This window comes from Sarcophilus harrisii, chromosome 3 (assembly GCF_902635505.1).
Source record: "Sarcophilus harrisii chromosome 3, mSarHar1.11, whole genome shotgun sequence".
Lineage (NCBI taxonomy): Eukaryota > Metazoa > Chordata > Mammalia > Dasyuromorphia > Dasyuridae > Sarcophilus > Sarcophilus harrisii.
In genome coordinates, this window is record NC_045428.1 from 603,909,302 (window position 1) to 604,053,480 (window position 144,179).

General features: G+C 36.2%; 1 protein-coding gene and 2 pseudogenes across 1 annotated transcript; 2 read left to right on the forward strand and 1 right to left on the reverse strand.

Annotated features, from left to right (window-relative positions):
• Positions 1 to 3,820: 3,820 nt before the first annotated feature.
• On the forward strand, positions 3,821 to 69,309 carry LOC116422716 (annotated as a pseudogene).
• An 8,810-nt stretch (positions 69,310 to 78,119) lies between these two features.
• Positions 78,120 to 85,665, forward strand: LOC100926914 (annotated as a pseudogene).
• Positions 85,666 to 106,517: 20,852 nt separating this feature from the next.
• LOC105750192 (T-cell-interacting, activating receptor on myeloid cells protein 1) lies at positions 106,518 to 114,863 on the reverse strand. The gene is made up of 11 exons (XM_012547220.3): positions 114,758 to 114,863; positions 114,477 to 114,512; positions 114,007 to 114,279; positions 110,748 to 111,044; positions 110,309 to 110,338; positions 109,824 to 109,853; positions 109,536 to 109,625; positions 109,338 to 109,365; positions 109,157 to 109,215; positions 109,037 to 109,074; positions 106,518 to 108,869 (listed from the first exon to the last, which is right to left on the reverse strand). Exons 1-11 carry the CDS (start codon positions 114,789 to 114,791, stop codon positions 108,738 to 108,740), a joined length of 1,047 nt encoding a protein of 348 aa, XP_012402674.1. The 5' UTR covers positions 114,792 to 114,863; the 3' UTR covers positions 106,518 to 108,737.
• Between the last annotated feature and the right edge of the window lie 29,316 nt (positions 114,864 to 144,179).

A 144,179-nucleotide genomic window follows, 5' to 3' on the forward strand; every position in this document is an offset into this window, starting at 1 on the left:
CCACCAGATTGTATAAGGTAACAGTGGGCGTCAGTACAGAATAGCTCTGCACATGGTGATTGATGTTGGTACACTAATTCTGTAAAGTCAACTTGCTCCTCAATGGGGTCCACTTAGCTACTGGGTTCTTACCACAGATATAGTCTTTTGCTGAAGTCCATTCACCTCATCTTTCCCTCCAAAAAATGGGGATCAAAATTTTTTGGGGTATAGATTAATGGTCTCATCTTCTGAAGCTGCTTCCTTCTGGGAATGGGTGTAGATCTGTAGATCAGACTCAAGGAGTGAGGGCCCAGAAGTTAATTAAATTAGCATTTAGTAGATGCTAAATCTCAGAATCAGAAATATGGCAGTATCCAATGTTGGCCATCATTTGAAGGAGAATCAGCCCAAGCATAAAGGAAACAAATCTAGCAGACAAGGGATTAGGGATGAAAACAGTAAAGGGGAAAAACATGAGTAACAAAACTCTTACAGGTAGAGACTTTTTATCTCAAAATACAATGGTTGCACAAATGAATTTACTTATAAAAGGCTGACTTTATTCTAATTATAATATAAGGCTTGGGAGGGTATTTAGTATTTAATTCCAGAACTGTGCATATCAAATAAAATGTTTATAAGAAAACATATTTATTGCAAATTAAGCCAACGATGAGATGCCACTACATACCTCTCAGATTGGCTAAAATGACAGGAAAAGATAATGGCAAATGTTGGAAGGGATGTGGGAAAACTGGGACACTGATACATTGTTGGTGGAGTTGTGAACGGATTCAACCATTCTGGAGAGCAATTTGGAACTATGTTCAAAAATCTATCAAACTGTGCATACCCTTTGATCCAGCAGTATTACTACAGAGCTTATATCCCAAAGAGATATTGAAGAAGGGTAAAGGAGACACATATGCAAAAATGTTTGTGGCAGCCTTTTTCATAGTGGCTAGAAACTGGAAATTGAATAGATGCCCACCAATTAAAGAATGGCTGAATAAATTGTGGCATATGAATGTTATGGAATATTATTGTTCTATAAGAAATGACCAGCAGATTGAATACAGAGAGGCCTGAAGAGACTTACATGAATTGATGTTGAGTGAAATTAGCAGAACCAGGAGATCATTATACACTTCAACAACAATACTATATGATGATCAGTTCTGATGGATGTGGCTCTCTTCAACAATGAGAGGATCCAAATCAGTTCCAATTGATCTGTAATGAACAAAAGCAGCAACATCCAGAGAAAGAACACTGGGAAATGAGTATGGACCACAACATAACATTTCCACTCTTTCTGTTATTGTTTGCTTGCATTTTTTGTTTTTTTTCTTCTCAGTTTATTTTTACCTTTTTTCTAAATCTGCTCTTTCTTGTGCAACAAGATAACTGTATAAATACATATATTATACTTAACATATACTTTAACATATTTAACATATATGGGACTACCTGCCATCTAGGGGAAGGGATGGAGGGAAAGAGGGGAAAAGTTGAAACAGAATTTTTTGCAAGGGTCAATGTTGAAAAGTTACCCATACATATGTTTTGTATATAAAAAGCTATAATAAAAAATAATAAATAAATATACCTTGAACACACACACACACACACACACACACACACACACACACACAAAATAGGTTCCTAGAAGGAGGTGGCATTTTAGATTCTGAGGAAGATCTGAGGTCCACTACATTAGAGGAGACCATGGATCTTTTAATAAAGTGCCACTGGCTCAAAAAAAAAACATATTTATACCATGGGACATTCAATACAAACAGATGATATTACCTTAGTAGTAATGAACTTGAAAAAAATTGACTTTTCCATTGATGTAAGGCAAAATATTCCATAAGTTCCATCCCTTTAAGAAAACTGAGTGCACTAAAATGTTCTTCTCCAAATCACACTGAGATAGTTCTGATTAATTTCAATAACAAATAGAATAGCAACTAAGTCCCACAGACAGTTGTAACAATATTCATACAATCTCACATCATTTTGAAACATTTAAGAATTGTATGTCATGTATGTGTGTGTGTGTATGTTTGTGTATCTGTGTGCCTGTAAATCAAAATACTCATTTATCCAATTGTTTAGAATATATTGACTAAATATTTCCAGACTGAAAACAGCAAAACCTTCTACACTTGCAGTATGACCTTTTTCATACCAGTGTTATCAGTCCTTAGGGCTGTTTTCTTTGACACATCCCTTCACTCTGTGAAATGGGGAAAGAGTACTGCATATTCTCTGATCCCAAGACAAACTATTTTAAAAAAACAAAATCAATCTAGGTTAGGCTTTCTAATGCTGGACTTTTTTAAGTGACAGCAAAGTGCTTTTCTGTTTCTAAAAGTTTTCAAACTCTAAAAATCCTCCATTCACATTATTTAAACAGATTACAATTTTCTTTCTTCCTATGCTATTCTCACTTGTACATATTTAAACTTTCTTGCTTTTCTTTCTATATACACATTCATTTAGTGCGCTTTTATTAAAGCCCTTTGTTTCTTTCTTATTTTAATTCAGCCTTTATCCAACTTTCTTCTGCTTGCTTTTACTATCATATCTCAAATAATCTTCACTTCATTGAGTATATTTTCTTTCTCTTTCCCTCCCATTCACCTATCACTGATGCATTAAGGGAAGGAGGAAGTTGAGAAGAAAGAGAAAAAGACTATCTTTCCTTTAAATTTCTAATCTTGTTGATTGTTTTCAAAACATTTTTAAACTTTTGCAAGATATATTCCCTATTTTTCCTTAAAATAAATTCTATGCGTGATATCTCAATAACTTTCTAAAATGTTTCAGAAGGAGGGGAGCTCTTGGAATTACTCCCAAAACCTCAAGAGTTCCTTCTTGCAATCTTAAAATGATTAATTGCCAAACTCCTATTAATCTCAAAACTTTCAGAATCTGCTAACTTGTTTTTTATTATTCTCCAACTTCTAATTTTCTAACTTTAGTTCTGTAGCTCAATTTAGCCAATGTTGTGACCACAGGAAGAAAAAAAGTAAAGCTTTTTCCTTTTTAAGGTGAGAGTTAAGGATGTTAATAAATCTTTCCCAGTCTTCTCTCTAACTACAGCCCTTAAAAGTTTTCTTTCTTCATTTTTAATCTTTTAAGGTAACAGAATTTTGTTCATAGCACAAGCACATAGACATTCTATAAACACAAAGACACAGATACAGACAAACTGACAAGACACAAACAACAAAGCCTGTACTTAAAAAAACTAATTTAAAGGGAGTCCTATGAGATGTGAGGAGGGTGGAGCTTCCATCTTTGCCACAAGCCAAGAAAAGGTAATGATAACAAGAGCTTCTGTAGTCACTTGCCTCTGCTGACATCGCAAAGAGGGAGAAAATGGAACTGCGAGTTCCCAAGACCAAGTATTTCTTGTCCAAGAGGGAAATAGGTCAGAGCCTATAATTGGTTTGAACCAGAGATCCAACAACCTTCCTAGGTGTCTGAAGGGATCAAGAAAGGGAAAAGGGGAAAGGGGGAAAAGGGGAGAAATATGGGAGAGTCCTCACACAGAGTACCAAAAATGGTGAGCTTCAAAGGTCACAAAAGTCCAAAAAATGGTGAAGGTGAGGAGTCACCCAGAAAGAATTAACAAGCTCACCCCACTTCCAGATCAAGGGGCAAAGCCCCATCATGACACTTATCAAGGAGGAAAAGTTCCTAATGAATTTGCAAGTGCAATCTATTCAAAGTAGATAATGAAGTGCAAAAGGAGAGTTATAAAACAAATGAGTCATAAAACAAATGAGGGTCATAAACTGGCACTCACCCCAGCTCTGCCCATAAAATGGAGCCGGTGGAAGTCAGCTGTGGGAAAGAAAAAGGAAGTGAACTGGAAGACGAAGGAGGTGGATATGACGAAAAAGGAAGAAGTAGTGAGGAAGAAGCGGGAAGTGGATATCATGGAACAGGAGGGGGTAGGAATAAGATGAGGAATGAGAATGTGAACAGAGAGACATATGACCTTGAGGAAAAGTTTGGTGATAAGAGGAGGGAGGAGAAAGCGAACAGAGGGAAGGTCACCTCTGTCTCCGAGATATGGCCTTCTCCCTAATCCCCACCTTCCCTAAGGAGATATGTCTCCCGTCTGCTCCCTCTGCACCCCTTTGTGAAGGCTTTGAAGATTCCCAAACAAGTTTAGAACAAATAATACAAAAAGCTGGAAAATACAAAAGAAATGAGGATCAAATGCAATATGATACTGCTGCATCCTGCTGGATCCTGCTGGATGTGCAGCTGTGTCCTAATGTAACCAAAGAGTATTTAGCAAAATTCAGGCTTCTAGAAAGCAGAAGTTCTCTATGACTAAAATTAAGCAGGACCCAGATGAACCTTTTCTTGAACCTACAGGTGGCTGTTTAGAGTCAGTGGGCTGAGGAGAAGCTTCCAGCCTCCTTATACAGAAATTGGCAAGGGAGAATGCTAATACTAATTGCCAGAAGGCCATGCTCACTGTAAATGGGGAGGCTGGCCTGGAAGAGATGACAGAGATGTGAGAATGTTGGCTCCAATGCCTTTCAAATGGATGCCCTCGCAGCTGCTTTATCTAAAAGGATTGTAGCAGAAGACCTGCCCTGGCAGTTTGCAGACAAACAGGGGATATTACGACTCCTAGTGGTCACAGGTCTCAGGTACAATCTATGGGGCAGGGACATATTGAGGCTTGTGGAGCCTCAGTTTATATATCACCCCCACAGGGTTTTTAATTGGGGTCATTGGGGGTTTGGGCACCACCTTTCATGTCACGCCCACACCATTAACATGGAAACCTAACACTCTGGTTTGGGTGCCCCAATGCCCTTTCTCAGTTTATAAAGCCCAAGCCTTATATGAAATTATACAACAACAGTTGAAGGCTGGGCATATAGAACCAACGTCCAGCCCATGGAATAGCCATATATTTATTACAAAGAAAAAATCTGGGAAATTCAGAATGCTAATGGACCTTAGAGCTGTTAATGCTACTATTGAACCTGGCAGCCTGGCATGCCATCTCCTAATCTGGTCCCCATCGGCTGGCCAGTTACAGTAATAGACACACAAGATTGTTTCTTCTCCAGCTTCTGATCCCAGAGGATAAGAAAAGAATTTGCTTTTACGATTCCTTCTATGAACAATGCAGGGTCTGAACCACTCTACCAATGGAAAGTTTTTGCCCAAGGGATGTGTTGTAGCCCCACCTTGGGTCAGGTGTACATAGCACAAGTGCTAGAGCCAATTAGGAAGGTGTGGCTTCATGTCATGGTACTGCACTATATGGATGATATACTGTTATCAATAAGCAGTGGGAAAGATCTCTCTCTCCTGCTGAAGGAGACCATAAGCTTTCTCGCTCCACATGGACTGGTGGTTGTCCCAGAAAAGATCCCACATAACTTTCCCATCATTTACCTGGGATTCTGCATGAGGACTTCTGCAGTCTAATTCTTACAATTAGACAAGGTGAATACTCTGAACCTATATCAGAAACTGGTTGGATAAATTCAATGGTTAAGGCCTCATGCCCTTATTCCTATTTCTTTGATGCAGCCTTTATATACATCTTAAAAAGATGTAGGAGATACCTAGAGCCCATTAACATCTTATCAGACAGCTTATATGCTGTCCAAGTGCTCAGAGGCATTGAGGATGCTGTCCTACAACCTCAGAATCCTTCAATTGCCAATCTTCTTGCTGACTTGCAGCTGATTTTACAAACTAGGAAACATTCCATTTACATCCTGCATAGATACTCTAAGCAATGCTGTGCAGGAGGCATATTTGCAGGCAATGACGTGGTGGACTGTGCTTTACAATGCTCCCTTCTTGCTACACCCCCTGACAATATCCATGAATTTCTCCACTTACCTGCTAATTCTCTACGTTGCCTTTATGGCCTCACCAGAGAAGAAGCCCGACAGATAGTGAAGCAGTGTGTTCAGTTTCTCCCTCCTCCACCTAGTAAAGGAGTTAATCCAAGAGGTTTATTCTCCAACAATTCATGGCAAATGGACATGACACATGTGGGCCGTGTGGCCATCCACATCTGTATTGACACCTTTTCTAGATTCCTTTGGACCACAGTGACCTCTCATAAGAACATTCCTTCAGTCATTATACATTTGTATAGTTGCTTCTCCTCTTACGGAGTTCCTAATATCATAAAGAACAACAATGGGCCAGCCTATACCTCTAAGCAAATGGCCACCTTCCTCTCCACATTCACCATTAAACATGTTACAGGGATTCCCTATAATCCACAGGGTCAGGCCCTAGTGGAATGGGCCCATCATACTCTAAAGGCCACCCTTCTTAAACAGAAAGAGGGAAGAAGTAGACAGAACCCCCGATGGCCCACACAGATGGATGTGGATAAGACTTTATATACTTACAATTTTTTGTGCCTTGATAGGGACACCAGCCTCTTTCCAGGAATGATATATTTGGGTCAATCTTATAGACAGGACAGAAAACTAAGCTCCATGAAAACTGCACTGCAAGCACCAGAGAAAATTCAAAAGGTCCTTTAGAAGGACATGGCAGAACATTGGCAAGGTCCATCCTTAGTATTTTGGAGAGGGCTGGGATATTTATGTTCTGCAGGTCCTGATGGGGAAGACTGCTGGATTCCAGAAAAAAAGGACAAGGAAAGTTGCCGCTATTAAAACAGGGACTTAAAAAGAAGAGAAGGAGATGACCCAGAAGATGCTTAAAACAGCACCATAGCAGAGACATAACTACCCTTGCCAGCCCAGCTTAATGATTGGATCCAACATACTTCTTTCCCAACCCCTTCTATTGTATCCCATCAGCTCTATGTAGCCATTTTGTATTGTTGCTTCTTTTGCTTTTGCCTACTTTGCTAGGATGCTTGATGTGTATTCTTAAAAAATTCTTTAGAGGTGTTTATGGAAGAGCTTCTCGTTCATCAACATGAGAACACTCGGTTTTATTAATAAAAGAGGGGGAGATGTAAGGGTTAAAAAGCCTCTAGAAGCAAGAAATGCAGTTCAAGGCATGTGGGAGGACCTGAAAGATGAGAAGTACCAGGCGCAGGTGAGTCCTAAGTGGAGGTGGGGCATAGCCCCAGGAGGCAGTGTCTAACCCCAGGTACCACCTCTCCCTCCTTTAATATCCTATTACAATTACATTATAGTATACTGAGTATATGCCAACTAGAGTGATTATATCATTATTTCAAACTAAAGTGATTATAATTATTATATCATACTAGATATATGTGAACTAGAGAACCATTATCTCATCAATTCCAGCAAGCTAACACCTTGTTTCAAGTATACTTCTCCAGAGTTCCAGCCCTCTACAGCTGGACAGAGCAAGGTGGGGCTATAATGTTAAACTATCCCCAACAATGCCTTTCCATATTTGTCTCAGGGCAATACTTCAGTCTTTCTCTGCCAACTGCACCCAACCATCTAAGACTGCAGCAGATGCTATCTGTTTTAGTCCCTGAAGTCAACACTTTTCAGATGGCAGAATCTTTCAGCACTAGTTTTCTCCTGATGTTGTCTTGGGGAACCATTCCCTACATCCCATCCACACTGTGTCTTAGCTGACAATATAATCTCCTCTAATGTTCTGGCTAGCATTCTGGAGGACCTCAGGACCAGCCTTGATTTTAATGGAGAAGTGAAGTGGGCAGGAGAGCCACCAGTAGAACAGTCAAGGATGGAATGTCTCATTTCTAGTCCTTGTTGGCCCTTGTATACCTTACTGTAATTACATTATTACGGCATACTGATTATGTGTGAACTAGAGAAACATTACATCACCATACTAAATACTAAGTGTATATATATATATATATATATATATATATATATATATATATGAACTAGATACTATATATATATAAACTAGAAAATCATCTTATCTTATCAATTCCATCAAGTTAACACCTTGTTTCAAGTATACTTCTCCAGAGTTCTGGCCCTCTACATTTCCCACTTTCTCTTGTTTTAGAACACAGATGGTCAGGCCCTTCCTGACTTCTCAGGGAGGTGAGAACACAAAACCAGATATTGTTAGCAGGTTTCCTCTGGACTAAAGGGTCTTATTTGAAACAGGTACATATAAATCCATCAGCATGGGAGGTATTACACAAGTACACAGTAATATAACACAGGCTAGTAGCAATGTAACAAACCACATGAATCAATATGAGGAATTATACAATTATACAATATAAATCCTAGAAGGAGGGTGTATAAATAACAATCGCAGATACATCTCCTTCAGCAGCCAAGAGATAGTCCAAAACCAATCTATTGTCCATTACTTTATGTGTCAGAATCCAATGATTCCTGGAGATTTTTGAAGTCCTGTAACAGTCTCATTAACAATTTTTCTTGTTCATTAGTACATATAGTCAGAGAATGGAAATATCTGATGTTTCTTGGCATTCCTTTGTTTCAGAGTCTTTTCCTGTTCTGTTTCTCAATGGACAACAAATATGGCTGTTTACACCCATCCGATTCCTTCTTCATCTGTAGAGATACAAGCAAACCCTCTCCTAAACAGTTAACCTATCTGATCCTTCCATTTCACCACTTTTTTTTTAATAAATCAATCATTTATTTTTTAATAACTTTTATTGACAGAACCATGCCAGCATAATTTTTACACTTATCCCTTGCACTACTTCTGTTTCTATTTTCCCTCCCTCCTTCACCCCTCCCCAGATGGCAAAGCAGTCTATACATTTAAATAGGTTACAGTAGATCTTGAATACAATATATGTGTGCAGAACCAAACAGTTTTCTTATTGCTCAGGGAGAATTGGATTTAGAAGGTATAAATAAGCCGGGAAGAAGAGCAAAAATGCAAGCAGTTACATTTCATTTCTAGTGTTCTTTCTTTGGGTGTAGCTGCTTCTGTCATCCTTGATCAATTGAAACTAAGTTAGATCTTTCTTTGTCGAAGAAATCCACTTCCATCAAGAATACATCCTCATACAGTATCATTGTTGAGGTATATAATGATCTCCTGGTTCCTGCTCATTTCACTCAGCATCAGTTCATTAAGTTCTCCAATCCTCTCTGTATTCATCCTGCCGGTCGTTTCTTACAGAACAATAATATTCCATAACATTCATATACCACAATTTACTCAACATTCTACAATTGATGGGCATCCATTCATTTTCCAGCTTCTAGCCACTAAAACAGGGCTGCACAAACATTTTGCACATACAGGTCCCTTTCCCTTCTTTAGTATCTCTTTTGGGTATAAGCCCAGTAACACTGCTGGATCAAAAGTATGCACAGTTTGATAACTTTTGAGCATAGTTCCAAATTGCTCTCCAGAATGGCTGGATGTTTCACAATTCCACCAACAATGTATCGGTGTCCCTGTTTTAATCCCCTCAACATTCTGCGTTATTTTTCCCTGTCATTCTAGCCAATCTGGCAGGTGTGTAGTGGTATCTCAGAGTTGTCTTAATTAGCATTTCTCTGATCAATAATGATTTGGAACACTCTTTCATATGAGTGGTAACAGTTTCAATTTCATCATCTGAAAATTGTCTGTTCATATCCTTTGACCATTTATCAATTGGAGAAGCGATTTCTTATAAATTAGAGTCAATTCTCTATATATTTTGGAAATGAGGCCTTTATCAGAACCTTTGACTGTAAAAATGTTTTCCCAGTTTATTGTTTCCCTTCTAATCTTGCCTGCATTAGTTTTGTTTGTAGAAAAACTTTTCAATTTGATATAATCAAAATTTTCTATTTTGTAGTGAATATTGATCTCTAGTTCTTCTATGGTCATAAACTCCTTCCTCTTCCAGAGGTCTGAGAGATAAACTATCCTATGCTCTTCCAATTTATTTATAATCCTATTCTTTATGCCTAGATCACGAACCCATTTTGACCCTATCTTGGTGTATGGTGTTAAGTGTGGGTCAATGCCCAGCTTCTGCCATACTAATTTCCAATTTTCCCAGCAATTTTTGTCAAATAATGAATTCTTATCCCAAAACCTGGGGTGTTTGGGTTTGTCAAACACTAAATAATTAAAGTTATTGGCTGTTTTGTCCTTTGAACCTAACCTATTCCATTGATCAACTAGTCTACTTTTTAGCCAGTACCAGATGGTTTTAGTAACCGCTGCTTTATAATATAATTTTAGATCTGGTATAGCTAGGCCACCTTCATTTGATTTTTTTTTCATTAATTCCCTTGAAATTCTTGACCTTTTGTTTTTCCATATGAACTTTGTTGTGATTTTTTCTAAGTCATCAAAATAGTTTTTGGGAAGTCTTATTGGTATAGTGCTAAATAAATAGATTAGTTTTAGTAGTATTATCATCTTTATTATATTTGCTTACCCAATCCAAGAACATTTAATATTTTTCCAGTTGGTTAGACCAGACTTAATTTGTGTGGGAAGTGTTTTGTAGTTTTGCTCATAAAGTTTCTGATTTTCCCATGGCAGATAGATTCCTAAATATTTTATACTATCAGTAGTTACTTTAAATGGAATTTCTCTTTGTAACTCTGACTGTTGGATTTTGTTAGTGATATATAAGAATGCTGATGACTTATGTGGGTTTATTTTATAACCAGCAACTTTGCTAAAATTGTTATTTCTAATAACTTTTTAATAGAACCTCTGGGGTTTTCTAAGTATACCATCATATCATCAGCAAAGAGTGATAATTTGGTTTCCTTATTGCCTATTCTTATCCCTTTAATCTCTTTCTCAGCTCTTATTGCCAAAGCTAGCATTTCTAATACAATATTAAATAGTAACGGTGATAGTGGGCAACCTTGTTTCACTCCTGATCTTATTGGGAATGATTGCAGTTTGCCCCATTACATATGATGCTTACTGCTGGTTTTAAATAGATGCTACTGATTATTTTAAGGAAAAGTCCATTTATTCCTATACTCTCAAGTATTTTTTAATACTCTCAAGTGTTTTTAATAGGAATGGATGTTGGATTTTATCAAATGCTTTTTCTGCATCTATTGAGATGATCATATGGTTTTTGTTACTTTGGTGATTAATATGGCCAATTATACTGATAGTTTTCCTAATACTGTACCAGCCCTGCATTCCTAGTATAAATCCTACTTGATCATGGTGTATTGTCCTGGGGATGATTTTCTGTAGTCTTTTTGCTAATATTTTATTTAAGATTTTAGCATCAATATTCATTAGGGAGATTGGTCTATAATTTTCTTTCTCTGTTTTCAACCTACCTGATTTATGTATCAGTACCATGTCTGTGTCATAAAAGGAATTTGGTAGGACTCCTTCATTCCCTATTTTTTTCAAATAGTTTATAAAGCATTGGGACTAATTGTTCTTTGAATGTTTGGTAGAATTCACATGTAAATCCATCTGGTCCTGGGGATTTTTTTTTTAGGGAGTTGATTAATAGCTTGTTCTATTTCTTTTTCTGAATGGGACTATTTAAGCAATTTACTTCCTCCTCTGATAATCTGGGAAGCCTATATTTTTGGAGGTAGTCGTCCATTTTGCTTAGGTTATCAAATTTATTGGCGTAAAGTTGGGCAAAGTAACCCCTTATTATTTCTTTAATTTCCTCTTCATTTGGTGGAAAGTTCTCCCTTTTCATTTTTAAGACTACTAATTTCATTTTCCTCTCTCCTTTTTCTAATCAGATTTACCAAAGGTTTATCAATTTTATTGGTTTTTTTTCATAAAACCAACTCTTAGTTTTATTTATTAGTTTAATAGTTTTTTTTTTACTTTCAATATTATTAATTTCTCCTTTTAATTTTAGAATTTCAAGTTTATTGATTGGGGGTTTTTAATTTGGTCTTTTTCTAGCTTTTTAAGTTGCAAGCCCAATTCATTGACCTTCTCTTTCTCTATTTTGTTCAAGTAAGCCTCTAAGGATATAAAGTTTCCCCTTATTACCGCTTTGGCTGCATCCCACAAATTTTGGTATAATGTCTCACCGTTGTCATTATCTTGAGTGAAGTTATTAATTGTGTCTATAATTTGCTGTTTCACCCAATCATTCTTTAAGATGAGATTATTTAGTTTCCAATTACTTTTTTATTTATTTACACCTAACTTTTTGTTGAATTTGGTTTTTATTGCATTGTGATCTAAAAAGAAAGCATTTACTATTTCTGCCTTCCTGCATTTAATTTTGAGGTCTTTATGTCCTAATATATGGTCAATTTTTGTGTAGGTTCCATGAACTGCTCAGAAGAAAGTATATTCCTTATTTTAAAACGTGTGGGATTCCTTAAAGCCAATTGTATTATGTTGTATATATAGAATGTTTCTTCAGGAATTGAATCAGGATTATTATCACTGTAATATTCAACTAGTTGCTCTCCCACTAGTCTCCACTTATCTGGCTTTGCTTTTTCTTCCTTAGAGAATCAAGGAGACATGCAATCTAATATTTCTAAGAATCCAATGATCTGCTCCCAAGTTACCAACAAACCTTACTTCTTTATTATCCTAACTATGCTTGCTACACACTTTCCTTGGGGTGGGGAAGGCTCTTTTCTTAGTATTTGCCCCATTTTAGTTGAAAAACAAAAGTGATTTCTTTACTCACCCTATTTCCTGGTCACAGGGACTTCTCCTCTGAACTTATGATCGAGTAACTCAAGCTGCTGAGTGTAGGTCCTTATGTCCAGGTTTGGGTGTCAAAATGTAAGGTTAGGACTAGCTTTCTGGAGGACCTAAGCCTTGATCTTAGCCAAGGAGTGCAGGAGGCAGGAGAGCCACAAGGATGATGGTCAAAAATGGAATGTCTCTCTTTCAGTCTTCTTAGTCCTTATATACCTTATTGAAATTCAATTATTACAGCATACGGATTATGTATGAACTAGAGAATCCTTACATCACCATACTAAGTACTAAGTATATATATGAACTAGAAAACCATCATCTTATCAATTTCACTGAGTTGCACCTTATTGCAAATATACTTCTCCAGAGTTCCAGCCCTCTATAATCTCCTCTTCCTCTCCTGACTTTGGGCAATGAATGAAAAGCAATTATTAAACTCTTGTTCATTTATTGTTATTCAATCACCTTTAGTGACCCCATTTGGGGTTTTCTTGGCAATGATACTGGCATCTGCTGGCATGCCAACATTACTCATTCATGAGGTGCTGGGTAACCAGGGGTAATGGGCAGAGAAAGCCAGAAGTTCTGATAAGATTATATCTTATAGATATAATAATTATATTATAGATTATATCTGAGGCAAGCAGGGAAAGTCATTGATGAGGATCAGTTCAGCCTTACAGTCCTACCACTATGGAGGTCTTGGGAAATCTAATCAGAAAATCAAGTTATGATGTCAAATTCCTGAGGTTAAATTTCCCCCATAAATATGCCCATGGCCTATTCCATCTTTGCTGGATTCCTTTTAGGCTTAGCCCACCATGACATTTGCCTCTCACCCCCTTTCTCCATGCCTTGTGGTGCCTTTCTTGTTATAGCTAATTAACTCTTTTAGTCTGCTAAACTATTCTATGGATTTGGCCTACCAGCTAATGGCAGGTTCCCATCTCATGGCATATTCTCTTCCTCCTGATTAATTGTGAGTTTTATTAAGGAACTTGTCTTTTTCTTTGTTAATTATTAAAAACTCCTTTCCTTACTAATTATATGCTTTCTACAATGTATTTCATATTTACCACTCTGGATGTCCATCTTACTTCTTTATTTTTATTCCATAACCTCTTCTCATAAATAAAGGTAACTTTTAGCAAAGAAAAAGTCATTCTTCACATGTGTCTTGCACTAAGATGTGCTACACTGACCTCATCTAAATGGTTTACCATTTCCTTCTCCAGTTCATTTTATAGATGAGAGATAGAGACAAACAGGGTTAAGTGGTCACACAAGTCACACACACAGGGTCACACAGTTAGTACCTCTCCAAAACTGGATTTAAACTCAGGTCTTCCTGCACTTTTTAAAGCATTTGCTATTTACCAAGCACCACTTAGAGCAGCCCTGGGGACATAAATAAAAGGGCTAGATTGTTCTTGCCCTCAAGGAGCTTACATTCCAATCAAGAGAATAATTCTCAGAGAGGGATAGTGACCAAGGAAGGGAACTGTAGGAGTGGGAAGTCTGAGTAAGGCTGTCCTTTGGCATATCATTTCCAGAAACAATGGTAGTGTTCATTTAATTATGGTTCTCAAAACTAGAGGTGGAAGGTGTATGTTGGGAGGGAGAGAAATGTCTGGGAGGGGGAAAAAAGGTCTGCACTACCCAAGGTAGAGAATGGTTCAGGGCAAAGGAGCCTTTGTGGTCGCAGAGAGGGCCAGGGCAAGTCAGGAGCCCTGAAACAGGAGTGAGGGCTGATCAACCACTTCCTCCTAACAGCCGGAGACAGCCCATGAAAGCATCATTAAGCTTTGTTTAGGAAACCCAGCTTAGACCCTGGCCACAAAGGATGGAGCTGAGTGAGCAGGGCCTTGGGCCAAGAGTGAGACCACAGGATGCCTCTGCTGGGCTGTGAGGTCTCTCAAAGGACCTGGTGAACCACATGCAGGTCACAGGAGCTGCTGGGGGAACTGAATCAGCCTTCCCAGCATTCCAAAAGCTCAGGCTAAAACATTTCCCCTTGTCTTGAGCTCTTTCTTCTATATGGGATGTATACAGACCCCTGCCCTGAGTACTTCTGCTCCATGGGGCCCACCTGTGTGTGTGTTGTGAGTGTGTATGTGTCTCTATTTATGTGTGTATATGTGTGTGAGTGTATGTGTGAGTATGAATGTGTTTGTGTATATGTGAATGTATGTGTGTGAGAGAGTATGTGTGTCTGTTTGTATGTCTCTGTGTGAGCTTTTGTGTGTGCCGGGGGTTCTGTCCCCCAATCCCCTGACGCTGGGGGAAGGGTCCTGGAGCCTTCCATTACTTCTTCAGCTCATCCTATTCATCCCCACAGCAGCCTTTTGACCCTGCTGACCACCTTCTCCCCAGCCTGCTTTTCTGTGGGTTTCTTCTTGAGGGCCCAGTGGCAAGGGCTTCTCACTGCTTTCTCTTAAGTCCAGTCCTACACCTCTGACCACTTCAGTCTTTACTGAATCATCAAAGCCCTGCCTTCCAAAAGTGGGGGTCCTTTAAGGCCCTTTCAGGGCCCTCTTCTGTCTTCACCTTCTCTTGATCTCATCAGCTCCCTGAGGATTATCCCCTTTATGCAGATCTATCCCTCCTCAGCTCTCTCCTTAGCTCTAGGATAGCACATCCAACTGCTTAGAGGGCAGACATCCCTCAGCATCTTCAGAGAGCTACAACCCATTTGGAAAGAGCACTGACCCTAGAGTTAGAACAACCTTGTTAACTTTCTGGGGAATCAGGAAAAAAAGACTCCCATGAAGGCCTAACTGAAGGGGCTGATGGGGAAAGGGAGAACAGGTTAGGAACAGGGACCATGGACAGAACAGGCGTTATGTCATATGTGAGCAAAAATAGGCTGGCCATCAGACTGGAGAGGAGACTCTTTGTGCTAGAGTCCTTGTGGCTGGGCCTGTCCAGCTCTGTTGTCTATCTGTTCATTTACTCACCTAGCTATCCACTCATTTATCTATCAAGACCCCATATCAATCAAACAGTAAGCATCTGTTCAGTGATTACTACGTACCAGACACTGTGCTCAGAGCTAAGGGGTAAGCTATCTATCTATTTATTTACCTGCCTATTTATCTCTCCATCCATCCATCTGTATTTCTGTCCATCCATCTACCCATCTATCATTCCATCTCTCCATCCATTCATCTGTCTATCTATTCATGTACCTACCTATCCATTCATCTGTGAGGGATATGGAAGACCCTTACCCAAAATGACTACTCAGAGATCACTCAGTAGAAAGCAGAAAGGTTGTTTATTAAAACCTCCAGAGAATGAACCATCCCATCATGAGAAAAGAAAGAGAAAGCTCATGGTAGAAGGGTTAAAGAAGTAGTAAAGATATACAGCTTTTATACAAGAGATTACAATACAAGTAAGAAAGCTTTGAGAAGGGGAGGGGGAGGCTGTTGCTATTCAGAGAGATTGGAATGGAAGGTTTCTGTTTCCCCAAAATCACCTAATTTCTAGGAAACAGAAAATCAGGCCTTCAGGCTTAATCAAGCAGATAGTAGTCAAGCTAATAGACTAAATATCAATAAATGTCAAATACCAATAAATGTCATCAGCTCAGGTTAAGTAAATATGTTTATAGCTGGCCAAGGTTCAAGTAAATATGGGCCTGCACATATACAGGTCATAGAAGAAACACAGAAATAATGAAAATAAAATACAGAAAAAGAATTCATACATTCCTGTAAGTTCTTCACCTTATCTCTCTATTCCACACACATCCATCCATCTACCTTTGTGTCTATCCATCCATCTAACTATCTATCTATCTATTCTTTCTTTCTTTCTATCTATCTATCTATCCCTCTGTCTGGTCTGTCTATGTGTTTTAGCAGGAAATATAAACCCTGTTGAGCAGAAATGCTGGGATCAGAAGGCAGTGCAGCATAATGATAGAGCAGTGTGCTTTGAGCCAGCAAGACCCAGCTGAAATACTGTCTTTAAGGCCTCTTGGCTATGCCACATGAGGAGACTCTCAAGGTGCCAGGCTACTCTGAAGTCACAGAGAAGGTGCTAGCCAGATCTGTGAGAGGAAGCTTCTCCCATGGAGGTCACTGCACCAAGATAACCTCCAGGCCCATCCTTCTCCCTCTCCTACATGAATTATCTCCAAATAGTCTTCATGGAAATACCAGTGCCCTCACACACACGGACCAAGCATGTGCACATTCACAGAATGAGGAGACTGCTCCCTGATCCTCACATGAGGAGTGGCCATACTTCAGGAAGCCACAACAAAGCCAGCCCAAAGGGGACACTTGGGAGAGTCCAGACTCCCAAGTGTCCTGATGTGCCCAAGCAAATTGACTCTAGAGCTTTCTCAAGCCCACACAGGCCAGACAAGCCAGGAGGGGCAGGACACCAGGATGCCCCTGGCCATCTCACCTGCTCAGATCTTCTCCAGTGATTTTTACTGAGGAGGAGGATAGGGTAAGAGAAATGACTTGTCTCCCTCCCCTGTCCTTTCTCAAGATCTCTCCCAAGCCCTTTCTTTGGGAAAATCTCAGCCCCCCCCCCAGATGTCCACAATGCCCAGTCATCCTTCTCAGAGATGGGGCCCACAAGAGGATCCCCATCCTAGAGCACAGTAAAGCAGTGAGCTTGGCCCAATGCCTCAGCTGGTCTCTGGGGGCCTAGCACCCCACCCCAGGCTATGTCACTAGCAGGGGCCAGAGCCCTGAAGTTTGAAAGCAAGCTGATAGAGGAGAGTTGAGGACAACAGTGGGCAGTCAGCACAAGACCTCTGGGCTGAGGGACCTAGAATTGAATCTCCCCTCTGGAAGGTACCTAAAGGTAGCCTTGGGAGAAATCATTTGGGATCCCTGCGTTTCAGGTTGGACTGGATAAGAGTGAAAATTGTGCGATTCTATGGTGCTTCCTGTTGTAGTATGGTGTGTACTAATTCTTTGTCATTATCTCAGGTCTCCCATTTCACAGATAAGGAAACTGAGGCAGTCTGAGGCTAGAAGATTCACCCAGGCCACAAAGCTAGTAATACCTAAGCTAACGTTGAAGCTCAGATCTTCCTGAGTCCAGACCAGCTGTCTCTAGTCCTAGCTCATATTTGAGCCCCTGCCAGCTCTCCACATGCCCTAATTTGTCCTTGGGATGTCCTATACCCCACTCCTATGGGGAGCAGGGGTTCTGCCCTCAGAATCCCTTCTTCCCGGGATACCCAGGGGCCAGGGGTCCTGGAGATGAGGCCATCCTGCTCCTTTCTGGAGCATCCAGTACAGAGGTGATGGTGGGAGACTCCTGATGGTGGGAAGAGAAGCCACGGGAGAATCCCTCCTCCCCAGAAGTCAGGTGCTGCTTTCACAGAGGGAACCTCAGTCTCTGGTCTGGGTTTTGATTTCCAGAAATAGCCACCAAACCCCCTCCTCAGCTCAGTCACATCAGCATTGGGGAGAAACGTGGCCTTCCCATGCTGAGGCCGTAAATAACCACCCTGGCTGCCCTCAGTGGAGGATGAATAAATAATTAGAAAAACAGAGAGAGCCCAGAGTAAACAAGGAGGAAATCAAGGCTTTCAAGGGTCCCATTTGAGGAAAAGAAATTGAAGAAAGGAGTCATCAACTCATAAACTTTTGAAGACTCTGGGTATAACCTCGGCTGCTGTTAAGTGCTATTTTCACACTCAACTACTGCTAATCAATCCTGGTTCCTAGTTCTAATCAGAGAAGCTCTGATAAATATTACAAATCTTACCTCTGTTTTGAGTTCTCCAGAATCCTCCAGCCGCTATCTCATATGGACACAGTTTGAGTACAACAGAGCATCGGAAGGTTTGGCAGACAAGCTTAGACTTTATTCACGTGGTATACACCTCACTCTATGACCTCCTGCACTATCTTAGTATCTCTCCACAAGGCCGAGCCCCAGGTAGAAAAAAGAGAGATCAAGTCCTTCCTCCTCTGAGCTTAAATAGGGTCTTTGAGGTAACTGGCATAAGCCAATCAATGATGCAGATTACATCCCGAACTTGACAGGAGATCAGAGTAATTAGGATTCCTGCCTTGGCTGACACTGACAAGGAAGTCCCTATGTACTCATACCCAAACACATCTGGGGACCACTAGACCATTGGCCTACTTACATCCGATTTGTGCTTGCCAGACCTTTCTAATGAACACTTAGAAGCTGCCATCATGTCCCAAGTGTTTTGTGCCTTGAGCCCTAAAGCTAGGCTCTGCCTCTCGTTTCCCCAAGTCATTCTAGATTATGATGCCCAATGGAAGCCTCCATTGCATTTTGGACATGGGGTTTAGGGTCTTGTTTTCCCACCCTGTGTTTTATGCCAACATTGAGCTTTCAGATGCCCTACTTTATCACATTGAAAGCATTGACAAGTCTCTCTGGAAGTCCCTTGCCAAAAGGTTCACTATCTTCCCATGTTCTGCATCATTGCATGGGTATAAAAGATATTTGTGACCACTGTGGAACAGCGTCTTATATCTCCTCTAAAGGAGCATCCCTGTGTAATCCTAGTACAATTCTTCTACGAACTTCATTAGCATTTTCTCTAACAAGTTGTCTTTTCATAATTTCTGTTGCTACATTTTCATCAATAGTTTGTAGGACAGCTGTCTATGAACATTCCAAGAAATCAGCAAAGGGTACATTTGGAGCTTGTGCTATTTTCGTGAAGTCTTCCCCTCTTCCTTCCTGGCGGGTGCCCCATCCTTTGATAATGGTAGCAGCAATTTGCTATAATGTAATTAATCTCTGCTAAAGTGTCGGCATAAGGACCTACACCTGTTAGTTGGTCGCAGGTGACTGGTATATTTACCAGGTTGCCTATTTCTTTGGGCTTTTATCCTACAGAGTTCACTATACTCAGTGCCGCAACAAGTACTGTACAGGTTCTAAACATATTCTTGCTATAAATTTCCCATCATTAGGGGTTAAAACCTCAAAAGCCTGATTCTCTAATGCCATCTTAACATAAGATGATGTAGACCTATAAATAGTGCAAGCCTTTTTCAGATCTTTGATAATTTGTAGATTAAAAGTAGTGTGTCTTGTTTTGTATTGACCTGAAGACTTAAGGTCTTCAATCACAGGGCATGCTTCTGTTTTTAAATCAGACATATTCTGCCCTCCTTCTTGGGCTTTAAGTGGTGCCTTTTGCAATCCAGTCAAGGGGGTGTTACTTGTGGAGAGGTGCTGATGATATCACTGCCCTTCCAACTCCTCCTCCTCCTCCCTCCACCCAGGTAGGTGAAATTGATGGGGGAGTGTCAAGAGCCTCCTTGGGTATAGGGGAGGTGAAGCTGAGCTGTGAGAGTGAGAATCACCACATCCTTTAAGGTCACTCAACTCTCCATGCCTTTTGGTTATTTTGTCAGTATCATCCCCCTTCTCCTCCTCTTTCTCCTCATCTTTCCTTGTCTAATTGCTCTCCTTAAAACTTTTCTTTTTTTTTTTTTTTTTTTTTAGAACACGTGGGATTCTTTAAGGCCGATTGTATTATGTTGTATATATAGAATGTTTCCTTAGAAATTGAAGCAGGGTCATTATCATTATAATATTTACTTAGTTGATATCCTACTAGTTTCCAATTATCTGCTTCTATTTCTTCTTCCTTGCAGAACCAAGAGGATGTGCAATGTTTCTAAGAGTTCACCAATCAGTTCCCAAGTCAGAAGCAATCCTTGCCTCTTCATTAGCCTAAGTATGCTTTCTATAGACCTCCTTCAGGTTGGGCGTGGGGATGGAGGAGCCTCTTTTCCTAGTATCTGTCCCATTTCAGTGAGAAGAAAAAAGTTACTACTTTAGCCCTTAACCAAGTTTACTGCTTGGCTATTTTAAAACTCATCCCATTTCCAGGTCACAGGGACTTCTTCACTGAAATTACACTCCAGCTGCATGCAGGTCCTGGGTCCACTTTGGGCACTAATATATAATGACCAGGCTAGCTCTCTGGAGGGCCTTGGGATCAGTTAGTCAGAATCAATCAACATGCCACGTGGCCCATCAAAGATGAATTCTGGACTCTGGAGTCCAGAGCCTAAAGTCTTCTCTCCTCAGCATGCTGCCCAGGAGAGACTCTAACCCTCTCCCACCTCCCTCCCATCCTTACCTCACCCATCAGTTACCTCACCACACCACATTCAGCAATTGCTGATCGTGAGGAGAGCTATCACATCACTATATCATATAGAACCATTATCTCCCATTGAGTAGGAAGTTAGTCTTAAGTTCTCTGTTGTCTTACATTTAAATACACCTTTTCAGAGTTCCAGCTTTGTAGAAGATCATTGTGTCCCCTGGTTACTTGTATTGGGCTCATGGCTTCTAATGACCATTTGATCTGATTATAGAAATATGCTATAAGAGGAAAAAGCAGGGACATGAATATAATAGCATTAAAACCAAGTCTGATCATATAGCAGCAATTCCCTCATAGCCAGACTCAGGAACAATCATGTGGGAATTGGGAACTGGGAAACTGAATCAGAAGGCTCCCACCTGAAGCAGGGGTTTCAGACTGTCCCCCCAACTCTTGACCAGATAAGTCATCCATCTAGACATGGCAGGAAGGAATTGTCTGAGTAATCTATGGCATTTCTCTCAATTAGTGGGTTACTGCCTTAATGATCAGTAGAATTTGGAACTGAAAACAATATCAAGTACAGTCCCAAGAGATTTTATCTCTAATAGCAAATTCTACTAATCTAAGCTTAGGGCTAGATACCTTATTTTAAAAGCTTACCAAGACTTACACACACGAGATTTTTGTTTAACATGTTTTATACGTTTAAACTGATCCTGTGGCAAAGGATCAATCATTAAACCAGCTTACAAATTCTTAGTAAAGGCATTCCTTGTTTAAAAATTATAAATCCTAAATAGGCCCATTTCTCAGAGTAAGCTGACCTTGCTTGCTCTGATATATTCAAGAGAACTTATAAGCTTACAGATCAAGGAGAACTGACAGAGACCCCAGGCAAGGGGCTGAGTTTATTGTTGCCCACCCCAACTATTCTTAGTGCTTTGGTGGACTGTGCTGTTTGATACTGTGGTGTTCTTCTTTTGTATAATATGATGGTTCTCTTGATAGCAAGTTTCTTGGGGAGGTTTTCTGGAGGCAGCCTTAGTATCTGTTCAAAGTAATAATCTCTCCAAATGCAGCCAGGTGTTAAAAGTTCAAATCTTTTAGTGTCTCCTTCAATATAGCCTGGTTAGTTTTCTTAGAGGCCTCACTCCTTGGTTATTGTATATAGGATACATAGGATGTAGGACTGCTTGACATCTGGGGGAGGGGGTGAAGAGAGGGTGTGAGGACCACATATTTTAAAATCAGCTTGAGTCAGGAATTCAGGTTAAAGGAAAATCTTCAATCTTTATTCTCAGTAGAGGTAAAGAAGGATCGGAGGTAAAAGGGAATCAGAGGTAAAGGGAGATTAGTAATGTCAGTAGCTGCTTCAAGAAGCCAGCCAGACCAGAAGTCACGAGACCAGAAGCCACCAGAACAGAACCCAGCCAGCAGTCTCTCTCCACCTCTCTTCCTGCCCCTCTGCCTCCACCCACCAAAATCATCATTTCCTATACAACACATCAGCCACAGAGAGTGGGTGGGGGCCATTCTTTCTCCAAGCATATATATTAATAGAGTATGGTCCAATTACTATTTAGCCTCACATGCTTGGGACCTCAGTGCATCAACTCAAGCCTCAGCCCATTACATCTCCCACTTTCTTTTGTTTTAGAAGGTATGTAAACAACATTCACACATACGCCTTCTTCAGGAGGGAGGGGAAAAGTTGGAACAAAAGAGAGTGTAAGAGATAATGTTGTAAAAAAACAATTACCCAGGCATGGGCTCTGTCAATAAAAAGTTATAATTTAAAAAAATAATAATAAATTATCTCATCACCTGGTAAGATAAAAAAAAATTGCGTTATTTAGTCTTCAACTACTTTTTCATTCTGTCTTCAGGAACCTTTGTTCAATGTTATTTTTGATTACACTGTGATAAATGATATGTTTGGTATTTCTGCTTTCCAGTCATTTGTGTGTGGGGGGGGGGGGATTCTTTATACCCCCATATGAGATCATTTGTTATAAATCTGCTATGTAGTGAAGAAGTGTGTAGATATCTTTATATTGCCATTCATTTATTTCCAAAGATCTAGTATCTCTAATTTTCCTAAAGTTTTATTCAAATCATTATTCATAATTTTGTTATATTTGTCTAAGTCTAAAAGGTTAGATTGAAGATCCTAACTGTTACAGTTCTGCTAAATATTTTTTCCTCCAATCTGGTAAATTTCTCCTTTTAATATTAGATTCTCCACAAGTAGTGTAAGAATGGATAACTGATATACTGAATAAAATAATTTCAATCAAAGATTTTGAATGAAATAGGAAAAGCTCTTTGAAGTATCACTGATGAATTAGCATTTCAGTTGAGAAGAGTTCATTCAAGAAGTTGGAGAAAGAGAGACACGGAGAAGTGACTCGATCTGGTTTGTGGGATGAAGAATTGGAATACTCAGGACAGCTCCCAACTTGTGCTTATGGTGAGGAATAATTTCTCCTGATTCTTTTCTCTTTGGAATGGATGAGGAAAAGACTATATGGCATCACTTGTTCCTGTGACCTTTCAGTGTCCCCAAGGATGGGGCAATTTTTAGAAAGCACTGATAGGGTTTTCTAAGAAGAGAAACTCAAATCCTGACCAAATCAATGCAAGTTGTCTCAAGAATTGTCCATAAGAGGCTCCTTTCAACTCAGTCATATGTGAGTAGCTCCAAAGCCCTCTGCTGGCTACTGGGAGCTTCTTTTTCATCCTGACAAGAGGTTTCTGACTTTCATCTGAGCCAGTATCAACCGGAGTTGCCAATGTAGTTGTATGTCACCCAGACTTGAGTAATGAGCTTCACACCTGCCTGGTCCTGTGCCATAAACTTGTTTTGCCATAAAACTGTGGTATGCTTCAGAATCATGACCCTCCCAAAAGCAATCTTAAGTTGGAGTCACATCTGCCCTGGCTCCCACATCTGGCCTTTTGTGATTATAGCTGTCCCTCCTCCCAATTCCTTTCCCCAGTCCAAAATAGTAGAATATCAGGGAGCACTTTACAATGTACAGAATGCCCTGCTGAGCCATTCAGTCAGCTACATGGATCAAACACAACTAGTAATGCCTGGAGCCTAGCAGGCTCCTTTATGAGACAGATGAACAATGATAAATATAACAATAACCATAACAAGGAGGCACAGGTAATAAGTGCTCTTCATCAGAAAGCTTGGGGATTTACTATCGGCACCCTGGAGGAAGCACACAATCACCAAATTTACAGATCCAAGCACCTCCAAAGTGTTCAACATGGGCAGGGCCTGTTCAACTTGCTTTCTCATTTCTGAAGTCATGTCTATCTTTAGGTTTGGTGTATGACCTGAGGCTGAAGCTGGGGCTGAGACAGAAAGGAGGAACTTGAGAGAAAGCCAGACCTGGCAGGGAACATTATAAGAGGAACAGCTGCTAATCCCTAACCTGAATGAAGTCCTCTGCAATCTTCCCATAAGCAGCTGCCAGAGGGTTGCTGAGGGGAGAGGCAGAAGCACTTCACTAAGTAGTGTGGGCAGGCAGATACCTTCCTAAGAAAGGCTGCCAAGGAGGCTTCTCTTCCATCAAAGAATAAAACTTGTTTTGCCATTTAGTTCAAGTTTTAATATGATTTGCTTTTGTTGTTGCTGTTGCTTTTGCTTCAAATGAATGTGACCTCAGGCTGCATTTTCCACTGCTGACACAATTTGCACATGACCACACCAGGATTTTGTGAGTATCTCTACTCATTTGTTCCTGTTTCTCTTCTCCCTTTCTCTGGAAGTCCATTAGGAGGAGGGAAAAGAAGCACATATTATAAAGAAGGAAAAGTGGATTTCTTTCCTACACCTGGGAATAGCTGGTGTTGCCTTAAGATGAAGCCCAAAATAAGCTTTATGTACATGCCCCTTGTAGCTTGCGAGCAGGTCTTGGCTTTCAGATACACCTGAACAACACTGGATCTCACATCCAATGAGAAAGATTTCTTTTTAAGTGATAGCAGCAGCTGTCTAGAGCAGAGGTGTAATCCCTTGTTTCTCCTAGTCAGTATTTTCTTCTCCTTCCATGAGTATTCCCTTAAGCAAATCCCATTTGTTGACCTGGGGAGAACCACTCTGAGGCACTTCATTGCTGGTGTTCATGGGTAAGCACATCAGGATCTACTAGGAGCTTTTGCAGACAATCCATCATGGCCCTGGCTGTGCTGCTTCTGAGGCTCGGAGGGGCCATTCTCAGGATGCTTCTTCAGGCTACATGGACAAGCTTAGCCCAAATGCTAACAGGGCAGTGGCTATAGTTCCCGAATAGGGTGAGATGGTATTGGTCTGATCACTCACATTCATACATACTCTACCTTGAACCCAATATAGTAAAGTCATTTTGGTCATTCAGAACTGTGCTGTACTCAGGACTACCCTCTTAATGGGAAAAGGCAAAAAAAAAAAAAAAAAAAAAAAGGAAAAAAAGTTTGCAAGTGATCTCTATATCACACGCATTTAGGGTTAGGGTTACAATAATGCAGGAAGGGAAGGTTTCTATAATAAGACTGTATCTTCCTAAGTCTCAGTTAGCGATAATTAGTTATGTGGTATATTTTTCATTTTTGATAGATTACATTTATCCTTTTGAAAATTGCCTATTCATGCCTCTTAACCATTTATCTACCAAGGCGCATATATATACATATATATGTATATATGCCTAAACATATATATGTGTATATATACCTACACATATATATGTATATGTATACCTACATATATATATTATATACACATATATGTACCAATTGCCTATATCAGAACCTTTTTTAGATAAATGTGTTATGTTTTTCCCCAATTATTGCAGAGCTATTCTCTCTCTGATGATCTCCAATCTTGCATCTCCAATTGCCTACTGAATCTCTTGAACTGTATACCCTACAGACATCTTAAACTCAGTATGTGCAAAACTGAACTCATTATCCTTTCCCCAAAATACCCTCCTATTCTAAGTTCCCTATTGCTTTTTAGAATACCACTATTCTCCCAGTCACCCAAGTTTTTAATCTAGGTATCATCGCTGATTCCTTACTCTCTTATAGCCATATACAATCTGTTGCCAAAGCCTGTTGACTTTGCCTTTATAATATCTCTTCCATATTTACCTTTCTCTCCTTTGACAGTGCCATCTGTCTGGGACAGGGCCACAGCCTTTCATAGCTGAACTATTTCAAAAGCCCACTGATTGGACTCCCTACCACAAGTTCCTCCCCATTCCAAGCCATCCTCAACTCACAACTCAAAATAATCTTTCTAAAATGCAAGTGTGGCCATGTGCACTTCTTACTCAACAAACTCTAGCATTCCCTATTCCTCCAAGATCAGATATATAATCTTTTATTTGCCTTTCAAAGCCTTTCATAACCTACCCCACACACTTTCCAGTCTTCTTTTACTATAAACTCCTTACCTGTGTTCAATATGATTCTGCTTCCTTGCTATGCCTTGAACCACACACTCCATCTCCAAAATCCAAGCATTTTCAACGATTCTATGCCTGGAATATTCTCCTTTCTCATTACTGCCGCCAGCTTCCCTGGCTTCCTTCAAATTCCAGGGAGGGAAAAAATTCCCCTTCTACAGAAAGCCTTTCCCTTTCCTCTTTAATTCCATTGCCTTTTCTCTGTTGATCATTTCAAATTTGTCCCATATATAATTTGTTTGTACAGAATTGTTTGCATGTTGACTCCCCCCATTAAACTGTGAACTCCTTGAAAACAAAACTGAAGGGACTGCTAGGTGGCACAGCCCAGAGAGTACCAGCCCTTCAGTCAAGGGAACCTGAGTTCAAATTTGGTCTCAGACACTTAACACTTCCTTAGCTGAGTGACTCTGGGCAAGTCACTTAACCCAAATTGCCTCAGGAAAAAAAAAAACCCTGTCTTTTGTCCTTCTTTGTATCATCAGTACTTAAAAGAGTGTCTGGGAAGTATTGTTTCCTTAATAAATGCTAATGTTTATCTCACTTTTTTCATCCTTTTTTTCTTTCTGGGCAGATTCACTGATCATCAGCCTGTTCTTTCACTAGCAGGTTCAAAAAATGTACTCAGTGTGAGAGATGGGCTCTGTGGGAAAACGTTAAGTACCAGAGTATTTTATATTTCATCCTACGACTACAGAAGATATCAGAGCATTACCTTTTAATGGGTTGCCTGGGATGAGTTAGAGGACTGGCCTTTTGCAATTGCATTGTCCACTCTGGACACCTTCTTTTGCATGCATATAGGAGAGTCAAAGACTAGTAGGTTTTGTGCCATGGCTGATTGTGTGGAGGTGACCAAGAAAAATGACTAATCAGTTGGTTGGTTGCTTGATTGGTTATTGCTCTTTGTTCTCAAAGAAAATCAAACTGACTTTACTATGTTGGAGTCATGGTAGAGTGGGTCTGACTGTGACTGATCAGACAAATAGGAGCTCAGAAGGCTCTGCCACAGGTCAGGCACAGATAGTCCACCTGAACTTTGGAGTGGAGATGTCTCCAAATTTGCACATCTCTAAATCCCATGTTCTTCTATGCTACTGCAATTCTGCTTTGCTCATAGAAAACAGTGCTATCCCTTAGGAAGGCACGCCATGGTAAGGCGATCCTGTATCACTGTCTCCCATGTCATGCAATTAATTGCATGCAAAAGGTTCTTCAGAGAGACCTTGAGAATATCTTTGTATCACTCTTTCTGAATTCCACCCGAGTACTTGTCTTGTGTGAATTCTCTGTAAAGGAATCTTTCAGCATTTGAATGTGACCAGCCCATCAGAGCTGCACTCTCCTCAGTAAAGTCTGAATGCTTGACAATTCAGCTTGAGAAATGACCTCAGAGTCGGGAACTCTATCCTGCCAGGTAATCTTTAGAATCCTCCTCAGACAAAAGCGATTGAGTTTCCTGGCATGGCGCTGGTTCACTGTCTAGGTTTCACAGGCATGCGACAATGAAGTCAGCACACGGCTCTGTAGTCCTTCAGTTTGGTAATTACTCTAATACGTCTTCTTTCCCACACTTTCGTTTGAAGCCTCCCAAACAATGAGCTATCTCTGGCAAAGTGTTTGTCAACACCATCATCTCTATGGATGTCCCTGGAAAGTATACTGCCAAAGAAATTATCCTTTCCACTGATTCACAATTTCTCCATTTGCTCTGACCAGTGGTTTTGTTGATGGTTTTGTTGGTGTGCTGCTCTCTCTTGGAGAGTCTCTGTTTTCTTAGTGTTCATTGTTAGACCAAAATTAAGAGAAGGGGTACATTCTACAGACTGCTGGAGACCTTAGATGTTGTCGGGATGCAGGGAAAGGAGCTCTGAAGAAAAAGATCAACTGCAACCTGTGCGTATGGAGCTATCCAAGGTTCTAGCAAAACCTGGGGAGAAGGTCACTGCAAATTCTTTGGGTGAAGAAGGAAGTGAGAAACATTTATTTTAAATGGTAATCCTTCCTAGAGGATGAACAAAATATGGAAGATAAGAGTTTCCTTTTGGAAAAAGGTCTGTCTCCTCTCATAAGGCAAGATTTCTCCAGTCTCTCTTTTTCTATCAATCTCTGTGAGAACTCACTAGTATCTCTTTTTAAAACGTAAATTGTTAATTGACTTGGCTTCCCTATATTACCCACATTGGAAGTAGAGTGACTACTAATGGGAACATTGATCTGCTGTTTCCAACCCAGTTTGATTCAGCTTCCCTTTAAGCAATCTGGTCCTCTCTCCCCCAACATACACATCCACTGGGGATCCACTATATTAATACCATAGTACTGACACCTCTGATGGACATAACTCATAATTTCCAAGCTCAAAAGAACCTCTAGTCACAGCTTCCCCAGCAGTAGGGATTATAATGCGAACCACCATCTTTTGCTGAAGTGAGCTTCCAGTGCCCTTTTTAGAATGATCTATCCCAAACCAAATAAATGAAGAAACAGAAAGAAGTCCTAGGGGGAAGAGAACCAGATCTTAAGTGTTTTGAAGACCTCAGAATTTGAACAGAACAAAACAGGGGTGGTAAAAATCTGGTTCCAAGCAGTGAAATTTCTGTGTCTCTACTGCCCTCTCCTGGCTTCTGGCTAGAGAACATTTGCATTTTAACAGATGCTTCAGATTTTTATTTAAAAGCAGCTAGATACAAGTTCTGCTATTTATCTAGGTCTGCTGCATTTGGAAAAACAAACTTCACACCGCGCTACCTGGAGCCACAATGCTGAGCCATCGAAACTGTGGCATTCGGTCATTCTCTCCCCATCCCTACAGGAAGGCAGATCCCTCCTCAAGGGAGGAAACAAAAGGCCACATTTGCCCTGGCATGCAGATCCCACCTATAAGGTGGGTGAAATTCTAAGGTCCCAGTTTCTCCTTCCTCAATGACATTTATTTTTATAATAGTATAAGCTGCTTTAGGGGATATTTGGCAATCTAAAAAGTATTCTTCCACACTTCCATCAGCAGATAAATGAGGCACACCATGCCAGTGAAAACTAAATTATTATGGTATCTTTTCAAAATGATTCCTCATAAATATATTAATTATCGTAAGAGAACACAGAGAAAACTTAGACATTGTGGGACAAAAGAATGAGTTGTTTTCTCTACATCAATATCACCTCTCCATGCAACTGTTAAAGCATTATGCACACAGAGAATCAATTAAATTCACTTGACAAGTAGGGACAGGCAAGTCTATGTCTGGGACTCAAAAAGTAATATCACCAGATTCTGGGTGATGGTTATTCCCAGGGCTTGAAGAGAGGGTTCCACTATACCCTGGGGGATTTGGGAATATTTCTTTCGCTACAGCCTTCAGCTTGCTCTCTTTTCTGCTCCATTTCCTTGATGTCTGCATTCACCACTATCAGAAGCCTGTAACTTGGCACCACAGTTCAATTTAACCACTTAATATTGACTAACGTTTACAAAAGAATATTTTCTTTTTTTACTTTTTTTTTGAGATAAGTTTTGAGAAATATTTTGTTGGCAGAACATATGCCTGAGTAATTTTATACAACATTATCCCTTGCAATCATTTCTGTTCCGACTTTTCCCTTCACTCCCTCCATCCCCTCTCCTAGATGGCAAGCAGTCTTATATATGTTAAATATGTCATAGTATATCCTAGATACAATATATGTGTGCAGAACCGAACAGTTTGCTTGTTGCACAGGGAGAATTGGATTTAGAATGTAAAAATAGCCTGAGGAAAAAAAATTTCAAACACTTCACACTCATTTCCCAGTGTTCCTTCTCTGGGTGTAGCTGCTTCTGGACATCATTGATCAATTGAAACTGAGTTAAATTTTCTCTTTGTCGAAGATACCCACTTCCATCAGAATACATCCTCATACAGTATTGTTGTTGAAGTGTATAATGATCTCCTGGTTCTGCTCATTTCACTCAGCCTCAGTTGATTTAAGTCTCTCCAAGCCTCTCTCTATTCATTGGTCATTTCTTACAGAACAATAATATTCCATAACATTCATAAACTACAATTTACCCAACCATTCTCCAATTGATGGGCATCCATTCATTTTCCAGTTTCTAGCCACCATGAAAAGGGCTGCCACAAACATTTTGGCACATACAGGTCCCTTTCCCTTCTTTAGTATTTTTTGAGGATATAAGACCAGTAGTATCACTGCTGCATTAAAGGGTAAACTGGTATGCACAGTTTGATAACTTTTGGGGCATAATTCCAGATTGCTCTCCAGAATGGTTGGATTCATTCATAACTCCACCAACAATGCATCAGTGTCCCAGTTTTCCCTCATCCCCTCCAAAATGCATCATTATGTTTTCCTAACTTCTTAGCCAATCTGACAGGTGTGTAGTGGTATCTCAGAATTGTCTTAATTTACATTTCTCTGATTAATAGTGATTTGGAACATATGAGTTGAAATAGCTTCAATTTCATCATTGGAAAATTGTCTGTTCATATCCTTTGGCCATTTATCAATTGGAGAATAGCTTGATTTCTTATAAATTAGAGTCAATATAGATTGCCCAACTTTGGAAGTGAGGCCTTTATCAGAAGCTTTAACTGTAAAAATATTTTCCCAGTTTGTTGCTTGCCTTCGAATTTTGTTTGCATTAGTTTTGTTTGTACAAAGGCTTTTTAATTTCATGTAATCAAAATTTTCTATGTTATGATCAATAATGATCTCTAGTTCTTCTTTGGTCACAAATTCCTTCCTCCTCCACAAGTCTGAGAGGTAAACTATAATATGTTCCTCTAATTTATTTATGGTCTCGTTCTTTATGCCTAAATCATGGACCCATTTTGATCTTATCATGGTATATGGTGTTAAGTGTGAATCCATACCTAATTTCTGCCATACTAATTTCCAGTTTTTCCAGTAGTTTTTATCAAATAATGAATTCTTATCCCAAAAGTGAGGATATTTGGATTTGTCAAACACTAGATTGTTATAGTGATTGACTATTTTATCTTGTTAACTTAACCTATTCCATTGATCAGCTAATCTATTTCTTAGCCAATATCAAATGGTTTTGGTGACTGCTGCTTTATAATATAGTTTTAGATCAGTTACAGCTAGACCACCTTCATTTGATTTTTTTTTTCATTAATTCCCTTGAAATTCTCAACCTTTTGTTCTAACATATGAATTTTGTTGTTATTTTTTCTAGGTCATTAAAATAGTTTCTTGGGAATCTGATTAGTATGGCATTAAATAAACAGATTAATTTAGGGAATATTATCATCTTTATTATATTCGCTCAGCCTATCCAAGACCACTTAATATTATTCAAATTATTTAAATCTGAATTTATTTGTGTGGAAAGTGTTTTGTAATTTTGCTCATATAATTCCTAACTTTCCTTTGGTAGATAGATTCCCAAATATTTTATGCTATAGACAGTTGCTTTGAATAGAATTTTTCTTTGTATCTCTTGCTGTTGGATTTTGTTGGTGATGTATGAAAATGCTGAATGTATTTTTGCAACTTTGCTAAAGCTATGAATTATTTCTAATAGATTTTTAGTAGAATCTCTGGGGTTCTCTAAGTATACCATCATATCATCTGCAAAGAATGATAGTTTGGTTTCCTCATTACCTACTCTAATTCCTTTATTCTGTTTCTGACCTCTTATTACCAAGGCTAGCATTTCTAATACAATATTGAATAATAATGTTGATAGTGGTCAACTTTGTTTCCTTCCTAATCTTACTGGAAAAGGTTCCCGTTTTTTTCCATTACATATGATGATTACTGACAGCTTCAAATAGATGCTCCTGATTATTTTAAGGAAAAGTCCATTTATTCCTATCCTCTCAAATGTTTTTATTAGGAATGGATGTTGGATTTTATCAAATGCTTTTTCTGCATCTGTTCAGATGATCATATGGTTTTTGTTAATTTGGTTCCTAATATAGTCAATTATGCTAATAGTTTTCCTAATATTGAACCAGACCTTCATTCCTGGTAGAAATCCTACTTGGTCATAATATATTATCCTGGAGATAATTTTCTGTAATCTTTTTGCTACTATTTTATTTAAGATTTTAACATCAATATTAGAGAGATTCGTCTATAATTTTCTTTCTCTGTTTTCAACCTACCTGGTTTAGGTGTACCATGTCTGTGTCATAAAAGGAATTTCGTAGGACTCCTTCAATTCCTGTTTTTTCAAATGTTTATATAGCATTGGAGTTCATTATTCTTTAAATATTTGGGAGAATTCACATGTAAATCCATCAAGTCCTGGGGATTTTTTCTTAGGGAGTTGGTTAATAGCTTGTTCTATTTCTTTTTCTAAAATGGGACTGTTTAAACTATTTACTTTCTTCCTCTCTTAATCTGGGCAAGCTATATTTTTAAAGATATTCTTCCATTTCATTTAAGTTATCTAATTAATTAGCATAAAGTTGGGCAAAATAACTCCTAATCATTGCTCTAATTTCCTCTTCATTAGTGGCGAGTTCTCCCTTTTCATTTTTAAGACTAACAATTGATTTTCTTCTTTCCTTTTTTTAGACATATTTACTAAAGGTTTGTCTATTTTGTTGGTTTTTTCATAGAACCAACTCTTAGTTTTATTAATTAATTCAACAGTTTTTTTTTAACTTTCAATTTTAATGATATCTCCTTTTATTTTTAGAATTTCAAGTTTAGTGGTTGACTGGGGGGGTTTAATTTGTTCCTTTTCTAGCATTTTTGGTTTCAAGCCCAATTCATTAACCTCTCTTTCTCTATTTTATGCAAGTAGGCCTCTAGAGGTATAAAATTTCCCCTTATTAGCGCTTTGGCTGCATCCCACACATTTTGGTATGATGTCTCATTATTGTCATTTTCTTGGGTGAAGTTACTAATAATGTCTACAATTTGCTATTTCACCCAATCATTCTTTAGAATGAGATTATTTAGTTTCCATTATTTTTTGGTCTATTTACCCCTGGCTTTTTTATTGAATGTAATTTTCATTGCAACATGGTCTGAAAAGGATGAATTCTAGCTCTAGTTCTGCCTTACTGAATTTGAGTTTGAGGTATTTATGTTCTAATATATGATCGGTTTTTGTATAGGTTCCATGAACTGCTGGGAAGAAAGTGTACTCCTTTCTGTCTCCATTTAGTTTTCTCAAAGATCTATTATATGTAACTTTTCTAGTATTCTATTTACCTCTTTGATTTCTATCTTATTTATTTTTTGGTTGTTTATCTAATTCTGAGGTGTTAAAGGTCTCCCCACTATTAATGGTTTTGCTGTCACCTTCTTGCAGCCCTCTTAATTTCTCTTTTAAAATTAAAATGCTTTCCCCAATTTTATTTTTGTTTGATTTGTTATTTATCCCTTTTCTCTTTAACAAGATATAGTGCCCTTCCTTATCTCTTTTAATTAGAATCAATTTTTGTTTTGCTTGGTCTGAGTTCGGATGGCTACTGCTGCTTTTTTTCTTCCCTAAGTTTAGTGGCTTCTGCTCCAACCTTTCCTTTACTCTTTTATTGTTCTCCCTGCCTTTAATGTTTCCCTTAAACAACAATTGTAGGATTCTGGCTTTTAATCCTTCCCTGCTAACTCTTCCCTCTTTAGGGGTTACCCCATTCAATTTAAGTTAAAATTACCAATTTCCCAATTCCATCTTTAACCCTCTTATGTTTTTTCTCCTTTCCATTCCCTTTCCCCCCCCAACATTAAACTTGGAAGCACCAATTTGCTTCTTCCCTTCACTTACCTTTTAGGTTTCTCCTGAGTTCTATATTTTGGGAAACTTTTTTGTTTGGTTCCAGCCTTTTTCATCAAAAAAAATTGAAATTCCTTATTTCCTTCCCAAAAGGTCCATTTTTCCCTGGAAAAGATGCTCATTTGACTGGGTAAGTTATTTTTTGGTGCATATCCGGTTTCTTAGCCTTTTGGAATATCTATTCCATTTGAATTGAATTATAACAATATCAGGTTTATCCCTGTGGACACAGTTAAAACATCAGCAGAAAATTTCCTTAATCTGTTTGTTTCCGGGTAAGGTCATGGCTGGAATGGCTAGGTGGTGCAATGGATAATTCTTCCAAAGCCTAACTGGCCCGGAATCAGAAAACCCATCATCCTTGGGTCCAAATCTATTTGAGACCTTTGCCATGTGATCCTAAAAACTCCTGTTTGCCTCAGCTCCTCATCTTGTGACCTGGGAAGGAAATGATGAACCACTCAGTATTGTTGAAAAAACCCCAAGCTAGATTGTAAGCTTGGACATGACTGAAGGAAGTAAAGTCAGTAACAAAAGTCTATCTAAACTTTGGAGAATAAAATTCTTTGGGCATAATTAAATCTATTTGGTACTTTTTAAAGCTCTACTCTCTGATGTCTGAAAGATTGAAATTTTTTGGCTTTGTATTATAGTTATGTTCCTTCATTTTTCCTCCTTGGCTGATTTCTATGATCAGAACAATAATTTAATAAGAACTTTTGAATTCAAATATTATGTCTGTTTTCCAATCTGGTTTATATATTAATCATTATATCCTAAATACTTGGGCAAATTTTTCCTGGTCATCTGTTTTTGTTTGTTTTTTAAAATGTTTTAAGACAATTTACAATGGTCCTTGAAACCTAACTGCTATTTATTGGAACTATAGCCTCTGGCTGTCCTATAAAACAAACTTGTTCCTTCACATAGGAACTGCTGGCCAGTCTATCTAAAGCCTCCCCTTTTTGCAGTTCCAAACTATTTCTAACCTTTTAGATTGGGTTTTGTTGTTCTAGATTTTGGTCCGAATTACAATTATTGAACCTCTTCTGAACATGGATCGGCCCATCTAATGAAGCTTAGATTACACCATTTAATCCCCCTTGGACTGAGGAGTCAGTTCTTTGCCCATTTATCAACCCAAAGCAACTAAGATTGAGAACCATCACCCATACTCCCTATGTAATTTTGAACTGATATGGGGTTTGGGAATGGTTGATGAATGACTGTTAAACTCTGACGGTCATCAATTCTCTGTGTTTAAGTTGGTATAGAAATTATTAAGGTGGTAACTATTTGCTGTTAAAGGAAGTTACAATATATTTTAATATCTATGTATATTCACTTCCAGAATATACATTTGAGGATTTGATTTGGTTGATTTTTTTGGGAAACTCCCTCACATGCTAGTCTGTTATGTATAGGAACTTTAATTCATAGAAGGATTTACATGTGGATGGTTGTTTGACTATTTTTGGGGGATGAGTTCCTTTTCCATGAGAAAAGAAAAAATGAGAGGAAGAGTAGAACTAGGTAAGCTGGTGGATTTTCTCCAAATACCTAAAGAGTGGGAACCCATAGTTTTCTGTTCACTTGCTAGGTACTTCTGCCCCACCCCTATACCACCAGTTCAGATTGATTAGAAGTCTAAGCAGTCTTTTGTTTTTAGTGTGCTTTAACTCTAGAGCCCCTTATTCTGTTGGAATTATACAGCAGACTATTCTTCGATTGCCTGTTTTAGGAAATCTCAAGATAGACACCTATCTTGGACTGGCAGTCCAACCCTGTAACCCCAGTTTCTTAATTGGTATCTCGGCGTTTTTAATAACATTGCAGTTTGAGATCAAGCCTCTAAAGTTTAGGGTTTGCCTGCTTTCATGATCTAACTGTACATGCTCTGATGGCTCTGCTCAGAAGTCATATTCTAAATAGCAGCCCTGTGTTTCTGCAGGCAGGGACAAGTGGAAGAAACTATTCAAGCCTCACCCTTCTCCCCTGGGTGGGCTGCCCCTGAATGACTGTCTGAGCCCTGCTGCCACCCTACACTAAGCAGGCTGGGTCTGATTACGAATGATGAGATCACCTAACACGCCGACTGTCCATCTCAAACTGGATTCTTGGTTGGATAGGGTACTTCTGTACTGCTGGTAACTCTGGGGTTGTCAGGAAGAGACTTGAACATATAAGTCCTTGCATTTTCTAGTTTCATTTGATTTATTTGCCTCACATTAGGTTAGTCAAAATTATGGTGCTAAGATCTCGGGTTTCTAGGGAGGTAATTCAATAATTCAAATATTCGGAAGGAGGTGTACATGATGTTGTTGCCTCAGTTTCCTAGATTTGTCATCTTTGTTTATTTATCCTTTTGTGTTTGTATTTGTTGAGTGCTTGATCGTTATTTGGGTAACTGTTTCTGGATGATTTGGTGGAGCGGTTTTATGGTGTAGACTATTTGCGATCAATGGGTATTATCTTGTTGCCACTATGTCTGCTGGCCTCAGTACATTGGCTTAAATCAGAATAGTTCAATAGTCCTAGCAAAATATTGCATGCAGAAGATGCTATTAAATGATGATTCTTCAGAAAAGAAGACTGGTATATGTATTAGAGGACGGTATGGTTGTAGACTTGTCAAACAATGTATAGATATATTAATTGATTTTGAGCAGTGTGTAGCTTCTTCATAGAAATATGATTAAAACCATTTACATATTAGAAGGGGGAGTTGGCGGAGAATAGATGGGTAGAACTTACAGGAATGTATGAATTTCTTTTCTGTATTTTATTATTTCTGTTTCCCCTATGACCCAGCGCTATGGTATGTCTAGGCTCATATCTCACTTGAGCCTTGGCCAGCTAGAAACAGATTTTACTTAATCTGAGCTGCTGACATTATTAGTATTTGACATTTATCGATATTTAGTTTTATTAGCTGGACCACTGTCTGGCAGTTAAGCCTGAAATTTGACTTTCTATTTCCTAGAAATCAGATTTCAGAAATTCAAGGACTTAGAGAAGGTTGTAAGTGTCCTGCTCAAGTTGCTCAGTACAATGTCTCATAAGGCCTGAATTTTATCACTAGCTAAGGGCCACTGTTCTACTCACACTGGTGTATGATTTTCCATTGGATAGGAACAGGTGAAAATATTCGGGCCTTCAATAGCAGCCCCTGCTTAAAAAGCAGAGATACTCATTTGTAATTATTGCACCATTTTAAGATTTCTCTTTCCACAGACTGATGGGGATTTTTCAACTACAAAAGGTAAAATTCCTGTCTTACATAAATATCCATTTCAAAGGTACTTCTTCAACCACTATGGATCCTCCTACGCAGACATGGGTGTCTGCCTTAACAACAATAGGGTTTAGGTCAGCTGGCACCTCTATGACTGTGGGATCTGCACCTGTGTCTACCAGCGCCCTTCTCGTGGTATACCAATCCACAGACAATCAGGAGCATAGATCGGTAGCTATAACGGCTGCAGTCAGACTATTCTGGATTCTGCTGCTTAGGTCAAAATCTGGGCAGCTATCACCAGGTTGCTTATTAGAGATCTGTATCAGTAAACCCTGATGCTACGACTTCTCCTGGTTGATAAGTCTACACTGTCTACTTATATTAGTGACTGGGATATTAGCTACACATTCCCAGTTCCCATCAGTGTAATGGATGGGCCTCTTGTGTACACACTCTCAGGGGTGAAATATTAGTCAAGCCCTACTGTGCCTGGGGCAAGTGATCCATAGAGCAGAGCAAGAGATTTCACCTCTCAGGAATCTCAATGGTCCCAGCTATGCAACTCAGCCTCCCAATTTTAATCCCTTTCTCCCCTCAGGTTGCTTCCTAGCTGATTGATTGTAATCATTCTCCCATCAGATTGCTTCTTGTCTGATTGGTCATGTCTAGTACTGAACTTCTAAAGACCCTCTGGGTGTAGCATTTGCTGCCATCATTCCCCAAGTATATTTTGCCTGGGGCCCTGAAGCTGGACCCAGCTTGCCCTTTCCCTGAGTCAATCTACATTCTGATGTCCAATGAAAGCTTTTGTTGCATTTTGAACATGGGGTTTGGGGTCTTGTTCTCCAATCCTGTCTTCTATGCAAATATTGAGCTTTCAGATGCCCTACTTTACCACAGTGAAAGCATTGAAAAGCCTGTCTGAAAGTCCCTTGCCAAGAGGGACTTGTCTTCCTATGCTCACATTTTGGAAAGTCTCAATCATAGCCTGGGTATAAAAGGTATTTGTGCCCACCGTGGCACAGCGTCTTATGATCTCCTCTAAAGGAGCATCCTTGCCTTGTCCTAGTATAATTCTTCTACAAACCTCATTAGCATTTTCATTAGCAAGTTGTCTTATCATAATTTCTGTTGCTGAATTTTCACACTTAGCTTGTATGACAGCTGCCTGCAAATTGCCCAAGAAATCAGCAAAGGGGATTTGCACCTTGCTCTATTTTTCCTGAAGACTTCCCCTCTATCTTGCCTTCCTGGGCAATTTGCTCATATGCTATCAGAAGGTAACTGATGGCAAGGAGATCAACCAAATCATTTCCAATGGAGCAGTAATGAACCGAACCAGCTACGCCCAGAGAAAGAACTCTGGGTGATGACTAAAAACCATTACATTGAATTCCCAATCCCTATATTTATGCCCACCTGCATTTTTGATTCCCTTCACAAGCTAATTGTACAATATTTCAGAGTCTGATTCTTTTTGTACAGCAAAATCATGGTTTGGTCATGTATACTTATTGTGTATCTAATTTATATTTTAATATATTTAACATCTACTGGTCTTCCTGCCATCTGGGGGAGGGGGTGGGGGGTAAGAGGTAAAAAATTGGAACAAGAGGTTTGGCAATTGTTAATGCTGTAAACTTACCCATGCATATAACCTGTAAATAAAAGGCTATTAAATAAATTTTAAAAAAAGAAAAAAAGAAAATAAAGCAGACTCTCTTTTACCTCAAAAAAAAAAAAAAAAAAAAAAAAAAGAAGGTAACTGATGTGTGCTAAAGTATCTGCATAAGGACCTATACCTGTTAATTGGTCACAGGTGATTGGTATATTAGCTCCAAGTTGCCTATTTTACTGGGCTTGTATCCTACAAAGTTCACTACACTCAGAAACCCACAACAAGTTTTGTGCAGGTTCTAAACATGTCCTTGCTATAGATTTCCCATCATTAAGGGTTAAAACTTCAAAAGCCAATTTCTCTGATAACATCTTAACATGATGTAGCCCCATAAATGTAGCATCCTTTTTTAGATCTTTGATAATTTCTAGATTTAAAGGAGTGTATCGCCTTTTTCCTTCATCCTGAAGAGTTAAGATATTCTATTACAGCATAAGTTTCTATTCTCAAATCACCTGTATCCTGCCCTTGGGCTTTAAGTAGAAACTTTTGCAATGGAATCAAGCGTGGGGAAATAGTCGTTGGGGTGGGTGGGTTCTGCTGGTGTCACTGCCCTTCCCACTCCTCCTCCTCCCTCCACCCAGAAAGGTGAAATTGATGGGGGAGGGTCAAGAGCCTCCTTGACTGTAGGGGGAGGGGAAGCTGAGCTGTGAGAGTGAGAATCACCACACCCTTTAAGGTCACTCAACTCTCCATGCCTTTCAGTTATTTTGTCAGTACCATCCCCCTTCTCCTCCTCTTTCTCCTCATGCTTCCTTGTCTGGCTGCTCTTCCTAAAACTTTTTTTTTTTTTTAAGAACTTGTGGGATTCTTTAAGGAAAATTTTATTATGTTGTATATATAGAATGTTGCCTTAGAAATTGAAGCAGGACCATTATCATTGTAATATTCACTTAGTTGATCTTCTACTAGTTTTCAATTATCTGCCTCTATTTCTTCTTCCTTGCAGAACCAAGGGGATGTGCAATCGAATGTTTCTAAGAGTTCACCAATCAGCTCCTAAGTCAGAAGCAATCCTTGCCTCTTCATTAGCCTAAGTATGCTTTCTATAGACCTCTGTCAGGTTGGGGATGGGGGTGGGGGTGGGAGTGGGAGTGGGAGTGGAGGAGCCTCCTTTCCTAGTATCTGTCCCATTTCAGTGAGAAGAAAAAAGTTACTACTTTAGCCCTTAACCAAGTTTATTGCTTGGCTATTTTAATACTCATCCCATTTCCAGGTCACAGGGACTTCTTACTGAAATTATACTCCAGCTGCATGCAGGTCCTGGGTCCACTTTGGGCACTAATATATAATGACCAGGCTAGCTCTCTGGAGGGCCTTGGGATCAGTTAGTCAGAATCAATCAAACATGCCACGTGGCCCATCAAAGATGAATCCTGGACTCTGGAGTCCAGAGCCTGAAGTCTTCTCTCCTCAGCATGCTGCCCAGGAGAGACTCTGACCCTCTCCCACCTCCCTCCCATCCTTACCTCACCCATCAATTATCTCACCACATCACATTCAGCAATTACTGATCCTGAGGAGAACCATCTCATCACTATAACATATAGAACCATTATCTCCCATTGAATAGGAAGTTAGTCTTAAGTTCTCTGCTGTCTTACATTCAAATACACCTTTTCAGAGTTCCAGCCCTTTGTAGAAGAGCATTGTGTCCTCTGGGATACTCGTATTGGGCTCATGGCTTCTACTGATCATTTGATCTGCTGATAGAAATATGCTATAACAGGAAAAAGCAGGGACATGAATATGATAGCATCAAAACCAAGTCTGATCATGCAGTAGCAATTCCACTTCGTAGCCAGATTCAGGAACAATCATGTGGGAATTGGGAACTGGGAAACTGAATCAGAAGGCTCCTACCCGAAGCAGGGGTTTCAGATTGTCCCCCCAACTCTTGCCCAGATAAGTCATCCATCTAGACATGGCAGGAAGGAATTGTCTGAGTAATCTATGGTATTTCTCTCAATTGGTGGGTTACTGACTTAATGATCGGGGGAATTTGGAACTGAAAAGAATATCAGGTACAATCCCAAGAGATTTTATCTCTAATAGAAAATTCTACTCATCTAAGCTTAGGGCTAGATACCTTATTTTAAAAGTTTACCAAGACTTACACACACGAGATTTTTGTTTAATAGGTTTCATAACTTTAAACTGATCCTGGGGCAAAGATCAATCTTAAACCAGCTTACAAATTCTTAATAAAGGCATTCCTTGTTTAGAAACTATAAATCCTAAACAGGCTCATTTCTCAGGGCTGATGACCTTGCTTACCCTGATAGATTCAAGAGAACTTGTAAACTTACAGATCAAGGAGAATTGACAGAGACCCCAGGCAAGGGGCTGAGCTTGCTGTTGCCCATCCATCTATTCTTAGTGCTTTGGTGGACTGTGCTGTTTGATACCTCCCCCACTCTACGAAGGAGAAAACTATTGCACCCTCATACTTGGAATTGAACTAATAAGCTTAACAAGATGACAATAATTCCAAGTCACTTAGTTACAATTGTTCATTTTCCTATAGCAATAGCCAAATAGTTTTAGCAGTAGTATGTGTTCCTTTAAATGAGTTCCCCTTTTGTTTTAGGAGAAAATAAGACACTTCTTAAAACTGAGATAGAATAGTTCTTTCTTTTTAAATATTATAGCTTTTATTGACAAAATATATGCATGGGTAATTTTTCAACATTGACCGTTGCAAAACTTCTGTTCAATTTCCCCTCCTTAAATCCACCTCTTCCCCTAGATGAGGAAAAATCGGATTTAGAAAGAAGGTAAAAATAATCTGGGAAGAAAAACAGAAATGCAAGCAAAGAATAACAGAAAGAATACAAATGCTAGGTTGTGGTCCATACTCATTTCCCAGTGTTCTTTCACTGGGTGTAGCTGGTTCTGTTCATTACTGATCAATACGAACTGATTTGGATCCTCTCATTGTTGAAGACAGCCACATCCATCAGAATTTGATCCTCATATAACATCATTGTTGCCGTGTATAATGATCTTCTGGTCTGCTCATTTCACTCAGGGTCAGTTCATGTGAGTTTCTCCAGGCCTTTCTGAAATCATCCTGCTGGTCATTTCTTACAGAACAATAATATTCCATAATACCACAATTCTCCAATTGATGAGCATCCATTCAATTTCCAGTTTCTAGCCACTACAAAAAGGACTGCCACAAACATTTTTGCACATACAGGTCCCTTTCCCTCTTTTAAGATCTCATTGGGATGGAAGCCCAATAGTAACACTGCTGAGTCAAAGGGTATGCACAGTTTGGCAACTTTTTGAGCATAGTTCCAAATCGCTCTCCAGAATGGTCGGATCTGTTCTCAACTCCACCAGCAATGCATCAGTGTCCCAGTTTTCCCCACATCTACTCCAACATTCATCACTGTCTTTTCCTGTCATCTTAGCCAATCAGAGAGGTGTGTAGTAATATCTCAGCGTTGTCTTAATTTGCATTTCTCTGATCAATAATGATTTGGATCACCTTTTGAAGTGGTTAGAAATCGTTTCGATTTCTTCCTCTGAAAATTGTCTGTTCATATGCTTTGACCTTTATCAGTTGAAGAATGGCTCGCATTGTTCATTTGTCTTTTGGACTATTTATTGGTTCTCAGACTTTTGTTCTCAGTATCTTTATACTAGTAAAATTATGGAGGATCCTTCCAAAGAGTTTTTGTTTATGTGGGTTATATTCATAGATAGTTACCATATTAGAAATAAAAACGAAAATTTTATTTGTGGAACCTCCTAAGGGAGTTGAGAGACCCTCAGGACTTTGAGAACCACTGGGCTAGAGGACCTTTGGGTCATCTTTCTTTCAACTTGGAGATTTTGTGGAATGAGAGGCATTCAAACGTAGAGTAAAGAATGTAAGAATGCAGGAGGAGGCAATTAGACAGAGGCTCCTCACTCTCTTTCATAGAATGCCCTAATGTTTAGATAGCACATTCCTTATACCAACTCTGGAAGGTAGAGAGTAGAGGTATTATGATTCACCTATTATAGACATGAGATTGGAAATAGAAAAAGGTTATATGGTTTGCCCAAGGTCATCCAGCTATTAAATGTCAGGGCTGGGATTCAGACTCCCATCTTTTGGCTCTAAGCCCAACGTTCCTTCCCAAAGAACCAGCCATAATTTCTTTAACCACTCATTTTAATCTCTCATTCCCCTCTTTCCCTCCCATAGCCTTATCCAGAGTGAGACTAGAGAAAAGCACAGGGTTTTTTTTTTGTTTGTTTTGGTTTTTTTGTTTGTTTGTTTTTTGTTTTGGTTTTTTGTTTTTTGTTTTTGTTTTTGTTTTACCATACATTATGCTCCATTCTCTGCCTGTATTCAACCATTTAGAAAGACAAGAAACACAAGGTGGCTCCTTTGGAGTTGTTTAGAGCCAAACTTCTTAAACTGTGCCATGACTTCTTCTACTAAATTTGGAGCTCATGAAAATTTTGACATCCGTAAAAGATATGAAATATTCTCTCAAAATTTAATTCTTTAAATAAAAATAAACAAGCACATACATCTCATTAGTATGCAAATTTGCTTTCATCTTTAATAAATGGCAAAATTATGTGTATTATAATTGTTTTAAAATAAATGTCTATGATTTATTATCAGTAAAAAAATGGCTTGATTTTTTTATAAATTTGAGTCAGTTCACTAGATTTTTTTTTGGAAAGAGGCCTTTCTCAGAAATTTTAACTATAAAGATATTTTCCCAGTTTATTGCTTCCCTTCTAATCTTGTCTGCATTCGTTTTGTTTATATAAAAGCTTTTTAACTTGATATAATCAAAATTTTCTAGTTTGGGATCAATCACTTGGTCATAAGTTCCTTCTTCCTCCCCAGGCTGAGAGGCAAAGTATCCTATGTTGTTCCATTTTATTTATCCTCTCATTCTTTTTGCCTAGATCATGAACCCATTTTGATCTTATCTGGATGTATGGTGTTGTGTGGGTCCATGCCTAATTTCTGCCATATTAATTTCCAATTTTCCCAGCACTTTGTGTCAAGTACTGCCTTCTTATGCCAAAAGTTGGGGTCTTGGGGTTTGTCAAACGCTGGATGGCTACAGTGATTGACGATTCTGTCCTGTGAACCTATCCTGTTCCACTGATCAACTGGTGTATTTCTTAGCCAATGTCAAATGGTTTTAGAGACGGAAACTGAAGGAAGGATTCATCGAGTCCCTAAGAAAAGACGTTCAGGGCCGGCTGTATTGATGGGATACTCAACATCGAAAGGATGAATGATTCCAATCGTAGCCAGACTTGGGGCGAGCAGGACCCGGAGGAGTCCCGCCACGCCCATTCCTGGCCGAGTTAAGGCGCCGAGACCTCAAGCAGGCCGGGGGAAAAGAGACCAAGAACCGGCTGGGTCACCTGCCCCAAGCCGCCCAAATCCCCCCAAATCTTCAAGTAAATGCTGTCAGAGAGATGGGAAGTCACCTGTCCATGACTTCTTCTACCGGCCCATTGGGATGGATTCCTCCTATTGGTTGAAAAACACAAAGAGAGGGAGAAGGGAGGAGAGAGGGACGAGGGAGAGGAAGGGAAGGGAAAGGAATGGGGAAGGGAGAAGGTGGGAGGGAGGGAGGGAAAGAAGGGGGCGAGGGGAGAAGGTGGGAGGAAGGGAGGGAAAGGCCGACCTTCATTGCCAAGTTCTTGGAAGCCCCAGGCAGAGCAAGGGAAAGGACTCCCGTAAGGTGGGGAGGTGCGCTTGATGCCGTGGGCGGGGACAGCCAGCTCCTCAATATAATATAATACAATATAATATCTCTATAACATATCTTGTGAATTTCTTATAAAAACATAATATATTATACAATATTACTGAATAAAATATATCATATATAATATGTAAAATAATAAATATGATATAATTACAGAAAAAATATTTATTGCAGAAAATTATTATAGAAAAATATTACAGGCAAATGAAGAAAAATATAAATCTAACTTCCACAGGATATATATATATGTGTGTGTGTGTGTGTGTGTGTGTGTGTGTATGCAAATCTGATTAAAAAAACAATCCACATCAATAAAGAGGGATAATAAGGGACAAAATAATATTTTTTTTTGGTCTACAAGAACATACCTAAATAGCAAAAAATCAGAACAAAATAGAAATTAGAGATTAGAAGAAAATTGACCACAAATCAGTCGATTTTCCCAACGTTGGAATTGAAAATTAACTATCAATTTGATCAAACAAATATCATGCAAATATAAGTGGTAGCCAACCAACTGCACTGTACATACAGAATAAAACAACAAATAAATATCAACATTTAACTTATACACTAAATTTATAAAGAAAAATAGCTACATTTTAAAATGTAGATAGTAACACACCAGTAAGAAGAAACTTTAACATCTCTAACTTCCAAATAAATTCAATACAAAATCAAGCAAAAGCAAAAAAAATCATTGAAAACATTGCTCGGATGAACTGCAACTAAAAGACTTTTTAACATCCTAACAACTGATACTGCCACAGAATATACAAATTCCTCAGAATCACATCCAACTTTTATAAAAATTGGCAATGAAGACATGAAGTCTGTCTCAGGGTCATATCAGGAAGAGAGAGAGGAAACCCTTCTATTCTGTGGTTTGCACTGTACTCGACAGCATTTCCCAATATACCATCAACCCTATGAGGAAACGTGGTAAACAGGTGAAATGGTTTTGCCCTCAGGGACACCTAGCTCTCTCTCTGACCGAATTTGAAACTCAGGTCATCCTAACTCCCAGGTCCACGTCTTCTACTTAAGAACAGAGGAGCTGGCAGTGGCAAACAACTAGCCCTGCCTCATGCTGCTTTCCAACAATGTGCTTTAATTACATAGGATTTCTCTATTCTTCAAATATAAATTAATGTAATAATTTTTAAAAAGTTAAAAGTAAAAATAATTTTAAAAAGTAACTTAAAAAAAGTAATTTTTAAAAAGTAATTCCATAATAATTACTTGTTTTGTTGGGTAAACCAAATTGCATTTTAATTATTCTTTTTTATCTTCTTGAAGAAATGTTTAGGTAGATCTAATCCCACAATTTCTAGCTACAGACTCCTAGAAAAAGCTTCAAGGTCTCTGTATAGTCATACTTTTTAGGTGTCATCTACAGTTATCCAGGAGATTAAGTAAAGTCAGAGTCCAGAGGTTCGCATTAATTCTGGACTAAAGGATAAGTGTCACCCTTGTTGTGTTTTTTTTCCACTCTTGGCGGAAAGCCGCTAGTTTAAACTCATTTGTGTATTTTGAACAGCCCCAGGAGGTGTCTAGAAGAATCTCTTAATCTGCTCTTGCAAAACAAGCTGCAATTTAAAGAGAACTTAAAATGATGTAAGCATGGCTATCTCTTTTTTTACAGTATCTGAACAAGCATGTAAGGAGAGAGTTGAATTTAACTATATCTTATTAATACTTAAATCTGCCTTCAACTGAATAAAAGGATATTTCTTATGTAAATAATCTTTCAAGCCCAGAAATATTCTATACAAAATGATTGAATTCTCATAGATGTGGGTTGTCAAAGAAATACATTGATAAAATTATGATAAAGAAACTGAGCCAACAAGTTAAGAGACTTACCTGTGAGTCAAACAGCTAGTCAGTGTCTGAGGCCACATTTGAATTCAGGAAAATGAATCTTTTTTATAGATTCAATATTCTCTCCACTGAGCCACCCAGATGCCCCATATGTCTTAGATAATATTAAAATAAAAATAAAATCATATATAATATTAAATAATGCAAAAAATATATGATAAATAAAAGTTGGTACAATATACTAAATATAATTTGATATAATATAATAAGTATAATATTATATATAAAAATATAATATTACATGATATATATACTATAAAAGGTCAACAAAAATATTCTATACGATATAGAATACAATGTGTTATTAATCTCTATATAATATAATATAACATATTATAATAGAATACATCATAATTTTGCAATATAAATGATACAATGCACAACATACATATTATACCATATCTTAGAATTCCTCAAAGAAAGATTAAATAACATTATAAGATACAGACAGAATAAAATATTACATAATAATATAACATATAAAAGTATAAAATATTATGTATGATTTCAAATCATACTATAATGATATATAATAGAATTTTATATAAAACGATAATATAACATAATATAATATCATATAAAAATAGAATATATCCCAGGCAAAAAAAACCCTAAATTTAAATAAAATGTAATATGTACTACAAATATAATAATACTTTATTTATAATATATATATCATACAAATAAAAGAATATATATACCACAGTAGAATTCCCATATATACAATAATATAACATATTGCAGTGCAATAATAGAATACAATCATATATAGCATATGAAAATCTTACACCGTAACATAATAAAAATAAATATACACATATGACAAAACATAACATAATTCCATATAGAATATTATAACATGAATAACAGATATATCCTACATAATAATATAATTTTAATAAATTTAATAAAAATATTATAATATATTATCAGATAATTCTTTTTAGAATGTAAATAAAATATATTATAACATAATATAATATAAAATATTTCATAAGCAAATATAATATATCATAGTACTTTATATAAAATTATATTATAATATATAAAATTTATACTATCACATCATGATATAATGCCTTATATGTATTAATATAATAAATGACATTATGATATAATGCCATTAAGGGCGAAAGTCATAATGTAATATAATATGACATGATATACTGGTAATATATATCATAGAACTTGTATTGAATCATAATATTACATATAATAATATGTCATATATAATGATATAAAGTAATGAAATATAGTACAAAATAACATGATAAATTAGATTAGGTTAGATTATACCATATATAACTTGTAAATGCAACATATCACAAAAAATCTCCTTATACAATGATAATATATAACAAATATCATATATCGTGTATAATAATATAATATACTATGATATGATATGACAGAGCATGATATATCATAAAAATTCATATATAATGATAATATAGCACGTAATATATACCAATATGATATAATATAACAATATTATAAATATATAATAGAATATAATATGAGATATGATATGATATATCATAAAATTTATATACAATGATATTATACCCATATTAGTAATATATAATAATGTAATATATATCATATATAATAATACAAAATATTACAAATGCAAAAATAATAAAACATATGGTATGACAGAATATACCTAGAATTTTTTGTATAATGATAAGATAATATATTATATGAGAATATATCATGTATCATGATATACCTAATAAAATGTACATAAAAAAATAATAAATATATAAATATATCAAAAAGAATTGCTTATATAAGGTAACATAACATAATATAACATTATAATATATCATATATAACAATATAATATATCATACAATGTCAGATACAATGAGTTTATAACATTTATATTATAATTTATTAGCAACAGTCACCATATTATAATAGGAAAATACCAAAAAATATAAAGCCGAATAAAATATATCATACCTGCGTGTATTATAAAAAATCATATAATAAGTATATATTATAATAAATATATAATACACTAAAATATATATATCACAAAATTCTCATATAGAAATAATATCAACATATAATACTATAATATAAACATAGAATATATTATGGTGAATAATATAAAATTTAAAAAAATATTAAATATTTTAAAATATAAAAATGATAAAAAATTAAAAAATCCAAAATAATATAAAATAACAAAATAGAATGTAAAATATCATAAAATAATATAAAAAATGCTATATAATATAATAAATATGTCTATGTATTATACTCATGTTGCAACATAATCATGTAACTTAGCATAGACGATAATGTAACATATGTAATAGAATATAATATACATAAAACATAAATAAACAAAATATAATACAACACAAAAATGATATATGCTATATAAATGAAACATATATCACAGAATCTTCTTTACAAATTTGATTATATCCATATTAAAACAGGACTATACTTGGCTATATAGTATAATATATAAAGTTTTTACTCTGTAGAAATAATGAAACATAATATGATAGGATATAATGTAATATATCATGTGAATTTATATAAAAGGAAATATTATAAACATTTATATCAATTGAATATATTTTATGAAAAATATAAATTAATAAATTTAAATGAAAATATTATAACATAACAATAACTGTTGTGAACCTTTTAGAAAGTTAACAGAACATATATTATAAACATAACAGATAACATGGGAATGAGATACTCATACATACATTTTGAATATATATACATGATAGTATTTCATACATGAAAATTGGTTTATAAAATATATAAAAAACGATACATCATAAGCATCATATGATTACAATGTCTCTCATATATATTAATATAATATAGTTACATGATATAACAAGCATATAATGCAATATAATATAATGTAATATGATATAATATGATATATCATAGAAGCTTGTATAGAATGATAAAATTCCATATTAGAATATAACACATACACAAAGCAACAAAATACAGGCACAAAAAATAACATGATAAATTAGATTAAATTAGATTATGCCATATATAACTTGTAATGTATATATTATATATATTATGGTATTATATTATTGTAATGTATATATTATATATGTTATGGTATTATATTATTGTAATGTATATATTATGTAGTGGCCATGTAATACACATTATGGCATGTCGGAAAGCATAACATACTCATACACCTCTTTATATAGAATGATATTAATAGTTACATCAGTACACATGATATATATCTTACACAATATACCTATACATGATAACATAAAAATAAAAAAGAATATAAAATCATTAAAATAATATATAAAAATATTTTAAAATAATATAGCATAATATAAACATATATTAAATATACAATAGAAAATATGTAATATGATATTACGTGATAAGAGGATACCATATAACGTAATATACTCATCGAATTTAGCACAGAATGCTTAATTTAACATACAAGAGAATGTTAATATAGAAGATAATTATATATAATAACATAAAAAATACAGTATCATAATGTGAACTCAAAACAATATAACTATATAATACCCAATATAACAGACTCATATTACAGCATCAGGGGTATAAGTATGATACAAGATGCAGCATTATAACATAATATATATACTGGTGTTATTAAATGCAACATAGTCATAGTTTTTTTCATGTACCATGATAATTACCACAGCATACACAGTACAACACAATGTAATAACACATATACATACCCATACATATAATATTTTAAAATATTATAAGCAATAACAATTATTAAAGTTGATAATCATACATGTATGCAATATGGTCATGCATCATAGCAGGATTCTATATAAAATGATAATGTAACCTATCATAATTTGATAGAGCAATAAAATATAAAAGCATATAGAATATCATATAATTATATGATAGTAATATAACAAAATATATACAATTCTACATATGCTCTACAATATAACATTATGATAGAATAGAACAATAGAGTGTACTGGTTAAGTATACCAAAGAGAATACAATGTTTCTTATTAACATGATATAATATATCAGCGTCATAGACTGCATATAGAATAATAATATTACATATTATAATGCAATATTAGAATGTATCAAATATAGTAATATAAAATAATGCAATCTGGTACAATATAACTTAATATATTATATTATGTTATATTAATATAATATAATATATCATTGAATTATTTATAGAATGATAACAAACATTATCATATAATAATCGTTTGTCATATATCATTATATCATATAAAAATATAATATGTCAAATAATTTTGTGTACAATGATAATATTCCATATTATATTATAATAAAATATTAGAATATATCCTATATATTAATATAAAAATTTTAAAATATAGTATCACAAACACACATGTCATAATATAATATAAAGATATCATATGATGGCAACCTAGAATTTCATATCGGTTACAATTATAACACATATAGAATCAAAATAACAAGTGAATAATAATAATATACAGAATATTATATAATATAATATTTCATAAAAATTCCTATATAGAATGGTAATATAACACATTATAATATAATGTAATATGTTATTTAGCATTATATATTACAACATATAATATTATAAATGCAATATATTAATATAACATAATATGATATGATACATAATACAGAACATCATGTAGAATAACATTACATAAAAATAATAGTATATGTCACATATAATATTATAACATAATTAAATATAATATAATACAGCACTTTCATATTGTATAATAAGAATTTTAGAATTCCTTATATATATATCCTAGTATAATTCAATAATAGAAAATATCATATAAAAAAATATATAAATTATAAAATATACTACAGAAAATATTTATTGCAGAAATTTTTACTATGAAAATATTACAAGCAAATAACAAAATATAAATCTAACTTCCACAGGTATATATAATTTGATGAAAACAACTTAAGACAATAAAGAGTGGATACGAGGAAAACAAACAATTTTTTTGTCTATATATGAAGCAAATGTAATAAATATAATAATATAGATAAAATTATATTACATGACATATATTATAAAAAACAAAACATTTTAATAAGGTAATACAACAGTATAAAAGAATTTCCCTCACATAATGATAATATAACATGCCATAATATAACATATGATACGTATCATCACAAATTAATACAATATACTTACATATCATCATAATATAATTACAGAATTCCCTCATAAAGAAAGATAAAATAACATTATAAAAAATAATAGAATATAACATATATAATAATATAAAAGTATAAAATATGATGAGATTTCAAATCATATTATATAATGTGATATATATAATAGAATTTCATATAGAATGATAATATAACATTATAATGTCATGTGAAAATAGAATATATCATATATAATAATGTAAAGGAATGTAATATGTATCAAAATATTATAATATGTTATATTATATATAACACACAATAAATAATATATGTCATAGAATTTCATATAGATTAATAATATAACATATTGTAATATAACAATAGAATATATCATATATAGTAGTAATATAAAGTCTGACACTATAAAATAATAAAATAAAATGATATGAAATAATATAATATAATCCACATCATAGATAATCTTATGAAGGGGCTGAGATATAACATTACAAAAAATAGAATATATCCTATATAATAATATAAACTAATAAATTTAATAAAAGTATTATAATATAATATCAAAGAATGCCTTTTAGAATGTTAATATAACATATTATAACATAACATAATGTAATAATATATCATATATACAAATATAATATACCTTATTATTTCATATAAAATTTAATTATAATATATAAAATTTATGGATCATATCATGATATAATGTCTTATAATATATATTAATATAATATAATAAAAGCAAGGGTGATATAATATAATACATATAAAAATAATATAGTAGTAATATAATATGATATGTTATAATATATCACAATAATATAATATGCCTTGTGAGTTTGCATCGGATGTTAATGTGCTATATATTATACTATAATATTTTGAAATTATACTCATACATAATAATGCAAAGCAAACAAAAATACAGCACAAAACAACATAACAAATTAGATTTTAGATTAGATTTGTGACAAACATATGACTTATACCGTAACATAATCAAGCAGAATTTTGGCAGAATGATAAATGCAACATAACATATACTATTAATAATATAAAATAATACACTATAATGTGATATATCAAAAATTTCGTATACAATGATAATATAGCATGGTAAATGTTAGTAATACAATATGTTATAATAAATAATAGAATAAATATAATACAATATGATAATTCATAAATTTCGCTTACAGAATGATATACCATATTGGTATTATAATATATCATATATAATAAATATGCAATCTTACAATGTAAAACAATAAAATAGCGATATGATATGATATAATATATCCTAGATATATTTTTTATATAACATAAGAAAAAACATATTATACTGTGAATACTTCATATATCAAGGCAGAGCAAACTTAAATAAATGGTAATATAAAAATAACATACTAATAATGGCTATATCAAAGAAGAATTGCTTCTTTATAATGCAGAATATAACATATGATAATATAAATACAAATAATATATCATATAGTCACATATATAGATCATATACCTCAGAAACAATAACATAGCATTATATTATAATGGTATATACCACATATTATAATATGAAACAATAAAATATATCATATCATTTGGGTAATATAATGTCAGATAGAATTATATAATAAAATGTAATGCAGGGTCATAATAAATATACCACACACCAGGTAGTATAATATAAGATATATATATCACACAGCATTTCCTCTCATAGAGAGAATGATAATACAGCATATCATAGTATAATATAAACATAGAATATATGATAGATAATAATATTAAAGAATATAAAATAACAAAATAGTATATAAAATATCATCAAATAATATATTATAATGTAACGTATACCATATAATGTACAATGAATATGTTATGATATAATGTCATGTAATCTATCATAAAATTTAGTATAGAATGATAAGGTAACAGGTTATAATAGAATATATCATATATGTCAAATACAAAATAATAAAATATAATAAACCCATATACAGTGTATTATTATATAATATGATATAACATGAGATTCTATAAAGAGACAATATAAATTTGATTATACAAATGTAATAACAATAACATACCAATATAAAGTAATAAATATGATATAATACAATACAATACAATATGACATAATATAATATATGATGTGATATGATACAATATAATGTAATATACTATATCATAGAATTTCATATCAAATGATAATATCATTATAGATTATGTCATATGTAATGATATAATAGAATATATAACATGATGTGTAATGTTTAATCATGAATTTCATACTATGATAATATATTGTAATAGAATATAATACAGAATATACTGGTTGGCGCATGAGATAATAGAATGGAATATATAATAATAAGATATGATAAAGTATATTATATCACAAAATTACTTTACACAATGATAATGCCATATAGTATATGCATTAGAATATATGATAATACTATAAAACAAATAAAAATGTAGCATGGGGTGGAATAACATGATATAATATAACGGCATTATGTTATGTTACATATACTACTCAAATGTACAGTATATCATAACTCTTATACAATGACAATATATTATAATATCAAATAGTGTATATCATATTTCATATTATATGCAAAATAAAATGTATCATAGAATTTTGCATACAATGATATCACATATTATATTATAATAAAATAAAAGAATATATCACATATAAAAATATAAAATAATATAATACAATATATATAACATAACTTGAATTATATGATATGATATAATATATGATAAATTTCATAGACTTGATATTATGACGTTATACAATATAGAAATAGAATATCACATATGATACATAATATTATATATAAATATAAATATAGTATAATATAGAATTGTGTAAATAATGATAATATAATAATATAATAGCACATACTAATGGAATATAGACTATATACTAATATATATTAATATATCCTAACATAATATTATATGTCATAAAAAATTTGTATAAAATAATAATATAACTTGTTTTAATAAAATAAGAGAATATACCATATGTAATAATATAAAATATTACACAGTAAAAAATAAAAGTAACATAATATATGATATGCTATGTAATAACATAATATAAATAAAAATATACAATTTTATTAATGATGATATAACATATTATAATACAATATATCCTATATAATAATTTAAACTAATAAATGTAATAAAAAGGATATGATAACATATAATATTTAATATATATCAAAGAATTTCTTATACAGTGGTAAAATGACATATAATATATCATTGAATTTCGTATAGAATGATTTTATAACATATGATCTAATATTAATATATCATATATTATTATGTGAAATAACACCACATAAAATAATGAAACATATCATATACTCATATAATAATGTTCAAATATGATATAATACAATACAATATGATATAATATAACATGACATAACTTAGAGCATAAAGTGTAGTAAAATATAAATATTGAATTTTATGGTGATTGATATTATGACATATCAATATATGATATGTCTACAAGGCCAATATACTATAGGCAAGATATAAGTAAAACAAAGAATATAAAATCATTAACAGAATATAAATATTATAAAAATAATGTAGTATATTATAACATATACATTACATAATTCTTATAACAAATAAGTATTATGATACCATGTGATATGATACTATATAATTAATATATCATCGAATTTAGTATGATCGATAATGCTGCAAATATGCTAACTCAAATGTAATAATAAAATATATTATGCATATTAATATAATATAATGTGTCATAGAATTTCATGTTCAATGATAATATACCATATTATGATATTTTAATAACACACTATATTATATATATATATATATAAATATATACTAAAATATTATATAAGCACAAATACTATATAACATAATATAGTATCATATGATATGATGAAATGTAATATTGTATATCATAAGATTTCATATAAAATGATAATATAACCTATCATAATTTAATAGAATAATAAAATACATCATGCAATATATAAGAATAGAATAGAATATATAATTATATGTTATATTGTAATAAAATATATAATATAATTTCATACAATGTGATAATATAACATTACAATGGAATATAACAATAGAACATATCATATATAATAAAATACAATGTATAATAATATGATAAAATGTAACATATAGAATTTCATATAGAATGATAATATTACATATTATACTATAATATTAGAAATTTCATCTTATATATATAATATAAAAATAATAAATCGTAGGTACACAATATAATCCTTAATATATTGGTATATATTATATCATATATAATATATCATTGAATTTTTGTAGAATGATAAACATCATATAATAATCATATATATATAATATTTTATAAAAATATGATGTCATACAATTTTGTATACAATGATAATATACCATATTATAATAAAATTTTAGAATATATCATATATCTTAATATACAATATTAAAATATATAATACAATATAATTAATCACATCACATAACATTATATGATATATGATATCACAGATTTCTTATTGAATTCTAACATATAAATGAATATATCATGAATAATAATATAAAATATTATGATACAATATATTATTTCATAGAAGTTCATATAGCATGGTAATATAACATCTTAAAATATAATATGTCATATAAAGTATTATGATATAACATATAATATCAATATATATATTATTATATCATATAATGCAATACCATATAATATGATATGATATATCATAAAATTTCATGTAGAATGATAACATATTATATAAAAATAATAGTATATGTCCCATATAATAATATATAATAACTAAATATAATATAATACAGTGTCATATTGTATATTACATCTTAGAATTTCTTATATAACATAATATATTCCAGTTTAATACAATAATAGAATATATCATATATAATCTATAAAATTATAAAATATAATATAATTACAGAAAAATATTTATTGCAGAAATTTTATTACAGAATAATATTACAGGCAAATGACAAAAAATATAAATCTAACTTCCACAGATATATATGGAATTTGATGAAACAATCCAATATCAATATAGAGTGGATATGAGGGAAAACAAACAATTTGTTTTTCTAAAAGAAGCTTACGTAAATAGCATAGTTATGAACAAAATAGAAATTAGAGATTAGAAGAAAATTGACCACAAATCACTTGATATTCCCAAAGTTGGAATTGAAAATTAACAATCACACAGATCATAAACAAATATTCACAACATAAGGAGAAGTAACTAACTGCACTGTGACATAATAGGAATTATAAACAAATAAATATCAATATTTAACTCATACACTAAATTTTAAAAGTAAAATAGCTAAATTAAAAGATGTAGACTGTAACACACCAGTAAGAAGGAACTTTAACATCTCTATGTTCCACATTAATTCAATACAAAATCAAGATAAAGCAAAATATATAATTGAAAACAATGCTGGAGAAACTGGAATTAAAAGACTTTTGACATCCTACCAACTGATACTGTCACAGAATGTCCAAATGCCTCAGAACCATGTCCAACTTTTATAAAATTGACAATATACTAGAGCATAAGGTATTTTCCAAGTAAAGGATAAAGCAAGAATAGTTAACATTTCTTTTACTGCCCATAATGCAAGAAAAAGAGTTACCATTGTACAAAGCATAAATAAAACCTGCAGATCGAAACAATGATTTAACAATAAATTCCAAAATAATAACTGGATCAAAGAAATAAAGAAATAAAACAATAGCAATTGTTAGTTATATGATTTTTTACAATAAAACAACATATCAAAACCTCTGCAATGAAAATAAAGCAATCTTTAGGGAGCAAAAAAAAAAAAAAAAAAACATTGTAACACACACATTAACAAAATAGAAAAGGGGAAGAGTAATAGAGTAATAAAGCAAATATGAATTTCCTAAAAATTAGGAAATACAAACCTAGTTAAAATAAGAATAACACGGGAGATGTTTTAAAATAGAGGAGAAATAGATAAAGTGAAAAAAATTGTGGAAAAGATAAAAATCTAAGATGTTTGAAAAGATTAACAAAATAAATAAATAAACATAATAGAATATATCATATATACTAATATACAACAATAAAATGTGCTGTACATTACAATACAATATAAAATAATATAAGATGATGTGATATGCTATGATATACTGTAATATAATATATCATCGATTTTCATTTAGAATGATAATATAGCATCATAATAACACAAATCCTATATAACAATAGAATATATAATAATATGATATAATATATCATAGCATTTCATATACAATGATAATTCATTAGTATGTAATATAATAATACATATAATAAAACCAGAATATATGATAATATGATATAATAAAATATAATACTTTATAAAAGTACATACACAATAAAAATATTACATATGATAATATTATATTAGAATATATCATATCTAATAATATGAACTAATAAAATGTAGTACAATACAACATATACAAAAGTTATACGCTATGTTACATTATACGTAAATATAAAATGTAATATAATCAAGAAGTTTTAAATAAAATGATAATATATTAATGTTATATATTAATAGTGTAGAGCATTACATATACTACTGCCATGTATAAAAATGGTAATATATCACAGACTTTTGGATACAATGTATACAATATAACTTTATTTTATAATAAAATTAATAACAGTATCACAATATAAAATAATTAAATAAAGGACAGAATATATCATATAACATAGCCAGAGAGGAAGTATGATATGATATGATGCAATATAATATATCATATAATTTCATGCCAATGATACATAAACATATCATAATATATTGTAATCTTGTGAAAATGTCACATATACACATAATATGTAATAATAAAATAGGATGCAAAAAACATCACAAAAATAATATATTAGAAGAGAACATATACAATATAAATAGCAATAAACATAACATGATAGAATATAAATATAAATGTGTGATATAAATGTCCTCATAGAATTCCTTCTACATAACGATACCAAACATATTTGTAATAGAATATACCATTAATATATCATATACACAATATAACATTACTGTAATACATTAACGATAGCACATAACATAACATAATATATATAACATGATATGATATATCAGAATTCTCATAATAGAGCCTATGATAATATATCAATATTGAGTATTATGCAAATAAAAGAATACATCATATTTACTAATATAAAATCTTGCACATGTAAAATAATTTAAAATAATATTCTTTTATATGATGTGATATGTAATAATATAATATATCATCAAAAATTGTATAGAATACTACAACATATTATATTAAAATATATCATATATAAAAATATACACTAATAAATGTAATACAAAATAATATTATATGATATTTAATATAATAGATAAAAAATTTTATAGAATGTTAATACAACATATATCATTGAATTTCTTATAGCATTATAACATATTATGACTTAATATAATATTAGTATATATCATTGATTTTGATATTAAATAGCACATAATATAATAAAACATATAATGTATCATATATTAATATATTGATATGATATGACATAATAAAATAAATATAATATATTGTGAAGTAATATAATATATATGATATAACATGATATAATATATATCATACTATTTCATGTAGAATGCTAATATCACATATCATAATATATTATAATCAAACATTTTGTCATAAAAATATAAAATGATAGACAGAATAGTAAATATTATAAAATAATATAAAATAACATATGCATACATATATACTTATATATAACATACTATATATATACAATATGACTAATACTACAAGGCCATAATGTAATGTGATAGCGGCCAATATGCTGTAATATAACATAAAAATTTAGTATGGAATGATAATGCAACATTATACAGAATATGTAATATACATAAATATAAAATAATAAAATATAATACACCACAAAATGATCCAATATGTTATAGAATATAGAATATAACAAATACTATTTAATATTATGTATCATAGAATTTATTTTACAATGATCATATGCATATTATAATAGAATATATCATATATAAAAATATATCAGAATTTCATATACAATGAAAATATTGCATATTAAACTATACAATAATACAATATCTCATATAATATAAAAATAATAAAATACACATGTTACACTACAATATAATATATGTACTCTGAGATATTATACATTGTAATATTATATAACAGAATTTGTATATAGAATGATAATATACTACACAAGCAATGTAATATAAGAACAGAATATACCGTATATATAATAATAGAATACAATATGTGGGCACATGATATTTATATAACATATCATAGAATTTCATATAAAATGATAATATATTATAATTGAATATAATAATGGACTATATCATCTATAATAATAGAACAGAATATATAATAATATATCGTAGAATTGCATATACAATTATAATATTACATATTATAATATGTGAATATATCACATATAATAATGTAAAATAATAAAATGTTTTACAATATAACATAACATAATATATTATGTTATGTTATATTATATACAATCTTAACCTAAATATACATGCTATAATGGGAATCTCTCATAGAATGATATAATAGTAATAATAGTATATATCAAGGCAATAGTATATAATGGTATATAAAGCTTCTAATATAGAAATTGAACACAACGATACAAAGGCCCTAATATATTAGAATAAAATAATAGAATATATATTATATAAGAATATAACATAATAAAATATGCAATAAATATACATCACATACCATATCATGCTTACTATACCGAATTTCATATACTATTATATCATAACATAGCTTATACATAACGTTATAGTATATATATAATATATTATAATAAAAGAACATCATATTGCACAACATTGCATAACATTACAGAATTTCAGCAAAGAGAATGGCAATATAACATTATAATGAATATATAACGTAAAATATAACGTATAGCAAGGTAATGAGCAATATATTATAATAGCACGCTATTACAATACGATATATATATAGAATTCTTATACAAATGATAGTAATATAAATATACAGTATAATAAATAATTGTATATACTATATAATAACATCGATAATTAAATATAATATAATACAATATAATATTCTATAATATATCTTGTGAATTTCTTATAAAAACATAATATATTATACAATATTACTGAATAAAATATATCATATATAATATGTAAAATAATAAAAATGATATAATTACAGAAAAAATATTTATTGCAGAAAATTTATTATAGAAAAATATTACAGGCAAATGAAGAAAAATATAAATCTAACTTCCACAGGTATATATATATATGTGTGTGTGTGTGTGTGTGTGTGTGTGTTGTATGCAAATCTGATTAAAAAAACAATCCACATCAATAAAGAGGGATAATAAGGGACAAAATAATATTTTTTTTTGGTCTACAAGAACATGTCTTAAATAGCAAAAAATACAGAAATCAAAATAGAAATTAGAGATTAGAAGAAAATTGACCACAAATCAGTCGATTTTCCCAACGTTGGAATTGAAAATTAACTATCAATTTGATCAAACAAATATCATGCAAATATAAGTGGTAGCCAACCAACTGCACTGTACATACAGAATAAAACAACAAATAAATATCAAATATTTAACTTATACAATTAAATTTATAAAGAAAATAGCCACATTTTAAAATGTAGATAGTAAATACACCAGTAAGAAGAAACCTTTAACATCTCTAACTTCCAAATAAATTCAATAAGAAAAATCACAAAAGTAAAAAATCATTGAAAACACATTAAGCTCTGATGAACTGCAACTAAAAGACTTTTTAACATCCTAACAACTGATACTGCCACAGAATATACAAATTCCTCAGAATCACATCCAACTTTTATAAAAATTGGCAATGAAGACATGAAGTCTGTCTCAGGGTCATATCAGGAAGAGAGAGAGGAAACCCTTCTATTCTGTGGTTTGCACTGTACTCGACAGCATTTCCCAATATACCATCAACCCTATGAGGAAACGTGGTAAACAGGTGAAATGGTTTTGCCCTCAGGGACACCTAGCTCTCTCTCTGACCGAATTTGAAACTCAGGTCACTCTAACCCCAGGTCCACGTCTTCTACTTAAGAAACAGAGGAGCTGGCAGTGGCAAACAACTAGCCCTGCCTCATGCTGCTTTCCAACAATGTGTGCTTTAATTACATAGGATTTCTATTCTTCAAATATAAATTAATGTAATAATTTTTAAAAAGTTAAAAGTAAAAATAATTTTAAAAAGTAACTTAAAAAAAGTAATTTTTAAAAAGTAATTCCATAATAATTACTTGTTTTGTTGGGTAAACCAAATTGCTTTTTAATTATTCTTTTTTATCTTCTTGAAGAAATGTTTAGGTAGATCTAATCCCACAATTTCTAGCTACAGACTCCTAGAAAAAGCTTCAAGGTCTCTGTATAGTCATACTTTTTAGGTGTCATCTACAGTTATCCAGGAGATTAAGTAAAGTCAGAGTCCAGAGGTTCGCATTAATTCTGGACTAAAGGATAAGTGTCACCCTTGTTGTGTTTTTTTTCCACTCTTGGCGGAAAGCCGCTAGTTTAAACTCATTTGTGTATTTTGAACAGCCCCAGGAGGTGTCTAGAAGAATCTCTTAATCTGCTCTTGCAAAACAAGCTGCAATTTAAAGAGAACTTAAAATGATGTAAGCATGGCTATCTCTTTTTTTACAGTATCTGAACAAGCATGTAAGGAGAGAGTTGAATTTAACTATATCTTATTAATACTTAAATCTGCCTTCAACTGAATAAAAGGATATTTCTTATGTAAATAATCTTTCAAGCCCAGAAATATTCTATACAAAATGATTGAATTCTCATAGATGTGGGTTGTCAAAGAAATACATTGATAAAATTATGATAAAGAAACTGAGCCAACAAGTTAAGAGACTTACCTGTGAGTCAAACAGCCAGTCAGTGTCTGAGGCCACATTTGAATTCAGGAAAATGAATCTTTTTTATAGATTCAATATTCTCTCCACTGAGCCACCCAGATGCCCCATATGTCTTAGATAATATTAAAATAAAAATAAAATCATATATAATATTAAATAATGCAAAAAATATATGATAAATAAAAGTTGGTACAATATACTAAATATAATTTGATATAATATAATAAGTATAATATTATATATAAAAATATAATATTACATGATATATATACTATAAAAGGTCAACAAAAATATTCTATACGATATAGAATACAATGTGTTATTAATCTCTATATAATATAATATAACATATTATAATAGAATACATCATAATTTTGCAATATAAATGATACAATGCACAACATACATATTATACCATATCTTAGAATTCCTCAAAGAAAGATTAAATAACATTATAAGATACAGACAGAATAAAATATTACATAATAATATAACATATAAAAGTATAAAATATTATGTATGATTTCAAATCATATTTTATAATGATATATAATAGAATTTTATATAAAATGATAATATAACATATTATAATATCATATAAAAATAGAATATATCCCAGGCAAAAAAAACCCTAAATTTAAATAAAATGTAATATGTACTACAAATATAATAATACTTTATTTATAATATATATATCATACAAATAAAAGAATATATATACCACAGTAGAATTCCCATATATACAATAATATAACATATTGCAGTGCAATAATAGAATACAATCATATATAGCATATGAAAATCTTACACCGTAACATAATAAAAATAAATATACACATATGACAAAACATAACATAATTCCATATAGAATATTATAACATGAATAACAGATATATCCTACATAATAATATAATTTTAATAAATTTAATAAAAATATTATAAATATAGCTATCAGATAATTCTTTTAGAATGTAAATAAAATATATATTATAACATAATATAATATAAAATATTTCATAAGCAAATATAATAGAACATATAATTTTATATAAAAAATTATATTATAATATATAAAATTTATACTATCACATCATGATATAATGCCTATATGTATTAATATAATAAATGACATTATGATATAATGCCATTAAGGGCGAAAGTCATAATGTAATATAATATGACATGATATACTGGTAATATATATCATAGAACTTGTATTGAATCATAATATTACATATAATAATATATAATGATATAAAAGGCAATGAAATATAGTACAAAAATAACATGATAAATTGATTAGGTTAGATTATACCATATATAACTTGTAAATGCAACATATCACAAAAAATCTCCTTATACAATGATAATATATAACAAATATCATATATCGTGTATAATAATATACTATACTATGATATGATATGACAGAGCATGATATATCATAAAAATTCATATATAATGATAATATAGCACGTAATATATACCAATATGATATAATATAACAATATTATAAATATATAATAGAATATAATATGAGATATGATATGATATATCATAAAATTTATATACAATGATATTATACCCATATTAGTAATATATAATAATGTAATATATATCATATATAATAATACAAAATATTACAAATGCAAAAATAATAAAATATATGGTATGATATAATATATCATAGAATTTTTTGTATAATGATAAGATAATATATTATATGAGAATATATCATGTATCATGATATACCTAATAAAATGTACATAAAAAAATAATAAATATATAATATATCAAAAAGAATTGCTTATATAAGGTAACATAACATAATATAATATTATAATATATCATATATAACAATATAATATATCATACAATGTCAGATACAATGAGTTTATAACATTTATATTATAATTTATTAGCAACAGTCACCATATTATAATAGGAAAATACCAAAAAATATAAAGCCGAATAAAATATATCATACCTGCGTGTATTATAAAAAATCATATAATAAGTATATATTATAATAAATATATAATACACTAAAATATATATATCACAAAATTCTCATATAGAAATAATATCAACATATAATACTATAATATAAACATAGAATATATTATGGTGAATAATATAAAATTTAAAAAAATATTAAATATTTTAAAATATAAAAATGATAAAAAATTAAAAAATCCAAAATAATATAAAATAACAAAATAGAATAAAATGTAAAAATATCATAAAATAATATAAAAAATGCCATATAATATAACAAATATGTCTATGTATTATACTCATGTTGCAACATAATCATGTAACTTAGCATAGACGATAATGTAACATATGTAATAGAATATAATATACATAAAACATAAATAAACAAAATATAATACAACACAAAAATGATATATGCTATATAAATGAAACATATATCACAGAATCTTCTTTACAAATTTGATTATATCCATATTAAAACAGGACTATACTTGGCTATATAGTATAATATATAAAGTTTTTACTCTGTAGAAATAATGAAACATAATATGATAGGATATAATGTAATATATCATGTGAATTTATATAAAAGGAAATATTATAAACATTTATATCAATTGAATATATTTTATGAAAAATATAAATTAATAAATTTAATGAAAATATTATAACATAACAATAACTGTTGTGAACCTTTTAGAAAGTTAACAGAACATATATTATAAACATAACAGATAACATGGGAATGAGATACTCATACATACATTTTGAATATATATACATGATAGTATTTCATACATGAAAATTGGTTTATAAAATATATAAAAAACGATACATCATAAGCATCATATGATTACAATGTCTCTCATATATATTAATATAATATAGTTAATATGATATAATACATATAATGCAATATAATATAATGTAATATGATATAATATGATATATCATAGAAGCTTGTATAGAATGATAAAATTCCATATTAGAATATAACACATACACAAAGCAACAAAATACAGGCACAAAAAATAACATGATAAATTAGATTAAATTAGATTATGCCATATATAACTTGTAATGTATATATTATATATATTATGGTATTATATTATTGTAATGTATATATTATATATGTTATGGTATTATATTATTGTAATGTATATATTATGTAGTGGCCATGTAATACACATTATGGCATGTCGGAAAGCATAACATACTCATACACCTCTTTATATAGAATGATATTAATAGTTACATCAGTACACATGATATATATCTTACACAATATACCTATACATGATAACATAAAAATAAAAAAGAATATAAAATCATTAAAATAATATATAAAAATATTTTAAAATAATATAGCATAATATAAACATATATTAAATATACAATAGAAAATATGTAATATGATATTACGTGATAAGAGGATACCATATAACGTAATATACTCATCGAATTTAGCACAGAATGCTTAATTTAACATACAAGAGAATGTTAATATAGAAGATAATTATATATAATAACATAAAAAATACAGTATCATAATGTGAACTCAAAACAATATAACTATATAATACCCAATATAACAGACTCATATTACAGCATCAGGGGTATAAGTATGATACAAGATGCAGCATTATAACATAATATATATACTGGTGTTATTAAATGCAACATAGTCATAGTTTTTTTCATGTACCATGATAATTACCACAGCATACACAGTACAACACAATGTAATAACACATATACATACCCATACATATAATATTTTAAAATATTATAAGCAATAACAATTATTAAAGTTGATAATCATACATGTATGCAATATGGTCATGCATCATAGCAGGATTCTATATAAAATGATAATGTAACCTATCATAATTTGATAGAGTAATAAAATATAGCATATAGAATATCATATAATTATATGATAGTAATATAACAAAATATATACAATTCTACATATGCTCTACAATATAACATTATGATAGAATAGAACAATAGAGTGTACTGGTTAAGTATACCAAAGAGAATACAATGTTTCTTATTAACATGATATAATATATCAGCGTCATAGACTGCATATAGAATAATAATATTACATATTATAATGCAATATTAGAATGTATCAAATATAGTAATATAAAATAATGCAATCTGGTACAATATAACTTAATATATTATATATTATGTTATATTAATATAATATAATATATCATTGAATTATTTATAGAATGATAACAAACATTATCATATAATAATCGTTTGTCATATATCATTATATCATATAAAAATATAATATGTCAAATAATTTTGTGTACAATGATAATATTCCATATTATATTATAATAAAATATTAGAATATATCCTATATATTAATATAAAAATTTTAAAATATAGTATCACAAACACACATGTCATAATATAATATAAAGATATCATATGATGGCAACCTAGAATTTCATATCGGTTACAATTATAACACATATAGAATCAAAATAACAAGTGAATAATAATAATATACAGAATATTATATAATATAATATTTCATAAAAATTCCTATATAGAATGGTAATATAACACATTATAATATAATGTAATATGTTATTTAGCATTATATATTACAACATATAATATTATAAATGCAATATATTAATATAACATAATATGATATGATACATAATACAGAACATCATGTAGAATAACATTACATAAAAATAATAGTATATGTCACATATAATATTATAACATAATTAAATATAATATAATACAGCACTTTCATATTGTATAATAAGAATTTTAGAATTCCTTATATATATATCCTAGTATAATTCAATAATAGAAAATATCATATAAAAAAATATATAAATTATAAAATATACTACAGAAAATATTTATTGCAGAAATTTTTACTATGAAAATATTACAAGCAAATAACAAAATATAAATCTAACTTCCACAGGTATATATAATTTGATGAAAACAACTTAAGACAATAAAGAGTGGATACGAGGAAAACAAACAATTTTTTTGTCTATATATGAAGCAATTGCACAGACTGTGAATACATGTAATTCGAAAAATACCGGCAATTATAAGCCTTGAGCTGATATAGATATCTATGAGCGCAAGTGTGTTAAATATTTTCTTTTGCCTTAAAAGTTAATATGCAAGTGAGTCTGTTGGATACTGTTAGTTCAAACCTGTAACTTCAACCCATACAATCCAGATACACTTCTATAATTTTCATAAGCAATAGTCAAATTATCAGAAATCATTCTTTATTAAATAAACATGTAAACCTTTTATTTCAGTTTTGAAAACTGTAGTTTTTCACTGAATCGCTTCATTATTTTTGAACTTAACAACATTCTTTCAGTAACTTCTCTCAGAAAAATCAATAAGATTTATGACCTTATTAAAGCTAAAGAGCAAGGGGCCTGAAAATCTGGCAAGTTCCCAAAGAACTTCTACAGAATCACAAATTGCGTGATATTTTCCAAACTTAGAGTTATTTCATAATTCAAATTTTATCCAATTAAATTCTTGACAATTATTAAAAAACTATAATAAAGGTTTCCTGGGTTGGAGAGGAATAGCAGTGCACTCCCGGCCTGCTCCTGCAGGGGGGGGAGGGGGGGAAGAAAGGAGCACTCACGCCGGCTCCTGGCAGTCTATTGAAGACAATGTGGACAATGCAGTTTACGGCAAGAGACCCCCCCTACATCCATGTCAGGAAGTTGTGGTGCCTGCATTAATGGAAAACTATGTTTTTGGAGGATATGATGACAAAGGATACAGCAATGACCCTTACTTTCGAAAGTAATTCTATTACAAGAGATAGATGACTCCAATGAAAAAAAGCACACGGTAGTTGACTAAATTGACTTTAAACGACTTTAAAGGACCTATACCACAAGACAAACTTTCTTGCTGGGTATATAAAGACAGATTAATATATTTTGGTGGTTATGGATGTAGGAAACACAGTGAACTCCAAGACTTTAATGTTCATGATGCATCTTGGGAAGGACAAATATTTTGAGGTTGGCATAATGATATTCATGTTTTTGATACAAACACAGACTTGGTTTCAACCAGGAATAAAAAAATAGAATCCGACCACAGCCTCGAGCAGCTCACACATGTGCAGTACTTGGAAATAATGGCTATATTGTTGGAGAATGAGTATTGCAAACTAGGATGAATGATTTGCACTGTCTGAATTTAGATACTTGGAATTGGTCTGGAAGGATTCATACTAATTGAGAGAAACCAAGACATAGGTCTTGGTATACTTCGACACCAATTGCTGATGATCAGCTTTTTTCTGTTTGGTGGATTAAGTGCAGAGAATATTCCTTTAAGTGATGGATGGATTCACAATGTTGTAACAAATGTTTGGAGACAGCTTACACATTTATCTAAGACAAGACCCAGGTTATGACATACTGCCTATCTGGAAAAAGAAAATGAAGTATTGGTATTTGGTGTGAGCAAAGATGATTTACTTTTTATGGATACAGGTCACTAATGATTTATTGATATTTCAAACTCAACCTTATTCACTTCTCAGGAATGCTTAGATGTCCTCTGTTTGATTAAATGTGAAGACCAAGTTAGCACTCTGGATACTTTAGAATCAACCGGAGTCAGGATAAGCAAAGTCCTTGATCTTTATTCTTGTCAAAGATAGAGTATGGACACAGGAATCTCTACACCTCTGCTCTTCCTCTCCTGGCCAGAAATCTTACTCCACCCTCTAATCCTTCCAATTTTCTTACACCAATGTGACTGCCACCACAGAATGGTGGGCAGGCCATTTCAAGCATACACAGAGTACTGCCCAATAATTAGCCTTAAGTGCTTGGTTGTCCGAATTTCAGTACATAAACTCAAGAGTTTCAGCCCTTTGCAATTAAAGATTCATTTCTTCCTCTGTACAATGATAGTCTTGATAGATTGAGACCTCTGATACTCAGCCAATGGCCAGGCTCTGGGAGGGACTTTAAATTCAATATAAAAAAAGGACAAGTATTAATTCCAAGTATTCCTATTTGATAGGATACCCACCCGAGCAGTTGTGTAATTAAAGACTTAACTTCAAAAAAAAAAAAAAAACCCTAATGGACCCACACTTAACAATTACATACCAAGATAAGATCAAAATGGGTCCATGATTATAGACATGTGAAGAGCAAGATTATAAACAAATAGAGGAACATAGGATAGTTTATCTCAGACTTGTGGAGGAGGAAGAAATTTGTGACTAAAGACGAACTAGAGACCATTAGTGGATCATAAAATAGGAAAATTTTGATTACATCAAATTAAAAAAGCTTCTGTACAAACAAATCCAATGTAAACTAGGATTAGAAGGAAAGCAGCAAACTGGGAAAACATCTTCACAGTTAAAGGTTCTTGATAAAGGCCTCATTTCCAAAAATAAAACATATAATGTTGTATTATACATAAGTTATATATTATATATAATGTGAAAAACAGAGATATCACACCTATTAAAATGATACTATAATATTATAATAATATTCAGAGCATGTATAACAATATTATATATAAAATGTAACTCATATGCCAATAAAACAACTTTAACATTATAATAAACTAACAGAATATTAACATAATATAAAAATAACATAACATATGATGGCTAAATATAATATATAACATGATACAATATATGATATAATGTAATATAATCACATACTCTTACATAATGATATAACATATCATAATATAATCTTAGAAAATATCATATATAATATATACAATAAAATAGAATATAAAACACAGTAAAAAAAAAAATATATTGTGAATATGACATATATAATATAATAAATATAATACATAGGATGTGATAGGATATAATATAATTTTAACATAATATCCTCATACAATTCCTCCACAGAATGATAAATACATTATATAGAACATACCAATATAATATACACATAATATGCAGTTATACATATAACATAATATAATAAAATGTGATATATCAGAATTTCATATAGAATGAAGAATATAAATCTTGATGTGTAAAACAATTTAAAATATACATATTTGAGAAGGATGTGATATGCACACATAATATAATATGTCTCAAAAAAACTGGAATGAGAAATGATAATATAACATATCATATTAAAAGACATTATATATACAATATAAACCAATAAATGTACACAAAAATAATATATAATATTTAATATAATAGAGACTAAAAAGAATTTTATACAATGTTAAATATTAACATAAATGTAATATATCATTACATTTCATAACACTTATGTTATGTTATGATCTAATATAACATAAGTATCCCATATCATGATACGAATCTAGCACAAAAAATAACAAAATATATAATGCAACTTACACTGCAGCAATATACTGAATATGCATTATCACAATGAAATAAATATAAATGTGATGAATATAACACAGCATGACATGACATAACATGACATATATATCATGGCCAACTCATGTAGAATGATAATAGCACATATCATAATATAATATAACGATTGTATCAAGCAATAAATATAAAAATGATACAGAATAGAAAATATTTTAAAATACATATTATAACATGTGCATTATTATTTATGTATAACATAATGTACATATGCCAATATGATATATAATATAAATAAATGTAATGTGACGTGATAGGCTATAATATGCTGTAACATAACATAAAAATTTAGCGTTAGAATGATAATGTAATAAGGGCTGAGAATAGAATATATAAATATAAAATAATATAAATATAAAATACAAAATATAAATAACAAAATGATATACATAATATAGAACATAGAATATAACATAAACAAATACTACTTTAAAAAATTATATTAATCATAGGAATCTCCTTTACAAATGATTATAGCACATTAGTTAGTTAGAATGTAATCATGGCTAGTAGCAATGAGCATCAGACTACATACAATGATAATATAAACATAATATACCCCAATGTAATAAATGGGATCCCATATATACCAATGGCCAAAAAATAATAAAATATGATACAATACAAATTAAATATGCCTACATGATATAAATGTGTAATATTATATAACAGAATTTCATATAGAATGATAATATATCATAATGTACATAATAATAAAGCATTAATAATGCATATAAATAATAGAATATATAAGAATATGATATAATAATCATAGAGCACTTAAAAATGATAATATATATTATATTTGAATATAATAATGGACTGCATCATATGTAATACAATAGAATATATAATAGTATGATAATATATCATAGAATTTCATATTGATTTATATTACATATTATAATGTGTGAATATATCATATATAATAAATGCAAAAATAATAAAATTTATTAATATAATATAATATATTACATGTTATGTTATATTATATACAATATAACATGTAATATATCATTGAATTTCTCATACAATAATAATATAACATATAATGTAATAATAATATATATCATATATAAAATTTAATATATAATTTTGAATACAAATGATAACATGTCCCCAGCCTATGTTGTGAATAAAAATTATAGAATATATATTATATATGATATAGCATATTAAAATATGTAATACAACATAATATAATGTCATATAACATAATATAATATGATATCATATATTATATCAGAATTTCATGTAGACACCATAACATAAATATATAATATAATTATAGAATATATCATGTATAATAACAAAAAAGAATACATTGCACAATACTGTATGTCATTCTACAGAATCTCATACAGAATGCAATATAACAAATTCCACAAATATATAACATTATACTGTACAGTAGCATGATATAATGCTTATAAATATTATAATAGCATGTACAACAATAATATGACATAATAGTTAATATGATATATCATAGAATTTCATATACAATGATAATATAACATATTATATAATAAAATAATAGTATATATCATATATAATAATATCACATAATTAAATGTAATAAAATACAGTATAATATTCTATAGTATACCTTAGAATTTCTTATAGAATATAATATATTCTAATAAAATACAATAATAAAATATATCATATATAATATATAAAATAAAATATTATATAATTACAAAAAATATTTATTGCAGAAAATTTACTACAGAAAAATATTGCAGGCAAATGAATAAAAATATAAATCTAAATTCCACAATATATATATGCAAATTGATGAAACAATCCAATATCAATAAAGATCAAATACAAGGGTCAAAAGAACATTTTTTTGGTCTGCAAGAATCATACCTTTATATCAAAAATATGAACAAAATAGACATTAGAGATTAGAAGAAAATTGACCACAAATCAGTTGATTTTCCCAAAGTTGGAATTGAAAATTAAATATCAGGCTGATCAAAAACAAATATTCACAACATAAGGAGAAATAACCAACTGCACTGTACATAATAGGAATAATAAACAACAAATAAATACCAATATTTTACTTATACACTAAATTTAAAAGAAAAATAGCTAAATTAAAAGATGTAGATAATAACACACCAGCAAGAAGGAACTTTAATATCTCTCTCTAAGTTCCAAATAAATTCAATACAAAATCAAGCAAAAGCAAAAAATATAATTGAAAACATTGCTGGATAAACTGCAACTAAAAGGCTTTTTGACATTCTAACTGATACTGCCACAGAATATACAAATTCCTCAGAACCACATCGAACTTTTATAAAAATTGGCTGTATATTAGAGCATAAGGTATTTTGCAAATAAAGGAAAAAGCAAGAATAGTAAATATTTCTTTTACTGCCCATAATGCAAGAAAAAGAGTTATCATTGTACAGAGCATAAATAAAAGCTGCAGATCCAAATAACGATTTAACAATAAATTCCCAAATAATGACTGGATCAAAGAAATAAACAAAGAAATAAAATAATAGTATTTGATAGTGATATGAAGTTTTTTTAAAAAACATTTTTATGAAGACAACATATCAAAACCTCTGCAATGAAAATAAAACAATCTTCAGGGAGCAAAGATAACACACTGTAACACACACATTAACAAAATAGAAAAGGGGAATAGTAATACACTAGATGTGAATTTCATAAAAAGTAGAAAAATACAAACCTAGCTAAAATAAGAATAACATGGGAAATTTTTTTTTAAAAAAAAAGAGGAGAAATAGATAAATAGAAAAACAAGAAATTATCAAAAAAATAAAAATCTAAGATGTTTGTAAAGATTAACATAATAAATAAACATTTAGTCAACCTGGTTAAAGAAGACAGGAGAGGATTCAGGGAAGATGACAGATCAGGTCAGAAAAATTTAACCTCTCCAGATTTCCTCCTCAAACATGACAAAATTGCATCTTAGAGTAAACGTAGAGCCCTTAAAAATAAATATTAGTTGGAGCAGAACAGTAGTTTTCCTGAGATAGGAGGGAGGTTTGGCTCTTGTAAAGTGTAAACTTCTCCAAAATAACACCACTGAAACAGCAATCAGTGGGCCCTAGGGCTAGCTAGGTTGGAAGATGACCTCAATCCTAGTACAGAAACTTTCACCTAGATAGTATGGAGAGTTGGATCTCTGAGTTGGGGAACATTAAGGGAATCTCTGCTGATAAGGGACACCAGGCCCAGCTGTGATTCCTCCATGCAGCCCTGCATGAGAAGGGGCTAGCACATTCCTGAACAATAAAGAATCAGTGGGGCAGGATTCTGGCTACACTCACTCACAGGAGAGTAAAGTACATGGTTTCAAGTTCCAGGTCAGGGGAGAGAACTGACGGAGCACCTGATGTCAGCAACCCCATGCCACATACATTACAGTATTACAGTAATACCAGCATTTCACACCATATGCCAAGATAAGGTCAAAATGGTTACATAATTTAGACATAAAAGATAATAGCATAAGCAAATTAGGGAAGCATGGAAAAAGGAAGAATTTATCACCAAACATAAGATAGAGAAAATTATGAAAGGTAAAAGAGATAATATTGATTTCATGGAATTAATTTTTTTTTCACAAACAAAACCAATGCACCCAAAATTAAAAAGAAAATTGGAAATTGGAGAAAATATTTTAGGGTAAATTTCTCTAATAAAGGCCTTATTTTTCCCAAATATATAAGGAATTTAACTAAATTTATTAAAATAAGAATCATTCCCCAATTGAGCAATAGTTGAAGGACATGAACAGGCAGTTTTCTGAATGAAAAAATCAAAACTATTCATGATAATATAAAAATGCTCTAAATCGCATAATTACAGAAATGTAAATTAAAACAACACTGAGGTATCACCTCCTGGGTATATATGTGTAGATGGATATACTTAACCCCACCTCCCCCCAAAAAAAATCATTATTTATAATAATAAACACAAGATGAAAGAAAGGATATTTATTCTCCCTAGTGAGGGAATTAGGACAGTGAGTGGTTAACTGTGGAAATTAAATAAATCACACTGACTCCATGTTATGACTCAATTCTGTGCCTAGCTTGGTTTCTATTCAATTATAAATCCAATTTCTATCGAGAGAAAAAATTTTACCCAGTTGCAGGAAATGGGAGAAAATCTTTGCATTGTTTGAATCGAGCCCTGCATGGGTAGGAAACTAGAACACCTGTTCATTCTACTTAGAGACTTTTATCCAATAACCTAGGTTACACTGACTTGAAATTCAGTCAGATTTAAAGACTGAGTCAACAAATTTTCTCACAATTGTGCACCTCAAGTAATCTGTTTTATCTGAAAACTGGTCCTTGGCTGATCAGTCAGTTTCCATGGTTCATTTCCATGTTCCTTTGATTCCTTTCAGACATTTTGGGAAGTGAGCATCTCATTTTATTATTTCAAGGAACTATACCTGTTCACTCTACTCCTCTCAACTTGGTAAGTGCCTAGACTTTAATCCTACTAGAAATCAGATTACCTGATGTTATATTCTTTCTTTTTAATAAATCATTTTTAATATTTAAAAATGTCTGTCTCCCCTGTATTCATGGTGAAGGCCTAAGCTTCGCAGATCTGATTTCACTTTGTTACAAAATTGGAATTCATTGGTTAATGAATCTCAGAAGATCAAATCGAGGTTTTCTCAATCAACTATTTGTTTTTTAATTTCATGTTTTAATTTCAATAAATTTCAAAATAATCACATAAAATTTAAAATAATTACTAGAGCAGAGCTATTATCCAGTTAAACTCAAGAGAAGATAGATATCATGACTTTACATAATGCCATAGTAAAAAGTTATGATAAAAGAAATAAACAGAGAAAGTATATTATTCTTAAAATCATCATACATACTTATATTCCTGAAAATTGTTTTCAGAGCCTCATATAAGTGCTAATATTTTGCCTCATACTGATTTTCCTTAATGAAATTTTCTGCCGCTCTTCTATGCTCCAGTCCTTTAAAATTGTGTTATTTAATCTTCAACTGCTTTTTCATTCTATCTTCAGGAACTTTTGTTCAATGTTATTTTTTATTATACTGTGATAAATGATATGTTTGGTATTTCTGCTTTCAGTCATTTGTGGGGGGGAGGAATTCTTTATAACCCCCATACGAGATCACAGGTGCCACAGGTCAGGCACAGATAGTCCACATGAACTTTGGAGTGGAGATGTCTCCATATTTGCATATCTCTAAATCCTATGTTCTTCTAGCCTACTGCAATTCTGCTTTGCTCATAGAACACAGTGCCTTCCCTGAGGAGGGCACACCATGGTAGGCGGTCCTATATCAGTATCTCCCATGTCATGCAATCAATTGCAAAGTTCTTCAGAGAGGCCTTGAGAAAGTTCTTGTATCCCTCTTTCTGAATTCCACCCGAGTACTTGTCTTGTGTGAATTCTCTATAAAGGAATCTTTCAGCATTTGAATGTGACCAGCCCATCAGAGTTGGACTTCCTGCAGTAAAGTCTGAATGCTTGGCAGTTCAGCTTGAGAAAGGATTTCAGAGTTGGGAATTCTATCCTGCCAGATGACCTTCAGAATCTTCCTCAGGCAAAAGCGATTGGTATGGCGCTGGTTCACTGTCTAGGTTTCACAGGCACGCAACAATGAAATCGGCACAAGGCTCTGTAGCCCTTCATTTTGGTAGTTACTCTAATACCTCTTCTTTCTCACACTTTCTCTTGGAGATTCCCAAACAATGAGCTATCTCTGGCAATGTGTGTGTCAACACCATCATCTCTATGGCTGTCCCTGGAAAGTATACTGCCAAGGAAATGATCCTTTCCATCATTTGCTCTGACCAATGGTTTTGATGATGGTTTTCTTGGTGTGCTGCTGGCTCTTGGGGAGCCTCTGTGTTCTCAGTGTTCATTGTTAGACCAAAACTAAGATAAGGAGTACGTTCTAGAGACTGCTGGAGACTTTAGATGGGGTCAGGATGCAGAGAAAGGGGCTCTGAAGAAAAAGATCAACTGCAACCTGTGACTATGGAGCTATCCAAGGTTCTAGCAAAACCTGGTGAGAAGGTCACTGCAAATTCTTTGGGTGAAGAAGGAAGTGAGAAACATTTATTTTAAATGGTAATCCTTCCTAGAGGATGAACAAAATATGGAAGATAAGAGTCTCCTTTTGGAGAAAGGTCTGTCTCCTCTCATAAGGCAAGATTTCTCCAGTCTCTCTTTTTCTATCAATCTCTGTAAGAACTCACTAGTATCTCTTTTTAAAATGTAAATTGTTAATTGACTTGGCTTCCCTATATTACCCAAATTGGAAGTAGAGTGACTACTAAAGGGAACATTGATCTGTTGTTTCCAGCCCAGTTTGATTTACCTTCCCTTTAAGCAATCTAGTCCTCTCTCCCCCAACACACACATCCACTGGGGATCCACCATATTAACGCCTTAGTATTGACACATCTGATGGACATAACCAGTGTGAACCACCATCTTTTGCTGAAGTGACCTTCCAGTGCCCTTTTTAGAATGATCTATCCCAAACCAAATCAATGAAGAAACAGAAAGAAGTCCTAGGGAGAAAAGAACACTGACATACCAAATCTTAAGTGTTTTGAAGACCTCAGAATTTGAACAGAACAAAATAGGGGTGGTGGAAAATAGGGCAGTGAAATTTCTGTGTCTCTGCTGCCCTCTCCTGGCTTATGGCTAGAGAACATTCGCATCTTAACATGCTTCAGATTTTTATTTAAAAGGAGGTAGACACAAGTTCTGCTGCTTATCTAGGTCTGCTCCATTTGGAAAACAAAGTTCACACCGCACTCTCTGAAGCCACAATGCTGAGCCTTCCAAACTGTGGGACTTGGTCATTCTCTCCCCATACCTATATGGAAAGCAGATCCCTCCTCAAGGGAGGAAACAAAAAGCCACATTTGCCCTGGCATGCAGATCCCAACTATAAGGTGGGTGAAGTTCTAAGGTCCCAGTTTTTCCTTCCTCAATGACATTTATTTTTATAATAGCATAAGGTGCTTTAAGGGATATTTGGCAATCTAGAAAGTATTCTTCCACACTTCCATCAGCAGATAAATGAGGCACACCATGCCAGTGAAAACTAAATTATTAAGACATCTTTTCAAAATGATTCCTTACAAATACATTAATTATTGTAAGAGAACACAGAAAACTTGCACATTGTGGGACAAAAGAATGAGTTATTTTCTGTACATCAATATCACTTCTCTATGCAACGGTAAAAGCATTATGCACACAGAGAATCAATTAAATTCACTTGACAATTAGGGACAGGCAAGTCTATGTCTGGGACTCAGAAGGTGATATCACCACATTGAGTGATGGTTATTCCCAGGGCTTGAAGAGAAGGTTCCACTATACCCTGAGGGAGTTGGGAATATTTCTTTCTTGACATCCTTCAGCTCTGCTCCATTTCCTTTATGTCTGCATTCACCATTATCAGAAGCCAGTAACTTGGCACCACAGTTCAATTTAACCACTTAATATTGACTAACATTTACAAAAGAATATTTTCTTTTTTTATTTTTTTTAGATAATTTTTGAGAAATCTTTGAGAAGTTTTTATTGACAGAACATATGCCTGGATAATTTTATACAACATTATCCCTTGCAATCACTTCTGTTCTGATTTTTCCCTTCATTCCCTCTACTCCCTCCCCTAGATGGCAAGCAGTCTTATACATGTTAAATATGTTATAGTATATCCCAGATACAATATATGTGTGCAAAACCAAACAGCTCTCTTGTTGCACAGGGAGAATTGGATTCAGAAGGTAAAAATAGCCTGGGAAGAAAAACAAAAATGCAACAGTTTACACCCATTTTCCAGTGTTCCTTCTCTGGGTGTAGCTGCTTCTGGTCATCATTGATCTAATTCAGTTCCAATTGATCTTCTCTTTGTCAAAGATATCCACTTCCATCAGAATCCATCCTCATACAGTATTGTTGTTGAAGTGTATAATTATCTCCTGATTCTGCTCATTTCACTCGGCATCAGTCCATGTAAGTCTCTCCAAGTCTCTCTGTATTCATCCTGCTGGTCATTTCTTACAGAACAATAATATTCTATAACATTCATATGCCACAATTTATCCAACCATTCTCCAATTGATGGGCATCATTCATTTTCCAGTTTCTAGCCACCACAAAAAGGGCTACCACAAACATTTTGGCACATACAGGTCCCTTTCCCTTCTTTAGTATTTTTTTTGGGGGGGGGGGGAATATATAAGGCCAGTAGTAGTACTGCTGGATCAAAGGGCATGCACAGTTTGATAACTTTTGGGGCATAATTCCAGATTGCTCTCCAGAATGGTTGGATTCGTTCACAATGCATCAGTGTCCCAGTTTTCCTGCATCCCCTCCAACATTCATCATTATTTTTTCCTGTCTTCTTAGCCAATCTGACAGGTATGTAGTGGTATCTCAGAGTTGTCTTAATTTGCATTTCTCTGATCAATTGTGATTTCGAACACTTTCATACGAGTGGAAATAGTTTCAATTTCATTATCAGAAATTATCTATTCATATCCTTTGACCATTTATCAATTGAGAATGGCTTGATTTCTTATAAATTAGAGTCAATTCTCTATATATTTTGGAAATGAGGCCTTTATCAGAACCTTTAACTGTAAAAATATTTTCCCAGTTTGTTACTTGCCTTCTAATTTTGTTTGCATTAATTTTGTTTGTACAAAGGCTTTTTAATTTGATGTAATCAAAATTTTCTATTTTGTGATCAATAATGGTCTCTAGTTCATCTTTGGTCACAAATTTCTTCCTCCTCCACAGGTCTAAGAGAAATTATCCTATGTTCCTCTAATTTATTTAAATTCTCATTCTTTATGCCTAAATCATGGACCCATTTTGATCTTATCTTGGTATATGGTGTTAAGTGTGAGTCCATGCCTAATTTCTGCCATACTAATTTCTAGTTTTCCCAGCAGTTTTTGTCAAATAATAAACCCAAAGATCCCAACTTTTGGGATAAGAATTCATCAAAGACTAGATTGCTATAGTGATTGACTATTTTGTCTTATAAACCTAACCAATTCCATTGATCAACTAATCTATTTCTTAGCCAATACTAAAATGGTTTGGGTGACTGCTGCTTTATAATATAGTTTTAGATCAGGTACAGCTAGGCCACTTTCATATGACTTTTTTTCATTAATTCCCTTGAAATTCTCAACCTTTTGTTCTTCCATATGAAGTTATTCTTCAATATGTTGTTATTTTTCCTAGGTCATTAAAATAGTTTCTTGGGAGTCTGATTGATATGGCACTAAATAGATTAATTTAGGGAACATTGTCATCTTTATTATATTTGCTCAGTCTATCCAAGAGCACTTAATATTTTTTGCATTATTTAAATCTGACTTTGTGTGGAAAGTGTTTTGTAATTTTACTCATAAAATTCCTGACTTCCCTTTGGTACATAGATTCCCAAATATTTTATCCTATCGACAGTTATTTTGAATGGAATTTCTTTGTATCTCTTGCTGTTGGATTTTGTTGGTGATGTATAAAAATGCTGAGGATTTATGTGAATTCAATTTATATCCTGCAACTTTAGCAAAGTTATGAATTATTTCTAACAGCTTTTTAGTAAAATCTCTAGGGTTCTCTAAATATACCATCATATCATCAGCAAGAAGTGATAGTTTGGTTTCCTCATTACCTACTCTACTTCCTTTAATCTGTTTCTCGCCTCTTATTGCCAAGGCTATATTGTATTTTCTAATACAATATTGAATAATAATGGTGATAGTGGGCAAACTTGTTTCACTCCTGATCTTACTGGGAAAGGTTCCAGTTTTTCCCCATTACAGATGATACTTACTAACAGCTATTTTATTCTTCTTCTTTTTGACTTTTAAGGAAAATCCATTTATTCTTATCCTTTCAAATGTTTTTATTAGGAATGGATGTTGGATTTTATCAAATGCTTTTTCTGCATCTATTTAGATGGTCATATGGTTTTTGTTAATTTGGTTACTGATATAATCAGTTATGCTAATAGTTTTCCTAATATTGAACCAGCCCTGCATTCCTGGTAGAAATCCTCCTTGGTTATAGTGTATTATCCTGGGGATGATTTTCTGTAATCTTTTTGCTAATATTTTATTTAAGATTTTAGCATCAATATTAGAGAGATTAGTCTAATTTTCTTTCTGTTTTCAACCTACCTTGTCTAGGTATCAGTACTATATCCGTGTCAAAAAAAGGAATTTGGTAGGACTCCTTCAATCTCTATTTTTTCAAATAGTTTATATAGCATTGGAGTTCATTGTTCTTTAAATGTTTGGTAAAATTCATGTAAATCTATCTCGTTCTGGGGATTTTTTTCTTAGGGAATTGGTTAATAGCTTGTTATAGCTCTTTTTCTAAAATGGGACTGTTTGGGATATTTACTTCTTCCTCTGTTAATCTGGGCAAGTTATATTTTTGAAGGTATTCTTCCATTTCATTTAAGTTGTCGAATTTATTGGCATAAAGTTGGGCAAAGTAACTCCTAATTATTGCTCTAATTTCTTCTTCATTAGTGGCAAGTTCTCCCTGTTTATTTTTAAGACTAACAATTTGATTTTCCTCTTTGCTTTTTTTTTTTTTTTAAATCAGATTTACCAAGGGTTTGTCTATTTTGTTGGTTTTTTCATAGAACCAACTCTTAGTTTTATTAATTCAATAGTTTTTTTTTTATTTTCAATTTTATTGATCTCTCCTTTTATTTTTAGAATTTCAAGTTTAGCGTTTGACTGGGGGTTTTTTATTTGTTCCTTTTCTAATTTTTTTAGTTGCAAGCCCGATTCATTGACTCTCTTTCTCTATTTTATACAAGTAGGCCTCTAGAGATAAAAATTTCCCCTTATTACCGCTTTGGCTGCATCCCACACATTTTGGTATGATGTCTCATTATTGTCATTGAAGTTATTAATAGTGTCTATGATTTGCTGTTTCACCCAATCATGCTTTAGTATGAGATTTAGTTTCTGATTATTTTTTGGTCTATTTTCCCCTGGCTTTTTATTGAATGTAATTTTCATTGCATCATGGTCTGAAGAGGATACATTTATTATCTCTGCCTTATTGCATTTGAATTTAAGGTTTTTATGTCTAAATATATGGTCAATTTTGGTATAGGTTTCATGAACTGCTAAGAAGAAAGTGGACTCCTTTCTGTCTCCATTTAGTTTTCTCCAAAGATCTATCATATCTAACTTTTCTAGTATTCTATTTACCTCTTTGGTTTCTATCTTACTTATTTTCTGGTTGGATTTATCTAATTCTGAGAGTCCAAGGTTGAGGTCTCCCACTATTATGGTCTTGCTGTCTATTTCTTCTTGCAGCTCTCTTAATTTGCCTTTTAAGAATTTAAATGCTATACTACTTGGCGCATATATGTTTAATATTGATATTACTTCATTATCTATGCTACCTTTTAGCAAGATATGGTGTTCTTCCTTATCTCTTTCAATTAGATCAATTTTTGCTTTTGCTTGATCTGAGATCAGGATGGCTACCTCTGCTTTTTTTATTTCACCTAAAGCATAGTAGCTTCTGCTACAACCTTTTACCTTTATGCTTATTGTGTTGCCCTGCTTCAAGTGTGTTTCCTGTAAACAACATATTGTAGGATTCTGGCTTTTAATCCTGTCTGCTAACCGCTTCCTCTTTATAGGCAAGTTTACCCCATTCACATTTATGGTTAAAATTACCAATTCTGTATTACTTGCCACCTCGTTATCCCCTGTTTATGTTTTTCTCCTTACCTTCCCTCTTATCCTTCTCCCCAGCATTAAACTTGTGAGCACTACTTGCTTCTCATAGCCCTCACTTACCTTTTTAGGTTTCTCTTGTTCTATATTTGTAGATCAAACTGTGTTTAGTTCTGGTTTTTTCATCAAAAATAAATGAAATTCACTTATTTCGTTGAATGTCCATCTTCCCTGGAAAAAGATGCTCATTTTGGCAGGGTAGGTTATTTTTGCCTGCATATCAAGTTCCTTAGCCTTTCAAAATATCATATTCCATTTGTAATTGATTATAACAATATCAGGACTTTCCCTGTAAGGACACAGATTGAACCAACATCAGCAGAAAACTTCCTTAATACTGTTTGTTTCCAGGTAAGAGTCATAGCTGGAGTAGCTAGGTGGTGCAATGGATAATTCTATCCAAGATTATACTAGCTTGGAAGCAGAAGGACCCATCATCATGAGTCCAAATCCTGCTTGAGACACTTACTAGCCATGTGATCTTAAGAAACTTTTTGCCTCAGTTCCTCATCTATGAATTGCAGAAGGAAATGATGAACCACTCCAGTATCGTTGCCAAGAAAAGCCCCAAGCTAGATTATGACAAGTTGAACATGACTGAAAGAGTAAAAATCAGTAACAAAAGTCATAGCTGGACTTTATTTAGGAACAGTCAATCTCAGAAGAGTTCCACATTATTCACAGGGTATCATAAAACCAGGCTCAAAATTAATCAGGTGGGAAACTTCCTGTTTAAAAGGAAATATCACAATGAGGAAACTGAATTGTGAGGCACCTATCTAAACATTTGTAAGGATATATTCTAATTTTTTCCAGGCATAGACATCACCTGTAGCAGTTCTCAGACCTAACTCTCTTTGAGTAATATTTAGCATATCCCTTAAATGATGTTATCAACTTAATATCAATTCAGACAATGATACCTGTATTAAAAACTTGTCAAATTAGAAACTCAAGGGATTTTTCCTCAAAACAATCATTACAGCTTAAATATAGCTAGTATTTTTATTTTCCCCATGTTGTTGCAATAATAATTAAAAATATACATTAGTTTCATTACATATATATACTTTCTTGATTTGATACATCTTGGACCAGTGATCAGTCATTAGACATTGAGAAAGATCATATTTTGTGCTTGCACAGACTGTGAATACATGGTAATTCAGAAAAATACCGGCAATTATAAGCCTTGAGGCTGATAGATATCTATGATGCTATGTGTTAAATATTTTCTTTTGCCTTAAAAGTTAATATGCAAGTGAGTCTGTTGATACTGTTAGTTCAAACCTGTAACTTCAACCCATACAATCCAGATACACTTCTATAATTTTCATAAGCAATAGTCAAATTATCAGAAATCATTCTTTATTAAATAAACATGTAAACCTTTTATTTCAGTTTTGAAAACTGTAGTTTTTCACTGAATCGCTTCATTATTTTTGAACTTAACAACATTCTTTCAGTAACTTCTCTCAGAAAAATCAATAAGATTTATGACCTTATTAAAGCTAAAGAGCAAGGGGCCTGAAAATCTGGCAAGTTCCCAAAGAACTTCTAAGAGACTCACAAAATTGGTGATATTTTCCAAAACTTAGAGTTATTACAATTCAAATTTTATCCAATTAAATTCTTGACAATTATTAAAAACTATAATAAAGGTTTCCTGGGTTGGAGAGGAATAGCAGTGCACTCCCGGCCTGCTCCTGCAGGGGGGGGAGGGGGGGAAGAAAGGAGCACTCACGGCCGGCTCCTGGCAGTCTATTGAAGACAATGTGGACAATGCAGTTTACGGCAAGAGACCCCCCCTACATCCATGTCAGGAAGTTGTGGTGCCTGCATTAATGGAAAACTATGTTTTTGGAGGATATGATGACAAAGGATACAGCAATTGACTCTACTTTGTTAATTTATTGACAAGAGATAGAACATTCCAATGCGAAAAAAGCATTGACTTTAAAGGACTAAATTGACTTTTAAATTGACTTTTAAAGGACCTATACCACAAGACAAACTTTCTTGCTGGGTATATAAAGACAGATTAATATATTTTGGTGGTTATGGATGTAGGAAACACAGTGAACTCCAAGACTTAATGTTCATGATGCATCTTGGGAAGGACAAATATTTTGAGGTTGGCATAATGATATTCATGTTTTTGATACAAACACAGACTTGGTTTCAACCAGGAATAAAAAAATAGAATCCGACCACAGCCTCGAGCAGCTCACACATGTGCAGTACTTGGAAATAATGGCTATATTGTTGGAGAATGAGTATTGCAAACTAGGATGAATGATTTGCACTGTCTGAATTTAGATACTTGGAATTGGTCTGGAAGGATTCATACTAATTGAGAGAAACCAAGACATAGGTCTTGGTATACTTCGACACCAATTGCTGATGATCAGCTTTTTTCTGTTTGGTGGATTAAGTGCAGAGAATATTCCTTTAAGTGATGGATGGATTCACAATGTTGTAACAAATGTTTGGAGACAGCTTACACATTTATCTAAGACAAGACCCAGGTTATGACATACTGCCTATCTGGAAAAAGAAAATGAAGTATTGGTATTTGGTGTGAGCAAAGATGATTTACTTTTTATGGATACAGGTCACTAATGATTTATTGATATTTCAAACTCAACCTTATTCACTTCTCAGGAATGCTTAGATGTCCTCTGTTTGATTAAATGTGAAGACCAAGTTAGCACTCTGGATACTTTAGAATCAACCGGAGTCAGGATAAGCAAAAGTCCTTGATCTTTATTCTTTGTCAAAGATAGAGGCATGGACACAGGAATCTCTACACCTCTGCTCTTCCTCTCCTGGCCAGAAATCTTACTCCACCCTCTAATCCTTCCTCCAATTTTCTATATACACCAACAGATCAAGCCACCACAGAATGGTGGGGCAGGCCATTTTCTAAGCATATGCTAATAGAGTACTGCCCAATAATTAGCCTTAAGTGCTTGGTTGTCCGAATTTCAGTACATAAACTCAAGAGTTTCAGCCCTTTGCAATTAAAGATTCATTTCTTCCTCTGTACAATGATAGTCTTGATAGATTGAGACCTCTGATACTCAGCCAATGGGCTATCAGGGGAGGGACTTGCAATTCAATATAAAAAAGGACAAGTATTAATTCCAAGTATTCCTATTTGATAGGATACCCACCCGAGCAGTTGTGTAATTAAAGACTTAACTTCAAAAAAAAAAAAAAAACCCTAATGGACCCACACTTAACACCATATACCAAGATAAGATCAAAATGGGTCCATGATTTAGACATAAAGAGCAAGATTATAAACAAATTGGAGGAACATAGGATAGTTTATCTCAGACTTGTGGAGGAGGAAGAAATTTGTGACTAAAGACGAACTAGAGACCATTATGGATCACAAAATAGAAAATTTTGATTACATCAAATTAAAAAGCTTCTGTACAAACAAAACTAATGTAAACTAGATTAGAAGGAAAGCAGCAAACTGGGAAAACATCTTCACAGTTAAAGGTTCTGATAAAGGCCTCATTTCCAAAATAGAGAATTGACTCTAATTTATAAGAAGCCAAGCCATTCTCCAATTGATAAATGGAGAAACGATATGAACAATTTTCAGATGATGAAATTGAAATTATTACCACTCATATGAAAAAGTGTTCCAAATCATTATTAATCAGAGAAATGCAAATTAAGACAACTCTGAGATACCACTACATACCTGTCAGATTGGCTAAGATGACAGGAAAAAATAATGATGATTGTTGGAAGGGATACGGGAAAACTGGGACACTGATTGGTGGAGCTGTGAACGAATCCAACCATTCTGGAGAGCAATCTGGAGTTATGCCCAAAAAGTTATCAAACTGTGTATACCCTTTGATCCAGCAGTGTTTCTACTGGGCTTATCTCAAAGAGATACTAAAGAAGGGAAAGGGACCTATATGTGCCAAAATGTTTGTGGCAGCCCTGTTTTGTAGTGGCTAGAAGCTGGAAACTGAGTGGATGCCCATCAATTGGAAAATGGTTGGGTAAATTGTGGTATATTAATGTTATGGAATATTATTGTTCTGTAAGAAATGACCAGCAGGATGAATACAGAGAGACTTGGAGAGACTTACATGAACTGATGCTAAGTGAAATGAGCAGAACCAAGAGATCATTGTACATTTCAACAACGATACTATATGAAGATGTAATCTGATGGAAGTGGATTTCTTTGGGGGGGGGGGGGAAAGACCTAATTCAGTTTCAATTGATCAATGATGGACAGAAGCAGCTACACCCAAAGAAAAAACTGGGAAATGAATGTAAACTGTTTACATTTTTGTTTTTCTTCCCGGGTTATTTCTACCTTCCGAATCCAATTCTCCCTGTGCAACAAGAAAACTGTTTAGATCTGCACACATATTTTATCTAGGATATACCAGGACATATTCAACATATATATGACTGCTTGCCATCTAGGGGAGGGGGTGGAGGGTGGGAGGGAAAAAATCGGAACAGAAGTGAATGCAAGGGATAATGTTGTAAAAAAAAAAAAAAAAATTACCCTGGCATGGATTCTGTCAATAAAAAGTTATTATAATAATAATAAAAAAAAAGGTGCACTCAAAAAAAAAATCTATAATGAAACTGGCTTCTATCAGAAAAAGAAGTAGATTTCTAATGGTATATTTGTATCACTCTTGAAGTATCAACTTTAAAATAAACAACATTTTTTATATTATGATTACTATGGTAGTACGTTTTATATAAATGAACATATCTAACCTAAATTATGTTTTTACTGTTTCAGAGAAGGGGTAGATAAAAGAAGAAGGGAGAAAAATTTGAAAATTTATGTTGCTCTGAAAAAAATCTACAAATTGATTGTGGATATGAGTTAAGAAAGGATTTTCATATTCATAAAGAACAGATTCTACTGCTTAATGTATCCTCACGTTAATACAAAGGAATGAAAGATGTACCCATGTATGAAAAACTATTATACATATAAGCTTGAAAGATAACATATATTAACTTATCTTAAGAATTTTTATTTTTTATTAATTTTTCTTTTTTTTTTTTAATTGTAACTAATTGACAGAATATATGTCTGGGTAATTTTTTTTAAAAAACATTATCCCTTGCATTCACTTCTGTTCTAACTTTTCCCTTCCCTCCCTCTACTCCCTCCCCTAGATGGCAAGCAGTCTTATGTTAAATATGTTATAGTATATCCCAGATACAATATGTGTGCAAAACCAAATAGCTCTGTTGCACAGGGAGAATTGGATTCGGAAGGTAAAAATAGCTTAAGAAAAACAAAAATGCAACAGTTTACACCAATTTCCCAGTGTTCCTTCTCTGGGTGTAGCTGCTTCTGTCCATCATTGATCAACTGGAACTGAATTATGTTCGGGCGCCAAAAATGTGGTGGTTTTCTGGAGGCAGCCTTATTGAAATAATTACTCTAAAATTGCAGCCAGCTGGTAAAAAATGCAAACATTTATTTATCCTTCCAAATTAGCCCGGTTAGTTGAGGCCTCTCTCTGCCTTGCTCCAAGAGATCTTGCAGCTTTGTCCTTGGCTTCTGCCTTTGCTTTCTTCAGCCTCCAGCCAGCACCAAGTTGGAAGATGCAATGGATCTCTCTTGCCTCAAAGATAGGGCTTGTAGGCTTTTCTCCCAGAGTGTTCCGTCTCTGAGCCCCATTGATGTTCCGGAGAAATTCTCTTGAGTCACTCACTAGAACTGTATTTATGCTACTTCTGAGAGTGGGATTGTGGGATATCTTCCAGCATGCTCTCTGAAATCTCCCAAACATGTGAACTCCATTGAGTTCTTAGATACTTATGAGTTCTCTAAAGGTGTGAACACAAGCATTGTTTCCATCAGTTGTACTTAGTACCTAGTTCAAGTTCTGGCCCAAAATAACTCTAAGATTAAATCAACTCCAATGGCTTAACACTTTGTAAAGATACCAAAAGATTAAGATATTTTTATTGAAGAAATCCACTTCCATCAGAATACATCCTCATACAGTATCATTGTTGAAGTATAATGATCTCCTGGTTCTGCTCATTTCACTCAGCATCAGTTCATGTAAATCTCTCCAAGCCTCTCTGTATTCATCCTGCTGGTCATTTCTTATAGAAAATTAATATTCCATAACATTCATATATCACAGTTTACCCAACCGTTCTCCAATTGACAGGCATCCATTCATTTTCCAGTTTCTAGCCACCACAAAAAGGGCTGCCACAAACATTTTGGCACATACAGGTCTCTTTCCCTTTAGTATTTCTTTGGGATATAAGCCCAATAGTAAGTAGCACTGCTGGATCAAAGGGTATGCATAGTTTGATAACTTTGGGCGCATAATTCCAGATTGAATCCAACCATTCTGAGAGCATTCACAACTTCACCAACAATGTATCAATGGCAGTTTTCCTGCATCCCCTCTAACATTAATCATCATTTTTTCCTGTCTTCTTAGCCAATCTGACAGGTGTGTAGTAGTATCTCAGAGTTGTCTTAATATGCGTTTCTCTGACCAATAGTGACTTGGAACATTCTTTCATATGAGTGGAAATAGTTTCAAGTTCCTCATCTGAAAATTGTCTGTCCTTTGACCATTTATCAATTGGAGAATGGCTTGATTTCTTATAAATTAGAATCAATTCTCTATATATTTTAGAAATGAGGCCTTTATCAGAACCTTTAACTGTGAAGATGTTTTCCCAGTTTGTTGCTTCCCTTCTAATTTTGTTTGAATTAGGTTTGTACAAAGGCTTTTTAATTTGATGTAATCAAAATTTTCTATTTTGTGATCAATAATGGTCTCTAGTTCTTTGGTCACAAATTCCTTCCTCCTCTACAAGTCTGAGAGGTAAGCTATCCTATGTTCCTCTAATTTATTTATGATCTTTCTTTATGCCAAAATCATGGAACCATTTTAATCTTATCTTGATATATGGTGTTAAGTGCGAGTCCATGCCTAATTTCTGCCATACTAATTTCCAGTCTTCCCAGCAGTTTTTGTCAAATAGTGAATTCTTATCGCAAAAGTTGGGATCTTTAGGTTTGTCAAATACTAGATTGCTATAGTGATTGACTATTTTGTCTTGAACCACTGGTCTATTTCTTAGCCAATACCAAATGGTTTTGGTGACTTCTGCCTTATAATATAGTTTTAGATCAGGTACAGCTAGGCCACCTTCATTTGATTTTTTTTCCCATTAATTCCCTTGAAATTCTCAACCTTTTGTTCTAACATATGAATTTTGTTGTTATTTTTTTCTAGGTCATTAAAATAGTTTCTTGGGAGTCCGATTGGTATGGCACTAAATAGATTAGTTTAGGGAATGTTGTCATCTTTATTATATTCGCTCAGCCTATCCAAGAGCACTTAATATTTTTCCAATTATTTAAATTGGACTTGATTTGTGTAGAAAGTGTTTTGTAATTTTGCTCATAATTCTCGACTTTTCTTTGGTAGATAGCATAAAATATTTGGGAATCTATCGACAGTTACTCTAATTGGAATTTCTCTTTGTATCTTTTGCTGTTGGATTTTGTTGGCGATGTATAAAAATGCTGAGCATTTACGTGGATTTATTTTGTACCCTGCAACTTTGCTAAAATTATGAATTATTTCTAATAGAGAACTCCAGAGATTCTACTAAAAAGCTAAGTACACCATCATATCATCTACAGAGAGTGATAGTTTGTTTTCCTCATTACCTACTCCAATTCCTTTAATCTCTTGACTTTTATTGCCAAGGCCAACATTTCTAATACAATATTGAATAATAATGGTGATAGAGGGAAACCTTGTTTCACTCCTGATCTAACTGGAAACGGTTCTAGTTTTTCCCCCCCCCCCCATTACATATGATGCTTACTTATGGTTTCAAATATATGCTCCTGATTATTTTATCTTAATAATATTAACTACCAACTGCCAACTACCAAGAATTCATGTTACTTACTTGGAGAATATAGATACTAACTAAACTTTAGAACTTACCTTCAGTGAAATCCTATCTCAGATAAAAGACTGAAAAAAAAATAACTATATATTGGTATTGACAGATCACTTGACTAAGTATGGTCAGTTATACCTTAAAAAAAGGAACTAGGGATAGCTAGTTGGTACAATGGATAGAGCACCAGCCCTGAAGTCAAGAGGACCAGAGTTCAAATCTGGCCTCAGTCACTTAACTGTGTTACTGTGAGCAAGTCACTTCATCCCAATTGCCTCAAAAAAATAAAATAAAATAAAAATAAAAAAAAAAACCACCCACCCACTCTTAAAATTCTGCTTTGTGGCAAAAGAATTTTTTTTTTAAATCTTTTAATTATACCTGCTTTCTGCTAGATCCCTTTAAAGCAAGGTAGGGATGAAGACCAAAGACATTTGGGTGCTAATTGCCTTGAAGAATTCTATATTAACATTCTCACAGGGACCCAGAATCTGAATATTTCAACTGCATTCTGATGAATGTTGTAAACTCTGAGAACAGAGCAAACCTCTGAATGGAATTAGCATGTGGCTTTTCTAGTGATAGTTGACTCATCAGCATTATCTTAATGATTTTACCCATCTGCTGTTTACATCTGAAAAACTCTGATCACTCCCAAATCTATGGTTTGACATCTATGAAAAGAAACTCATCATAATTCATATCTCATATGAAAACTTTGAGAGAGATATTGAAAGAAGCTTCCCACCTACATATAGCATCAATCAGGAAGAATGCTGAAAGAAAAAAATGGAGATATAAAATTCACATTCATCGTCAGGACTTTTAACCAGGAGATGAAATTCTATTAAGAAAGCTTACTAGTTATGGAATATAGAAATTAGAAGATTAAATAAAAGCTGCTGGATATCCAAGTGGATAATAGCAAGGCACCTTTATTTACAAAGTAGCTCCTTGGACTTTTGAATGCTCAAGAAGAAAGTTAATCAAAATCACTTATTGTTAAATATTGAGTGAGTTGACCTGTTAGATCAGCATGCTAAAGATGGAAGTCACTCATCTCAGCAGACTCAAAGAGGTTGCCTTTGAGTCATAGAAAGTGTATCTGATACAGGCAAGGAATAAAAAAAAAAAAATAGATATTTCAAACATAATGCCATATGATTTCTATATACTACACCATGTTTGTTCTTCAGCTAAATAGTGAAAGTAAACAGAGGATCATTCATTCAGCAATCGTCTGGCTATTAAAAACCTAACATTCTCTACACAAACATTAGCCATAGATATATATATATATATATATTAAAAAAAAAATCTATGTAAAGCATCCTTTACAAGTCACCAGCTCCGCAGAATTGTCAACAACATGACCAGCTAACAATAAGGGCCCTACTGATGAAGCTTTAATGGATTCTACTGCTACCAATAGGCCTAATATGCTATTCATAACCCAATGTGTTGCCTAGAGATATTAGGGTTCTTGATCTGAGTAAATGGGGAAAACTCTAATTTTCACTCTCTCATGGTTTTCCATGGTCACACAACCACTAACTTACATCAGAATCCTATATTCTGGAATTCATGGGCATCCACTTACTTTCCAGTTCTTAGCCACAACAGAGAGTTGCTATAAATATTTTGGAGCATAGGGGTTCCTTTTCTTTTTCCCTTGATCACATTAGAAAAAACATAATGGATAAAAGGTTATACACACTTTTATAACACTTTGTGCATAATTTCAGATTGCTCCCAAAATAGTTGGATCACTTCAGACATCCCCAAAAGGTACATTAGGATCCTAATTTTTCCATATCTCCTTCAATATTTTCCTTTCCACCTTCTTTCATTTTAGCTAATCTGGTAGTTCTGAGGACTACATTAAAGTTTTCTTTTTATTTGAAATTTTCTAATTGGTTATGATTTATCACATTTTAATGCGACCATAAATAATTCCTACTTTTTTCATTAAAAAAAAAAAACTGCTTGTTCACATCTTCAGCCATTTATCAATTGGCGATGACCAGTGTTCTTATACAATGTTATCTGAATCGTTCAGCTTAGAATCTGACTTCAAACTTACATTTTTAAGTTAAGACGATATAGTGAAGTGGGATGAACACTGATCTTGATATCAGAAGAACTAGATTTAAATTTAATATTCTTTGAATTCTCCCTTTGCTTTCTTCAAATTCACTAACATCCCTGGATCTATTTCATCATCTTTAAAAGTTACATGGAACTGAAATGTCTAAGCACTCTTCTAGGTCTTCTAGATATTCTAAAAGATGGATCTATCCTAAGGCATTGTCTTGATTTCTGTTACAAAGGTACTTAACCCCAATCCCAATTTAGGTACTATGTACCTTCAACTTCTGGCATTTTATTCCTCCTTTTTGCCAAGTCAAACAAGTCTCATTCCTTTTCTTTATGACCTTTCAAACATCCATGGGAAGATATTATATAATCCCCCTTGAACCTACTGACTACAATTTGCATTCGTCTACAAAGTTTCCTACTGGTAGAATATAAGTACTTCAAAGAAGTCCTGTTTTTTGTTTTGTTTTGTTTTGTTTTTAATTTCCTTTGTATCTACAACATCTAGGACAGTTCCAGGTATATTAGAGATAAATGCAACTCAACAAGTGTTCAGTAAGTATTTTTTTAATAAGATTTTCCCCCAATTACATCAAGAAAATTTAGCATTTATTTTTACAAAATGTTGAGGTCCAAATTTGTCTTCCTTTCTCCTGCCTTCTTGTTTAAATGATGAACAATCTGATATAAGCTGTATGTGCTAAAATCTTACAACAATGAAAGCAGAAATCCATCATTTCATGTAATTGAAAAGTAATATACTATCAAAATAAAACTAAAAGAAATTGGAAGTTTTATGAGAAAACAATAAAGATTTCAGGAGTGAGAGTTCAAAATGCCCTAAAGGAAGGGAAACCAGGAGGTTCAGAATAAAAGGCAATGCAGATAGACTATGTAAAGTATATATAAAGTCTTTCAAATTTTAAAGTTCAAAGGCTCAAAATGATGATAATTGTCATCATTAAAAACCCTTCTAGTTAATAAGTTGCACAAGTCTAATGTTTGGTAACCTGTTCTCATCAGGTACTTTTAGTGGCTGATTTTGTAGTTTTTTGTAAAGGTGGAAATAGAATGGTGGGCAGTGGAACATATGGGGAAAAGAGTCTTCTGACCTTTTCTTTTTGCCAGGATGAATATTAGAAATGAAGGATTAGGGAATCAGAGCTAAAAGCACAAATGGACTGATGGCTGGGTAAGATTCATTCAAGAAAGCTGTGGTGGACATTGACCACTGATAATGTTTATCAAAATTAGAGAGAAAATGAGAAAAAGGACTTGGCCAAGTAAAAAGTGACCCAGGTGCTCCCCAACACCAAGATGTGCAAGTGGCTCCAGTCTCAGGGGCCTTCTGGATAATGTGCTGGAACTGGGAATATGCTGGACTTGTTGATGGTGTTTTCGCAGGAGAAGCACCAGGTACCACTGGCTGTACCCATAAATCCCACACACAGAAAATCAGGAAGAGAGAACAAAATTAGAGAGACTCTGGAGGCCAGAGACCGCTGCTGAGGGCAGGCAGCAGATTCCATCCCTTCCTCTTTCTCCCTCCCCCTCTCCCTCCTGCTTGATTGACAAATACGCAGCTACACAAATGCTAGAAATAAATTCCCCAAACCTCTACTTGTTGAGATGGGGACACAATATTTCAATGCACTTTCTCTATTACCCACCAGAAGAGAGATAGGCAAGTGTTCCCCAAAGATGTGGGTAGTATAGTTAGTCTTATTGCTGTAACATTTTAAATTGTTATTAAAATAATTGCAATGGGGAAAATAAAATAGCTTTGATCTTATAATATAAAAGGTTTTGGTCTATCCCTCATACTTAATATACTTTATTTGATCAATGATTATTTTTATTGAATAATTAGAATCATGTACCCTTCAATTTTAGGACAGGAAATTTTTATGGATAAAATATCAGAATTTTGGAAATAACATATTTAATTTGTTAAATTAAGCATTTATTTGTTTAGGAACAACTAGGAAACAACATTTCTTAAAAAAAAAAAAAAGTCTCTAAATGAACCATCAATTTCTCTGGGGAGCTGTCTCTCTTTTTAAAATAAACCTGTAAATAGATCAATTTATCTAATTGTAATGACCCTACACCTTTCTAATGTCAAATTAAGCTATCCATAGTATTCTTAAATGATGTATAATGGATGAAAGAATAATAATTTATAGATGGTACTGGCCACAATTTTTCAGTAACAATGGCAATGCACTTTCAGGGATGGGCTTACTCTTATTTGCTCATGGTCTAATTTAACCTTGGACTGTACCAGAGTCTGTTTGCAATGATTAACTTTAATCTAGTCTATCTTTGATATAGACTGGAGCCACCAAAAGAGGACCCTCTTAAAGCATTAATAAAGTTCAAAAGAAAACTTAATCACCAGGCTCTCTCCCAGGAATCTGGAAGTCATTCTATGAGTCAATAATCACTACTCATATGACACAGGTAGGTATCTATAATTCTGTCTCATTTACTTTGGATACAATTTGAGTTTGTAAAATGTAAAGTAGCATCACGCAAGAGAAGAGATTTTACAGGAAAAAAAAAAAAACACTACTCCAAAAAAATAAGGTTTCAACCTGTGAGGGATGTAGAAGACCCTTACCCAAAATGACTACTCGAAGATCACTTGGTAGAAAGCAGAAAGATTGTTTATTAAAACCTCTAGAGGATTAGTCCTATCACAACATAAGGGAAAGAGAAAGCTTGTGGTAGGAGGGCTAAAGAAGTAGTAAAAATACACAGCTCTTATACAGGAGATTACATCACAAGTAAAGGGGCATTGAGAAAGGGGGGCAGGGAAGGCATCTAATTTGTTGGTGCTATCTGGAGAGATTGGAATGGAAGCTTTCCATTTCCCCAAAATCCTCTGATTTCTACAGAAAAAAAAAAAAATCGGGCCTTTAGGCTTCAGATAGACAGTGGTCAAGCTAATAGACTAAATATGGATAAATGTCAAATACTGTTACATAAATATATTTATAAGCTGGACAAGACTCAAGTAAATATGGGCCTGCACATATTGCACAGGTCATAGGGGAAACACAGAAATAAAGAAAATAAAATACAGAAAAAGAATTCACATATTCCTGTAAGTTCTTCATCTTATCTCTGTTCCACACCATTTCCCCTTTGTAATATGTAACTGATTTTTATCATATTTCTATGAATTACATACTGTTCAAAATCAGTTAACATATCTATATACTGTTTATCAAGTATACCATAAAGATCATCCCCCTAATACATTTTAGCCTTTTCTCCGAAGAATCATTTGAATAGCATCTCCTGAATGCAATATTGTGATAGGGACCAAACTATTCTGGTTCCTAATGTAATTATACAGGGTAGACATAGTGACAACAGGATAATACCACCGATTGCAATTAGTCCATACCATAAAAAAAAAAAAAAATGCTTCCACCACCCTTCTTGGAAACAGTTATCACAGAACAGATTGGCATGTGGCAGACAAAGATACAAAGCTAAATTAACAAAGCTGACAATCTAGGGAAACTGAGGCACAACATTACATACTCTTTCTGAATATTTGAATTATTGAATTACCTCCCCCTGGATACCTGGGAGGTGTCAGCATTATAATTTTGGCCAACCCAATGTGAAGCAAATAAATCAAAAATGAAACTAGAAAATGCAGGAACTTATGACAAAGGCAAGTCTCTTCCTGACAAGCCCAGAGTTATCAGCACTACAAAGGCCCTCATCTCAGCCAGAGAATCTAGTTTGAAATGGACTGTTTACTATGTTAGGGGGTCTGTACTCATTTGTGCACTTACCTCAACTTCTGCTTATATAGGGAGTAGCAGTGCTCAACAGCCCCATGCTAGGAGGGGTACCCCAAGTCTATCAGGGATTCCTAAGGAGGGAAAGAGTGGGGCCTGGAGTAGCTCTACCTGCCCCCTCTGATAGAACAGGAACTGCTACCAGCATCCAGAAAGGATTTCTGAGCAGAATATGTACAGTTAGACCATGAAGGCAGGCAAACCCCAAACTTTAGAGGCTTGATCTCAAAACTGCAATGTCCCTTGAGAATGCTGAGATACCAATTAAGAAACTGGGGTTACAGGGCTAGAGACTGCCAGTTCCAAGACAGCTGTCTTTATCTTGGAGATTTCCTAAAAATAGAAAATCGGAGAACAGTCTGCCAGAGCAATTCCAACAGAATAAGGGATTTCTAAGCTAACGCATCAAATAACCATGCCACATATAAAGTTCCCATACATCCAAAATAGCAATAATGGCACCATTTAACAATTTCCATCCCAAATCTTAAAGACACACCTGATCTCTCTATTCTACACAAACCGAAGCAGGGAAGTCTGATAGGAATAAAAAAAACCTTACCTTTGTGATTCCACTCCAATGTGCTGTTTCATTTCCATCACTCTGTGACCTCAGGAAAGTTGTAATCATCACATTTCTAAATTTTTGGAGAAATTTTAATTATGGTTCCAGGAGAAACAAGGTAGAATCTCATCTACTAATTCAGTCTAACTGGAAGTGAATAGTTTCAGAGATTAACTGAAAAGAAACCTACATATTTATTTGAAACTACTTAGGGTGTCCCTCACTAGGAAGTGACTTTCTGTTGGAATACACGGGAGCCACCTGACAGTGGATTGGATCTTCAGCCGCCAGAATAGATCTCCTCTTATGAGGGGATGAGACAAGGAAACCGAGACAGTTGCTGTTCTCCAACAACTCTGACTGAGACCATTGCATTGTCTCACCTCCCTCCTCTTCCATCTGCCTCCAACTTATCTCATTCCCAGTCCCCAAGTCAGCAAAGGCTGCCCTGCAACTCCTTCAGATGCTGTGATGCACATCTGGGGAGGCTCTCGAGGAATTGACCTGTCCCTTAACAATTCCCTGGTTTTTTTGTTTGTTTGTTTTTTGCTGTTATTTCTCACACACACACACACACACACACACACACCAGTGCACTGAGAAATGCAAGGGGCACTGCCCCTTCTGGATGGTTGTAGCAGGTATTGATCTTGTGAAATCTCTTGGAGGCAGACTTTCAAACAGAGAAGAGGGCTGTGGTCAGAACAAGCATTTAAGTCTCTCATCAGTCTCCTGGCTCGGCCCTTTGATTTGTTGGTCCATTTAATTTCCCCAAATAAAAAATTCTTACCAGGACTCTTCTTCCTTAATTCTAGAAGGATCCTTCTCATGAACAGCTCTGGTTCTTCTTGTAATTCTTACCCCACGTTCAGGTGCCATATGTTGGAATACACGGGAGAGCTGCTGGGACACACAGGAGCCACCTGACAGTGGCTGCTGGAGTTCCAACCTAGAATGGATCTCATCTTGTGAGAAGATGATACACAAGGAAACTGACAGACAGTTGCTGTTCTCTGACCTCTCTCCTGAGAGGCCGTTGCCTTGTCTGACCTCTCTCCTCCTCCCTCTGCCCCCAATTTATCTCATTCCCAGTCTGCAACACCTGTGTCAGAAAAGGCTGCCTGCAACTCCTTCAGATGCTATGATCCACAGCTGTGGAGGCTCTCAAAGAATTGACCTGTCCCTTAACAACTTTCCAATCCAAGAATATGTCTTTCTTTAAGTAGAAATTGGACCCCAGTAATGAGCCCTTTCAGAGAAGGATACATAGCCAATAAGCAGTATTATATGAAGATTCTATTCCAATACTAATATCTTTCAAAGTAGGGAAAACCAAAGTAGGGGAAAGGTTTTAGCCACCAGAAAGCAAAATAATACCTCTAGGAAATACAATAATCTTTGTTTAAAGAAAGAAAAGGAAAAGTGAACATTTAGAAAGTTTATACTTGTTGCAGATGCTATCTACTCAAGAATTGCAAAGTAGAAAGGATTTTACATTTCATTTTGCTGAAGTGATGGAGGCCACCTGTATTGTTTTTCTTTCCTCCTTCTGAGGATTCAGTTACAGGAGTTCTCAGGTCACTTACAATTCTCTTATCTATCAATCAACAAGAATTACAAATAGAATACAGGAAACATTCCCTCCTGATCCTGTGCTCTATGAATTTATGAAACAAAAAGTTTGTGATAAAAATGGTGATCGGGATTTGGAAGCTGTCTGACAAAAATACATACAAAGATTAGAAGGATCACTTAAATCAAAAAGATTAGATCTGGGGACACTTCACTAGCCCATATATGCAGCAAAGGGGACTTGGCCTAGTAGCAGATAACAAAGACATTACCTAGCTAGGATTCTGATGAAAAAAACCAGCCTGCCTTCCCTATTTGCAGCAAAAAGAGGATTTTGATCTCTCTGTGCTTCCCTTTTTACTTCCAGGAAGTGAGATGAAGCTCTACCTCTAAGGACCTGATTCAGAATCATAAGGAGGAAGACCCTCACCAGTCTGGACTCTGCCACTGTGCGGTAAAGCTGGGATCTGCCACTCAGAGAATGGAGATGAGAAGAGGAAGACATAAGGTATTTATAGATTCAAGATTCTCTCTTCCTTTAGAGATGTGATTATCATTTCAGTAATAAAACGAGTAGTGCTGACTTCATAAAATCTCAAGAGTACCATCAAAGGCTTGAAATTTGTTCCACATAGAAAATATCAGCAGCTATTTTTATTGATTGGTGATGATACACCCATTACTAATTAATAATGATTATGAATTAAAATAATTTTTAAAAGTACAGTTGAGAGCTACTTGAGAAACTTTTGCAGGTTACCAAGAATAGAGGGATGTGAAATTTAAACAATATCCTTGGAGGATGGAGATAAGGAAGAACAGCTGAGGATACTTTGAGTGATTTTCAAGCTTTGTTCTGGATTTTAACTAAAAAGAATCTTTTCTTGTATTCATTTCTTTAGTTTAGTCACTGATTATGACTTCCTGCATAAAGACAACATTGTTAAAATATTTTATATTCTTGTCTGTCCATACAACTTATCAAATTTATAAGTTTTCAAAGCTTCCTCTTCCAATTTCTCTCTCTCTCTCTTTCTCTTTCTCTTTCTCTTTCTCTCTCCCTCTCTCTGTTTCTCATTGTTTCTGTCTATCTCTGTCTCTGTCTCTGCCTCTCTCTGTGTGTCTCTCTGTCTCTCTCTGACACACACATACACACACACACATACACACACAAAAAAAAAAAACTATTGAATACCTACAACAAATTAAGGTGATGGATTGTAGTTGCAGAAGGGAAGAATAGATCCAATGCAACAATACCATTTTTTTTAATGAAGAAATCTTCAATGCAAAGATTCTTGAAATTGGAAGCACTATGTACCGATTCCAACTCTGAAACTTTGTAGTTTCATGATCCTGTCTGAGACAACAAATATGAATATCATTTTTCTTTTTTGTAAAATTGTTAAAAGAAGGTTGTCTGAGATAGATTATAATGAAAGCATGGTGAGAGGGTATAAAGTGTTGTTTATAATGAGAATCCCTAGGTTCACATCCTTCTTCTGTTATTTATGACCTGTGTGACCATTTCTATAGAAGTCAAGTTTCTTCATCAACAAGCCTAACTCTCTAGATTTTTTCACTTTCTACATATCTGTTTGGCTCATGTTGGTCACCCTCTCCACTCTTTCTTCCAGGGCCTTTTTTATGTTTTGAATTCCTTATTAGAATGTAAGTTATCCGAGACCAGAAATTGCCTTGATGAGGTTTTTATAAAAACCTCAGACAGGGTTTTGGTCATCTGATCCTGGGAAGTTACAAACATCTTCCCAATTTGGAAATAAAAGAAACTAACACCAAATCAAATGAGAAAATATTTGCAAAGTACTTGGAATAGTGCTTGCCATATACTTAATGCTACATAAAATCCAATTATTATTACCGTTCTTATTCTTTTGTTGTTGTTAGATAAGTACTCAGATGGGCAAACTGAAGTCTTGCCTGTTTTTTATAAGGTAGTTGATTTTTGAGGAACTCTCCAGAGAAAATAAAGAAAAAAAGGGACAAGTAGCAATAGGTTAACTATCAGGCAGTGTCTGAAACACCTACAGTTTCTGTCTTCAAGACCATGAGTTTTGACTCCTGAATGATGAATTTTAGATGTATTTGTTGGTAGCAGAAACATGAAAGAAAAAAGACAAGAAGAATGGGCAGCCTTTGTTCTGGCCCTGACTTGTGTCTATTTAATTATGGGTGTTTTAATCCTGTTCAAATGTGTTTGTAAATTTCTTCATGAATACCCATAGTTCATTATAACCTTAAGACTGGATTGAGGAGATTGTGAATCATGTACTGAAAAGGAAAACAAGCCTTCAATGAATTACAAGTCAAGGCAGTTTATTATTAATGGATACTCAAGCGGGAGTCCTTGTAGTCTTTCAGTGAACAAGCACACATAGTGGGATGGGCTTCTGCAGGAATACAAACCCAGATGGAGAAGCCAAAGCTCAGTTTCTGTCCTTATATCTGACATAAGAGGCTGCTGGATTCACAGGCACTATGAATGAGGGGAATCTTGAAAAGAGTCGATGAAGCAGGTGAAAATTCAACATGATGATTTTGGATCCATGATGTTTTGGGAATCTGATGTAACAAGAAGCTGGTTGGATCCTCAATGAGGAATAATATACAAGTCTGAAGATGCAATTTTCCTTCTTCAACTATTTTAACACTTTTAAGCATGCCTTTCTCCATAAAATGTTCTGTTCTAAATCTCTACAGAAAAGCAGTATTATCAGCTAACAATAAACAAAAGAAGACTGAAAGTATTTTGTTTTGTTTTGCTTTCCTTTGCTTGTATTCTTTTCTCATATTCCAAGATTAGCTTACTCCAGACTTATACAACCTAAGCTATAGTTCTTCTGGATTTCTTGGGAGTGTGAGCTAAAGGACCAGAACATAACATAAGTAGAGAAAAGTACATACATTCAACTGTTGCGATGCTAAGAGGCATAAAAGCGGCCTCACACACATTTTGTCAATGTTGCTTTTAATTGCAATTGAAGAGATTTCAGAAATGTGAGGATGGCAAAATTGGAAGAAAAGTTTGTTAGATTTTGTGCAATTTTTGAAGGTCTGATGACTTTTACTTGCTAGCAATTCGTTGCACTGATACGAGAGAATTGATAATTATATCCAAGTCTACCCATGAAGAGTGAAACTTGCTATGTGACAAAATAAACTCAGGAGAATATAATCAAATTGTCTGAGTTTTGTTTTCAGATTTTTTCGTGTGTCCTTGAACTAATGTTTCATGAGTGCAAGAAAAATGTCCAGCTTAATAGGAATGAGGTCGGTGGATCTCTGTCCACATGAAAAAGGTTGGAAGGGAGAACTGGAGAAGGCCAAATTAATATCTTCTGACTTAGTTTTCCCCGCCAGAATATTTTCATCTGGTTATATTTGAATCTGGATGAGGTATCCTGTCATATACTTGGCTGCTTTTTCGAACCTTATTTGAAATCATTTGGATCTGAGGTGCTTTATCTAATTATACATATGCTAAATCATTTTGGGTCCTTGGACTTAGGACTGGTGGACTAATGTTCATGCTGTTATAATCATGTCTGTTCTTGATATTCATACAAATATCTTTTACTAAGGTAAAGTTGATATGATATGACATACTGTAACTTGTTGATATGATATGAAATACTGTATCTTATCAGTGCTACATTTTGTCACTTCTACATGGTTTTAAGATAAAGAAAGTGAAGATTTTATGCTTTTCAATCTGAGATAATCATTTCCATACTGAGATTTGTAAATTACCTGTTCATAGTCATGTATTCCTGTGTAAAATATGGTCTTTGAAATTTCTAAATATATCAAGTTAGTCGGACCAAAGTATAAATCAATTACTTAGTTTACGTTGAAAATAGAAACTTTTCCAAGTTTCTCATGAAGAAAATAATTTGAGGGAAATCAGTTTTCTTAGAGGAGTAACTTATGGAATACCTTATGTTACTCAAAAGAAAAGTCAGTTTTACTTAGGTCTGCTATCTAATGTGAATTAATATCTCTTTGTAGATAATGTCCTGAAATATGTCTTACTTACAGGCAACTCATTTGATATATACTCAAAACATTGTATACAATTTGGAATTAAATACTTAGTTTGCTTGTTCATCCCATCCCAGGATGTTTTTTTTAATTATATATGAATGAAATTTATACATATAAGTAAATGCAATGGGTATTAGATGTCATCTTCACACAAAAAATTTGCTATTTCATATAAGGCTAAGATCCTTAAAAGCCTCTACTCTTCCTAAGAAAAAAAAATAGAAATACTAAGAAAAAAATCAGAATACATTGTAATTCTAAAAGGAAAAACATTGAATTGAAAAAATCTTTTTTCCCGAGGCAAATGAGTTTAAGTGACATGCCCAGGGTCACACAGCTAGGAAGTGTTAAGTGTCTGAGGTCACATTTGAACTCAGGTCCTCCTGACTTCAGGCCGGTGCTCAATTCACTGCTTTGCCTAGCTGCCCCAAAAAAATCATTTTAAAAAATTCTTCTTATAGCATGATTTTATTTAGCACATTTATATCAATTACAGAGTTTGAAAAAAGCAAGGGTATTTAAAAACCAAACTACTTTGAAAGTTAAAGAAAACTATAGGTTGTTAACTTAATGATTTTCTCATAACTCTATTATTGATCATTTTGGAACCATAAAGTCTGATCTGAGTTTAAGGGATTATTAAGAAATTAGCAAAATTTAAGAGTATTTATTAAAATTGCTTTGAGATACATTTTAGAAAAGGTGATAAAAAGAATTCCTAATACTCTGTAAAATATATAAAATTAGTCAGCCAACTCTACTGAAGAGGATCCCCATTCAGAGTTACCTTGAGGATGAGAACAATTCCAGAATGTCCAAGAGAACTGCTAACAGAGAACCCGTCAAAAGAGTGGGACATTTGGAATTCAAGAAAAAAATCTGCTGATTAAATATTCACTGGCTGTGAGATATAAGAAGATAATTAATGTTGATCATCATTCTATAATTCTCAGCCACAGAGCCCACAATGAGATGGGGACACCAGGTGCAACCAGACCAGAAAGGTAGCAGAGAGAGGAATTGATATTGGATTAAGGAAACTGAGCAGTTATGTCCAGACAATGATCTATTTATTTATTTATTGCATTAAATAAGATTTCAATTTTTCCAAATTATATGAAAAGGCCATTTTTAACATTCATTTTTTTTTAATTTTGAGTTCCAAATTTTCTCCTTTTTCCTTACCTCCCCCTCACCCCGAGATGACATGCAAGTTGACATAGATTATATATGTGCAGTTATGTAAATCATATTCCCATATTAGGCATGGACAATGAGTTGTTTAGGAACTAAGTCAAAAAAAAAAAAAAAAAAAAAAAAAAAGGAAATGAAGCTGTTCTGATGTGACCTATGAGGAAGCCAGGCTGGCTCCTCTTTCTCAAAATTCCCCAGCCGTCTCTTTAGAATCCCTCTTAGAATTTTCCCAGAAATCAAAGTGTGGGCTCTAGGTGGTACCCTAGCACACCTAGTGCTGGACCTGGAGTTAAAAAGACAGAGTTCATGTTGACCTCAGACACTCCCTAGCTGTGCGATCCTGGGCAAGTCTCATCCTATTTGCCTCAGTTTTTTGCCTAGAGAATGAGTTGGAGAAGGGAAAGGCCGACCACTCTGGTATCTTTCCCAAGAAAATCCCAAATGGAGTCACGAAGAGTTGTGCACAACTGAAATGACTGAACAGCCTCAGCGACAATTAGGAGCCTAGAGCTCAGAGGCTCCATTTTCCCCCCATCTTTGGAAAATCAGGATAACATCTCCCTTTATGCAATCTTGTAGCATCTCTCTCAGCAGTAGCTCAGCAATACAATTCATCAGTTCCTTCAGGACCAGAGTGCCATTCACCTGGACTAGACTATTTGCCTTCATCAAGGGCACCTATGGGCCCTTTTGAAAAGTCCTATTGAGTGCCCCTTTACAGCATCTCTCACCTATTCCCCTTTCTCTGCTCTGATCCTGAGCCCACCCTGATGCACATTTGGACCACTGCTTGGGGGCTGGGGGGGGTCCTGTCTCACTCGGCTACCTCCTCCCTCCAATCCACCCTCCATTCAACCACCAGAGGGATTTTGCTAAAGTCCACACCTGACCGCATCACCCCCCCCACTCAATAAACGCCAGTGGCTCCCCAAACAGATATCATTGTCCTCCTTTCTAAGTACATCTCTCCTCCCACCTTCCCCATTACTAGCAAGGGAAGCATTTAAAATCATTGCTGATTCTTAACTCACCCTCCTGGCCTCAAATTTTAAATGGATAATTTTGATCACATTAAATTGAAAAGCTTTTGCACAAACAAAACCAATGCAGTCAAGATTAGAAGAAAAACTAAAACCTGAAAGGAAAAATGTACATAAATACTCTGATAGAGGTTTATTTTTCAAATATATAAAGAACTGAGTCAAATTTAAGAGAATACACTAGACAAATATTACAATAAATAAATATAAAAGAATATGAATAGACAGTCTTCTGATGAAGAAATTAAAGTTTTTGTAATTAAATAAAATGTTCTAAATCACTATTGATTAGAGAAATGCAAATTAAAACAGCTCTATGGTGCCACCTCATACCTACAGATTGGTAAATATGACAGAAAAGAAAAATGGCAAATGTTGCAGGGAATGTGGGAAAACTGGGACACTAAAGCACTGTTGATAGAGATAGGAACTGATGCAATCGTTCTGGAGAGCAATTTGGAACTATGCTCAAATGGCTATAAAACTATGACTACCCACTACTAGATCTGTACCCAAAAAATATTGCCCCCACACAAAAGGGAAAAAAGACTTCTATGTACAAAAAATATTTATAGCAGCTCCTTTGCAGTGGCAAAGAATTGGAAATTTCAGGGATACTCATCAATTGGGAAATGGCTGAACAATGGCTGGGAAATGGGGAATATGATTATGATGGAATAGTATTGTGCTATAAGAAAATAATAAGCAGGATTTAGAGGGATGACAGCAACAAAACAGAAAAACCTGGGTAGACTTCTATGAACAGATGCAAAGTGAAGTGAACAGAATGAGGATGACATTATACACAGTAATGAGTCAAGAGTTGAACTGGGAAGAATGACTTAACAATTCATAACAATATTATGATCCAAGACAATTCCAAAGGCATCATTTTGAAAAATGCTCTTCGTATCCAGAGAAAGAAATGGAATCTGAATTCAGACTGAAGCACACCACTTTTCCCTTTATTTTAATGTGGGCTTTTTAAACTCTGTGTTTCCTTTCACAATATGACTATTGTGGAAAGTTGTTTTGCATGATTGTCCATGGATAAGCATGGATATCAAATTGTTCATTTTCTCGGGAAGGAAGAAGAGAAGAAGGGAGAGGGTTTCAAACCCAGATTTTTAAAAATAAATGTTAAAAGATGTTTTTACAGGCAATTGGGGGAAAATAAAAAATTTTTAAGATAAAATGCAAACTCCTCTCTCATGGAAAGTCTTTTATTATCTGTCTTCAATTTGTCTGTCCAAAATAGTTAGTTACACACTCTCCTCTTTACACACTTTTTGCTGTAGTGCTTACTGGTTTCTCCCTGTGTGTGACATTTAATCTAATGTATCCATGCCCTTGCATAGACTCCACTCCTCCCCACTTATCTCTGCCTTTTAATACATATTGCTTCTTTTGGGAGTCAGTCAAGAGCAGATATACTCTGATCATGTGCGAGACATTTCTCTGACACCCTGAGTTTTTGGTGCCTTTCTCCATTACTATCCACAGTACTTATCAGCGTGTTTTTTCTCCCAATATAGTAGGAGCTCTTAGAGGGCAAAGACAGCTGGCATTTGTCTCTGTGTCCCCCATCATTCAGCCCGATTCCTGGCACACTGGAGAAGCTTAATTAAAGGCAAATAAATAATTATAACTTCAAATAACTTAAGATGCTTGTGTAAATCTCCTCCAAGGAATGTCTTCTCCAGGCTACACATCCCCAAGTTTTCACTGATCTCCAATGGCCCTTCAACACTCTGGCCCTAACTTTGTATGCTTACCAGCTGCCCAATCCTTTTCCTGGAGTGGGGTGCCCAAACCTGAACCCAGCATTTCAGATGTAGCCTAACCAGAGCCTCCCAAGCAAAGCTTTCCTTTCACTCTCCATGTTCCCACTGAGCAGGTTTGCTTTCTGCTTCTTACAAATCCAGTTACATCATGGGGGAGGAAGAGGAGAGAGGGGAGAGAGAGAGAAAAAAGAGGGAGAGAGAGGGGGGAGGGAGAAAGGGAGGGAAGGAGACTAAGGAGTCCTCCTAGCCTTTGACCCTCCTCCATAGAAGTCTCCCATATTATCCAGCCTCTCTTTTTGCTCCCCAACTTTTATTACCCAAATAAAGAATCACACCAATTAAGGTCAGTAAGCAAAGTTCAAGGTAGCTAGGTGACACAGTGACTGGGCTTAGATCCAGGACAGCTCATCTTCATGAGTTCTAATCCAGTTTCCGTCTTCCTAGCTGCATGACCCTGAACAAGTCATTTTATCCTGTTTGCCTCAGTTTCTTCATCTGTAAAATGAGCTAGAGAAGGAACACTCCAAAATCTTTGCCAACAAGACTCACCAAGACTCAGACATGACAGAACAACAATAAAGTTCTCTTTAGCTAGCTAACAATGGGAGATGCAATAGTAAAAATGAAATGACAGAAAGGGCAAGGGGAAGGAAGACAAGAAGAGCTGGCCCAGCTCACTGGAAAATAGAGCAACAGCCAGTTCTACAAATTGGACCACAAGGGCAGGAAACCACTGTTCCTGTTTTTTAATATGGTTGGGAGGGAGGAGCATAGCCCCTAGCTACAATAACAGGAAGTCGCTGTTTAGACCCTACTAGATTTGGGAGTATCAAAGATGATTGATTGCTGAGACATGAGGCTGTTCCTGAGGAAACTCCTTTTGTGTGGCCCATAGAAGGAACCTATGGAACGGACTGATCCCCTTTGGACCTTCTCCCTCATCAGCTGCTTCCTAGACTGGAGTGCATCAAAACGTGTTTCTCCCACTGGCCCCCAGAACATTTATTCATTATTCAATGACAGCATCACAAGGATAAAAAAAGGATGCTCATTCACTGAATAATCACTTGTGTTACAGATGCTTTAGCTGCCAACCTGATGTATTTCACAACTCAAAATTGAAGCAGAATTAGGAGGGACCGCAAAGGTCATCTGGTCCCCAGATTTTTAAACTGTGGTTTGCAGCCCCATATATGGGGGTCTGAATAACTGAATATGGGGGTCACAAAATGACAATTTCTTATCAGTGAATTCTTGGTTTGTAGACCTATTTCATATACCTATAAACCTGGGTCATGTTAAAAATTTCTTGGCAAAACAAGGTCACGTATAGAAAAAGTTTTAAGAAGTTCTGATCTAGTCAGCAGAAAACCTAGTCAGAATTGGTATAAACAGAAGGTGCCACAGGCCAGGTGCCATGGGACCTGAGGGATGCATGTGGCCTGTGTGTCAGATGTTCCCCCTGAGGGCAGTGGGGTCAAAGAGGGAGGGATTTGGGCTTGAGAATCCATTTCCAGAGCTTTTTACTCAAATTCAGATGTTTGAATTCCCAGTTCACTTCTTTCCCTCATCCCTCTTTGATCTTTTCTTCCTCCAAAGCTCCAGTCCCTTTTTGGGGTGATGGGCTTCTCTAGTCCCCCCTCAATGCAAAGCCACAGTGGAATAAATGCAAGGCTCTGGGGCTGTGGAAGTCGGGACTCTCTGTCCCTCACTGAGGGCAGCTGTGTTCAGTTGAGAGTATGTCACTCCATGGGGATCTTCAGATTCTGAGGCCTGAAGGAAAGATGTCCCAGTGGGGGGGTCAGTGAATGCCATCCAGAAGAGACAGGGAAGAAGTGGGGGACATGGAACAAGAAGGGATGAAAATAGGGGACAAAGCATTTGGAGGGAGTCACAGGAGAGATGGAAGCTTCTCTGGGGAGAGGAGAGGAAGGACTCACCTGTGTCTCTATCTGTCTCCCCTTGGATATATCTTCATCTAGAATAGGGAAGGGGTACCATAAGTCCCTGAGCCCCCCAAACATTCCCGGGCCCCCGCCCCCTTTTGCTGCCCCACTTACATATTATCTTCTCTGTAGGGAGGGAGACAGACTGAGAGACACCTGTATTGTCGGAAGGGCTATGAAGACACAAGGAGAAACCAGGATTCACCACCCTCTCCCAGCCAGAATCGATGAGCAATGGGGAGGAGTATCTGGGAAGTTGGTCGGACAAATAGGGACAGAGCTGGGGCATCCTTACCTCCTGGGAGTGTCTCCATGTGAACTTTCTGTGAGGAGAAACAGATGGACAGCCACATAGACAGACAAGAGTGAGAATAGAAAAGGGGCTCCTAGAATCCATCTCATCCCATCTTTTCATACAGAGGAGGACCCAAACACCCCAATGCCTCATTTCCTTCCCCAAACCCTTGAGGTCTCATCCTCCCTCTAAACTCACTGTGTGGGATAGGACAGCGGCAAAAAAGGGCACAGAGGAGGCTGAAGATGAAAAAACAGGTGACAGTAACAGCCATGGCAGCTCTGAGGTCTAAAATAGAAGAGAACCCATTCCCAGGTTCCACTGTGCCAGAGGTAGGCCCCCACTATATCCCCCCAAACACCCCCTAGTTGTCCCCCCATCCAGCATCCCTATCCTCCACCAGGCTGGAACAAAGGTTGCCCTTGAACCCAGGGAGATGAACAGAAGTGGCCGCCTGTCTCTGCAATGGCTGCCTCTCCTTCTTACCTTTTTTTTGAGGATGTGTGTTCTTTTCATCTGAAAACCAATGAGAGAATTGTACAGCTGGATGGGGGATGCCTGAGGTTAAATCCCTGCACCTCCTTTCCACTCATTGGGAAGCTAGGGAAGCTTGGTGTTACAGAGTGTGGGGTCTGGTATCAGGAAGCCCTGAGTTCAAATACAGTCTCAGTCACTTAACTAGCTCGATGAACTAGGGCAAGTCACTTAAGTTCTGTTTGCCCCAGTTTTCCCAGCTATAAAATGGGGGTAATAATAGCACCCACTCCCCGGGGTTGTCATGAGGATAACCTGAGAGGGTATTTGGAAAGCACGCTGCCTGGTAGGCACTATAGAAATGTCAGCTATTAACATTATCATTATTATCTATGCTCCCCAAAGCCTTAAATATGGGGAAAGTAGCAGATGCATTTCCAGCATCTCCTCTCACCTGTCACCTCCAGGCTTAGGCGCTCACTGCCTCTCCTTCTTACCTTCTCTTTGAGGATCTGTGTCCTTTTCATCTGAAAACCAATGAGAGAATTGTACAGTTGGATGGGGGATGCCTGGGCTTAAATCCCTGCGCCCTCCTTTCCTTTCCACCCATCAGGCAGCCAGAGGGCTCGGTGTAGTGGGTGAGGTCTGGTGGCAGGAAAACCTGAATTCAAATCCAGCCTCACTTATTGTAAGTGTGGTCTTGGGCACCTCACTTAAGTTCTGTTTGCCCCAGTTTTCCCAGCTATAAAATGGGGGTATCAATAGCACCCACTCCCCAGGATTGTCATGAGGATAACCTGAGAGGGTATTTGGAAAGCATGCGACCTGGTAGGCACTATAGAAATGTCAGCTATTAACATCATCATTATTATCTATGCTCCCCAAAGCCTTAAGTATGGGGAAAGTAGTAGGTGCATTTCCAGCATCTGCTCTCACCTGTCACCTCCAGTTTTAGGACCTCACTAGGATCTGATGCTCTCCTCCTGCCCTCCACTAAGTAAATGCAGCTGTAGTTCCCAGCATCCTCAGCCTTCACAGATGGGAGAGTAAAGTTGGCCACCTTCTCCTCTGTGCTCTGGAACTGTAAGGGGTCAGGTACCCCAGCTTTCAATAGGAAGAAGGTCAATTTTGAAATGCCACTGGCTAGGAAAATCTGGCACGTGAAGGTCACTGTCTCCCCTGCAGCTACCAAGATGCCCGGTCGGACCAGTAAAGATGGTTTAGAGAAAAATCCTGGAAAGGGAAAGGATCATAATTAGGAAACAAACCTGAGGTGGATCTGAGGACTGAGATAGTAAAGGCCCATCTGGGATCCCCTTTCCAGGGCACAAGGCTTTCCTTACTCCATTCCATTCTCTACCACCATCAAATGAACCTACCTGACTTTTATCACACTCAACATTTCTCCTGTCTTTTGCCCTGATTGTCCCTTGGGCTTTCAATGCTTTCCCTCTCCAGTCCTTACTCTTAGAGCTTCTTTGTTGCCCTACTTGTTATCCCCTCCTACAAGATCAAGTAGTTTCCAGTGTCTCTTCTCCTCTCCCCAAGTTACTTTGTATTCATTTTTGTGAGTCATGCCTTGTCTCTCCCTAGTGGATTGGAAGCACTTTGAAGTCAGAACTGAGAATGATGTTTGGCAAAAAATAAGAGCAAAAAAATTGCTAATTCAATGTTGAATTTATATTAGACCTTTTAAAAAAAACTATATAGTAGAGCTACATAGTTCTCATCCTTTTCTATTGTGTATATGGAAATGTTCTTTTTTGGTGATATTTAGATTCATAATTTTTAAAAATTAGGAAACATTCACATATAGAGAAGTAAAGAGAAGAAAGATCAAAAAGAATCATGAAAAAAGCAAGCACCTGTTCTCACATCAAAAGGCAGCTCACCTCTCTTTGCCAAAGCTAATACCTCCTCATGCACAAAGGATTCCCTGTCTTCCTCAGATATTGCCCTTCAGCATCTCCACTCATTCACTAATTTCTAATTTCTTGCTATCTGCTGGCTGCTTCCTCAGTGCCTACAAAGATGACCACCTCTCCCCCATTCTTATAAACCCTCACTAAATGTAACTATTTTTCCATAGTCCTACATGTAATTTTTCTTGCATCATGATCTGAAAATTTCTGCCTTTCTGCATTTGATTATGAGGTTTTTATGCCCTAGTAAATGGTCAATTTCTGTGTAAGTTCTAAGTACCACCGAGACAAAAGTATATTCCTTTCTATCTTCATTCAATTTTCTCTAAATGTCTATCATACCTAACTTATCTAAAATTCTTTTTACTTCCTTAACTTCTTTCTTGTTCATTCTGATTCAGTTTATCTAGTTCTGATAGAGGGAGGTTGAGATTCCCCACTACTATAGTTTTGCTGTCTATTTGTTCTTGTATCTCTCAGCTTCTCCTCTAGGAATCGATGCTATACAACTTGGTGCATATATGTTTAGTATTGCTATTACTGGATTATCTAAGATACCTTTTAGTAAGATGTAGTTTTCTTCCTTGTCTCCTTTAATTAAATCTATTTTAACTCTTGTTTCATCTGAGAGCAGGATCACAACCCCTGTTTTTTTGTTTTGTTTTGCTTGTTTTTTTACTTCAGCTGAAGCAGAATAGATTCTGCCTCAGCCTTTTAAAGACTTAAATGAAGGGGCAGCTAGGTGGCACAGTGGATAGAGCACCAACCCTGAAAAAGTCAGGACCTGAGTTCAGATCTAGTCTCAGACATTTAATACTTCCTAGCTGTGTGACCTAGGGCAACTCACTTAACCCCAATTGCCTTGGGGAAAAAAAGTTGACTTAATGGAACCTATGATTCTATTCCACTCCTGTCTCCTTCAAAGGGTTGTGCCCACAATCGCCTCACTCCCTCTCCAATGTAGAATCCCATCTCCTGATTCTTTACCTACTACCCATAAATGTGCCAAGATGCCTCCACTATTATTAAAACCCTTTGCTTGGCCCTGTCACTCCCTCTGGCCATTATTCTCGGTCTCTCTTCTCTTTCATAGTCATATACCCAGAAAATGCAGTGTACACTCTTGAAGCCTTCACAAACTCCTCTCCCTTAAGTCCTACCTCTCTCCACTCTGGGCTCCCATCCCACCCCTCTGGGCCATTACTTTCTCCAAGGTTGCCATGATTCCTTAACTACTAAGTTGGATGTCCTTTTTCCACTCCTGATTATTCTTGTCCTTTTCCGATTGCAACACTATTGGCTACTCCCATCTCCTAGATATTATTGGCTCTCTTGTCTTCATAACTACAACTCCTTCCTAGTTCAGCTCCTTGCTGTCAGATGTTCATTGCCTCTCCCCTAAATGCAGCTATTCTCCTTAACTTCTCTATTTTTAAGGTCACCAACTTCCTGCCCATCACCCAACCTCAGGATCTCAGCATCATCCTCGACTCTGCTTTTCTTATGTCCCCACAATCTTCGGACAGTCACTTATACCATTAAGCCCAAGAGAATTCCTTGGAGGACTGAATCATTCCCGCTCTCGTATTCTTGTCCTGAGGCCTCATTTTGTTGGTTTCTGAGTGCCTCTAGTGGCCTAGTAGAGTGAAACTGGCTCCAGCCATGTGTAATCTTACATCCTAGTTATCTTCTTAGCACATGTCTTGATGATACAGATAATAATGTCCCTCTCCCAGCCCTATGTTACACATCTTTCAGTTCTGAATCTAGAATCCAATCAGTTCTGCCCTTTCTCCTGCAGGGAACATGTTCATCTGCTCCTCTATACCTACAGTCCCCTCCATGGCCACCTGTGCCTTACAGGGGCTGTCTCCTCCCACCAGATTATGTGGATCCTCCAAGAATAGGATTAAATGGAATTATCATTCTTATCCCATTTTCAGCACAGGATAGGGCACACACTAAGAACTGTCCAGAGTTCCAGTGAGACTTGACCAAAGGCCTGGGAGGGGCATCTTTGCCACATATATGGGTCTGTAAGACCAGGGGGAGATAAATCCCCATCTCAGAGAAGGCCCTGGAGCTCAGCCATGGGGCTTTGCTTCTTCTCCAAGCCAGGAAAGTCAAGAGCAAGGGGACCCCAGGATGCCCTTTCTGGCTAACCAGAGTAAATAGAGCTGGGGGGGAGGGGAATGACATCTCAGAGAGAGTCCTGGGGCCCAGTTCTCAGGCCCAGACCCTTCCCACCAGAGCCGGGTCTGCCTCCTCCTTACCTGTCACCAGCAGCCGCAGAGGGGCACTGAACTCTGACCATCTGGGCCCCTGCCAGTAACGACAGCGGTAGTGGCCTATGGCATTAGCTCCTTTGACTGAAAAGGGGAACGCAGCCTCCCCTCTGGTGGTATTTATCTGGAGTAGGAAGTTTTCATCCTCCCAAAGCTGAAAACTCTTGCTTCTCTGCGGGCCCTGGCAAGAGAAGCTTACTTCTGCTCCCCAAGGGACCACAGAGCTGGGCACAGCCCTAATGGAAGGTCTGAAGAGCTCCCCTGGAAGGGAATCAAACCCTGGATTTCGGCAGTCCTGCCCTCCTGGGCTCCAGCCCACCCAGATTCACCCCCTCAGCCCAGAAGAGGAACCCAAGACGTGCTCCCTCCCCGCCCCCACCCCAGCATCAGCTGCCTTGGAGGTAGAGTCTCTCCTGAGCTGGAAGGATGGCAGGGGCACCGCGAGAGGAGGGACTCACCCTCGGCAGATGGGATCTTCTGGCCCAGGCACAGCCCTGGAGGAGAGGAGAGGTTACGGGTCATCCTGCCCCGGGGCCAGCCGGCTGTGCTTATGCCCCTGTGCCCCATTCCCACCCAGATACCTCATCCTGGGGCAAGCCAGGAAGAAAAAGAAGGTACCAGCGCTCTGCTGTCCAGTAGCCTCTCCCCAGCCTCAGTGTCCCCATATGTCCCCTGTAGCCCCTGACCAGGGACCCCCTTAGCCTCCCTCTCCAGCCCACCCTGGGGTCCTGGCGCTCACCAAGGCAGAGCAGAGAGGCGACCGTGGAGGACATGCCAGCTCCTCAGCCCGAGCTGAGCTATCCAGCCACAGGACAAGGAGGAAGCAGGGCAGCCTCTGGGCCCTGTGGCCCCCCGTGATCCAAGACACAGGATGTGGTTACAACTGTCAGCCACGCCCACAGCTCCCGGGTCCATGACCTGTCCAGTGAAGATGGTGGGAGAGGGCAATAGCTCCCTTCTGGGGTGCATCTGCCCCCCTTCCCCACTCCATCCCCTTGCTCCCTCACCCTTTTTCCTACTCCACCAGAAGCACGCCTTTTCACCTTCTCCCTGGCCTCCCTTGATCTCTCCTTGAGGCCCCCTCACCCTTCTCAGAGACTGACGGTGGCAGGGCTGGGAGAGCAGGAAGCCTGGGCAGTTCCCTCCCCCCACCCCCACTCAGTGCAGAGGGAATCAAAGGATGCCTGAAGGGGGGGGACAAGGGGGCCAGCACGGTCAGGACATGGCCAAGCCTCTGGGGCACCAAGGAGCTTGAAGGCAGGCGAAAGGAAGAAGATGAAGAGGACGAGAATTGAAGCCCCGTGGCAGGACCAGGGCTGGTGGGGCTGGGAGGGCCGAGCGGGCACGGAAGCCAGGCCTGGGAGCCGACTTTCCAGGATGCTGAATCACAGGGTCAGCAGAGCCAGCCCGGGCATCGGGGACAGTTGCCATTGCTGGTCCAGAGGCTGCGGCCGTTTTAACTTAATGTGTATTCTCTCCTTTCTCAGCATCTCCTTCTTAATGTCTCACATTAGCTCATCCCAATCCAAACCAAGCAGACCCGGCTGCTGGCCGTGCTCTTTCCCCTCTTCACTGGCACCAGCTTTCTACCCCAGACCCCTCTCCAGTCCACCACGTTTCTCATCTTGGCCTCCCGCCCACTGTTTCACCCACTGCGGAGACATCTCTGGTCTGCTTCACTTCCATTCCACTCACATGAACATGGCCCTGAGGGAGGGCCTCAAAACCTGACTGGGCATATGGCAAAAGTTTCCTGCTGATCTTCCCACTTCCAGCCTCCATCTGCAGTGACAGCTGCCCACTGGAGATTTTTAAGGCAAAATCCGACAGTTTCACTCAAGAAGCTTCAGTGGCTCCCATTGCCTTTCAGCTGAAATAGGAATCCCTCTGCTTGGAATTTAAAGCCCCCAAATCTGCCCTGGGTTTGATTCCTCATTCTCACCCCTCTCTGACATCCTGCAGGCTTTTTGCAATACCTCAGATATCCAGTGAATCTTTGCCTCTATGTTGAAGGCCTGGAGACTGGAAGTTGGAAAGGGGTGAAAAGAAGCCACGCTGTGATCCACAGATGGTCTCTGTGAAGCCCAAAAAACAGTATGAGGCAAAGTAGAAAAGTAGGATGGAGACAATGGCCTCCAAGAGATTGCTGACTGAGAGCGAAACTCAGAATCCGGGAGAAGGGAGAGAGGAAAGGGGGATGGCACACTCCCATCGAGTGTTTGCAATCCACACATTTTATTTTTTGCTGAGGCAATTACGGTTCAGTGATTTTCCCAGGGTCACCCAGCTAGGATGTGTTAAGTGTCTGAGGCCACATTAGAACTCATGTCCTCCTGACTTCAGGGCTGGTGCTCTATCCACTGCCCCACCAAGCTGCCCCCAATTCACACATTTTGAAAGATTCAAACAAAGCGATAAGTACCTGAATTGCCAACAGAGAAGCTGTTTCCAGATTCCATTTGCGGGTTGCCTGAGGTGAAAACTCTTTATCCCCTGCATCAGTCTTCAGATCTGACTGAGCTTCTGGCCAGCATAACCTTGCACCTCAGTTAACCATTTAGTAATTAAACCAATTCAATTAAACTAAACTAAATGAGGCAACGTTGATCTCTAGGGAACAGGTCAGGTGTCTCAGCCACCCAGGGGTAGGTTCAAACGTTTTAAAGCTTTCCCACAAGACATCACCTCCTGCCTGAAGAAAGCCCTGATGACTTCAGTTCAGAAATTTGTTTCTCTTAGTGAAGAGGAAAGCCCCCAGGGGCCCTTGGGAAGGAGAAAAGAAATTGCAGTCAGTAAACATTTACTGAACACCTTCTATATGCCAGGCCCTTTGCTTGAAGAAAGGCAAATGACAAGGCTTTCCCTCAAGAAGCTCACAGTCTAACGAGGGAGACAGGCCAACAGCTATGTACAAGACCAATAGAGACAGGCTTAACTGGAGATAATCAGTGTGGGGAGGCCCCATCATGAAGAGTGATCAGAAACAGTGAAAGGGGGGGGGTGTTATGGGAGCTGGACATGAAGGGGAGGAGGAGGGAGGCATCCGGGAAGCTGAAAAGCCCATGGGGAGAGGAAAAGAGAATACTCTGCCAAAGAAATACAAAACAAGCACAACGGGTTGAGAAATGTATTTGTCTGAGAAGTGTCTCCTATCTCCCCTCCTTAAATGGAAATTGAGGAGTTTATGACGCCATCCTGCCAACCATCCACTACCAGGTAAGTAGAAGATGCTTATGAGACTTGGATGGGGGACGGAGGCTGGGTTTTAAGGTGTAAGAAGACTAGAAACGGGGGCATGAGGCAAGTTGTGAAGGGCTTTAATGTCAAATAGATTTTATACTTGATCTTGAAAATGATAAGCAGCTTTTGGATTTTTATTTGGATGTTTTATTTATTGGATAAGGGTACCAATGAAGCGGGTGACTTTCTAATAGCAATAAAAAACAGGACTCCTATATATATATATATATATATATATATATATATATATATATATATGTTATAAGATACATAGTTTTATATATATATATATAATTTTGATATAGAGATGACCCTTGTGTAGTCTAAGTAAGAGGACCATGGGCTGCATTAAAAGGAAAATGGCTTCTAGGAAGAGGGAGCTGATCATGACACTGAATACCTCCCTGATCACACTCATTTGGACTATTATTATGCTCAGTTCTGGGTACTACAGAGGGATACAGATCATCTAGAGCAGGATAATCTCTTTAGTGAAGGTCCCTGTCATATTAAGATCAGTTTAAGTAATTTAGAATGTCTAGCCTGGAGAAGAGAAGGGGGAAGGAGGAGACATGAGAACTGTGATTAAAGATTTAAAGGGTTGTCACATGGAATGGTCATCAGATGTACCAAAATGGGCACTGGAGACAGAACCAAGTTACCAAGAAATCAATTTGGGCTGGATGTCAGAAGAAATTCCTGAAAACTGGAGCTGTCCAAAAGTATTCCTGGGCTGCCTCAAAAAGAAGTGGATTTCCCCTCACTGGAGGATCCTTCCCTTCCTATTTTTTCCACCTCCAATTATGCCGGCTTTTCTTTCCAGGAAGGAAAAAAAGGGAAGCCTGGGAAAGAGTTGGATACTTAGCTAGACTTCTCAGTGTATAATCTTATATAGAGACCTCCAAGAGGAGGGAACCTCATCCCTATTCATCCTGGCACTGAGACGGGAACTTAGACAGCTGGTTAAATCTCCCCCCACCCTGGAACTATGAGAGAGGAATCCTGAGTCATGAATTGTGGCTTGTGGGCAAGGATGTGATGGACCTCTCATTCTGGGATAAAAAACAAAACATGAAACTCACAGATGTGAGGGTCAGAGGGACAGAGGAACAGAGATGTCTGGCAGAGGAACTAATAGATGACAAAAGCTGGCTCATCTTGTAACCCCTGCTGATCCCCAGTGATCAGCCCATCAGTGCATTCCTACCCTAGATTGTCTTTTAATAGATTGCCATTTGCTTTTTCTGATTTCCCTTGTCAACCAGAGTGAAAGCTTTAAAAGAGAATTTTCTTTTTAACAAAAGAATCACTAATGCCTCCCCCCATCCCACCCCAACCATGAGATGTCAAAGACATCAATGACCTTGGCTAGTCCATTGTCCTTATGATAGTCAATTCCTTTAATATTGCACAGATCTATCAGAAAAGAAAGTTTTCATCAAATGATGAAAATTAGCACTAAACATAAGGGAGTAAGAGGGATGAAAAGACAGAGACTATATTCTGACCATATAGTCTCTGGGCATGGATCTTCATGGTCCTGCCGAAACATGGCTCTCAAGGAGACAAGAACAGATATCTCTAGTCTCCTCTGCCCGCCCTTCTCCAAGGGAAAGCTGGGCTCCGACCAAGACTGGAAATAGGACACTAGAGCCAGAGGCTGGCTATTCTGTTCTCAGAAAAGGGAGTGGGATATCAAGATGGAATTATAGCTATCTGTGCCCCTAAATATTATCAAAGGGAATTTATTTTGAAATTCAGGCTGCATTCTTGATATAGAAGGACCCCAAATTATACAACCAAGGCTTGATTTCCTTCCCGCCAGATGATAATTCCACAAGGAACAACACATGTAGCAAATGACAAATAAACACATTTCTCCAAGCTGACAGCAAACAGAAATAAGAGAAGGTATACATAGGAATATATACGATTAAAAAAAAAACAGAGTGGCTGGCTTCTGATTCTGAGAGTGAGCTATCTCAGCTCAGTAGAAAGAAAGAAACAAAGAAACAAAGAATGAAACAAAGAAAGAAACGAAGATGGAGATAGAGACAAAGAAACAGACAGAGAGACAGAGACAGAGACAGAGAAACAGAGAGAGACCCACATCTCATCCAATAGGAAATTCTCCAAAGCCTCTATTGTAGTGAACTGGGGATCAGGATGTGAACAAAGCATCAGCTCATCTACATGTTAACTATTCCCCAAAACCTTTTTCTCCCTTCAGGGTCCTGAAAAGAATCTACAGTTGCGTGTTTTCTCTTCTGAAGCTCAGAAGACTAGGAGTTCTTTTCTTTCCAACTCTCACCAACTTCCCTCCAAATTAAAGTCACAGATCACTGAGTAATCAATATCCACCGACTAAAAGCCTTCTGCAAATGGTATTTAAGCCAGAGATTACAAGGGAAAAGAAAATAAAGTATATACAACAGATTCTAAATGAAACTTTTTGTTCTTCAAAGAATCTAGTCGTCTGCATCCAATTATGCCCTTTGAATCCTTTCCCAAAAAGTCCCCTAACCACTACTCTATTCCAGGAAAATACAAATGTCATGAGATGAAATATTTCTATTCTTGTGTCAGGAACTTCAAGGACAGTGTTTTGCATATAGTGCATGTTTAAAAAGTGGATGTTGGGTTGAACCGCATATGTCAGTGAATCAGTAATATCACGGCTATAGATACTCTTTCCATCACAACCATCACAGTCATCCAGACATCATTCTGAGGGACTTTTATATGTGCCCCCTCGTTAATTACTCATCCATCAGTTTCAAATGTGACAGGTGGAAAAAATTAGCAATTATCTTTAAGGATTTGAAAGACAGAATCAAGAAGGAACATCAGTGACAGAAAGAGTTGATGTGGTTCCCTCATTGGGATCACGATAAGACCAAAAAAAAAATGGTTTTTATTCAACTAACAAATTGCCAGTAATGGGAACTTTTTAAAGTAGTATGCAAGCTCCTTGAGGGCAGGACCTGTTTTGCTTTATGTTGTATCCTCAAGAAAAAGTTCAGGCTCTGATGCATAACAGGCCCTAAATAATGATATTGGGTTGGATTGGGTTGAAGGTATAATAAATATGTAAAGGGCACAAGACGCCAAGAGAAATGAGAAAGAAACAATGGGACCCTGAGTGATAATAGGTGCCGTATTCTCATCTAGAAACAAGGAGAGGAAAAGGATACATACTAAAAAGAGGGGAGGGGTAAAATTTACAAAGTTAATCCCATCAAAATGGAAATTGATAGATGTTGTAGATGTTTGTTGAAGCATTTTTGATAGTAAGAAACAAGGAAGGATGGGGTAGCTAGTGGCACAGTGGATAGAGCACCAATCTTGAAGTCAAGAGGACCTGAGTTCAAATCTTGCCAGATGCTTAACACTTCCCAGCTCTGTGACCCTGGGCAAGTTACTTAACCCCAATTGCCTCAGCAAAAAGAAAAAAAGGAAGGAAAAAAATACAAACATCTTTAAAAGCATAGTGATAATTAAACAAAACTAAAAATTATAATTAATGTAGTAGGTATGTAGAGGGTTGTCATAGAAGGGTATCAAAGTGAGTGTCTGGATGGTAGCTTGTGACTGAACTAAAGAAAAGGAGATTTTCATGTTATTGAAAGTGCAAGGCACAGAGATGAATATGACAGAGCAAAACCCAAATTGAATAATTAGATGCTTTAATATTTGCTGATGGACTCAATTCTCTTATAAAAAGAAGAAAAAGATACAAAAATTAATCAAAACACAAAATTCAACAAAGTGTACCCACAAGAAACATATCTAAGGCAAAAAGATATTTCTGGGTTTAAAATAAGAGCTTGGAAATTAAAATTCTAAATCAGGGATTGTGTTTATCTCAAATAAATGTCAATTTGGTTTCAAGTTAAAAGTCATGAAGATAAATAAAAATAACTATGTTTTGATTAAAGGGACAATTAACAGTGAAAATATATCAATTCTATATAAATATATGTAGAATACATATATATAGTAGCTGCTGTGCATCCAACACAATAGCAACTAATTTTCAAAGATATTAGTTTATGAAAGGATCTAAGAAATGAAAAATGTTCATTTTTATATTCTTGGATGCAAAATCAGCGAGGTGCAAAATAGAAAAGTTCTGGGCTTGAAGTAAAGAGGGCCTGAGTTCAAATATGACCTCCCACACTTGTAAGTTGTTCGACAGCTTCACTTGCCACCATCAGTTAACTATCCAAGTCTCTTCCCAATCACTTTCTGTTATTCTTTCTCGGTGCTTCACACAGATTCCTTAGAAGGTGACAGTTAATTGTTGGGCCAAGTTTCTCCATTTAAAAAAAAAAAAGAATACTAATAGTAATTAAAATCTCCATAAGACCAGCTATTTAGACTAGCATTATTCATATATGTACAATCTCCACTAATAAAATATAGGTTTCATGGATGCAGGAACTGCTTCACTTTTGCCTGTGAATAGCACAGGGTTGTACATAGAAGAGGTGGTAAATAAATGTTTATTGATTGATTTGTATTTTTAATGATGTAATCAGATATCTATTTTTTAAATTTTTATTATTGTATTTTATTTTTCCAAATACATTCAAAGATAATTTTCAACATTTACCTTTACAAAACTTTCTATTCCAAATTTTTTCCCTCTCTCCCCACCTTCCCAAAACAGTAAGCAAGCCAATGTGGGTTAAACGTGTACGATTCTTCTAAATATATTTTTATATTTGTCATGTTGTACAGAAAAAAAAATCAGATTAAAAGTGAAACTCAAGAAAGAAAGAAAAAAACAAGAAAACAAACAACAACCCAAAAATAGTGAAAATACTGGGCTTTGATCCATAGTCAGTCTCCATACTTCTCTCTCTGGATGGGGATGGCACTTTCTATCACAAGATTATTGGAAATGCCTTGAATTACCCCATCAGTGAAAAGTGTCAAGTCCATCACAGTTGATCATCACATAATCTTATCTGTTACTATGTACAATGTTCTCTTAGCTCTGTTCACTTCACTCAGCACCAGTTCATGTGAGTCTTTCCAGATAAGCCTGCTCATCATTTCTTATAGAAAAATATTATCCCATTACATTCTTTTTTTTTTATTTAATAGCCTTTTATTTACAGGATATATACATAGGTAACTTTACAGTATTAACAATTGCCAAACCTCTTGTTCCAATTTTTCACCTCTTACCCCCCCACCCCCTCCCCTAAATGTCAGGATGACCAGTAGATGTTAAAATATATTAAAATATAACTTAGATACACAATAAGTCTACATGACCAAACCGTTATTTTGCTGTACAAAAAGAATCAGACTCTGAATTATTGTACAATTAGCTTGTGAAGGAAATCAAAAATGCAGGTGTGCATAACTATAGGGATTGGGAATTCAATGTAAATCCCATTACATTCACATATCACAATTTATTCAGTCACATCCCAACTGATGGGCAGCCATTCAATTTCCAGTTTCTTGCCACTACAAAAATGGCTGCTACAAACATTTTTATTCATGTGAGTTCTTTTCCCTCTTTCTCTTAGGAGGCAATTGGGGTTAAGTGACTTACCCAGGGTCACACAGCTAGGACATGTTACGTGTCTGAGGCTGGATATGAACTCAGGTCCTCCTGACTTCAGGGTTGGTGCTCTATCCACTGCACCAACTCACTGCTGCCTTTCCCTCTTTTATGATCTCTTTGGTATACAGATACAGTAGTGATACTGTTGGGCCAAAAGGTACGACCATTCCAAATTGCTCTCCAGAATGGTTGGATCAGCTCACGACTCCACCAGAAATACATTAGTGTCCCAGTTTTCCCCACATCCCCTCCAACATTTATCATTATATTTTCCTGTCTTATTACTCAATAATCAGATTACTTTTGACCATTTTCCTTTGGGTATCTCTGGGGATTACTATTGCTTTCATATGCTACCAGCTATGGCTAGGAAGGGGCTTTTTCCCTTTAGTGGGAAATTTTCTAGCTCTCTATTGCCCAAGGGTGACAAGTCTTTCATCATATAAACTTCCGAAGCATTTATCTAGCTAAAGAAGCCCTTCCACATTTTAAGTCTCTCATTTCAATTGCTTTTAATCTGCTACTATTCTGGAATCTCAGTTTAAATTATCGCTTGAATTGTGGTCCAAAAACTCCTTTCATATCCCTGTTTCAGGAGTTTGGGTCCCTTCAAATCATCCTGTGGATTCCACTCAGCAAAGCTCTAAAGGTAGAGCTGTGGTGAAATGATTCTTTGTAATCCCCATTAACGTTGCCACTTGAAACAACTTAGAATCAAAAAAAGGCTCAAATGGGAATCATATAATAGGAAACCTCATTCTAATTCCTATTATCTCCCCAAATCCACTATACTCCCCATTTGATGAGTTCTCTAGCTTATTGATTATTTATCCTTGTTTGACACATTTTGGAAGTGAGGTTTTTATATATTAGTTTTTTGTTATTCATGCAGTCAGTTGTTTCCAACCCTTTGTGACCCTCTGGGCCATAGGACATCAAGCCCTTCTCTATTTCACTCTTTGAATCTAAACTCTCTTAGAATAGGGACTTCCCTCACTTTTTATGCATATCCCCAGCACTTAGTGCAGCATCTGGCAAAGATCGAGTGCTTATTTTTTTCATTCTATTGTCATAGATAACGATCATGAGATTACATCAAAAATCATATAAAGACTGTAAAAAAATCAACAAAAAATCAACAACATTAAAGTATTTGGGATATAGTGGAAGTTTTTTATTTCATTTGTGAACAAAAGATAAAAAATAACAATTATGGGAATGTACTTTTAGATACTTGGCTAGGTCTTGTCATGATTGCAATTAAAATAAATTGAGGCACAAAGTTTTGAGCATATCTATTAGTAAGGCTAACAGTTACCCAAAGAAAAAGGTTTTCAGTTCCTCAGAAAGCTAAAAGATCCTAAATGACAATTGATGGACTGTTTTTATGCACAAAAGGAGGAGTATTCAAAAATTAAAAGACAGCATCATAGATGGGGGAAATAATATGACTGATTACAAAGTCAAAAACATCATAGATTTAGGCTCTTGCCTAAATTGTTATGTGATTGGCTGCGAGTTTAGAATATGGAGCTAGGCAAAATTTTGCCTTCTATCTTGTCACTATGGAAAGCTCCAAGGTGAGGTCCAGCTACGTGGCTAATTAGTGTCATAATGTTAGCAGAAGAGACTTTCTTGAAGTTGCAGTGTTGCCAAATTAAACAGACCAGACTCCCATCCACCTGCATCCTTGAAGGATAGATTTTCTTGATAGAATAATAAAATAGTAGAGAAGCTAGGTAGCACACCAGTCCTGAAGTCAGGAGGACCTGAGTTCAAATCTTGTCTCAGATACTTAACACTTCCTAGCTGTATGACCCTGGGCAAGTCACTTAACCCCAATTGTCTAAAAAAAATAAACCACGAAACAAAACAATAATGAAATAGTAATTAGCAAGAGACCTGAATTTCTAAATTTAACTGAGAGACAATGTGTGATTTAGATCATTACACAAAATGTAATTGTAATACAGAATGAAATCAGTTACAGAATAGAATTGATCTGATTTTCTCAATCTTCAGTCTGTAATTTCATCAATGTGAGTATTCTCTTCAGAGCCAAGTTATAGATTACAACTCAGTCATGCCCTCCTTTGCATTGTTGGTCTTTTATGTCTTCCACTAAATGCTCAACAGAAGATCCATCTTTCTTTGGGGCTAGATAAATGATTATTTTCACATCTCTACACCAATATTTTTGAGACTATTTTCATATGTATCAAGGACATCTTATATTAGTTTAATTTTAAGAAGATGACAGCTAGGATTTTGCAAACAATACAACTGTCTACAGTAGACTTCATCTTTGTTAAATAATGGACAAAAAAGGATAGAAAATATAAGATTCTATTGTGCTTACTCTGTACTGAACACAAATGTTTTAACATTTAGCTGATGACTCTTCTAACATGTTGATGGCCTTCCTCTTCATTTCTCAATATGGCAGATGCTGCTGAAGCACCCAGACCACAGACATTACATCTCATATATACCTCACAGACTGGGCAAGCTTCTCTCCTAGTCATCCATCCATTAATCTTATTATACCCATGAAGCCATTTCCTCCAGGAAGTTCCTAGACCCTTTGGGATAATTTCAGTTTAAATTATTACTTGAATTATGGTCCAAAAATTCCTTTAAACTCCTTTCATATCCCTGTTTCCGGAGTTTGGGTTCCTTCAAATCATCCTGTGGATTTGAGCAAAACTCTAAAGGGAGAGCTGTGGTAAATGATTCTTTGTAATCCCCATAATGCTACTAGTTGCCACTTGAAACAACTTAGAATCAAAAAAGGATCAAATGGGAATCATATAATTGGAAACATCATTCTAAATCCTATTATATTCCTAATTCCTGTTAGGGAAAGGCAAAGGGAACATGGTGGCAATTTTATCTAACCCATCACTTGATAAATGATGAGATCGGGGTCCACGGGATGACATGACTTATCTAACCTTCCAATTTCCATTTGTCAGCATAGGGCTGCTTTCTCTACTTGATCATACTTTATAGCCTACTTATATTTGCCATGTGTCTCTCCATCATCTAGGTGTCAATCAACCAATGGGCAAATCAACAAATATTGATTAAGGTCTTACTGTGCGCTGGGTAACCATATTAAGCACTAAAGATAGGAAAATGAAAATGAGCTAAAATTGAACTCTTCAGAGACTGCAAGGAAAATGGGGAAACTCATGGAGGAGAACTGATAGTCCCAAATGGTGCTTTCACAGAGTAGAGAAAGAGGAAGTGGTTTGGCTTCTAGCAAAGAAACCCTCAGGCCTGGATAGGAGGAGGAGGAGGAGAGTTTCAAGTAAGACTCACCCTGATAACAGATGTTATCCACACTTTATACATTGCATACAGAAATCTCAGGCCATGGGTTTTGTTGTTGCTATCTCTTTTCTTACCTTTCATCTCCTCTTTTCTTGTCACCAGCTCTTCTTCAGACTGAATGCTTCCTCACCAGGTCTCCCACATCTTATACTTGTGAACCTGCCTTTTCAATCCTGACTTGAGGATTTTGACTTTCCCTTTGTTTATACAGGAAAGGAGTCTCACCAGAGAGTCTGCCATATTCCTATAATTCCAGGGTGAAGGGGATGTATTCATTGGAAGATTGGTCTGAAGTTCGTGAGAGCTTCACGTAGCAAGCTTTGTTCCTATACCAAGTCGGAGACCCAAGGGGAGAGTGCAACCATCTGGAATAGACAAAGCGGGTGATTTCTGATCTGTGCAGTGATGCAGTGGGAGCTGAGAGGGGCTCCCAGGACTATTGGCCAGTATCATGGGTGGGCAGAATCATACAAACATGAGCCTGGGTGGAAGGAAGCTTGTCCAAAGTCCCTTCCCAAGTTTCAAGGCACAGTCAGCGTCAGTGACAGAAGGCTGTCTTTCAATTAGTTGAGTAAACCAAAGGGGAGTTGTATTTGATTATATGTTTGTTCTTGCATTATTTTTAAATCTTCAGTTATTAAAGAGCTATTAATGAGATTTTATGGTTCAACAGTTGCTGTTCCATTTTTTCCCATTTATTTAAGCCTGCCAGACGGAAGCAAGTTTAGGCTGAGCCCACCAGAAAGAGCCACAATCCACATATATCACATCTGTGTGTAGTTCACAGCCACCGTTCATTGTCCAAGGCAGGTCTCCATCCCAAAAGAAGAATCAGACTGTTCTCCTTTGTCCTAGAGGGCAGAACTAATGATAAAGGGGAGAACCATGGCCTTGGAAATGTGGATAAAGACTTATGTTTGAATTTCATATCAGGGGAAACCTCTAACTTATTAAAGTAATCCAAAAGAGGAGTGAGCTAGGGGAAACAGGGGACATCCTCTTCCTTTTAGGTTTCCAAGGAAACACTGGATAAATACTCATGAGGGGACTTGTAACAGATTCTGATTGGGCTATTTGATCTCTTATTTTCCTTATTGTTATTCCCTTATTAGCATATTCTCTTATTTCCCTTACAAAGTCCCTTATTGCTATAGTGTCCTTTCTACACTTGCCCCTTAACTCTCACTCAAAGATTAGGTTCCAATGGGAATGACACCTGTTTGAGACACATGGTGCTCTATAACTATAGTTCCTGAACTCCCACTGATGCACTTATCTTTTATAGACAACCAAGGGACACAATTAGCACAAAGCAAAGGCATCCAAAGAGAGCATGGTAAGAACTGCAAAACACCATCCCACCGTACTCCTGCCAGCGACCTCAGGGCCTGAACCCCACAAATTTGCACAGCCTCAGTGGGAAGAGTGGGGAGACATCAAGGACGCTCTAAGAGGAAAAAGCTCCTGTGCCCAGGTGATTGATGCTGCTGTGCTCCCCTATCTGCCCGCTCTCAAGCTGTTCTGATGCCATTCTCCCCAGCCATGGCATCTATTCTGAGGAGGATATTCGTTTGTCCTCTCTGTGCTCCTTCCGACTGGTCAGCTCCCCACTCTCGGTTCACAAAGCCAGCACTCCTCAGAGCTCTCTCCTACCTTGGTTTATACAGTTTGGGACAAAAAAAGACCTATCCAAATTGTCTACTACCACAGAGATCACTCATAGAAAGCAGAATTATTTATTAGAATCTCAAGAAGCGGACCCTATCCTGGTCTGCGAGCCGAATTCACAGCAGGACAGGGCCACTCCCTTGAAAATGTTCACAATATTTACACATTTCAGACAAAGAACCCCCAAAATCCCCCCCTCTATATGGTGTGATTGGTCACATAAGTCTATTCCCCTATTTGGTCGGTGGAGTGCAGTAGATGTACAGCTTTATCAGCAGTGTCCTTCTTAGAACAATATAGTCCAGTCCTTATCTAAACTCACATGCTTTCCAAACTGAGGCCTTTAAGGCTTTAGCTAACAATCTCTGACTTAATCTGTAAGTTCTTCACCTTTTTCCCACACAATCCCCCCTGTTATTCATAAATGTGTATATATATATTTCCTCATGAAGAACTAACATTGTGGCTAAACTCAATTACGATCTCTACACATTGCTTGTTAATCTCCTCATCTGGATCATCCCCTGCTACTGTCTTCCATCCCTCTTTCTGTCATTTTAATGGCATCCTCTGTCTGTAAGATTCTTGACAGTGAGCTTTAAACTACACTCGTTACCAATGTAATCATACAGAGTAAACATAGCGGGGACAGAATAATACCCGATTGCCATGTCTGTACCATGAGAGCTGTTTCCATCAGCCACCATCAAACACCAAGAGCACCAGCCATTTGTGAAGGGAGGTTTCCAAACCTGTACAGGCACATAAACTATCCTGTGAATGCCCTTAGTCATTTCTTTTACTACTTGTAAACCTGTGGAAAGGTTTTGGTTCTCACAGAGCCCTCCTTCCTCTGCTAACAGATAATCTAAAATATGTTATAAAACCACTTCTCTTGTCTGGGTGGCTTGATCAAGCTAATAGATTAAGGGCCTGAGAGTTTGGTTAGTTGTTAACTCTAAGACTGCTTGCAGTTGAATTAATCTGTTCAATATATATATTGGTGTCCAATACCCCCAACCACCATCTTGGGCCCATGTCGCCGGTCCGTATTCCTTGATAATCTGTGCTGGGGGCCAGGCATCTCCCCACCCATTAACATCACCGGTTTGAATAGATTATGGGGTGTTTGACAAATAGGCTTCAACTAAATTCCTTCAAACATCCCTCAATACCCCCTAATGAATGCTGGTGGACACAATGAAGCACTGACCCGTCATCACAAACAATATTTGACTTGCTCCATCTGCTTCTATGCTCACCACAATCTATGATATCTGTGCTCGCTGGCCAATAAGTAAAAGTCCATTCACACTTACTCTCTCCCATCCATGGCCCTGCCCCTGTTTGATTTAGGCAATGCCCCAATAAGGTGCCCCAGATCAATATCACTATCAGGATTTCACATGCACAGTTCATCAGTTCCTTTTAGTGTTTGTGTCAGCTCGTTCTCTGGATTCAGTTTGGAAGTCCACACCCTTGGAGCGTCCACTGGTCCTTTAATTCTGGTGTGCTGATTCCACCCTCTTTCCTGTTGTAGCACTGCTGTATCTGATGTCAGGAGGATCTGGAACACTCCTTCCCAGCTCAGGTACAGCTTGTCCTCCTTCCACATCCAAACCAGGACCCAGTCTCCAAGCTAGAACTTAATGCACTGTCAATCCTAAAGGAGGAGTCTGAGCAATAAGCCCTTTTAGTTGCAATGCTTTCAGATGTTGCAGTAAAGACATGACATATTTCCTTAAAAACAAATCCTTGGTTTCAAATATTGGATCCAAGGAAGAATTTCGAATCCCTTTTGGATAAGGATGACTGTACAATAATTCATAAGGTGATAATCTCACATTCCTTCGAGGTTTTGTTCTAATTCTTAATAAGGCAAGGGGAAGGCACTTAGTCCAGGGCAATTGTGTCTCTAACGCCAATTTAGTCAGTTGCTGTTTAATTTCCTTATCCATCCTTTCTACTTTACCTGATGAGGGGAGATGCCATGGGATGTGTAAGTCCCATGATATTTCTAGTGCTCGGACCACAGATAGGAGGATCTTAGCCTTGATCTGAATCTACCTGCTCCACCAGCCCATACCTGGAATGATATGCTCAAGGAGGACTTTTACGACTGCTGAGGCAGTTTCCTGGGCAAGGAGAAAAGCCTCCACTCATGAGGTCAGATGGTCTGCTACGACCAACAGTTATTTGAGATGCCCCACTAATGGCAGCTCAGTAAAGTCCACCTGAATGCTTTGGAAAGGCCTGATACCAGGGGGCCTTCCTCCTTTTTGGACTTGTCATTGGGCCGCCCTATTCCTCCTTTGACAAACAAGACACCACTGACCAGTTGCCTGTTATTGTGTACAATCTGGTGACACCAACTTAGTCAGCACTGCGTCATACAGGCCTTGGACACCCCGATGATTACCCTGATGTAAATGTTGGAGTACATGTCCCATACCCGCTGTGGTCAGTACCTCTCTGCTGTCAGGGAGGAGCCAGTGCCCCTCTTTATCCTCCTGAGCACCAAGGCTTTGGATTTCCTGCTTCTCTTATGGGGTAAGGAAAGATGGAGACATTGGAGGCGGAAATGCCAGAATTAGCACCATCATCTCCTCTGGACTCACAGATTCCTCTTCTCCAGCCCACTTCGCCTCGTCATCCGCAAAGTGGTTTCCCATCTCCTCAAATGAATCTCCTCTTTGATGCCCCTGCCCATAAATCACTGCAATGTTCTTAGGGAACATAAGATTGGTTAATATTTCAGTGATCAATGCCCTGTGTGCCAGTCCCTTCCCTTTACTGTTTCCATTCTTTCCCCCAAGTAATTTACAGGATCTGATTTCTTTTTCCCTTCACTTATATAATGACCTAAATATTTTACCTCACGTTTCACAAATTGCAATTTGTCTTGAGAAATTCTCAATCCCTGTGCTCCTAAATAATTTAACAAACTGATAGTGACTTGGACAAGGTCACTCTTTTTCCTTCCTGCCACAAGAAGATCATCTACATATTGTAAGACTTTTAGCAGTAAGAAATTTATCCCAGAATGTTCACACAATTCTTACATACCCCACTAGATGTTCCATAAATTGAATATTATACCAATCATTTTGCTTTTAAAATACCCAATACACAGAAAAATCCCAAACTACATATTGTCCATAACAAAAACATTTTCAAAAGGATAAAGGCAAAAACTATTATCCTTGGAGTCCCTTTAAATAATTGGCATCAATACAGTTAATTAAAACTTCCTATTTTCACATTAAAAAATCTGAAAAAACAATACTAGATGATGACCAGTCCTGATGGATCAGGCCATCCTCAGCAACGAGATCAACCAAATCATTTCTAATGGAGCAGTAATGAACTGAACTAGCTATACCCAGAAAAAGAACTCTGGGAGATGACTAAAAACCATTACATTGAATTCCCAGTCCCTATATTTATGCACACCTGCATCTTTGATTTCCTTCACAAGCTAATTGTACAATAATTCAGAGTCTGATTCTTTTTGTACAGCAAAATAATGTTGTGGTCATGTATACTTATTGTGTATCTAAGTTATATTTTAATATATTTAACATCTACTGGTCATCCTGCCATTTAGGGGAGGGGGTGGGGGGTGGGGGGTAAGAGGTGAAAAATTGGAACAAGAGGTTTGACAATTGTTAATGCTGTAAAGTTACCCATGTATATATATCCTGTAAATTAAAGGCTATTAAATTAAAAAAAAAAAATCTGAAAAATTCTTAAAAACATCAATTAAACTTTTTGAAATAACCCTTTCAAACTATGGATCACATTTATGATCATACTCCTTAAACAAGAAAACCATTATGTTTCAAAGAAACAAATATTCAGTCAATTAACACCCTATAAGAACAACCTTTCCCTTTAAAAGATTAGACTGCTTTTTTCAGCAGTTCAGCCGCGCACAAAGGTTCATTTCCATGCTGCCTTCTCCCCTTCCCCCCCCCCACTCAATTTCCTACACGGGAATCCTTCTCAAGATTTAGGCAGTTTATTTCCTTTCTTTTTCCAACTGATTCCTTCTTGATATTATTCAGACTCTCAATTTGCTCCTACAAATCAATCCTTCATAAACCTCCTGCATTCTTCTTTCCAGTTTCCTTCAGAACTTTTAAGATTCACAATATAGTGAATAGCTATAAAAACTCCATAAAGCATATCTTACACTGTTAACAAATTACTCAATATGTTTCAGAAGGTAACATACTGAATCAAACTGAATACAGCTGTTTTTAAAAGTTTTTTTTTTCCTTTTCTGCCACATTTCTTCTCACAGCAATTAGCATCTTATCTCCAGAGCTTCTTATTGCCCAGGACAGGCCAAGCTTGAATTTTATTGCTCTTTACTCCGGCAGGCTCTGAAAACTCTTCAGCCTGGTTTTTCCTTACTTACAAATTAATATATCAGGTTAAAAAGTTTAAAATCACAAGCAAATTGTCGAATAACCAATTCCCAAATTTCTTAATTATTGTTCTTAAAATTTAACAGAGCTTTTAAATCAGCAAAACAGACTAAGGCTTTTTCCAGGACTCCCCCAGAGAAGTTTGTTTCATCTTGAACATTCTTCCTTCCCAGAATCCAAAGGGAGCTTCTGTAAACTTCCAAGCCCGTTTAGTGCATCTCTCTGCCTTCACAGAGAATGCCTAGATATCCCATTCGAACTTCTTTTCTTTAAATGTTAGCACACTGTTCTCCTATATACTTTTTAAATTTTCCAAACTTGCAAATCCCTTTCAATTTATGTTTTTATTTCCCCCTTTTTCCTCCCTTTTCCCCACAAGGCCACTGCAGTCAGCCAGAGGTAAAGAGAGAGAGAGAGAAAAAGATTTTTCAAACTTATTTTCTTACCTGAGCCACTCTGAAAGCATTACTACTCTGAATGAATTCCACTTCAAGCAATTCAGCCTGATATTTTCTAAGCCTGCAACACAGAGGCTGAATTCTTATCTCTTACAAGCTTGCTAACCTTTAACATGGAACGCAAAATGCAAAGCAAACAAACATACACATACAGACACACGCGAAGCTCTATTTTTCCCTTTTATCTTGAATTCCCTAGCTAACGTCCTGACATTCATTTTTGGACTGTGTCTTTCCCATACATTCACCAGTTTCCCAGAAGCTTCCCTGGGCAGTTCTTTACCACTGGGGCCTGTCACAGTCCAGCACTCAATAAAATTTAGCAAGGGCTATTCCCTTGGATTCCCTAAGACCCCACAATAAGACCCCCAAACTGTTCCAAGAGCTTACCAAGCCATCACATGTGGATTCTAAAACTGCGCCGGCTAGAATCTTCAATTCTACTTTCCACTGAGTACCTCTGCCTTGGGTCGTTGTCTAAGAGGGGAGGGAGGCTGCCCACCCAGAGCCAGAGACCATGGAGAAAACTGTTCCATGGGCGCCTGTCCCTGTCCGGGGTGCCCACAGCCATCTCCCCCAAAGACCCCATCCCGGACGAGCCCCTAACTGTTTGGGACAAAAAAATCTACCCAAATTGACTACTGCAGAGATCATTCATAGAAAGCAGAATTATTTATTAGAGTCTCGAGAAGCAGACCCCATCCTAGTCTGTGAGCCGAATTCACAGCAGGACAGGGCCACTCCCTTGAAAATGTACACAATATTTATACATTTCAAACAAAGACCCCCCCCCCAAATCCCACCCTCTATATGGTGTGATTGGTCACATAAGTCTATTCCCCTATTTGGTCAGTGGAATGCAGTAGATGTACAGCTTTCTCAGCAGTGTCCTTCTTGGAACAACAGAATATAGTCCAGGCCTTAGCTAACTGGCTTCCCCCCCTTCCTAAACTGAGGCCTTTGAGGCTTTAGCTAACAGTCCCTGATCAGTATGTGCTTAATCTGTAAGTTCTTCACCTTTTTCCCCACACAATACCCAATTAAATGTGCTTGTTCTTGAAAGGGTCACCAAGGTTGCACCAGCCAATAGATGTGCACTCTCTAATTCCATCAAACATGACTGAAGAACTCAATAATACCATTGGGGGGAGAGGGGAGAAACAGACACAGAGAGACAGAGAGACACAAAGACAGCAAGACTAAATACATTTTTGCACTTTTTAAAACACCTTAACACTTTTTTGTCTTTGTTGCCTCTTGTAATTGGTAATTTCATCAGTCGGGGTGGGAGGGAGAGGGGGAAACCAATTGACCAAGGGTCCCTAATTAACAGAGCCAGTCTCCCCACAGTGAAACATTTTCTGTCCCCAGAAAAATTCCTGGGGCGGTTTGGACACATTTGTTCATTAAACCAGTGCTCCTCCTTGACCGACTATTTGCAAATCATGATATATCATGCGGGGACTTTCTTCAGCACTCAAGAGCTCTGTGCTCTGGAACATCCAAACATCCCTGTGGCCTTCTTGTAGAGGGCCAGAACTCTGAAAAGGTGAACTTAAATCTAAGTTAGCAAGATACTTATAGCTAATCATACACATAGTACTTAGTATGGTGATGTAATGGGTACCCATGCTCAGTGTGTTGTAGTGATGTAAGCTACTGAGGCATTTAAGGGAGTCTCAGAGACAGAACACTCTCTCAGCCACAGACACAGCTCTCCTGCCTCCTTCATTCCTCCACTAAAACCAAGGACTCGAGCTAATCCCGAGATCCTTCAGAGAACTAATCCAGACATTGAATTTCTATGTAAGACCCATCCCTTACCTGTATGTGCACGAATGTTTGTGGCAGCCCTCTTTGTAGTGGCTAGAAACTGGAAACTTTGTTGATGCCCATCAGTTGGAGAATGACTGAATAAATTGTGGTATATGAATGTTATGGGATATTATTGTTCTGGAAGAAACGACCAGCAGGAGGATTTCAGAAAGGCCTGGAGAGACTTACACGAACTGATGCTGAGTGAAATGAGCAGGACCAGGAGATCATTATATACTTCAACAACAATACTATATGATGACAAGTTCTGATGGACCTGGCCATCCTCAGCAATGAGATCAACCAAATCATTTCCAATGGAGCAGTAATGAACTGAACCAGCTACGCCCAGAGAAAGAACTTTGGGAGATGACTAAAAACCATTACATTGAATTCCCAATCCCTATATTTATGCCCACCTGCATTTTTGATTTCCCTTCACAAGCTAATTGTACAATATTTCAGAGTCCGATTCTTTTTGTACAGCAAAATAACAGTTTGGTCATGTATACTTATTGTGTATCTAATTTATATTTTAATGTATTTAACATCTACTGGTCATCCTGCCATCTGGGGGAAGGGGGTGGGGGGGTAAGAGGTGAAAAATTGGAACAAGAGGTTTGGCAATTGTTAATGCTGTAAAGTTACCCATACATATAACCTGTAAATAAAAGGCTATTTAAAAAAAAAAAAAAAAAAAGACATCCCTTTCTCCCATTAGAAAATTCTTCCCTCGTGTGGAGGGATCCAAGATGGCCTTCATTTTCTCCCTATCTCCCTTGCTGGCTTCCAGATTGCAAGTCCCACCACAATGGGTATATCCCCGGGCCCTCCTGCCCCCACCCTATGGCTCCCTTTTGTGTGTTATCTTCCTCCATCAGAATGTAAGCTCCTGGAGGAGAAGGATCATCTGTTGCCTCTTTTTGTACCTCCAGTGCTTAGCACAGCATCTGGCACACAGTTCATTTCCTTGTCTCCTTCCTTCCAGTTCTAGATGTCCTTTTGTGCTCAGGACTGTCACTTTAAACACCATCCCCAGTGCCAAGTATCAGCCAAGAGCCCGGAGCACAACTCTTGGGCAATCCAACATCCTTCTCCCATATGTTGAGCAGCTGATTGTGTTCACAACCACACTATACAAATTTCTCATAGATTATCGAAATCCATGGGGATTTCAAAAGCCTTCCCCAGCCCAAAGGCAAGAAAAGGGGAAGCTAAAAATGATGCAAGAGAGTAACACATGCCCTGAGAGTCTAAGAGTACCTGCGTCTGGCAGAGAGGTGATGACATGGAACGGAAATGCGAGGGGAAGCAGAGGGCAGTAGGAGCCATCCTACACTCGGTTCTGGTCAGGCACTCAGGAAGGACATTTTTTTCTTGGCTCCTCTGTGACTGTTGTAGTCGTCTGGTTGTGTCTTACTCTCTGTGGCTCTGGTAACCCGTTTTCTTGGAAAAGATGCTACAGTAGTTTGACATTTCCTTCTCTACCTCCAGGCAACCAGGGGTGAAGGGACTTGCCCAAGAAGATACAGCTTGGAAGTCTCTGAAGCTGGATTTGCACTCAGGTCTCCCTGACCCCAAGCCCAGTGCTCTTTCCACTCACCACCCAGCTGTCATTAGTTGACCCCTTTGACTGATATTTGGACAACACTGCTGGGGCTGGCCCTGCCCCTGAGGTCCACATGGGTCCCATGAGCAACAGGTGCTTAGCATTTGCTTTGCTGTCTCTTAATTCAGAGGCTTCAACTCTGAGATTTGGGAAGGATCAGGAGAGAGCTTCCCTCCTCCTGCAGCCTGGTCGTGTCACAGTCTGGCACAAATACCCTGAGCAGCAGAGGCGACCTCGTGGGGCGAAAACTGGGAACTAGTCGGGGGCAGCAGAGGCAAGAGCTCCTCCAGTGACCGTGCCCCCTTTGGAAGGAACCTGGCAAGAATCGTGCTGTGTAGAAACCGCACTGAGTGTAAGGCCCTGCTCTCGAGAGCCAGAGGGGAGAAAGGGGAGAATGTGGCCCCAAGATGGTGGAGAAGAGGTGGGACTTGTTTGGGGATGCTTGAGCCGGGCCCTTGGCCCCATCCTCAGGACGTCTGTCCTTTTGTAGAAGCTAATGGATGTCCAGTGGTTAAATGGAACTGGGAAATACTCGGTGGCAAGAAAACTCCCTGGAGGGGCCTCCAAGCAAGAGCATCAGAGAAGGCGTCAGGAAGCTCTCTGGAATCTGAGCGGCCGGGCTCCCAAGGGGGGACCAGACATACGGACTGCATGGAGGGGCCCGCTCAGAAAGAACTGTCACCAAGAAAGGGGGAGGGGAGGGGAGGGCAAAGAAATGGGGAAGCTGGAGAGGAGAGAGAGGCGGGGACATCTCATCTGGGCCCTGGGAAATTCCTAGGAAGGCCACAGAACGGAGCTGTTCCCTATTTCTCTGGTTTTGGGGCCACTGGGGTTGGGGGTGTAAAGGGCAATATTGTCCCCAAGCCCTGTGATCCGGTCACAGCCTTGCAGCCTCCCATTCTTTCCTCCCCCCAGCTGCGGAAAAACATGGAGTGGCAGTGACTGTGTCCCCCATGATCAGCTCTCCTCTCCGTGAGCGCCAGGACTGCAGGGGAAGGACGGTCCTGGAATGTCCCTGGACAAGGGCTCGTGGGGCACAGGGCGACACTGAGGTTGGCAGGGGCTGCCTGCCTAGAACAGGGCCCTAGTCCCTGCCCTTCCTCCGCATTGGGAGCCACAGTGAGCAACGTGGATGGAGAGGGCTGGGATAGCGAAGGGTGGCCGCCAGGGGGAGCCTGAGCCTTTCTTCCAGGGCTGTGCCCCTGCCAACCTCCCAGCTCAGGAGAGGCACCGCGTCCGGGCAGTCCTGGCAGGGGAAGAGGGAGGAAGCTTCCTGGTGCATTTCTGGGCTGAAGGGCTGCCTCTGGCTGGGAGGGTTAGAACCACCCCCCTGAAGGGTAGGGCTGCCAGGAACCCCCCAGACTCTCCATTAGGGCTGTGCCCGGCGCTGTGGCCCTCGGGACAGCAGGTGCGGCTTCCATTGCCCGCAGGGAAGCAAGTGTCCAGCTTGGCAAGGCTGAGGAAAGCGCAGCCCAGCTAAGTACCCCGGGAGGGGAGGCCCCGCTCCCCGAGTGCTGCGGCCGCCGCAGCCACCGCCACTGGCAGGGACCCCACAGCCCGGAGGGCAGTGCCCATGCAGCTGTGGTGGCAGCTGGGGGGCAGTCCGGGCAGACCTGTTCCCGGGGGCAGGGCCGGCCTAAGAGCTGAGCCCGGGGGCCTCTTGGGGTGTCATTTCTCCTACAACCCTACAGAGCCCAGTTAGCTGGGCAGGAACCAGAGCTTGGCCTCCAGCTCCTCTGGGTTCCAGGCTCTCTCCCGCTGGAGGGGAAGCAGAGCCCCTTGTCCTCTCCCGCTGGCACCTTGGACAGCTCTTCCTCCTTTGCCTCCACCTGAGGCTGGAGAAAGCCTTCACTTGGGTTCTAAGGTCAAGGCTTCCTTTAATTCTCAGAATCCCTGGGGTGGGAGGGGGATGTAGAATAAAGCCGCAGAACTCAGGACTGGGAGGGACCCTGCCCATCTTTCAGAGTGGCCAAGCTGTCTCTGGGACCCGGGAGTCCCTGACAGGGGGAGAGTATGGAGCAGGTCTAGGGGCACCTTGATGGGCAGTGGGGAGAGCAGCAGATCTGACCTCGACACTTCCCAGACGAGTGACCCTGGCCAAGTCACTTCCCCCCATCTGCCTCAGCTTCCTCATCTGTGAAATGAGCTGGAGCCACCCATGTTCTCTGCCCAGGAAACTTAGAGAGAGCCAGGAAGGAAACAAGCCAATATCCATGACATTATGGTGCCAGAAGGCCATATGTTAGGAAGGGGGAGAGGGAGAACCCAGCCCTCTAGCATCCTTCATCCCTCCGTCGGGTCCAGGCAAAGTGGCCACGCCACCCGGCCCCATCCAGGGGGTCAGGGGCCACGCCGACTGGCTCCATCAGGGAAGTTGGGGGCCATGGGGACCACAGGGGGCACACTTCGGTTCTCTTCTCTCCCAGGCATCTTCTACAAACCCTGCTTCTCTGCTGAGCCCAGTGAGGAGACGGGCTGACGTCCACCTCCCAACCATGAGAACTGAGGACTCCGGCACCCACAGCTGCATCTCCTCCCACAGACCGGGCGAGAATAAGGGCCCAGAGCCAGGGAGGCCCCACGGGGCTGGCGGGCCACTGAGAGTTAGGGCCCAGGCCCTGGGTGCAGACCAGCCGCCCGGACCCTGGCCTGAGACGGAGACAGGAAAGTTTAGGAGGAGATGATGGGAAGAGATGTGGCCGAGTCTGGGGACCACAAGAAGGGGAGGGGACATGGAGACATCTTGCTAAAGTTCCAGGTCCTGGGGTTCCAGGGGAATTGTTGCAGGGAGGCTCCTACCCCTTCTGTCAGAGAAGGTGGGGATTCAGTACCTTCCTTTTGGGGGGTCCCCTTTCCCAGAAAGTCACCCCGTTTCCTCCACAAGATACTAATGTCTGGTCTGTTCTTTGGTTTCCAGATTGCTGCCCAAGCCCTCCCCTCAGCCAGCCCCAGCCCCGCCGATGACCTCGGGGGGAACATGACCCTCCTGTCTCAGGGCCATCCCAGGAAGCAAAGTTTAGTCTGTACAAGTGGGAATAGAGAGACTCCAGGAGACCAGAGAGCCTACCTAGTATGGGCCAAGTTCCTTTTGACCTGTGACCACCAATCACAGCGGCCCTCACAGCCTGGCCCAGAAATCCTGATCTCCTGTGACCTCTGGAGCTCATAGGTGAGTGGACAAGCCTGGAGCCTCTGGAGATAGGGGGAGTCACGCCTTCTGCCCCCAGGCAGAATGTTTTATTGTGTTTATCTTTTATTCCATAAATTTAAAATAAAATAAAATAATTTTTTTTAAATCATTGTATACAGAGAGTGAATGATACATTTCTACTGGCTATTAATAATTGCCATTGTATTAAATCTCAAACATACTGAGCATATTAATGGTTCATTTTTCAAAATGTTTATTCACAAACTAACTTTTCTAAGGAACTAATTCCTTCTGATATGATTTTCTTCTTTCCCCCTCTTAGGGAGGGACTGGTCCCTCCCAGTCCTGGGTTCTGTGGCTTTATTTTTTTTTTTTTTTCTGTCATCACATTTATTTTTTTTTTCTGTTGTACTTTCAAGATTCCTGTTTGTTTGTTTGTTTGTTTGTTTGTTTGTTTATTAAATAACTTTTTATTGACCAAATCCATGCCAGGGTAATTTTTTACAACATTATCCCTTGCACTCACTTCTGTTCCGATTTTTCCCCTCCCTCCCTCCGCCCTCTCCCCAAGACAGCAATGGGTGACTATGGGTGCACTCCAAGTTTTGAAAGAAGGGGGATCTATTATTCTGTTGATGATGAGGTCAGGCATTTCCTTGCTTTGTTTCTATTGTCAACTCTAGAATAGGAGACTGGCCAGTTGAGGCTGAGCCCTTCTTTTCAGAAGGAAATAACTCTCTCACAAGAAATTTTTCCCTTTTCATGATTTAATATATAAGATCAACTAAACCTATAACAGTATTCCAAACTTACTTAGGATCATATATCAAAATATTAAGATTCAGGAATATTCAAATCACCAAATTTTATGCAGCCAACCTAGTTTGAATAAATTTAAACCTAGTTTAAACCTCAAAATAAAGAAAAGAAAAAAGAAAGAAGTATTGAAAAGTCCTTGTGGTTCTTTGAAATATTCCTCCAGGAAACAAATCCAGAATCCAATCAGGAAACAAAGAAAAACTTTCTCCTTTATTATTCTAGAAATCAGATTTTTTACTAGGAGAAAAAGAAAATTCAAAATAAAATCTGATTTCCAAAACAACAAAAGAGAAAGTTTTCTTCTGTCTCAAAATCAATAAAGTATTTGGAAGTAAAGATAAAGAAAAGACTGACAAGATTTACAACCATCCTCTTGGAGAGGAGAGTCCCAGAAGCAGGCTGCCAAATTGTTTCTGTGCGTAACAGCTACCAAGATTAGAATGACCTGCATCAAAATTTTACCCAAATCTCTTTTCTGAGGAAAAGCAATTACAGTCTGGGTCAGAGAAAAGAAAATCTAAGCTGGAAAAAATCTTTCTCGGAAGCAATTTGAAGAAATTTGAGCTAGCTGCTGGTCAAAGTGGTTAGTTAGCCTGGGGATACTGCATTCAATTATAAAAGGAAGACCAAGCAGAGATAAAGAGACAAAAATGAATCCATAACTAACAGCGTTGGAGGAGATGCATGGGGGAGAATGCAAGACATAGATAAATACATGAAAATATATCTCAAATAAGAACAAGGAGAGGGTAGGGCTCTATCAGCAGAAAAGGTGTCATGGAGCCCTATCAGCTGGAAAAGCTCAAGTTTTGAAAGTGACAAGGAGTTCCAGGAAGTGGAGTGTGGAGGGCGCCCATGCATTGCAGACATGGCAGACAGCCAGTGCAAGAAAGAAGGAATTTGTGACCAAAGAAGAACCAGAGAACATTATGAAAGGCAAAATGGACAACTTTGATTCCATTCAATTAAAAGGGTTTTACACAAACAAACCCCAAAGCAGCAAGATTAAAAGGGAAGTATCAAGATGGAAAAAAAAATCTTTACAGCCAATGTTTCTGAGAAAGGTCTCATTTCTAAAAATGTAAAGAACTGTTTCAAATTTATAGGAATACAAGCCATTCAAAGGAAATGAACAGACAATTTTCAGATGGCAAAATTAAAGCCATCTCTAATTAATATGAAAAAAATGCTCTAAATCACTGTTGATTAGTGATTAAAATTACTCTTAGAATTAAATTAGAATTAAAACAACTCTGAGGTCTCATCTCACACCTCTCAGATTGGCTAAAATGACAGGAAAAGATAATGATAAATTTTGGGGAGTGGGAGAACTGGGACATTAATGCATTGTTGGCAGAGTTATAAAATGATCCAACTACTCTGGAGATCAATCTGGAAGTATGCCCAAATGACTATAAAGCTGTGCGCACCCTTTAGCCCAGCAGTGCCATGACTGGGTCTGTATCCCAAGGAAATCATAAAAGAGGGAAAAGGATCCACATGTGCAAAAATATTTGTAGCAGTTTTTTGTGATCCCAAAGAGTTGGAAAATCAGTAGATGCCCTTCAATGAGGGAATGATTGAAGTGCTATATGAAGATAATGGAATATTATTGTTCTACAAAAAATGATGAACAAACTGATTTTAGAAAGGCCTGGAAGATTTACATAAACTGATGCCAAGTGAAACAAGCAGAACCAGGAATATGATGTACATAATAACAGCAAGAATGTGCAGTGATCAACTAGGAAAGGTTGGTTCTTCTCGGCAGTTCCATGATGCAATGCAATCCCAATAGATTTGGGACAGAAAGTGCCATCTGTACCCAGAAAAAGAATTATGGAGATTGATTGTAAATCAAAGCATGCTTGGGTTTTACTTTGGGTTTTTGTTTTTCTGATTTGTTTTCTTTCCTATGGCTTTTTCCTTTTGATCTGATTTTTCTCTCCCAGCAGGATTCATAAAGCAATGTGTATTAAAATAAATAAACTTTTAAAAACTAAGTTGTAGAGACAGAGAGTTGTGTGTAAGTGACAGAAAAGCCAGTTGGGCTCAAAAGTGGTGCTTAGGAGACAAAGAGCATACATAATAAGGCTAGAAAGGCAAGAAGAAGCCAAGTTGTGAAGTTTTAAAACCAAAGGAGTCTGTTTTTAGCATAGAGGGGTAGGGAGGCTTTGGAACTTTTGGGGCAAGAGTAACCCTGGGAGACCTCCACTGTGGGAAAATCACTTGAGCAGCTGGATGGAAGATACTCTAGAAAAAGGAGATTTTAGAGGCAGGGACTGATTGGGCAGAGAGGGGAGATCTAGAGGTAGAGACTGATTAGGAAGCTCTCAGAACTGTCCAGGAGAGAGGTGCTGAATCAGGTTAGCCATGGTGTGCAGGTAGAAAGGGAAAGCAAGTGAGAGGCTATAGATGGAATAGGAGGAACAAGGAAGAACACTGAGTTGGGAGTTGGGAATGGTCGTGGATAGAGTCCTGAAGTCAAGAGGACCCGAGTTCAAATCTGTCCTCAGACACTTAACACTTCCTGGCTGTGTGAACCTGGGCAAGTCACTTAACTCCAATTGTCTCAGCCAAAAAAAAAAAAAAGAGTTGGGAACAGTCTTGGGGCAGGGTGATGGGGAGGATGCTGTGTCTTTGGACTAAAAGAAGACAGAGCAGAAGGGGCGAGGTTTGAGGGAAAAGATAAGCATGGACTTGGTTGGAAAAGTCACTGGGAATCCCATTTCAAATATCTGAGAGGCAGCTGATGATGCAGGGCTGGAGAGAGCATCAGAGGACATATTTGGGTGGGTGGAGAGCTGGGCATTATGGACACAGACGGGATTATTGAATCTGCAGGAGATGATGAGATCTTCGAGTGAAGTAAGATCGAAGAAGAAGAGAAGAGGGCCTTCCCTTGCTCTGTTCCTGTGACTCACTCTAGAACGAGAGACTTTGGCCAGTTGAGGCTGAACCCTTCTTGTCAGATGGACGTAGCTCTTGCTTTCTAGAGCTCTAGCCTACCTCAACTCCAAGGACCAGAACAGGGCGAGGTCCAGGGGAGTGGACTTAGCCCCCCTGATTGTGAGGGCCAAAATCCCTCTGCTGCTTTGATTCTTGATTGCATCCTGTCCTATCCAGTCCAGGACTTTGGCCCTTTGATCTTCCTTTGCTCCCTCATTTTCAGCCTCCTCTTAATAGCTAATTTCTTCCCTGCTATGCTCAGGTCCTCACTATTGTCAGAAAATCTTCCCAAGACTCAAATGACCCTCCTAGATCTCCTCTCCTTCTTAGCCAAACTCCCAGAAAAAAAGCCAGCTGCCCTTTCTCACCTCCCACTCACTTCTCCATTGCTTGCACATAGGCTTCTGTCTCTCTCTCCAAGTTGGTCTTTTTACTGGAAAACCCAATGACTTCCCCTCCCTCTTCTTTAATCCCCTGCCTTTCTTGGCCAACTCCTCCTCCTGCAGACTCTCTCCTCTCCCAGAGTTTTCATGGGGCCACTCTGTTGGGGTTCTTGTCCTACCTGCTGGATCGATGTTTCCATTTTCCTTTTCACTTGCAGGGTCCCAAACCCTCTGCCTGCTGTGACCTTGAGACTCTGTCCTGGGCCCTTTCTAAAAAGTGGGCTTTTCTTCCCAAGCTCCCTGGCTCTGCTAAGGAGGCCACCATTCTGCCAGTCTCTGTGCCAGTCTCCTGGCTAGGTGACCTCGGCATGTTTCTTGCCTCTTCTCGATCCCTCGGGTGCCATCTTGGCAGTTCTACTTGCTCATCGTCTCCTCCTTCTCCTTCAGGGGGCCACTCCCAGGGTTCAGGACATCATCTCTTCAATCTTGGACTACTGCAATGGCCTCTGAAAGGGACTCTGCCTCCAGTCTCGCATTGCTCCTCCTCCTTTCCCCCCCCCCCCCAGAGCTGCTAAAGGGAAAAAGTGGCTTGGACAGCGTCCTTCTCCCATACTACAAACTTCTCTGGCTCTCTGTTGCTTCTAGGCTTTACCACATTTTATCCTGGAAGTTTCTGATAAATTATTGTCTTTCCCGAGCGACAGTTTCCTCACCTG

Bases quoted from the DNA above. Each gene is read 5' to 3' on its own strand.
- LOC105750192 (XM_012547220.3), bottom strand. From the start codon at position 114,791: ATGTCCTCCACGGTCGCCTCTCTGCTCTGCCTTG. The intron at 109,366-109,535 runs GTGAGTTTAGAG...TTCTCCTCACAG, and splicing joins CCGCTGTCCTATCCCACACA to AAAGTTCACATGGAGACACT. The intron at 108,870-109,036 runs GTGAGTCCTTCC...TCTTTCCTTCAG, and splicing joins GGAGACAGATAGAGACACAG to GCCTCAGAATCTGAAGATCC.